The 144,179-nt window shown below is 42.5% G+C and overlaps 2 protein-coding genes across 2 annotated transcripts; one reads left to right on the plus strand and one right to left on the minus strand.

The window, feature by feature from the left end:
* Positions 1–32,619: 32,619 nt before the first annotated feature.
* Positions 32,620–80,592, minus strand: HSPA4 (heat shock protein family A (Hsp70) member 4). Its single transcript, XM_039221373.1, has 19 exons — positions 80,240–80,592; positions 66,744–66,801; positions 64,723–64,863; positions 62,505–62,627; positions 57,691–57,790; positions 56,924–57,057; positions 55,198–55,442; positions 49,149–49,225; positions 47,091–47,242; positions 46,475–46,581; positions 45,907–46,040; positions 44,492–44,673; positions 43,472–43,573; positions 40,400–40,552; positions 39,177–39,302; positions 38,356–38,463; positions 35,482–35,601; positions 34,122–34,283; positions 32,620–33,905 (listed from the first exon to the last, which is right to left on the minus strand). Exons 1-19 carry the CDS (start codon positions 80,344–80,346, stop codon positions 33,690–33,692), a joined length of 2,547 nt encoding a protein of 848 aa, XP_039077304.1. The 5' UTR covers positions 80,347–80,592; the 3' UTR covers positions 32,620–33,689.
* Positions 80,593–109,447: 28,855 nt separating this feature from the next.
* On the plus strand, positions 109,448–134,130 carry ZCCHC10 (zinc finger CCHC-type containing 10). Its single transcript, XM_039221378.1, has 4 exons — positions 109,448–109,759; positions 129,219–129,383; positions 132,076–132,117; positions 132,767–134,130. Exons 1-4 carry the CDS (start codon positions 109,719–109,721, stop codon positions 133,032–133,034), a joined length of 516 nt encoding a protein of 171 aa, XP_039077309.1. The 5' UTR covers positions 109,448–109,718; the 3' UTR covers positions 133,035–134,130.
* Positions 134,131–144,179: the final 10,049 nt, after the last annotated feature.

A 144,179-nucleotide genomic window follows, 5' to 3' on the forward strand; every position in this document is an offset into this window, starting at 1 on the left:
AGTTTGAAGGTCATGCTCTGGCTGTTGGGTTAAGAATAGACTCCAGAGGGGAGGGGATGCCTGTGTGGCCCAGTTAACCATCTGACTCTCGATTTTGGCTCAGGTCATAATCTCACCATTCGTGGGTTCGAGCCCCACATCGAGCTCTGTGCTAACAGCACAGAGCTGACTTCAGGCCCTTTGTCTCCCTCTCTGCCCCTTTCCACCCCCTCTCTTCAAAAATAAGCAATCATTAAACAAAAAAACAAACTAACAAAACAAAAGAAAAGAATAGACCACAGGGCTGCCAAGGGTGAAAGCAGTGATTCCTGGTAGCAGGCTAGGACAGCAATCCAGTCAACAGATGGACAGGAAGTTAGGAGCAGTCAAAAGTGGTCAGATCTGTTTTGAAGATAAAAACAACTAAACAGATAAATAAAAATAGGCAACAGGTAATAGCTGGAGAGCTGATAGCTAGTAGATCAACAGCATAAAGTAGGTGCACATGCGCACATAAAGTAAATCTACAATTTACTGTTGAATAAGAAGCACATCACAGAGCAGTATATGAGATTCTACCCAGATGAAAGAAGTACATACTTACTCATTTTTACGAAGATATTTGGAATGATACACACTCCACTGTTGACTAAGAGTGACTTCCTCTGGTAAATAGGATTAGAAGGGGCATGGGGGGGGGGGTGGCTCTTCTCTCTTCAATACCTTTTTGGGTTAAACAGTGAGCATGTATACTCACTAAACATGATGAAGGAGACAGGAGGGGTAGTGCTCATTCCTCCACATGATGAAGTGAACCCTGAGCCAGATGACCTCTTCATAGGTGAGTCCCCAAAGAGAGTCACACATCAAATGGCACACTAGACCTAAAAATCCTGTCCAGCCATTAGCTTCCTTCTCAAGATGAACAATCTTGCGGTGTCCCCTCCCTTCTTTGAGCTCCAGTTTCCTCACTGGTAAGACAGGGGTGACAGCGCCTGCCCCGCCAGAAATCCGAGATAACATACATATGTCAAGTGACCCACAAAGCCCCTGGGACACACAGGCGCTCAGTAAGCAGCCTCCACCCCCTGCCCAGCAAGGACTCCAGGCAAGTCCAGGGCAGGGGCTGCTCCCAAAGGTTGGAAATGCTCTAGTGTTCCAATTCCAGTGTCCAGGAAGGACACTGTACTAAATGGGGTCCAGTGTCCGATCTCCCAAAACAGAGAGGGTCTCCCTCAGAGAGAAGCACGAGCTACTTCACTCAGACCTGCTCTGGACAAAGGCGAGAGCAACACACTCTAACCTCAGTGTATGGCTGGCCTCCCCAAAAGTCCAAGTCAAGGTCAGAAGTTCCTGACAAACTGTGATTTTCCTCTCTTGCTTGAGAGAAGCCTATGGGGGGAGGGAAAGCAAAGCTGGATGCTATTTATCTGAAATCACTAATCCTTTTTGAGAAGCTATAAAATGTGAGTGCTCTTGCCAAATAGATGTCAAAAGAGCTTTGATCTCCATTTTGGCCGGAAATGACCCGTTCCCTTCCTAATGCAGATATATGGTTTTTGTGCCTCAAATCTACCCAGTCAGATGCACAGCACATTCTTAATTATTCTGAAATGATTAAAACCGGAGCCATAAATCTATGATTTGACACAACATGGTGATTTGACCCCAAGACATACCATAATGGCTTATTAACAATGCTTCCCAAATCTACGGGAATTTTTTTCCAATGCTATTCGGTAATTAATAGCTGTTCACACAATGATCACTTTTGAGTAATTTTGGAACTGCGCCACGTTATTTTCTGAGGAAACATAATAATGTCCATTAAAATTATCTGTATAGTTTTTAACCTTCTACCAGAAATAAATGAGGCTAGTCTACGGGAAACACAAACTTCGTGACAATACCTAGAGGTTATCACCTCTGCGACACTTCCTGCCCAAATCTCTCTCTGCCCCTCCCCTACTTGTGCTCTTTCTTTCAACATAAATAAATAAACATTAAAAAGTAAAAACCAGGGGTGCCTGGGTGGCTCCATTGGTTAAGCGTCCGACTTCGGCTCAGGTCATGATCTCACGGTTCGTGGGTTCGAGCCCTGCATCGGGCTCTGTGCGGACAGCTCAGAGCCTGGAACCTGTTTCAGATTCTATGTCTCCCTCTCTCTCTGACCCTCCCCTGCTCACGCTGTCTCTCTCTCTCTTTCTCTCTCTTTCAGAAATAAATAAAACATTAAAATAATAATAAAATAAAAGATAAATAAATAAAAACCATATCCTACTGCCTCGGCCCCTGCGCCTCTGTCCAGGTAACTCGTCTCCTGCCTATCATTCAGCTTCTTCACCTTCCAGCAGTCAGCCTTCATTCTCAACCTTCTCATTCCTGTCAGCATCTCTAGCTGTGGCCACAAGAGACTTCACTGCCTAAGGTCACAAGCAATGGCAAGGGGGACAGAGTTCAAAAGGTGAGATGGTCCCTAACGCTAACCACCATGCATTCCAAGAAGGAACTTTCTCTGTTTGGTGTGGGGAGCTGATTGTGGGTGGGGGAGAAGCTGGAGCAAAAGCTCACAGCTGCCATCAGTCTTGTGTCCTGTCCCCAGGAAAGGTAGCTTCCAACAGCTTTCCCCCAGTGCCCCAGATTCATCATTTCATTTGGCCAACACGTACATATTATACCCCTACTATGTTCCAGGAACTTATCTGGATGCTTATCTGGATGCAAGAGAGATCCCTGCCTTATACCATTTATTCATGGGGTAATTAAAAAACTCCAAAATTCAGGAGCAAGCAGTCACAAATCAAACTGGAAACCAAGCTTTCTCCACCTGTGTTAAAAGCAGGTAACACCACCTTGGACTGAAAACATTAGATTGTTCCAAGAAAGAGAGAGAAGAAACAAAATAATCCAAGCATGATACAGAAAGAACATTAACAAATACATTGAAGGTTGTTCTTTGGGGAAAATTGTATTAAAACAGTCAAACTTCTGGCAAATAACCCTTAAAAAGATGAAAATGTAAATGATAAAGGGAAGAATTAGAAGTTGTAAGGTACTTAGCTAACACTTTTTGCTAATGAATTTGAAGATCTCAGCGACATGGAAGATTTTCTAGGGAATATGGAAATTATCAAAATGAACCCTGTAAGAATTTTTTAGGACCAATCATTAAGGAAAAAGTCACCAAATCTTTACCTCCACAAAGGCTCCAGGTCCACATGCTGAATTTAACTTTTAAGAAACTGCTAATTCTTGTCATATACACTGTTTAGCCACAAGAAAAAAGGTTGAACAGCAATGCAATTTAAGAAACTGTCATAATGCAGACACCAAAATCTGACAGAAATAGCTAAAAAACAACAACAACAACTATGACTCATCCTCACTTATGAAAATAGGTGGTAGGGCGGCCAGTGACACAGGTGGCAAAAAAAAAAAAAATTGCACCAAGAATGGAACAAACAGGACAGAGTTTATTCACTCTTCAAGGGACAAGAGGAATCAGACATTAAGAGGGATGCAGGGGAGGCACCAGGGTAGGGGGGTAGTGCCTGGGTGGCTCAGTTAAGCGTCTGACACTTGGGTTCAGCTCAGGTCATGATCCCACAGTTCATGAGATGGAGCCCTGAGCCAGGCTCTGCACTGAGCCTGGAGCCTGCTTCGGTTTCTCTTTCTCCCTCTCTCTCTCTGCCCCTCCCCCGTTCGCATGCACATGCGTGCTTGCTCGCTCTCAAAATAAATAAGCTTTTTAAAAAAGGAGTGAGATGTTGGCCCAAGTTTCTGTCAGGCTGGGCCTTTTGAGGGGTTTCAAAGGATGTGAGAGGGTTGCAGCTACGCCCACGGCGGGGGTGGGGATGTGGTCAATTCTTGGCCAGGTAGAGCAAGAGGTGGCAGTGTTCTTGAGGGGCTCTGTCTGGGGTTTGTCGAGGACATGGGTTGTGTTCCAGCTAGAGAAGAATATGTTTTATAGTTGGGATCCACTTTCCAAGAATGAAGGGCACCTTGACCTAGAAAAAGTTAGGGCCAAGCACAGACACCTGTGAGTTTTGTCTATAAGCTTGGCTGGGGTGGGATGTGGGGGACTTTGAAGAGATTCCTTTCAATAGATTTAATAATCCTAAATAAAACACCAGGCAAGAGAATGCAACAGAATATTAAAGAAAATATATATAACAATAAAATAGAGTCTATCCCAGAATTGCAAAAATATGTGTTAACAAATCACCCGTATCATCAGGGCATCAATTTTTCAGTGGTAGCCTTATGCCTAGACTCATGTTAAATTCAACCCGTTCTCCTCTCAGAAACTCCAAAACTTGGGAATAGAATGATACTTGCTAAACATAATAAAGTATATACTATATAAAGAATTTTTCTTGGGGCACTCGGGTGGCTCAGTCAGTTAAGCATCCGACTTCGGCTCAGCTCACGGTCTCACAGTTTGTCTGTTCAAGCTCCATGTCAGGGCTCTGCACTGACAGCTCAGAGCCTGGAGCCTGCTTTGATTCTGTCTCCCTCTCTAACTGGCCTTCTCACTCTTGCACTCCCTCTCTCAAAAATCTATACTTTTTTTAAAAAAAAGAATTTCTCTTCCAGGAGAATATTGGTTCTATGAAATGATTATTTCATTAGGTGACATTATCAATGAGAAGAAAACAGGCATATACCATCCTTGGTTATTGTAAGGCATTTTCTTTCACATTGTTGAGATACTGTCTTTCAATCAATGCACAAGTTAATATTAAATAATTCCTCCCCTCTGTTTCCCATCAAACAATCATTAAGTTGATCCATCTTAGAACCAGTATCTTAATTTGAGGAAATAAGACAGATCTCAAATGAATAACTCATATCATACCTACCAGCATGACACTTAAGTTTTGACACTAAAATCAAGAATGAGACAGGGATACTCATTATCACCATTGTTATCGAAGACTGTTCAGAAGGGACTGAACAATACAATAAGAAACAGCATTTAAAAATATAACTATTAAAAATGAGACTATACTATTATTTTCACTCAATCACTCATGTTAAGATTGCATTCCTACATAAGTGAAGACAATTTCATCTAAAAATCTATCAGAAATAATAAGAGAGTTCCATATCATGGTACTCATGAGCTGGCAATGTGTAGTATAGTGAAATAAACATACTCCTATGCAGTTCCTAAGAATTTAAGTTGGTAAATCCTTTTGGAAACAACTAAGCAGTCTGTATCAGAAACCTTAAAATATTCATAAAGAAACAAAGAAAAGTTAAGACCTATTAAGGCATGTACTATTGCTTCCCAAAAAGCTACTTGGGTTTCTCTCCTCCTAACAGAGTCTCAACTTTGGGGAAAAATGTCGTCACCCAGATCTAAGGAGACCAAGGTAGTCGTGTCACCTTTTGCCAGGAATAGATCTTGGACTAGGCATTTGTAAAGGACCTTGTAAAGGAAAGTGCTAGAGACTTCAATCTCTAAAAAGAAAGATCTTAAGGAGAAATCCCTTTTGCCCCTACCCTCTTCCTTCTTCCTTGGGATTCCAACACACAATGACGTGATGCTTAGAGACGTGGCAGCTATTTGGGGCCACGAGGAGACATACGGTCCCTGAAAAATAGAAAACAGCTGGAGAGAGGTTGATATCATGGAGCCACTGATCCAGCCTGTATAGTCCTTTGTCTCGGAGTGCACCTGAAGACACAACGGGCATCCATCAGTCATGGCTGTCTGACATATTTTTAATAATCCCACAATATTTTGGTAGTTTCTAATGAATCTTACCTTCTTAAACTAGGAATCCAAAAATGCACTTATCAGACTTCCTTAACACTAGACGGAGGACATGGGTCCAGGTTCTGCTAATCTGACCCGCCCATTTGTACTTGGATACAGAAGGGAGAGGTAAAATGAAAGCCGTGTGCAAGGGGCTCAGGTGTCTGGTAGTGAGCTGTTGATGGCAGCAGGTCCTTCTAGACAATGTGTAGCAAAACATCTGGAGTTCAGAATCTGGCGTCATTAGAGCAAAGCATCAGCAAGCGGCAGCGGTGTTTCACCAGAAAGTTCCACAATGGGATGGACCACTGATCTTGGCTGCGTTGTTCCTGGCTGTCATATCCAAGCCTAGTTCTCTGTATCACCACCCCAATTGCCAGAGCTATTTAATACCTTGTGTAAAGATTCATTTCTGCTTCTATATCAATAGTGGATGCTCTCATTTGCAAGCAAGAACCTGAACCTATAATTCCACCTCTAGCAATCAATTCCCAAAAAAATCCAAAACCCAGGAAGAGCCTTATACATAAAGATGACTACTGCTGTATTATCTGTAATGGTGGAGGAAAAAAAATTTTTAACAAGTTAGATGTCCCACAATGAGAAAATAATATTAAGTACTTTCTAATGAAACCACTTGAAGTCTATAAAATGTTTGTAATAACATGGAAAACTAAGGCAATAATACAATAGTACAAAATTATACATAGTTCATAATTATACATATGAACAGCAATGAGAGTGCCATAACCATTTTCCCTACTTGGGTCAAGGATTCCTTTTACTTGCCTAACAAGTACCTCCAATGGCGAACACCTTGGGGCTGTCTGCACAGCTCATGATTCATCCCATCTTCCCTGAGAAGTTGCCTTCCCACAGCACAAGTGTGGATCCTGGCAGCCATGTTTGTGCCTCATGACTGCTCTCCCCCACTGACCACAGCTGATTGGACCTGGGGAGACCCAGAATAATCCAGTTTCCTCTTGTGACGGGAAATGAGTGCCGAGTAAGAACCTAAGTGGTCAGGACAGTCATCTCCTTCCCTATATCCAGAAAAATGGGAAACATTGGTCTGCAAAGGAAAAGGGGAAGAGGGAAGGGGTGATGGGGAAGGCAGATTCGGGGGAGGAAAAAAAGGGAAGGGGACAATGGGGGGAGACAGGAGGAAGGAGAAATAGAGGAAGAGACAGGACACAAAAGGAGGAGACAGGAAGGAGTCAAAGGTGGAGAGAGGGAGGGGCGGGGAGGAGGGAGATGGGGAGAGACAGGAGGAGATGGCAGGGGGTTGGACGGGGAGCAGACAGCTTTCTAGGTTCTACTCTCAGCCTGTTCCTGAGTCCGGGATTCCTCCCTGCCCTTGGGTTCTGACACAAATTCCTAGGTCTTCACAATAATTTATTGCCAATAACTAGTTTCAGAGGGTTTCTGTTACTCAGAACCAAAGATGATTTTACCAGTTCATTTCTAAAGCTGAAACCTCAGGATGCTATGGGCAATCCAAGGACATCTCACCCTCAGCTCCCCTGACTTCTTTTCTGCCCACCCTCACCCTCCCAGGGGCCAAACCTTGCCCCTCAGCCTGCACAGCCAAACTCAAATCACCCCAAGCAAGTCTAGCCAAAACAACCTGGTGACATTGAGATCCTAGCTCCCTTCATGGGACTGGTCAGGGTGGGGGACCAGATGAGGGTGAGAATGAGCAAGAGAGTATACATCCATCTACTAAGAATGGACTTGTTGGGACTCCTGGGTGGCTCGGTCAGTTAAGTGACTCTTGCTTTTGGCTCAGGTCCATGGGTTCCAGGCGGGTATCGGACTCTGCAGTGATAGGACGGAGCCTGCTTCAGATTCTCTGTCTCCCTCTCTCTCTGCCCCTCCCCACCCTCTCTCTCTCTTTATATCAAAAATAAACATTTAAAATAAAAGTTCTTTAAAAATTTTTTAAGGGGCACCTGGGTGGCTTAGTCGGTTGAGCGTCCGACTTTCGCTTAGGTCATGATCTCGCGGTTCGTGGGTTCGAGCCCCGCGACGGCCTCTGTGCTGACTGCCAGCTCAGAGCCTGGAGCCTGTTTCAGTCTGTNTGCTGACTGCCAGCTCAGAGCCTGGAGCCTGTTTCAGTCTGTGACTCCCTCTCTCTCTGACCCTCCCCTGCTCATGCTGTCTCTCTCTCTCTCTCTCTCCTAGAAATAAATAAAACATTAAAAAAAATTTTTTTTAAAAGAAGAAGGGGCTTGCCTTTATTGGAAGGCAAACAAAAAATTTGGAGCTGGGAGTTGCTTTCAAGGTCTTGGCCAGAGCCAGAAGGAGCAGTAGGTGAAGGAAATTAGTCCAGAGATGATAGGGCATTTTCAAGAGAAAGGCAATTTGAGCAGTGGCTGAAAGATCCAACCCACAAGAACAAAAATGAGTTGAAGAGAACATTTAAGAAGTTTGCTGTGTAATTCCCGGTTGGTGGTCCCATTAAGAAAACCTTGAGCAAAGCTGTTCATTCCCCTCATCAAGGCTTTTGGAGCCTCAGGCATTTCTTTCCGATGTTTAATTGTACTGAGGTTGCCTTAATAAAAGAAGGTCCAGGGTTTTTTTCTGATTTCACAACGGGGAAAAAAACGATCCACGCACTACTCAGAGTATGGAGGGTAGGATTTGGTGGTGGGATTCCTAAAAATCAGACGAAAGGGAGCCACAGAAAGGGTTGTGCGTTTTCTAAGTAAAGGGCTGCTGGTGACGACACTTCTGGCAGGTGCCTGGAGCCCAGGTGAGCTGCAATGTGCAGAAAGGCCCTCATCGTCCTTCCGTGCCATTTGCAACAGAACCTCTCTAGGAATCCTGCTTGACATGTAACTGAATTAATGGTGAGGAGATGACTGCTGATCATCACGATTAAAGCCTTTGCTGAAGCAGAAATCCGGAACCTCGAGATGGCCAGACCTGCCGTGTTTCCCCCACCCCAACTGCCCCAGGCAGTGATGCAGCCTGATCAGAATGGAGGACTCCACTGTCTCCTCCACACCTCTGGGTCCCCATCACTAGAGAGACAAAGGGCCTGCCACACCAGTACCCATTTCTGCCGCCTCCAGAGAAAAGGTTCAAATCTAGAGGTACGATGCCATCCTTTCTTCTTTCTGAAAGTCATCCTCCCCCAAGGAAACGGGCTTTCCAAGGAAGCACCTTCTGGCAGGTCCATGTCTGCGTGTAGGAGGGTGGTTATCACACAAGCACATGGGTCAGGAATAATGTCTTAAAAAGAAGTATTTTTCTATCCTGACTCTATCTCTTTAAAACACTTTCTCTTCCCTCTTCCTCTCAGTCACACTCTTGGTTCCTTCATTATTAGCAAAGTCCTACGTATGGTCTTTTGTACAGAAAGAGGATTCACTCGTCCTAATAAATTCCCCATGCACACTCCGACAAACACACCATCTGCACCCCCATACACATGTCCCAGCATGTCCCCCCAAAAATGACAGAGGTGGCCCACCAGGGAGCTGACAGTTCTAACAAAGGAGAGACTTGATTAGCATAGCCAAAGAAATGAGACCTCTCTGGGGAAGCCAGTGAAAGCCTGGAGATGCTCAGACATGCCTGGACAAAGCAGAAGAGTCAGGCCAGAGAAACATGCTACAGGCTGACCCTAAGAAGCGACATCCTTGACAGACCTTGGCCAAAGCTTATGTTGGAATGGGCCCCCTTCATTCATCCCTTCTTGATCCTCCATCAACCCACCATTCTAATTTTCCATCCACCTAATCACTCACCTTCCTTTTCCCACTCCATTATTTATGCATCCATCCAAACATTCATGCAACCTCCTCCTGCCTATTTATCCAGAGATTCACCACCCTTTTCTTCCACACTTTCATTCACCCTTTTTTCCACCCAAACATTCCTTGGCCCATTTCTCTGAGCTCCATCAAACCATCCATTCCTCCAGTAGCCGTATTTTCAATCTCTTGGTTCATTTATGTCCCCAAGAAGCCATTCTGCCACCTATCTATTCCCCATCTATCCAACCAGCAGACTGCATTTCTAGATCTATGGCCAAGTTCTGTGGCTACAGATAGGAGTATGAGCTACTCCCTGCCCTCCATAAAGACCTCTTGGTCCAGTGCAATCCAGTGAAGAGGGGGCCTTTATAAATAAAGCCCACGCAGTTGAGCTCCTCTGGAGACCTAAGTGTGTGCTCTGTCTGGGACCCTAAGCAGATCCACCTGGGCAGCTCCATCACAGGCCCAGGGACTGTCTCCTAGCAGGTCCAGAAGACAGAAGAGGGAACATCATCACATGCAGAACTGCCAAGACAGGAGCACCCACTTCCCGGAGCAGTGCCGCTCGAGTGCCCAGACCAGGCAGGAGAGAGGGCTCTTCACAGTTGCAGCAGCAATCAATAGAAATATAAACCAAGTCAAATACTTATGTTTTCTGCTGGCCACACTAAAAAAGAATTTTTTAAGGTGAAATTAACTTTAATATATTTTACTTAACCCAATATGTCTAAAATACCATCATTTCAACATGTACTCTGGACAGAAGTTAACAAGCAAATCGTTTAGACTTTTTGTATAAAGTGTTCAAAATCCAGCATGTATTTTCTATTTACAGGACACCTCAATTCAGACCGGCAGCTTCAAGTGCTCAATAGCCACAGATGGCAAGCACCTACCATACCGAACAGTTCAGTTCTAGGGCCCACGACCGTCATTTTAAGACCAGACCTAGACATGAGGCCACTTGAATAATCCGAGGCTTTTTTAAATTGATATTTACTCGCCAAGTGTTTGCTCAGCAGTTCATGAGAGGACCAGCCGAGCATCGGGACAGGAAGGACAGGAAGACCAAGGACCCTGCATGACACTCAGACCTCCTGCACCGCCCCGAACAAGGAAGGTCCAGCAGCAAACCCACACAAGCTCTCAGCAAAACCCAGGGCCTTTAGTCACCAGACTGGCCGCCTCCCAACAAAGGCTACCAACCGTTGGTGATTGCTTAACTCTGCCCCTAGGAAATTAAAAGCCCTCCAGGGCTCCTGGGTGCCTCAGTCGTTAAACTTCCAACCTTGGCTCAGGTCATGATCTCAGTCAGGGTTCAGTTCCTGAGTTTGAGCCCCACATCAGGCTCTGTGCTGACAGCTCAGAGCCTGGAGCCTGCTTCAGATTCTGTGTCTCCCTCTCTCTCTGTCCCTCCCCAACTCACACACACAAACATACTCGCTCTCAAAAATAAATAATCATAAAAAAAAAAAGCTCCTCAAGATAATTCCTCCCAACTATACACAGGAAGGGTTATTCTTTGTTAAGTTTATTTATTTATTTTGACAGAGAGCAAGCGAGTGAGCGAGCAGGAGAGGGGCAGAAAAAGATGAAGAGACAGAGAATCCCAAGCAGGCTCTGTGCTGTTAGTGCAGAGCCGAACAGTGGGACTTGAACTCATGAAATTTTGACCTGAGTCCACAGACGCCAACACTTAATCGACTGACCTACTCAGGCACCCCTATAGAAAGGGTTATGGTGACATGTGGTTTTCTCCATCTGTTTCAAGTTCAGGCCCATGTAATCTCCTCCAGGAGATGGGACTCCAGGATGCTATCCAGCCAACTCATCTCTCCACCAGCTTTATCACAGCTCAGATTGAATCTTCCTTCTTTCCCAGGACCAGCAGATAAGGCTGGGAAAATACAGAGATACTGACCCACCTGACATAGACTTCCCAATTCTTTCATACTTGGATTCTCCTGACTTCACAGAAACTACCCAGCAACCAATGAGGAGGGAGGATGGCCTCATTCTAGACATAAAGAAACTGAGGTGCAGAGGGGCTGAGACACTACCTAAAGTCACAGAGTGTATCAGTACAAGTGATGTAGCAAACTAGATCCCTGATGGTCCCCTTCGCCCTCATCCTTACCCATAGTCAGCCCCTCTGAACATGGAGACTAGGCTAAGGAGAGGGGTCTCAAAAAGTCACCGCTAAGGTGACAGAGCCATTCCACCCCCAAGGCAGGCCCAGGAAGAAGAAACCTCACTGTCTAGTCCCACCCTCCCCCCACACCGTCACCCAGAAAGAACACAAGCCTGTAAGCTACCATCAAGGAGCTGCCGCACTTCTCACCTCTGTGCTTCTGCCCACGCTGATCCTACTGCCTGCCGTGTTCTTCCTTCTCTTCCCTTTCCTGCTGGACAAAGTCCTTGCAGCCTTCAAAGCACAGCCAGACTGCAGTCTAAGGAAGCCTTCCCTGACAGCCCTGGGCAGAATGACTGCTCTGTATATAGTTTTTCCAGTGAACAGTAACTTGTCAGTCCTCATGTTCCTGGGCCCGTCCACACTCTGTGCTCCCCAAAGGGCAGATATGGAACCTATAACGAAAACACTACCCAATGAGCATATTAGCTGGCACAGGGGAGGGACTCAGAAGCTGTTTATTAAAGAGACAGGTGGGAAGCTTGTGGGTACACTGAGAGCCTGTGTCACCATTGTGTTGGCTGGGGCCCCCACTCAGGCTCAGCTCCCTCCCCTTTCTCTGGAACCCCAGGTGCCTGTCGAACCCCCAGTCCTGGTGCAACATGGACACTGGGAAACCCCTGCACACATGTGAACATGGGGAGTCCCTCCTGGAGTGACTCTCCAGGTGGCCCCAACTTTCACCTTGCCTCTCTGTCCCCTTTGGAACTGTATCATCTCTCCCTCCCCATCCATACACTCAAAGTGACATCCCCTTGGCTCTCAATGGGAGATATCAAAAGTCACAGGTAATTTAGTTTGTTTAAGAGCATGATGGGAGATTATTTATCTGTGTTCTCTAGACAATGAAGACCATAATAGATCTTGCTGATTATATTACCCCACTGAGAGGCAGAAATAATCTTGAAGGTAGCAAGTTAAATCACTACTTTGTAATTTACTAAAACAAAACTAATACCCAAAGAAATGTTTTCTCTACCATTTTATAGCAATTTCACCATTAAACTGTCTTTGATTGCAATTCATAACAATGAATAAAGAAAAGGAAAAAGGACATCTTTAGCCCAGCCAAGAAATTTATTTTTCTAAGCACTAATGATTTTCCCCTTAAGCAAAAACACTGGGCATCATTTCCAGAGTAGACACAGCCCACCTAAAATGATGAGTGGGACTTACCACCGTCACGCTGCATGAACTAACCGCTTCATCCTCCCTCCTCCCCAGAGAAAGCCACCCAGTCCTCTTGCTGGTGCTAAAGCCTAGACGGCCCTCATCAGAACATTCCACATGAGTCACTGTGGCACTGCTCCTGGTACAGATTGCCAGAGAGCCCCTGACTCTGCCAGTCCTCAACTGGCCTTTGGAGTCCAGGGGTGCTTACGTTAAATGGCTCCTGGATGGGGCAGGGAGCCATTTCCAAGGTAGAGATGGGATGTGAGACCATCTAGATATGAAGCCATATAGAGGCTGGCCACCGTCACTGAGGGAGAGAGGTAAGACCACTGACTCATCTTCTTCCATAGCCCCCACTTGGAAGGAACCTGTCTCCTGGAGCCCAGAAAACCCCCAGGGTCCAGTACCTACATGTCTGGATTCCAGAGGCCCAAGCTGAGCAACCCTGTTGTGCCTGGGATGGACAGACAGGAAGGAAGCTGGACACAAGGCATCCTGCTCTGCTGGTTGATTCCTCCTCACTTAGACACTCCCCTGGACCATCCCCCTCACCCCTGTGGATTCTATTACCACGCGACGCTGAAGTATTTGTGTCCAGTCAGCTCTCTACTCCCAGTGCCGGACTCAAATAGCCAAGTGGCCCCTTGACAGTACCTCTCAGACATTTCAACATCATTGCAAAGTTACAGACTTTTAAAACTCAACCATCCTGGGGCACCTGGTTGGCTCAGTCAGTTTAAGTGTCCGACGTCGGCTCAGGTCATGATCTCACCGCTTGTGGGTCTGAGCCCCACATCAGGCTCTGTGCTGACAGCCCAGAGCCTGGAGCCTGCTTTGGATACTGTTGTCTCCCCCACTCTCTGCCCCTTCCATGCTCATGCTCTGTCTCTCTCTGTTTCTCAATAATAAATAAATGTTAATCAAAAAAAATTTTTTTTAAATAAAACTCAACCATCCAAATCTGGGCTAGTGATTTTCTGCACTAAACCTGATGTTCTCGCATAAGGGAGTGGCACCTATATCCATCCAGCCATCCTACTGGGCAGTCCAGACACCTGGACGCACCACACCTCCCCTTTCTTACTAGCGCATGCCTGTTCCCTCACCGAATCCAGGTGATTCCACTTCTTATGTGTCTCTTAAGTAAGCACGCTTCTCTGCGCATCCACCCCCACCACCCTGACCCAGGCCGCCATCTCTGACCTGCGCATCTGCAGTCATCCCGCAGCTGGTATTTGCTTCCTTCCATTCAGGCTCCAGGGTATTCCATTCTCAACCAGGAGCCAGGTAAGTCTGCTTAAAACCTTCAACACTACCCATTGCTCTTACACTGAAGGCCCTCTTCCCTCCCTTGGCCTTCATGGCTCTATGGCTATGTGTGTTCTGGCTGCAGCCTGTCCCTCCTCTTCCATCTCCCACCATGGGCCCTACTCTCTGCACTCCAGCCACCAGTCTTCATCTGGTCCCTTGAACCCTCCTAGATCTGCCCCCCCCCCCATCACAGGGTCTTTACCCTCCATGCCCACCTCACCCATTTTGAGAGGTATCCTTCAAGTCTCAGCTTAAACACACATCCCCATGGTAGGACTTCCCTACCATGGACATTTTCCTTACAACACTCATCACAGTTTATGATGATGCTTTCACTTGTGTGGTTATTAAATGTCAGGCTCTAGTAGCATCTAAGCTCCATGAAGGCACAGACCATAGTGTCTACTTGGCTCATCACCACACCTCAAGTGAGTAGTTATTGTATAGATAAATAATAAATAAGGACAAGAACAGGGTTCCAAAGCCACAGGTAAAGCATCTTTTCCTAAAGGAAGTACACACTCTCTACATGACTCAGCCCAAATGTCAGCCTCCTGTGGCCCTAGACTGATCCTTGAGCCCAAATGCAAACTGATCCTTAACACCAACCCTTCATTTATTCCTCCCTTGAGTGAGAAAATACGGTTGGCTCAGGGCCACTTGTCTATATACTTGGAGAAATACATCTCAGGGCACACTCTTGAGGTCCTTCTGAGGAACATCAGTGACACCAGAGGACAAGAAGCAATAGGCTTCTCTCTCGGAATCTGGGGTCACCGCAACGAGAAAGACCTACTCACCTGTGGGCAGTATAGCATGCCCCCCGACACACACAGCACCCATTCTGTGCTGTGTCCTCAATATCCTCAACATCTTTCAGAGAAAAACACCACCCTCAATGATTCCCAAGAAAAACCCCATGTACAGAGAGATGTTTCAGGCTGAGCCTGGCTGGGCTCACAACCTGCAAGTTCAAGAACATGGTAGGCTGGGCCCCCTGCCCCAGGTGTCATTCTGCCCAGACACTGAGGCATCTCCCAGGAGAGGACTTGCTCTGAGAGAAAAAAAGGAGAAGCATTGTGAACTTGAGCCAGAGACTAAGCCTGGTGATGGGACCCATTCTGTCCCCAAGCATTCAACCTGAGTTCAAGGGAGAAGAGAGCTGTCCTTCAAAACCAAAGAGCGCCTCTCCTACAAACCCTGCAGTGCTGCAAGACATCAGCAGTCGGGCTGTGGGCCCCCAACTGAAGAAACCATGAAAAAGAAACAGGTGCCTTCTCTTTGCCTCCACAGGAGCTCAAGACCACATACGCAAACCCAAAGTGGCTCCAGGGAGAGAGGACAGTGCCTTCAGAACCAGGAGGAGGCCTGGCCAGAATCAGCTGGGCCCACAGACCCTGAAGATGTGCCTGGAGCAGAAGAGAAGAGAACAGGCCCCCAGCCACCACTGTGCTCCCTTGTTCATGGGCATGCAGCGCAATCACAAGGCATTGTGGGAAGTCATGCTGGGTACTGCTTCCTGATGAGACACGCGTCTCTGGAACACGTATGACTATGTGCCAGCCAGGGCAGTTTAACTTCCCCAGTTAGAGTATGGAATTTGTAAAATCAAAAATGTCCCCAGACACTCAGACCTTTCAAATCTAAGTCCAGGGAGACAGGTTTACGGATCATTATTAAAGTGCTGAGAAAAGGTATAAACCAGGAGAGTATTAGACATAAATCAGACAAATGAGGCTGTAGCCCCATTAGTAAGGAGACTCGGACACAGGCGAGCAGCATCTCAGTCTCGGGGACGCTTGGTTCAGAGTGAGCAGGGAAGAGGCAAGGGTGAAAGCCTGAGCTTCGCTCCACTCAACCCCAACCAGACCCAGCTCGAACGCTCAGCCGTTGGGCTTCCAGCTCAGGCAGGCAGAACCAGAGTCTGGCTCGTGGCAGGTGCCGTGTGAATGCTGTGGGATGCAGGATGTGCCACCCAGGCAGGATTCATGCTTCCATGCTCAGACAAAGGCATCCCAGCTGGGCCAGGGCCAGAGAGCATCAAGCCCCCAAAAGAGCAGGCCCATCTCCCAGGGAAGAAGAGTAAATGATGGAAGATGGAATCTGCCTATGGGGGAGTTCAGGCTGACTCCAAATACAGCACCGCCGAGGAAACCATTCACCTGTCCATTCCGACAGCCCTCCCGCCCAGAGAAGGGAGACCAGGGATGTCACAAAAAAGGGATTCTCCGAAGGCGTCAAGTGTAGAGTATCCTCTCCTAGATGAAGGGGAGAGAGGATTGCTCTGATGAGGAGCAGAGGTGCCTCCAGGAGGGAGGCTCCAGCTGACCCCCGGAGACTTTTCCTGAACTGTGGAATCACAGGGCCTGGCACCACCACAGGCCTGGACATGCAGTTGGGGGAGATGGGTGAAGACAGGAGAAACCCTACATCCCTTTTACAGAGGAGACTAAGGCTCTCAGAGTGTCTGTGAACTGTCCAAGAGGAGGCAGCCGGGTAGGCTCGGCCACCTGTCTCCCCTTCTGCTTGTCTCCCCATCCTTGGGATGCTTCCCAGGGAGACCCCACCCAAAGACCTCCCCACTCATCTTACAGACCCCGAGCACTGAGTTGTACTGGAATGGACACCAGGGAGGGTCCAGGCCTTTGTCTGGCCCTACGGGAATCCTAGCACCAGAGGGGCAAGATCAAGGAAGAGTGGCCTGACAACTTCCCGTGCCCGCACCCCAGCATCACTGCAGGGGGCTCATGAGGACATGTCACAGGATAAGGGAAGGACCAGTCTGTCTTCCGGCCCCGCCCTCCTTTTATCTCTACGAGTGGTGCCTGAGACTCTCTTCTGCAGCAACAGAGCTGATGCTAACCTGGAGCTCCCTTTTATTTTACTTTATAAACTGCTTTGGGGCAAGGGGCTGGCTCAGTGGGTTAAGCGTCCGACTTTGGCTCAGGTCATGATCTCACGGTTCATGAGTTTGAGCCTAACATCAGGCTCTGTGCTGACAGTGTGGAGCCTGCCTGGGCTTCTCTCTCTCTCCCTCTCTCTCTGGCCCTCCCTCACATGTGCATGCACACACACTCTCTCTTGCACTCTGTCTCTCTGTCTCTCTCTGTCTCTCTCTCTCAAAATAGATAAACTTTAAAAAGATTAAATAAATAGGGGCTCCTGGGTGGCTCAGTCAGTTGAGCAGTCAACTCTTTGATTTAGGCTCAGGTCATGATCTTGTGGTTTGTGGGTTCGAGTTCCAAGTCGGGCTCTGTGCCAACACTGGAGAGCCTGCTTGAGATTCTTTCTCTCTCCCTCTCTCTCTGCCCCTCCCCTGCTCTCAAGTGAGCGTGCTCTCTCTCTCTCTCTCAAAATAAATAAATCTTTTTTAAAAATGTTTTTAAATAATAACTAAACAAACTACTTTCCTGGGGGAAGTCATAAAATTGAAATAGAACAGATGAGTTAACATAATTTGTATAATTTTTACCTAGGAATGTCTTTTACCTAGGAGGGTCAGTGTGGCTTGAACACAGCTCAGGCCCTAGAAGGGCTCTCTCTCATCTGAGGCCCAGGTCTGCCATCCACTGTAATGGCCTTGGGACCACTGGTTTATTCAACAAGCATTTACTGACCACCCATGACACTCTGAGTGTGTCAGAGGCACTGGGTTACATCAATGATCAGGTGATACACGGTCCCTGCCCTCCTGGAGTTTATAGTCTAGGGGCTTAGGACACCAATCAACAAGATAAATACAATAATCAAAGTAGCTCACCTTGATAGCAAGCATGATTCTCAGTATTTTATTTTATTCTTTTTAATGTTTTTTATTTATTTCTAGGAGAGAGAGAGAGAGACAGCGTGAACAGGGGAGGGTCAGAGAGAGAGGGAGACACAGAATCTGAAACAGGCTCCAGGCTCTGAGCTGGCAGTCAGCACAGAGCCCGACGCGGGGCTCGAACCCACAAACCGCGAGATCATGACCTAAGTGAAAGTCGGACGCTTAACCGACTAAGCCACCCAGGTGACCCACGATTCTCAGTATTTTAGATGTATTGACTCATCTAATCCTATGAGTAAAGTTCTATTATCGTCTCCAATTACACATGAGACATAGAGGGGTTAATGGACTCATCCAAGGTCACCCAGCTAGTAAATGGGGAAATCAAGAACAACAAGCACAGGTGTTCCTAAGCCCTCTCTCTCAACCCCCTCACGCCGTACTTGTTCTGATAAGGAAGCCCTAAGAAGGACACAAAATCAGGGTGATGGGGGAGAACAACTGGCAGAAACCGTTTTTACACAGGAAAGCCAAGGGCAAGCTCTCTGACGAGGAACAGAGACAACACAGGTAAGCAAGCAAAGGAGTCAGGGGGCCATGGGAACCCCCGAGAAACAGCGTTTCAGACAGCAGAAACTACAACACAAAGCTCAGATGCAAAACCCAGCGTGAGTGTCATCCAGAAACGTGAGCCAGGCTGGTGGGGCTCGAGTCCAGGGCAGGAGGAAAGCAGTGGGAAGGGATGCGCGGCTGGAGAGGAGGCCAGACCCGGATCTGTCTGGCAAAGAGCGAGTGTTTGCTTACCTTGATGAGCGTTCCGTAATATATGCAACTGGTGAATCACTCTATATACGTGAAACTACTGTAACATTGTATGTTAACTACACTGGAATTAAACCAAAAAAAAAAAAAAAGAGCAAGTGTTTGATTCAAAGGACAGGAAAAACCCTGAGGATGCCTGAGCCAGGGGAATGAGGTGCTTGGATTCATTCTGGTGGAAGGTGGGCAGAGCCAGGACCTTGGACACCGAATCTCCATTTCCTCATCTACCAGGGAGGTCTTTGCACATTGTAGGGCCTTTGGGGAGATCCCATAGGATAAAGCCTCATTGTTGATGGAAAACAGAGTTCTAGTGCACTCTCTGGGGGTACCAAACATCTGGAGGATCACAGGCAGCCTGCCCCAGGGTGAGGGATCAGAAGGGCAGACTGCTGCCTAGGAGTCGAGGAGTCAAGGTTTTCTATGGCTTTTTCGTGTTAGGATGCCAAATATGGTTCCACACTGATCACTGGGAAATTAGTGGTGAATTTTTTTCTCAACTCGTCCCCATTGCCTGTCCAACTCACATGTGCACTGCCAGGAGGCTATAAGGGCGGAGGAGCAGGGCTCAGAAAAACTTGTGTTCCTGTAGTGTGGATAATCAAATTAATAACCGAAGAACTTCCATTCACACGGTCAGACACTTACATTTAATCTGCACAAGAATCCCAGGAGGTAGGCAATGTTCTTCTGCCCATGTTGTGGACAAGAAAATGGAGCCCCAAAGAGGGTAAGTGACACTCCCAAGGTCACACAGGTGACAAAGATGGGATTTGAACCCGTACCTGTCTGACTGCACAGTCTGTATTGCTTATGCCTCACCAAGAGGGTCTTTTCACAGCAGAGCCCCAGGATGGGTTTATCTGGCACTGAAAGCCAATAGGCCTCATTTAACCTGATGGCTAAGAACAGTTAACATTTTCTGAGGGCTTGCTGGGTGCCAGGTGCAGTGCCAAACACTCAACACACACCATCCTGTTTCCTCTTCACAGGTTCTATAGTTACCCCGATTTCACAGATCAGGGAGCAGAGCAGCTAATTAAAGTTTCCAGTGATGGGTCACAGAGGAACGGGCCTTTGGGCTCAGGGCTGTCTGAGCGACATGACCAGTCATGTGTCTGTTGCTGGAAACTCTTTACCCGGGAGTGCTCTGGGGCAGACTGGAGTCAAGATTCCTCATCAACCCCTCAGGCAGGCCAGCCTGGAACTTTCCATGAAAACGAAGAAGGCTGAGCCCGTCTCTGGGCCAGACTGAAAGCAGCCGACTCCGGATGTGCACTCCCCAAAGGAAGTGCTCTAACCTTCTGCCCTTCAGGCCAGTCAGCCAGAGGAGTCACGCCAAGGCCGATGGTCCCAAAAGAGAGGCCCCATCCCAGGGAACCCCTCTCCCCCAGGGTACGTCAAACCCCGGAATGCAGGCTGCAGACCTGCTGGGTCCCCATTACCCCTATGTCCTGGGAACGCCCCACCATATAAACAGAGAAAGGAAGTTCAGCCAGAACCTCACCCCTGAAAAAGGGGGCCTCCGTGGGTCCTCATTACCCAACCACAGCCCACACTGGGTCTTGCTCAGCACCTCTGCACCTGTAGGAGTTGAGGCAGGGCAGGTGGACCCAGAGGTAGATGAAGGGCATGGCCAAGGCCTGGAGGTGCAACATGACAGCAGTGTGAGGGGCCATGCAACACAGAGACACTGCCCACTTTCCCAGCCTCGATAGCAGTGTGTCATCAGCCACTTCCTCTCTCCCGTGCAGGCCCACGTAAGGAAGGAAGCCAGATGGAACCTTCGGTGAAGCAGCTCTTTCGACCCACCGATGCCAGAGCCCTCACGTGCTCCCGTGGACAGCCACCTGACGCCGAGCAGTCGGGTTCTGTTCTCTGCCCCCACCGTCCCTAGCAGTAAGAGACTACTTGTGGGGCTCTCTGGGGGTCCACATGGTGCTGGACCTTCACACGCATTCCTCTTAACCCTCATATTCACCCTACGTAGGACTATTATTATCATCTCCATGTGACAGGCAAGGAAACTGAGGCACAGAAAACTTCAATGCCTTGCCCACAGTGACCCAGCTCCTGTGTGCTGCAACTGGGACTGAGACACGCCTTCCACCTTTCCCCTCCGTCCTCCAGGCAGCACCAAACATCTCTGCACCCCAATCTCTGGAGCACCGGAGCCCAAGGACCATCAGGCAGCAGGAGCCCCTCACTGCCTCTTTCCCAGGGAGCTGTACCTTCTCTCCCCTACCTCCTTCCCCCAGGGAGCTCCTTGTGGGGCCACCTGGGACTATAAACTCTGTGGCTGTCCAGGAAGCACTGACAGGCCCAAGTTCAGACACTCCAGTCTCCCTGGCTACCACGTGGCTGCGTCAGCTCCCCAAATGTTGTTTACTAATAAATCCCTCAGAATTTATAATCAAATTGATGGGGACTAACTGACGGGTCCAAGACAAAAGGGAGCCAATTACCCGACACTCTCTGCTACAGTCTTCAAACAGATGTGTGAGTGAGTAAAATGATGGCTTTTGGTTGGGGACCGTAGATAGGATTCCAACCTTCCCTTTTATTGCCATTCATAAATGTTAAATGTGATGAGCTCTACACTGGAAATTCAGTGGTTGCCATGTTGTCCCACGTCTGTGAAGCCGAGGCGACATGCGGAGTCGGTGTCCTGGCAATGATTCTGCAACTCCAAGAGAAACATGCAGGCAAGATCTGGCACAAAGAGCAGCCGAGGACACGCCAGCCAGGGCTCACCGCCAACCACCTCAGTCCTGGAGCACAGGTAATAGGGGTCACAGCCCCTGCCCTCAGGAGTTTACACTTCGGTTGACTCAAACCTGAACTAGCAGATCGGGCCCCTCCCACTGTTCCAGAACCCAAATCATCCTGGCCCTTGGCACATTTATATAGGCCAAAGAGGAAGGTGAGCTCCCACACATTCGGGTGTGATTTCCATACATGGTTATACCTGGGTGTCTGGAATCGCCCTGGGCTGCTGCAGCAGGGACCCTGGAAGCCAACTGTGCAAGCACAACTGCCTGCACAGGAAGTGGCAGGGGGTGGGGACCTGGGGGGAGGGTGGGAAAGATGCAGGAAAGGGAGTCTGGGAAGGTGCAACACCCCTGCTCAGAATTCTCAATGACAAAGTTTCTTGCTATCTTTGCTTAAGGCCAGGAGCCCTTCCCAACAGACCAACCCCTCGGTCTGCTCACAGAACAATCCCAGAAACCCTCAGCCACCCCAGCCCCATTTCTGTGCAGGTGCATGCCCTGGAAATCCCTGAGACACTCGCACAAGAAGGGGCCTCTTATGGGCTGAGTTGTGTTCCTGTGAAAAAAGGTATGTTCTAGTCCTCGCCCCCAGTACCTCAGAACGGGACCTTATTTGCAAAGAGATCTTTACAGAGTTAATCAAGGTAAAATGAAGTCATGAGGATGGGCCCCAATCCAATATAACTGGTATCCTGATAAAAAGGGGAAATTTGGGGGCGCCTGGGTGGCTCAGTCAATCAAGCGTCCGTGTAACTTGGGCTCAGGTCATGATCTCTCAGTTCATGGGTTCAAGCCCCACATGGGACTCTGCACTGACAGCTCAGAGCCAGGAGCCTGCTTCAGATTTGTGCTCTCTTGCTCTCTCTCAAAAATAAACATTTTTTAAAAATAAAAACAGGAAATGTGGACACAAAGACAGACACACACATAGGGAAGATGATGTGCAGACACAGGGAGAACTCCATCCACTAGCTAAGGGACACCTGGGCCTAATGGAAGCCAGGAGGGGTGTTCTCCCTCACGCACCTCAGAAGGGACCGCTGCTGCCAATGCCCTGGCTTCAGGCCGCAGGCCTCTACGACTGTCAGACGATAAATTTGGGGTGTTGAGTTCCCTGACGCATGTTGTACTATTACAGCAGCCCCAGAAAACACGTACACCCACCATCCCTGGGACACCATGTTACACAGTAACACGGCCAGAAATGGGCCCTTTGCCATTTTTAGGAGGCACAGCTTTGCCATTGGCCCAGCAAAGATCCAGGGCACAAGCAGGCCACCCTAACGTAAGCCTCCCCCAGGCTCCAGAAAAGGCCCTAGCAAGGTGTTCACATGACCCCATGTTTTTTTTTTAATGTTTATTTACTTTTGAGAGAGAGAGAGAGACAGAGCACAAGTGGGGCAGGGGCAGAGAAAGTGGGAAACACACAATCTGAAGCAGCCTCCAGGCTCTGAGCTGTCAGCACAGAGCCCAGCGCAGGGCTCGATCCCACGAACCATGAGATCATGACCAGAGCCGAAGTCAGACGCCTAACCGACTGAGCCACCCAGGCGCCCCCCACCCCAGGTTGTGAAATGAGCTACTTTACCACAAACAGGGCTGAAAAGAAGAGAACATTTAATCACCACCAAATTGGACTACGAATTAAGAAGGAAAAGGCCCCAAAACAGCATGAAGGGTACTTCCCCAGAGCCTCCACAGAGGCTCATTAAAATCCTGTCTGCCTGCTCCCCTAGAGACCAGTGTGAGCAGAAGTTAAGGACATCAATCTCCACCTCACCAGGAGGAGGAAACTGCCACTGATAGCAAACAGAGGTCCACAAGGGAACGAAGAGGGAGAGGGCCACGCAGAAGAGACAAAAACGAGTGGCTGAAGAAGACTGTCCGTATGTCCTTGCACCTGTAACAGCAAACCTGCGATCCCAGACACTGTCACACTGGACTGTCTTCTTGGAGATCCAGCACAGGCGTATTCCCCTTTCCCACTAGCTTGACAGAAAAAGAGGACATCGCTCACTTGTCAGGAAACCAGGCAACGAGATTGGTCACTGCAGTGATGAGTGGGGACCATGATTTCCAGAGAAACCTCAGTCAAACCAATTTTATAGCTGGATGTTAGAAATTAGGGAGTCTGGTTGAACAAGGACAGCAAATGGCAATATGTCTTCCAGTGAGTGATCATAGAGACCATGCATGGAGCCCCGCCTGGCTCTTTGTCACGCCAAACTACCTGCATCCTCACAAAAGTCCCTCCTGAAAACCACTCCCCACCCCCTTCCTTATTTGGTCACTGTCAACCTCCTCTGTGTTAAAGGCCAGGAATTAGAGGAGAAGGAAAGATGTGAAGAAAAGATGCTCCCCCAAATGGATTACTCTGCCTGTGGCTCACAAGATTCCCACTCTGACCCTGAGATCACGACCTGAACTGAAATCAAGAGTCAGACGCTTCACTGACTGAGCCACTCAAGTGCTCCTTTCTGTTTTTAATTTTTTGTAAAGTAATCTCTACACCCAACATGGGGCTTGAACTCACAACCCTGAGATCAAGATTCAGAGGCTCCACCAACTGAGCCAGCTGCCCTGCCGTACTTTTTTAATACATGGAAAGTGTGTTTTTCCCAGCACTAGATTCCCTCGGATTATACTCGGAACACATGTGATCCTCTGCTTAACCACAGAAACCTGGCCATAATCTCTGACCACCATTCATCACAACGAACCTCCTACCCCAGGATCACAGACTCCCAGGAACACAGGACTCGTGGGCAGGAGGGGACCTAAAGCTTCACACCAGCACCTCTGCTGCCAGCCCGCCCCCGCCCACCTCTCCCCTTCCCTCCACACAAACATCGAATCCCTCTACAATGTAAATCAGACCCAGTTGTGTGTTGGCTTAAACTTTTACCAGGGTTTATGAATGCCCTTGCAAGAAAAGCAAGACCCCTTTTCTCTGTATGAAAGATACAAGGGTTCCAATACCAGGAATTCTCTCCCCTAGGATGGCAGGCTGTTTGCATGGGTGACTTATGTGCTGTGTCGGGCAGGCGGTACCAGCTGTCAGCACAGGTCCGGAGTCCAGGCTGTTAGCCACAGGCGACCCCCACAGACATGAGACACCTACTGCACTAGCTGGCCCTCTCTCATGCCTGTTCAAGTGTGCCACAGTCAGGCAGCAGCAAACCCCAGCAAAGGTCCCAGGGGGCCACCCACTTCCACACACCCCCAGGTGCATGGGGCAGGGAGAGGAGGCACCCCTCCATCATCCTGTATCACCAGCGACTCCACTAGGGTTTATAAACTCTCTCAGACGTCCCTGTGGTCTTTGCTATAATGTGACCTTGCTCACTTCGACCCCCATCTCTAACGGCGTTTATCATATTCAATTTCAAAAGGTCCCAAACCCCTCAAGGCTGTGGGGTGGCTGGATGACTCAGTCAGTTAGCCATCTGACTCTTGATTTCAGTTCAGGGCATGCGCTCATATGAGCTCAGGGCACGCGCTGACAGCGTGGAGCCTGCTTTAGATGCTCTCTGTCTACTTCTGTCCCTCCCCACTTGTGCACTCTCACTCAAAGTAAATAAATAACTTTAAAAAACAAATAAATAACGCCTGCAAAGGGGAGGGAGGAGGCATTTTATGTGACTTCGCCCCCTGATCTTTGTCCTCATCTCCGGGGATTCTCGGCCCTGAGCTTTCCATCCTGAGCTGTCTATGGATTCCTACTCACCCTGGGTCAAGCTGTCCCCTCTCTCCTCACTGCTTACGTCACCACCAACAACTCATCCTTTGATTCCCAGCCCCTGGCTCACCCCCTTAGGCCAACCCTGTCTCCATTGTGAATTATGCGCTTATCTGTAAGCCCCACTAGACTAAGAGCGGCCTAAAGACAGCTGTGAACCCTGCTGATGTGTGCATCAGGACAGGGCACAGTCCCTTGGCTGCTAAGAGACTGTAAAGGGGGAAATAATCCAACAAATGAAGTTCTGATCGGCCCCCCGCCCCAAGTCCTGCAAGCACCAGAGCCCCTCAGATGATTGCCGTGGCTCCCAGATAAAGCCCTTCAGCGGCCACTACTGGCCATTCCTGAGAAGTGGGCACCGGCATAGTGATGCCAGAATGTCAGGAGCCATTTGTTTTGTAAACTCAAATTAACAAGAAGCAATTTCATTAACAGATAGTGCTGTTGATGAGTGCATTCGAATTCAGGGCTTATTTTTAAAGTCTCCTTAAAAGCTGTGCAGAGCACGAGGAAGAGCGGAGTCTGATATAATGGAAACTGTGTGACACTGTGTCTCACCTGGGAACGTCCATACACCAAAGCCTTGCCCATTCACTGTGAGGACCCTGCCAAGCCAGAGCTCCCCTCCAGTTTGAGGAGGTGGACAGGAAGTGCGTGTACATGAAGCAGGGCTGTGGGGGATCAGGTCCCAATGAGAGAAGGGAACTCAGCAAATGCTCTCAGCCTGGCCAGGCCAAAGACACATGCAGAGAAAGAAATCACAGACTTACCGACTCTGTGACAGCCTGGGCAACGGGATGCACCAAAGAGATGAGCCAAAGGCCAGGCCCCGCAGGAAAGGGAGGCCTTGCACATGAGTGATGACCAATGAGGGCAAATCACGTAGCCCAAATCACTCCCAGGGCTAGTGTAAACTGGATGTCATACTCAAAGACACACAAAATCCTGCCATCAAAAGCAGTTTCAAAGAAATTTCAAATCCGACTTAGTATTTCTTAAGGAATGCTTTGCATTTGCATTTTCCTCGAGCATTACTTCCTGTAACTATACCCGAATCTCCCCCTTTCCACCTCCTGCCCACAACGGCCTTCAACCCCAGCTGTTTATTATGTCAATCAACAGCCTCATTTATTTCCCATTTACCCATGACCCAGGCTCTCTTTCCCAAGAACAAAACATCAGCATCACCTGGGAACTGTTAGAAATGCAGAAGCGCAGACCCCATTGCAGATGTGCTGAATCGAAAACTGAGCATGGGGCCCCATGACCTGTATTTCAACAAGCTGCCAGAGGATTCAGAGGCAGATTGGAACCACTTCTTTACCACAAGGGGGAGCCCAGAAGCTAATCCACGGTAAGGGTCTCCCACCCCTCCCCTGCCACTTCAGTTCAATCTCTTATACCCATTCTTCTGATTAGGCATTAGAGAAATCCAGAAAACAAGCGGACGAAGGCAGAACTCATAGAGGCTGGGCAACAACAAGAAACAATCCTCTTTCAAGGGATGGAAGTGGAGGAAAAATGCCCATGGACGCTCATATACCAGGGAACCTTGTGTCTTTCCTACCTTCAAAACTGGGGTCTTTGCCATGAGGCAAGGAGAAGAGACTGAATTAGGTGTCCAGTGTCTCACCTTTTTTACCCTGGTTGCTCTGAAGCTTGTCTTGGTTCCTTCACAGTGGATGCCCAAGATTCAGATAATCACACAGCTGCTTCCTAGGAATCTCCATCCATAGCTATGGAGACCCCCTACTCTCTACAGGGGTCCGTTTCATCCTCTTCTGGGGCCAGTAATGGGATCACACAGAGCCAAGAGGAGTGGCTCAAGTCAAAAGGAATGGTGGGGCCTCTGGCACCAGGTAGGAAGGATTCAGGGTCCTGGGAGGCAATGCTCTCTCCCCAACCCAGGGGCTAGAGGCCACGCCCCCAGGAGGAGTTCTGTGCCTCTCTGCTCCTTGGCCTCCCGTTAGCAGGAGTGTTCCCAGCAGGTAAGGAAGGACAAGAAAGGAGATTCCTCTGCACCCCTGGGACTGCTTATTCTTTGCACTGCCAGTGGGGACTTTGAAAAGCAAATGACATGCCTGGCATTCACCATACTTGTACCTCTCTTGTTTGTCACCAACCATCTTCCACGTTCATTATCTCATGTGATGGACAGAACTGGTGTGGTCCCGACTTTACAGAAGAAACTGAGGCTCCTAGGCTTTAAGTCTTTTGGAGTCAATATGCGCTTCATGATGGTCATCACCTGGGAATTGGTTACACCTGTGGGCTCTCAAGCCCCAATCCAGCCCCACTGAACCAGGATCTGCCTTTTAGCAAGATCCCCAGCCGAGCGTGACAAGTACTGGGCTAGAGAAATCTCCCAAGTCTGGGGTCGGTCCAACATGCATTTGCGACTAGTGACGCCACAATTGGGACTGGTAAGAATCTAAGGGCTTACTCGCAGAAGTCATAAAAGATCCCCTGCCTTCTGGCTGGAGGCCTCTGTTAAGCCCCACCTCTGGTGCTTTTAGCTACCATGAAGGAGAGATGGCCGACTGTAGTTTCCAAGCTCTGGAACTACTTCAGGACTGCTGATGTTAAGGAGTCTGACCCAAGGCAAAGGAAGAGCGATGCCGCCCCCATGTGGCAGCCTCCACATTGCAGCTCAAACAATCAGAGCTAGTTGGAGGGGGCCCTCAGTGTCAGGGAGCCATTGCTACACCCCAAATAACGCTATATCCGGAGCCATTTCCTTTTGGAGTGCAAAAGCCCCATTTCTTGTTAAACAACCTTCCAGAAGATTAACGTTCGTCAAAATAGCTGGAGTTGGGATTCCTGGCTCTGCCATCCTCCTGACCTGCTCTGTGCACTTCTGCTTAAGCCCTTTCCTCACCCAGAAAGTGGAGGCTTGGGCTTGGGATGCAGTTTGAAGTCTAGTTCGAATGCTTTGGGTTTGTTACTCATTGGATACATTGCCCTTCCGTGTTCAGGCATTCCCTAAGCGTCTCCTGCTTTCCCTGCCTCTTGCCACCTGGGGGACCGTTCTGACCCGGGCAGAATCCACCCTTCAGTTGCAGGAGGTAGAGTAGACCAGGATAGGACCAGATGGAGGAAAGGCCGCCCCCACCGCCACCCCCCACCACCCCCACCTCGTGCTGGAGCTGCCTTTCCTACTGCGGGGGCACCCTCCATCTCCTGAGTGTTAGCCCTCCTGGTCCTCAGGGCAATCCCCACGGGGTCCCCCAGGTCTCGCCACTCCTGTCGCTCGCCCTCAGGATTGTTTCGCGGAGAGTCACATCTTGGAAGCTGAGCCGTCGAGATGGTTTTCCAAGTGTTTGCAGTTTTCTCCCAAGCATTAGCCAAGTCTTAAATGAATAGACCAGTTTATTTAAAATTTTCAATTGCAAGTAGAAAACAATGTGTGTGGTGGGTACGGGCCTGCTAACTTGTGGTAAGAAAAGGATTTTCTGGCCTTGGGATGATGTAAATCCAAACATAAACCAGTAAAAATGCCCAAACACAACTCTATATTCTTAATTTTTCTGCTGGTTGTGCTTGATCCTAGGAAATCCCACCGAGGAGTTAGAAGTACATATGCCCCCCACCCCCACCCCTCCATTTTCCTTCTCTGTCCTTACAGCAGGTGCCAAAAGTGGAGTGACAGGGTCAGGATTAGCCTGCCACTTGCCCGTGGCCATTGGACAAATCTGGAAAGCAGTCTGTTTTTCCGAATCCTCTGAGGGGCTCCCCTTCCCTGAGCCCCCAGAAATTTCCTCCATCCTTTCTCCTATCATGTCACTCCTACCACAGACAGCATGGCCACGTTTCCATTTTGCCTCCAAGCCTCACCTCCTTCACTTGTCCACATATGGCACCTACTCCAGATAGCGTCCCGCTCAGAGAGGACAATGGCCCTGACAGTCGCATCCCAGCCTGCTCCAGCCAGAAGCAAGGGAGAAGCACCATGGGAGGAAGGCACCGGCAACACCAAGACAGCCATGGTCTGCAGGAAAGCGGTGGGAAGAGGCCCCACTTGCACACAACAGTGGACCCTGGATTCTGCCCCATCTCCGTCCTCCCCAATCGGACCCATCATCCCAACTTGGCCACGCATCTTGGCCAAGTACTCTCCACCTGCAGCCTCCCTGCATGCGCCTGAAGCCCAGCTCCCACTCTTTGAAGTACCCTCACAGCATCCAACCCTCCTGGCCATGGCCACCTCTCACTTTTCAAACTCCCCTCTCCTCTCTAACCCCCCTCATGCACCATCATTCCCCTCGGGCAGCTCATTTCCTCCAAAGCTCCTACTTGCTCTTCCTGACACAAGCCTTCATTCCCTAAACCAGAAACGCACCCCAAGTCCCAGACTCACGCCAGTATCTCCACTGACTCCTACAGACTTGAAGCGCCACTTCACCATCACATCTGCTACTCTAGGTTCAAAAGCTTGGAGCCATTCTTTAAAAATCTTTTTCAACACCACAAAATTCCAAAATGCTCATTACACCAACCTTAAAAAATATAAACAAGCCAACACTGACAAATAGCAGTCGCCCACAATTCTACTTTGGAAAGAAAACATTTCATTTTGGAACATCCATCTCATTTTAGGCAAACACATTTCATGTTCCTTCCAAACATAGGAAGCTGTGTGCATATTCTAGAACCTACATTTCTTATGTAAAAATATAGTATCCTGGGGTCACCTGGGTGGCTCAGTTAAGTGTCTGACTTCGGCTCAGATCATGATCTCAGGTTTCTGAGCTTGAGCCCTGCATCGGGCTCTGTGCTGACAGCTCAGAGCCTGGAGCCTGCTGCAGATTCTGTGTCTCCCTGTTTCTGCCCCTCCCCACTCGCTGTCTCTCTCCTTCAAAAATAAGTATTAAAAAAAAGTTTAATACAGTATTGTTAAAGCCACTTTTTAAAGAAATGACTGAAATCTATGAAATGTACAGAGAAGCCTATCATTAAAAACCAGATCAACGAAACCTCGAGCAGGCCCCTGAAGCCTGCACTGCTTTGCCGTGATTAGGCCACTAAGCTTTACTACATTCCCAGCTTCTAACACCAAAGTTCCATCTTACTTTCTAATCTTTCCTGTTTCTTCAGTACCAGGACTTACCATTTCCCACCCACCCCCCACCCCCGATTTGGCTCTTTCCTTCAAACTTTGATTTTTTTTTTTAATACACTTCACATCCAGCACAGAGCCCAACACACAGCTTGAACTCAGTACCCTGAGATCAAGACCTGAGCTGAGATCAAGTCAAAGGCTTAACAGACTGAGTCACCCAAGCACCCAAACATGGATTATTTTTAAAGTCCCACTACCTCCAATTTCTCCCAGGCCCACCTCATTCTGCACAGTTGATCATCTCTAAAACACTTTTAGGCTAAAAGATCTAAATAGCCCCCAGTACTTCACACTAGAACCCCCTAATCTCTCAGCCCCACCACCCCCAACAGCTCTATAAAAACACTTTAGGTGCTTAAAAACATCTCAAAGGCCACTGATCTGATGCCTCTGCATGAACCCTCACCAACACAGTGCGCCCTGCAAGTTCTTCGCATCAGGCTGAAGCTCACACTGCAAAACCTTCACTCCAGTCTGGACCTCGCCTCCAACCCCCTCTTCTGCAGTGACATGCAGGGCACTGGTTCCTCTCCTGGGTACACAGCACTGTTAACTCCTTCCACATGACCCCAACGCCCCTGTTGCTCTGACTGCTAGCTGGTCCCAGGCTTCCCACTCACTTCACCACATGCCCACTCCTTTCCCAAGGTCAAGAAACCCAAAAGAAAGCCAAGCTCACTGCAGACACATCTGCTGAAGGGGGCTGACACGGGACGTACTCGTAGGCTGTGGCAGGTCAGCTCCTCCTAACATCCCAGAGCAGGCCTCCGGAAGTGAGGCCCCACAACCCTCCCCGTGAGGCCCCCACCTCATAGTCCAGTCTCCTCAGATGTCTTCATCCCCTTCCCGTACTCGTCACCACTCCACATCACATACACACATCTGTATACTCAGACACACTACACATCTCAACGGTGGCCAAGTGTTACTGGCACACTCCAGGCCACAGCGTTCTTTAAAAAAAACGGAAGGCATCAGTCCTCCATGGGGCCAAAACCCCCCTTCTGCTGCTGTCCAAACCCTCCAAGTAAGGACGACACAAGGGATGGATCCCTACAAACCAGAGAACTGGGCCAAGACTCAACATGGGAGAAGAGGAGTACAGAAATAGAGCAACTTCCTGCCCCTCAATTGTTGATGGGAGGTCTCTGACCAGTGTTAACAAGCGGAATTTAGTTAAGAGGAATCCTACCTCTTAAGTTTTTACTGAAAACACACACATACACACACACACACACGCATCTTTCATTAGGAAATTAAGGAAACCATTTCTCTGAGTGTTAAGACAGGTTTCTTTTATTAATTTTTCCTAAACTTGTCTGTTTATTTAATGTTTCTCTTAGTGTAAGAACGTGACCTGGGGAGCTTTAACAAACCAGTTTTGATAATGCAACCTGGATAAATGCTTGTCTGCAAACAAGTCATCAATTATCATACACTCTCTGGCCTGGCCTCCAAGTTCATCCAATTGGTCTTAAGGCCTGTCTAAACAGAGCAAGCAGACCACATCATCTTATTTCTGGTTTAAACTTCAATTTCACCCCCATCCCAACACCCACACCCTCCCCCACACAAAAAGATTTTTTAGAAGAAATGGCCATTAAAGGACTGAGTCAGTTGCATAAGAATTGGCTTAATCCTGCAGCCAGCAAGCCAAAGTTAGCTACTGGCCTCACCGTAGGCCAGCTGGAACTCAGAGCATGACTGGTAGAGAATGAATAGAGGACCCTCTAACAGGGCCAAGTCCTGGTGCTAGAGGCTCCCATGCGTGCTTACACACCAATATAAATACACTTCCACCTTCCTCCTCTAAGCAGTTTCTCTAGAGCACTTCAGAACTTTAACACTCCGGAAGTTTGCAGTGCAGTCAGGGACACAGACTTACTCTAAATAGGCAAAGCATCTTATTTCTAACAGCATAGGCCAAAATCAACAAAGAGGCACTCTGTCACACATAGATAACAGTTATTACAAAGATCCAAAACGTAACCAATCAATGAAGCTTATAATAGTTTCTAAGGCAGGTACCAGCTGTAGCCTCTAACACAGGCTTCCCTTGGAGTTTCCAAACGCTTCCCTACCAACACTGCCCTAGAGGGCAGCCACAGGGAATGCTTTGGTGCACCTGATGTTGGCCGCGCAGAAAGAATGTGGTGATGCTGAAGTTGGGCACCGCACTTAACACTAATTTCGGACTCATCCAGTACAATCCAGTGTATCTTAGGGTTTTTTTTTTTTTGTATTATCTGTCAGCTGTTTAACACATAAATTGGCAGGTTCGTGGCAGGTATCAACACTTAACACACAGCGACTGTGAAATGAGCTAAAAAGCACTTCTAACTCTTGTCCTAGGACTTCAAGCTATACTTCAAATTTACACAGAACATCTCTCACCTGAATGAGCGGGCCAGGATACAAATCTTTACACCATAGTAAGAATCAATTCCTCAGTTCAATTTACCATGCCTATATCCAACATTACATCTACCCAATTCTAACTTTCCAATGAGAAAATGATTTAGACTTGATGATTGGGGCATCAGAATGAACGCACTTTCAGGAACATTCTTTCTCAGCAAGAGCTTCCAGGTCCCAAAGCCTCAGTTATCAACACGCTGCAGGTGAAGGATCCATCTCCCAAGAGCAGCACACGGCATCTGTAGGAGGGGCTCCTCTCCGAGGGGTAGGGAAGGGGCGGGTGGGAGCTCCCACGGAGCAAAGCATGGTGGGGAAGAGCTCAGAGCGGGAAGAGCACAGGGTAGGCTCCTCTCACGTCTTGCTCTGCCAGGTTAATTAACCCATGCCATGCCATCCTCACGCCCTCAGAAAGAGGGGGACCCGGGCGCCATCCCCACACCAGGCAGGGAGCCTTCGTGGCCATCTCCATAACAGAGTTTGGAAGCACAATTTCAAGAGTTCCTGCCACAGAGGTCACAATGAAAAGTCTGCTTGACAGGTAGTTGGAGCTTCTGCTACAGGTCAGCCTTCCCAACCAAATTTATCTTTGTGTAAGCATGATTAAACATAAAAGGAGTGACGTAGAAGCTCGGTAAGTAAGACTAACTGGGCTTCTCAAATAGTACCATTATGAAAAAGATACAATGCACTTAATTTCTGTATCTAACTATTTAGAAGTCAAAATGCTCCATACATTACCTATATCCCCTCCCCCAAAACCCCCTAAAAACTGACTAAGAAATCTCCAGTATTTGATTGCTCTAGTTGATATTCAGAACAAAGTTGACCACTTAAAGCTTTATAACAGTCTGTTTTAATAGAAACAACGGTTGGAATCAATCAATGTCCATTGCAGGAAGCTTCTTGTCGGAACCCGAAGGCGCGGCTGTGCCTGTGCCCTGCTCGGCAGCCTGAGGGCCTGGGCCGTCACCCGGTCCGTCCCCTTGCCCGCCCACCGGCCCGTTCTGCTCAGCGGCTTCTTGCTCCTCTTTTGGAGGTTCCACTCTGGGCTTTGGCTTTGAAACTACAGGCCCACAGGTACTCATCAGCTCCTAGAATGCAAGAGAGGAAACGGTGCACTCTTACAAGATCACAAACTTGACATGACCCACCAAATCGAACCCAAATCCACCCTCTCCCCACCAGCAGCCAGAAACTAAGATGCAAGGACCAAGTTCCCTGCTAATGTGAACCAAGTTCACATTAAAGATTATATATAATTAATAACAAGGCTGACAAGATAATTAAATATCAAAGCTATAAATTACCTTAATTTTAGCTTCAATCTCTCTTGCCTTGACAACGGGATCCACAGTCAGACTCTGCTTGTTCTGCAGATTCAGTCTGTTATTCATCCACTCCATGGCTTCATTCGTGCTCTTCTCCACCTTCATCATGTCCGCAGCATCCAAATGGTCATACTGGTCCTCCTGCAACCATGAGACAACCAGACAAGGGTCAAAGGAGGGTACTCCATCCAACCAAATATCCGGTTCTCTGTCGTCTTTCATAAAGTTTACAGACTTTCAAAAAATGAAGCACAATCTCAACAGAAATTCATTTCTTTAACAAAAAATTCAAGAAAGAAAGAGCAACTCCAGTTTTTAAAACACTCAAGAAACAGACTTCAGGGCCAAATATGTACATAAGATAACAATTAAAAGACTTCAATTAAATAAAAAGCAAAGGCCTAACACACAATCTTATGAAGAAAATTTCACAAACATGACATTAGAAGCCATTAGATTGGAGAACTGAGGTTTAGGCATACTAGTGAAGAACCAAAACAATAATGAAAATTTTATAAAATTTCAGAAGCAAAATTTTTTTTCAATAAATAAGCCCAATTTATCATGCAAAGCTTCTTACACTGACAGACCATCAAGAACCTGAACTATAGTGGAGTGGTTAGGAACCCACACTTTGTGGGGTCACACCTCAGGCCAAGCCCCAGCCCTTCAATAGTAACTGGGGTGGGGCTCCTGGGTGGCTCAGTCGGTTAAGCGTCAGACTTCACATCAGGTCATGATCTAACCTTTTGTGAGCTCAAGCCCTGCTCTGGCTATCATAGCTCTGGCTACCATACTGCTTTTTAAGAAAATAAGTTCTAGGGGGCGCCTAGGTGGCTCAGTCAGTTAAGTGTCTGAGTTTAGCTCAGGTCATGATCTCGCAGTTCATGAGTTCCAGTCAGGCTCTGTGCTGCCAGATCAGAACCTGGAGCCTGCTTCAGATTCTGGGTCTCCCTTTCTCTCTGTCCCTCCCCCACTCACCTGTCTCTCTCTCTCTCTCAAAAATAAATCAACATTTTAAAAAATCTGCATAACAAACCAAACTATTTGCCTAATGGTTCTCAAAAAGACCACAATAGAGCAAGTTAAGTAAATTAAGCAATTTACAGCAAGAAATGGAAACTGAACAATATTGCTCACTTCCAGATCTACCTATTAAAACAGAGTAGCAAATCACAGGGTTCTTAGTAAAATCCAATAAAATATACACATTACACTAACATCCCAAACAAACAAAAAGCAGCAGTATTATTAAATAGTTTAAAAAAGAAAATAACTGCTATGCCTCAAAACTGAACTCTACCATAATAGTAGGGAAAGGGGGAAAAAAAATAAGTACCTTGTTTTTGAAAGAGTTGATTACTTTCATATACTGTTGGATTTGTTTCCCTAGTTCTTCAAATAATTTTGGTCTTTCTTCAGATTCCTGGAATCGCATCTTAATAGGGTGACCTAGATTCTTAAAAGACGAAAGAATGCTTAAACTATCAAAGTGGTATTGTCCCTACTGAGATCTACAATGGAGCACACTTCATCCCCATGTGCTGGAATATAAAAAGCCCAATCATGCTCCCCAGCTCACTGAAATATATCCCTAGGCTAGGTATAAGAATACACCTCTACACTGGTACCCTGTGGAAGCACAGTTCAACTTGTCACTGGAGTCCTAATATTCAAAACACAGTGGGGAGACAACCCAAAATAGGTGCCTCGTGATGGTGATACACAATCTTAAGTATAAAGCATATACAACCCCCCCCAAAAAAAGATTTTAAATTAAATCTAATGAAGTCTTTAACTCTAACCATGAATTTATTAGATGGCAGGAACTACCACAGAAGTGAATTAGATGGTAATAAGTAGCATAGAAATAAAAATCAACAAAATCCAGTCTGAATGAAAATCTCGTGTAAGTTTTTGTTTTGTTTTGTTTAATGACTAAGGGGGCAGAAATGATGGAAGGATAACTACACAGATTTAGAAGAAAAGTAGCAGAATATATGGTCCTTATAGGGCTCCTGAGTCAAACAAACTAAAAACTACTTTATAAAACATATGGAATTTGAAAATTGAATACATGGTAACATTAAACTGGTAGTAAAGGGGTGCCTGGGTGACTCAGTTGGTTAAGCATCTGACTTTAGGTCAGGTCATGGTCTCGCAGTTTGTGGGTTCAAGCCCCAAGCTGGGCTCTGTGCTGACAGCTCAGAGCCTGGAGCCTGCTTTGGATTCTTTGTCTCCCTTTATTTCTGCCCCTCCCCCACCAACCCCTCTGAAAAACTTTTTTTTTTTTTTTTTAATGTTTTATTTATTTCTGAGAGACAGAGACAGTGTGAGCAGGGGAGGGATCAGAGAGACAGGGAGACACAGAATCTGAAGCAGGCTCCAGGCTCTGAGCTAGCTGTCAGCACAAAGCCCGATGCGGGGCTCAAACCCACAAACCGTGAGATCATGACCTGAGCCGAAGTCAGACGCTTAATAAGCCACCCAGGCCCCCATGAAAAACAAGCATTTTTAAAAAAATTTTTTAATTAAAAACTAGAAAAATAAAGGGGTGCCTGAGCGGCTCAGCCAGTTAAGCATTTGACTCTTGGTTCCTCATAAGGCAATGATCTAGCAGTTCAGGAAGTTCGAGCCCCACATCAGACACTGCAATGTCAGGACAGAACCTGCTTAGGATTCTGTCACCTTCTCCTTCGCTCCCTTGCACTCGCTCGCTCTCTCTTAACTACATAAACTTAAAAAAAGAAAAAATGTTATGAAAGAAGGTTTTTAATGTAATGATGTGGTTTAATGTTGCATTTTCTTTTAAATACATACTGAAACATTTTCAGATTAAATACAACATGAAGGACTTTCTCCAAATACCTGAGTGTGGAAGAAGAAATGAAACAAAATTGGTCATAAACTGACAACAGTTGAAACTACTGCTCTGTACTGAGTCTGACATCGCCCATAATAAAAAGTACAACAAACACTTCAATCTGAAGGATCTTTCTGGAGCTCTTACTATCCTTCCAGAAGGACAGGAAAACTGAAGTCACTGTCCTTGAGCAACTTCATTTCAGACAGGAGTCACAATGGCCCAGTTCGATGACAACATAATCCACAGAAATGTGTAAAGTTCTTATACATTTGTATCCTTTTAAAAACATCTTTTTCATTATTTTTTAAATAAAGTTTTATTCAACAATCATTCATTCATTATAGTCCTTAACTCACAGAAGAGGCAAATGACCCTGAACATGCACTAAAACATTCAGTGTACCAGGAATAACCCAAGAGCCTTTAAATCTTCACCCTAACACTCTACCAGCTGAACTTCTTCAGCCCCTTCATTTTTTTTGTATTTTCAACCCTAAATTTAATGATCAGATTGTTTTAATACAAAACCAGAGATTTTTGCTTTACTGAAAATCAAACCTATATGGGGAACCTGGGTGGCATTCTTGGTTTCAATTCAGGTCATGATCTCGTGGCTTCATGGGTACAAGCCCCACATTTGACTCAGTGTTGGCAGTGTGGGGCCTGCTTAGGATCCCCTCCCCCCCACCTCTCTGTCTCTTTCTATCCCCACACCTGACTCGTGCTATCTCTCTCTCAAAATAAATACAAATAAAACTTAAAAAAAAAAAAAAAAACACACACTATATAAAACACCCTCCCCCAGGGTGCCTGGGTGGCTCAGTTGGTTAAGTGTCCGACTTCAGAGCAGGTCATGTTCTTGTGGTTCCTGAGTTCAAGGTCCACATCAGGCTCTGTGCTGACACCTCGGAGCCTGGAACCTCCTTCAGATTCTGTCTCCCTCTCTCTCTGCCCCTCCTCCAACTCATACTTTCTCTCTCAAAAAGATGTTAAAAAAAAAAAAAAAAAGAGCAAGCTCTAGGTCTAACATGGGGCATGAACTCACAACTCCCATGATCAAGAGTCGCATGCTCCAGGATGCCTGGGTGGTTCAGTTGGTTACGGGTCTGACTTCAGCTTAGGTCATGATCTCAGTTCATGGATTTGAACTTCATGTCGGGCTCTGTGCTGACAACCTGGAGCTTGCTCTGGATTCTGTCTCCCCCTTCTCTGTCCCTCCTCCACTTGTGCTGTCTGTCTCCCGGTCTCTCAAAAATAAATAAATGTTAAAAAAAAATTTTTTTAAAGTCACATGTTCCACAGATCATGCCAGCCAGGTATTCCCCCCCTCCCCTGCAAAATTACTTACTTTTAATTCTGCCAATTTATCGACATAAACTTGCTTTGGCTGGTCTTCTCCATCCTCATACAACCAATTTTCAGTATCTTCTAATTTCAAGGTAAAACTGTTTCGATCCTAAAGATGAAGAAAATATTATCAGGGAAGACAAAAATCAGTTGACTAACCAGGAAAGTCAGAGGCAAAGACTAAAGCATCTCAATTTCCTTTAAAACATGGGGGGAGTGGGGAGACACAGACAACAAGACTGGCAATATTACTGTGCTTGTTATCTTCAGACGGTTTTATAATTTTCTCTGCTATGTAAGGGACAGGTTTAAAAATTTGAATACATTTGGATATTTGAAATTTTCAGAAATACAAAAACCATTTAAAAATATGTAAGCTATAAAAAAAATATCTTTAAAAAACTCTTACAACTATGTGTAGTGACAGATGCTTGACTAGACTTATAGTCGTCATTTCATGTTTGCAAATGTCACTACGGTGTACTCCTGAAACTAACATCATGCTATGTGTCAATTACGCCTCAATTTTTTTTAAGTGAAATAAAACACACTAAGCCTCAAAGAAAAGTGAGCCAATTTAAAGAAAAATACAAGGTAAATACAATAGCATGCAAATATAGCAAAAAGTGATGCATTAAAAACAAAAAATTGATGAAGACTAGCCTTTGGGAACCATTGCACTAAAAAAAAATACAACACTTTCCCCCCCAAAAAGCACATTTTAATCATCTAACCAAACACCTACAGATGCCGCCTCCCTTTCTACCACACATCTGAGGCTGCTCCCAGAAGACATGGAGTAACTGGAAGGCACATACTTACAGCCTCACTCACAAACTTCTCGTACTCGCCGCTAAGCTTGTCCCTCATCTCGTACACATACTCTTCCACAGCGTTCTTGGCATCATTCCTCTCCTTCTCCAGTTTATCCTGCATGATCATCTTACCCTAAGAACAGTACACATTAGATATTCAGACAGCTGAAACGAGGTCCTCTTAAATATTAACTAATGTCATCAAGCAAGGAGAGAATTCTTCTCCCCCAAATCCTCTTAGCTCTACAAATCATCCAAGAAAGGAGAAGTGGAAGTATTAGTCCTCAATAAAAATGAAGACCAACTTTGAGGTCTGTTGTATGCTTAGAAAAAAAATAGGGGCACCTTGTGGTCTGTGAAGCCCTGCGCTGGGCTCTGTGCTAACAGCTCAGAGCCTGGAGCCTGCTTCATATTGTGGTTTCCTCTTCTCTCTGCCTCTTCGCTACTCATACTCTCTCTCTCTCTCTCTCTCAAAAATGAATAAATGTTAAAAAATTTTTAATAATAAATAGAAATATTAATATTTAGAAACAAAAGCAAAAATAAGGAAAAGAATTTAAGACAAGTGAACTTTAAGAAACTATTAGCTCAATGTCACAAGACGGTATACTCTGCTGTACCATTACTACACAGTACCAAAAAATCAGATTATTCAAAGTATAAATGCTATAGTTCTGTAAAACAAATCTAAGATCCAAGGGACATGTGACATTTAAAAAAAAAACAAAAACAAACCAACAAACAAAAAAACCTCTCAATTAATTCAATAATCTGTGCTCCAGGGTCCAAACTTTGCATCACTCATCATAACAAGAGTTCAGTATTGACTAGCAGAAGGAGAAGGATCTAATGAACAAAACAGCAATACCAGTGATGCTTCAATTTCTCCTACCTATCAACTTCCATGACCCACCACCTCATCAAACATTGCCAAGCTCCCAAGTGAACAAACACACTCACACACCTGACCATGAACAATACCACCCTTGAGTCAAACATGTAAATGTTAAAGGTCTCATAACAGAGCTTCTAGCAACATAGACGTATGATCATAAAAGAATTTTGACATTACACAGGATTTGTTTGCCCCTGCAGTACCCAAAAACCCAAAACTACTGCCTTAAGCCCCAAACAAATGAAAATGCACATAAAGGTCATTAGACAGAAAGTTTGAGCTATATGGACGTATTCATCTGTTACTGAATGTTCTAAGAGGCTAGAAATAACCACCTCATTTTCAATGTACAAGTTGAGCATCTCTCGGTCTATCTGCCACAACAGCTGATTCTCAATGGGCAGGTCCACAGTACTGGTCTTCACTTTTGCCTTCTTGGCTTGGGGTGGTTGGTCCATCTTTATGTCTTTTGATCCAGCTTGAGAGGTCTAAAATAACAAGAAATCGCTATTAACAAACACATGTGGACCATCTTAAACTTCCAAATGGATCACATTTTACGAGGGTTTGTTTTTTTTTTTTTTTTTGCTTTTTTGTTATCTCATATTTTAACGATCTAAATAACATAGGGCTACTTCTTACAGTATCTGCAACATTAAAAATATAAATAGTTTGAGTAGTCAAATCCACAGAGATAAAAGTAATGGTGGGTGCCAGGGGCTGGGGGAATGGAGAGTTGCTGTTTAATGGGCACAGAGTTTCCAAATGGCAAGATGAAAAAGTTTAGAAGACTGGCTGCATCACAATGTGAATATACCTAATACTGCCGCACCGCATAAACACACACAAAACCTCCCATAATCCCACAATCAACATATAATCACTATTAAATCTTCTCCAATTTTCTTCCAAGTTTATCTAAACATACAGATGTGGATATGAAATTAGTAGGGAAAGGGTATGAATTTATGGTTCAGAAACCTACCACCAATATGATTTCCATATCATTCTCACAAAGAATCTGATAATCCATTCACCTCACCCTGGCCACAAACAGGAACTGGTTTATCATCATCTATTATTTTCTTTGGGTCAATAACCTTGGTGTGTGCCTGGATGGCTCAGTCAATTAGGAATCCGACTCTTGATTTCAGCTTAGGCCATGATCTCACTCCCAGTTTGTGAATTCAAGCCTCATTGTCTCAACAAAGAGCCTGCTTGTGATTCTCTCTCCCCTCTTTCTCTGATCTCCCACTTGCACACATGAGCGCTCTCTCGCTCTCTCAAAATAAACTTTATTAAAAAAAAAAACAATAACCTTTTCTCACACACTTCCAACACACCCATTTCTTCAAGTTGCCTTGTCATATATCATCCAATCTCCTTAGCATTTTAGTGACTTTTTTCCCTAAAGTGACTTTAGTTTTTTGTAACTTTGTATTATTTGTCCATATAGCTATACAAATCTTTGTATTTTTTTCCCTTTGTGATTACTTTCATTGTTTTCATCTTTCAAAGCCCTTCCTGGGGCACCTGGGTGGTTCAGTCAGTTAAGCGCCCGGCTTCAGCTCACGTCCTCTCACAGTTCATCGCTTGAGCCCTGCATCAGGATCCGTGCTGACAGCTCAGAGCCTGAAGCCTGCTTCGGATTCTGTCTCTCTGTCTCTCTGCCCCTCTCCCACTCATGCTGTGTCTCTGTCTCTCAAGAGTGAACAAATGTTTAAAAAAAAATTTTTTTAAAGCCCTTCCTGATCCAAAGACTGGAAAAACATTCATTTCAGTTTTTTTTTTTAACTAACTTATCTGGAGTTCAATTTGCTCTATGGTATGAGGCACAATTTCAAAGTCATTTCCCCACCTCCTATCCAAGTTAAGTCAGTTTCTGAAACTGATCATTTGCATTAAACTTCATCCTAGGAAAGGTGCAGCTCTCGAGCCACCTCAGGGAAGAAGCTTCTCTGTCTCTCAGAAATAAATACATACAAAAACTTAAAAAAAAAAAAAAAAAAGGAAAGAAAGAAAATGATTTAAGACTTAAGCCATCTACAGGTTCTGCCAAACTTTTTTAAATGCCATAGTTAGAAATATCTTACAAAGTTAGACTATATACTGCAATATCTTAAGTTGAAAGAAAACATGTTTTCAAACTGACAACAAATTTAAACATGAAAACTTGGAAGTCACCAAGTTAAAGAACAGAATTACAGGGGCACCTGGGTGACTCAGTCGGTTAAGCATCCGACTCTTGATTTGGGCTCAGGTCATGATCTCGTGGTTTGTGAGATCAAGCCCCCAAACCCAGCTCCATGCTGACAGCTGTTATGGGATCCTCTCTCCCTCCCTCACTCTGCTCCCCCCCACCACCCATGCAATAGGGCATGTTTTCGCTCTCTTTCAAAAAGTATTAAAATAAAAATTTAAAAAAACAGGACTGTAAAGGACTCAAGAATGTTGTATTTTTCAAACAAGTACTTGGGATAAATATACTCCTTATACTACAAAATACATTTAAGTACCTTATTATTTAAAACACCATCTTTAGACAAAAAACCAGAGTCCTAGTCATGACAAAATCTGAAAAAAATGTGTCCCATTTATCAGTAAAGAATAAATTATAGGCAGGATGACTAACAGTAACAGCCATCCAGAAACCAATATGAACCAATCACAACCTAGTAACACTAGAGTTTCTGAATACATTCTTCCCACACACCAAATGGACAGTTCAAAGTTCTTGCCAAACACTCTCCAAACACACTTAAAATCTCGCTTAAAAGTTTCAAATACATAGAGAATTCCTAACACAACTTGAACAATACAGGTCTGAACTGAACAGATCCATGCATATATGGGTATCTTTTTCAAACAGTACAGTACTGCAAATGCATGGTCTCTGCTTTATGATTTTCTTAGTAACATTTTTTTTCTCCAGCTTACCTTCCTGTGAGAATAGTGTTTAATTAATACATGAATATCATACAGAATATGAGTTAATCAACTATTTAAGTTACTAGTAGGGCTTATGGTCAACAGTAGGCTACTAGTCAAGTTTCTGGGGAGTCAGAAGTTATAAACAGATTTTTTACTGCACAGAGGTCAGCATCCTTAACCTGTGCATTGTTCAAGGGTCAAATGCGTAACTGCCTTCAAAGATGCACCATCTCAGCCAAATCATGTATAAAAAGAGATTAAAAATCACACTCAAAAACACAACTGTGGGGCGCCTGACCCCTGATTTCAGCTCAGGTCATGATCTTGCGGTTTGTGGGAATGAGCCCCATGTTGTGCTCCACGCTGACACTGTGGAGCCTGCTTGCGATTCTCTCTCCCTCTCTCTGCCCTACCGCACTCATGCCCTCTGTCTCTCTCTCTCTCTCTCAAAAAAACATTAAACACACAACTTATACCTCCATTTCTTCAGATTCTGCCTTATTTTCTGCTGGTGTGTGCTGCTGCTGCTGCTGCTGCTGCTCTTCAGCATGGGGTTCCTCTTGGTCCACTTGCATTTTCTGGGGGGAAAAAAAAAAAAAGGTCACCTCAAATCCCGAAACTAGGAAATACTAATGAAAGACTAAGCAACCTTCCTAACACAGAGGCAAAACCACATGGTAGAGAATTCCTGCTCAATTATCAGCAATCAGAAGAATACCTAGACTCCAATTCCAGCTATGACACGTTACCTCTAACAACAACGTTTTCCTTTCTGGATCTTAACTCATAAATCTGCACAATGGAATAACACTTGTTACATAAACCAGGGTGGCTGCCGAACTACTTTGTAAACTGAAGCAGTACTCGTCCTACGCAGTGTGGCAATATTTAACATGATGTTTCCAAAGAGGAAAGGAGTTTCTCCCAGCTTCCTCATGAGTAAATTTCTCTCAAAAGTCTCAAGTCTTCCAAGCAGTTTTTAAATTAGTCTCTTCATCCTCCTAATGCACTATAAACATGAGAGGAGGGGAACACCTTCAGAATTCTGTTAAAAGAACAAAGCCTGATAATAACGATAAAGCAGAGTTTGTGGAGACCTGAATTCCTAGCTCTCAATGCCTGTAGCACATTGAACAACCTCAGAGACTTCTAAAACTGATACCTGAGCCTTAACCCAGACCAACTCAATAAAATCTCTGGAGACTCAGTAGTTTCATAAAGCCTTGATTTTGATGGACAAGAAGGATGAGACCCAGTGCACGATTCCAATGAGTATAAAATCTACTTGTGAAAATAACGGAGACTCCAAGCATTCTTCAGGGATCAGAATCAAAAATAATTCAACTGTAAGACTGTACAAAGACCCCTGTGCTGGGATAAGGGGACACATGCAAACTCACTCTCAGTACCTCCGTCACAAAGTTCCTCCCTTGCCACCCAGTCAATCTGCTAGAATTTCTAGCCAAGTCACCTCTGGTATAAAATGTCTGGGTTACCTCTTCCTCTTTTGCGTTCTGATCTGTTTCCATCGGTTCCTCATTTTCCTCAAACTTGAGCACTTCCACTAGAGATGCACTGGACACACTGAAGATGCCATGGACATTTACTCGCACCTTGACTTTCACCTTTGAACTGGAGCCATCAGACTGAGGAGTGACTTTCTGAACTAAAAACTGAGCTAGGGACATATGAGACAAAAGAGAAAATACGAACTGAGAGGACAAATTCAAACATGAATATATGCCCATTTCCCAGTGACAGGTGAATAATATGACACTTCAAATAAACCAAGTACGTACTCTTACAAGCTTCCTTCATCATCAGATTTCTCCTTCTTCTTTTACAAACAGTCCAACTTGTCTCTTAGTACCTTGTCCCAATTAAGGATTCAAATGTCTCCTAACTCTCCAAACATTTCCTTACCTCTGGTCCCTTATTCTAATTCATCCTTATATGCCACTACCAGGTAAGTTCCTAAACCAATGTCACCTTCTCCACTACTGGGGGAAAAAACCCAGTGATTCCATACTGCTTCTGTCATTTACCAAAAAACTGCCATTTATTAAGAGTCAGTTACTATACTACAGTTTTACTTATGTTTTAAAAGTCACAGGGGCGCCTGGGTGGCTTAGTCGGTTAAGCGTCCGACTTTCGCTTGGGTCATGATCTCGCGGTTCGTGGGTTCGAGCCCCGCATCGGGCTCTGTGCTGACTGCCAGCTCAGAGCCTGGAGCCTGTTTCAGTCTGTGACTCCCTCTCTCTCTGACCCTCCCCTGCTCATGCTGTCTCTCTCTCTCTCTCCTAGAAATAAATAAAAACATTAAAAAAATTTTTTTTTTAAAAAGTCAAAAACCTCTGCAAAATATGAATTGTCATTCTTATTTCAGTTTTATTAATGAGGAAAACAGAGTAGATTACTTTTCCCATAGCCTTTAAGTACCATTCAGGATATTTCTATACTTTACTCATGCATTCGAAGTCTGTAATTATCACGTAACTCTAGTTTCTCTCCTCTTACCTGGGATTATTTCCAGATTACAGGAGTTTCTGAGAGTCTATGAAGATGCTAGCCAACATGGATCCATAACCTAGGATACTGATCTAACAATTTCCTAATGATTTTCTGTGTACATCTTATAACTCTGTTATGGTCAAAACTGAATTTAACTCTTCTTCAGTATCTAGGGATCACATTATGTGCAAGGTATACTCAATATGTTCATTAACCAAAAAATACTGCCCACACAATAAGAGATCCAATTAAACAGTAACTATCCCGTGAGTAGTGAACTGGTAACAAGACTAGAAGAGGATTTTTGTGTATGATCTAAACTTCAGAACACTGTATTTGCTCTACTATCCCAGTTCTCCCAAGTACTAATTTTTTTTTTTTAATTCCCAACTCTACTTACCTATAGCAGGGTCTGGATAGGGCAAATCCTGTGGAGAGCTGTAATAGGCCTCCAGAGTGAAAGGTTCCTTTCTATAAAATGTGAGCACTTTCGAGAAAGGAGCAGCATGATTTTTTGTAAAGACTTCACAGTCACTAGAGGGAAAAGACAAAAACACACCAATTTAAGATATCTCTGAACACTTTTACCAATATATTCTACATCTGTAATTATTGCATGGCTCTAGTTACTCTTCTACTCTGTCGTCTGACATCATTACCATGATAAGAGAGGTTCCAAGGAAAATAAAAAAACTTACATGTCTATCTACAGAAACATACGAAATCCATTTTAAGAAAAGGAATATACTTCAGAAACCACATAAAAGGCTCCAATTATTTCAGTCAGATCAATTATAGGAAACTAAGGACACAAATTTATTATTAACACTAAAGTAAGGCATTACTCTGCTTCATGCATTGTGACAAAATGTTACGGATTTGTAGAAAGTGAAACGGAGGGCAGTATTTTACTGAGACTTCTCACTAAGTTAACTTTAAGGATAAGAATAATTAATAAATGTTATTACCTTGACCCTTCTTCAGCTGGAGAATTCCATCTCAGAGATATTGGATACAGTACTACATCAGTTATAGAAAATTCTCTGACTTTGAAAGCAGGCGATAAGATTGCACACTAGAATAATAATTTTTAAAAATTCCATATGACATGTACAGATATTATGAACTATTATTATGAGATGTATAAATAATAACTTCAAAAAACCATCAATGGTTTTTAAGTATTTACATTAATTATTTAATGATGTCCGAGTAAGTGGTTTTAAAAACTTGTTTCGTTTGTCAAATTATCATCTAGCCATTACTTATCATTTTTCCATTAACTTGAATCTTTATTTCACTGATGTACAACACTACTTCATATGTAGAGAATTAATATGCCAAATTCTAGCAGTATTTCACACTTGCCTCTTGTTTCTAATAAATTAATTCATCTTACTGTATATTACAGAGTACAATTCCATTTATCAATACCACCTGTCATATCCACTGTAAAAACTAAAATTTCAGAATCTCCCACCTAGAGACCATCCCGAGCTGACCTCAGATTATTAGCAGATACAGAAAAGCAAAGCCATCTTGGAACAATGACCTCTAAATGGCTAACTGTGAAAGAAAGCTCACCTGCAATGCACAGCCTCGAGTGACCGCTTCATCAGCATTCAATGTTGTACTAAGTTCTTTACCAAAAAATTTGCTGATCTTCTCTTTCACTGCAGGGATTCGTGTTGCACCACCAACTATCTCCACTGCATAAATATCTTCTTTCTTTAACTCTGTTTTAAAATTATTACAAGATTTTGACTAAAATAATCTTTAAATTAGTACTTTTAGGGGAGCCAGAAGTGGCTCAGTCAGTTAAGTGTCCAACTCTTAATTTCGGCTCAGGTCACGATCACACAGTCTGTGAGACTGAGCCCCAGGCTGGGCTCTGCGCTGACATCATGAAGCCTGCTTGGGATTCTTTTCCCCTCCCTTTTCTGCCCCTCCCCCAAGCATACATACATGCACACATTTGCTCTCAAAATAAATAAAACGCATTTTAAAAAATTTAAAAATACTTTAAAATTAAATAAATAATAATAAATTGTACTTTACATTGAAATAAAAGAGCAATGTAACATCTTAACACAACAAAATAACTTACAGGGAGACTGGAGTCTGTTAAGCATCGGACTTTTGCTCAGGTCATGATCTTATAGTTCGTGAGTTCAAGCCCTGCATTGGGCTCTGTGCTGACAGCTCAGAGCATGGAGCCTGCTTTGGATTCTGCGTCTCCCTTCCTCTACCTGCCCCTCCCCCACTTGTGCTCTGTCTCAAAAGTAAACGTCAAAAAAAAATTTTTTTAAGTGACTTACTGATATGTAACAAAATCCCTCCACTCCTTCACCCCCTAGCCACCATCACTGTGCGCGCGCGCGCGCGCACACACACACACAGGTGTGAAGCATCTAAAAACCAGTAGATTTTTTTTTTTTTTAAGTTTATTTATTTTGAGAGAAAGAGAGTGCTCACACACACGTCGAGAAGGGGCAGAGAGAGAGAAACAAACAGATGGAGAATCCCAAGCAGGCTCCACACTGGCAGCACAGAGCCTGATGAGGGGCTCGAATCTGTGAACCGTGAGATCATGACCTGAACAGAAGTTGGACGCTTAACCTACTGAGCCACCCAGGTGCCCCAAGTAGGTATGTTTTAATGCACAAAATAACAAGGCAGTGTGACACAACAGTGGGAATTAGGAGGTGAGGACCATGAATACTCAACGCCCTGAACTTTGTTTCATGCTCTGAAATAGTACCAAAGAATTGTTTAAACACCAATACTTAAGCTAGCCAAAAGGGAAAACAGGAGGGCCATTAAAAAATGAGTGACCCTACCATGTCATGAAAGAAAAAAGTATTCAAAGCCACCTGACTGCTCCATCTAGAGCATTAATAATACAGCTACAGTCTCCTCATAAAAGAAGTAAAGAAAGTGCACACCAGATGTCTTCAGTTACTCATAAAACACTCCTAACATCATATTTTATGCAACAAATACTAAGGATATGTTGAAAAGGGCTATTTAAAGAAACGGGCTATCCCAGTATGGAAAAGTACATGCCAGTTTGCCAGAGTCACTCTGATGTAAGAGCTAAGCCTTTTGTCAAGATGACAGTATATCTCAACACTCTGAAATACTTAGCAACCAACACAACAGTGGACTCCAAATAAAAGTATGTTGAAGGTTTTAGAAAAATTAAGGATACATTCCTAAATCAAACTTCTCCTTTTAGCTAGAAATAAAATTAAAGCATCTGTTAAAATAACTATGTGGTTATCACATAGTTTGCTGTATTTCTCAGTCACCAAAAGATTCAATGAGAGAAAAAAGCCTTTAAGACTAGTCCAAGCAGCAACGCAAAGGACAATTTTTACCCCCATGAAATAAATGATGTGCTTATATCCATCTCTGAGTCTGAATTAACTTTAGAAAACTATTAGATTTCACTGGATACTGTTATCAAAAGAGGGTGGGGACAGGGGTGCTCCAGGGGAAAGATGAAGATAAAAAGAAGCTTTATGCAGCAATAAAGTAATTCATACAATCAAAATTTGTGTAACTTTAAAAAAGAAGTAATAAATGATATTTTCCAAAAAGCCTAGATAATACAAACAATTCAGTCAAAATAATACTTACTGGCTTGTTCCAAAACACTACGAAGCGGTGGCTCCACTCTAGCTAAGAGATCATCACACATCTCCAGAAATTTGCCTCTATGAGAAAAACAGTAATTGGTTCAAATCACATTCCACTTTTATGTGGGGAATACATGGCTATAATCAAAAGGTAAGAGGGGTGCCTGGGTGGCTCAGTCGGTTAAGCAGCCGACTTCAGCTCAGGTCATGATCACAAGGTTCATGGGTTCGAGCCCCACATCAGGCTCTGTGCTGACAGCTAGAGCCTGGAGCCTGCTTCAGATTCTATGTCTCCCTCTCTCTCTGACCCTCCCTACTCATGCTGTCTCTCTCTCTCTCTCTCTCAGAAACAAATAAAACATTAAAAAAAATTTTTTAAAGGTAGGTATAACAAGTATTGGCAGGAATGTAAAGAAACTGGACCCCTCATACATGCCTGGTAAGTATGTAAAATAGTATGGCTACTTTGCCAAAGAATCTGTCAATTCCTCAAAATGCTAAACACAGTGTTAGTATATGACCCAACAATTACACTCTAGGTATACAACCAAAATAATTGAAAACGTATGTCCACACAAAAAATTGCACATAAATACTCTTCAAAGCACCATTACTCATAACAGCCAAAAAAGTAGGAAAAAACCTAATGTCCATTAAGCAGTATTCAGGAATGAAAAGGAATGAACACAGTAAAAGAGCCTAATATTGGTTAAAAGATGGTTATTAAATTTTAAAAAATTATGTGAGGTGAAAGAAGCCAATCAAAAAAGAACTCGTATTAGGGACGCCTGGGTGACTGTCCATTAAGATGCCAACACCTGATTTTGGTTCAGGTCATGACCTCACGGTTCATTTTGTGAGTTCAAGCTCCACATGGAGCTCTGCACTCAACAGCGCAGAGCTGCTTCAGATCCTGTCTTTCTTTCACTCTGCCACTCTCCTGCTTGAATGTGCTCTCTCTTAAAAATAAGTAAAAAAAAGTTAAAAAATGTTTATTAATTTTTGAGAAAAAGAGGGACAAAGAGAGGGAGACACAGAACTGTAAAGCAGGCTCCAGTTCAGCACAGAGCTATCAGCACAGAGCTCAACTCGGGGCTCAAACTCACAAACCATGAGATCATGACCCTCAGCCAAAGTCAAAGCTTTTAACTGAGCCAACCCAGGTGCCTTTACACACACACACACACACACACACACACACACACACACACACACGACTCCATTTGTACGAAATGTTCAGAGTGGGTAAATCCAGAAAGCAGATGAATAGCTGCCTAGGACTGTAGTATGAAAAACAAGATGAAAGACAACAAATGGGTATAATTTTTTTCCTTAAAATACTTTGTTTTAGGTTTACAGAGAAATAGACATTACAGAGAATTCCCACAGACCCCTCACCACAGCCCCCCCCCCCCAGTTCCCCTATTAACATCTTACATGAGTGATACCTTTCCAAAAGACACATATAATATAAACTAGGGTTCTATAGGCTTTGACAAAGGTGTGATGTAAGGAAGTACCCAGTCTGACAGAACCACATGAAATGGCTTCCCTGCCCTAAAACTCCTGTGCACTCCCCCTGAACTCCTGCCAACCACTAACATTTTCAGTCTCCATAGTTCTACCTTTTCCACAATGTCATACAGTTGAAATCAAACAGTATATAACATTTTCAAACTGGCTTCTTTTGTTCAGAAATACACATTTAGGGTTCCTCTAAGATTTTTTATAGCTTAATAGCTCATTCAGGGTTTCTTAATGAGATGACGAAAATATTCTAAAACTTCCTTGTGACAATGGCTGCAAACTTTGTGAATGTATTAAAAACCACTGATTATATGGGGCGCCTGGGTGGCTTAGTCGGTTAAGCGTCCGACTTTCGCTTAGGTCATGATCTCGCGGTTCGTGGGTTCGGGCCCCGTGTTGGGCTCTGTGCTGACTGCCAGCTCAGAGCCTGGAGCCTGTTTCAGTCTGTGACTCCCTCTCTCTCTGACCCTCCCCTGCTCATGCTGTCTCTCTCTCTCTCCTAGAAATAAATAAAACATTAAAAAAAATTAAAAAAAAAACCAAACCACTGATTATACACTTCAAGAGTATGATGTTTATTAATTATCCCTCTGATATACAGAATATAAAACATACTAGAGTAGCAAAATTTTAAGACCACCTATGGCAATATTGATGAGGACATAAAAAAAACTGAAACTCTTGTATGTTGGTTAGAGTTTAAAACAAGTTTTTTCCTGGGCACCTGGGTGACTGTCAGTTGATTGTCCAACTCTTGACTTTGGTTCAGGTCATGAGTTCATGAGTTCAGGTCATGGTTCATGAGTTCAGGTCAAGGTTCATGAGTCTGAGCCCCACTGTCAGTGCAGAGCCTGCAGGGGATCCTCTCTCTTTTCTTTCTCTCTCTCTCTCTCTCTCTCCCTCCCCCCGCCCCCACCTGGCTTTCGTGCACATACATACTCTCTCAAAAATAAACAAACATAAAAATAATTTTTTATAGTCTTAAAATGTTATTTATTTTTGTGAGAGAGAGCGTAAGCAGGGGAGGGGCAGAGAAAGGGGGAGACAGAGGATTTGAAGCAGGCTCTACTCTGACAGCAGTAAGACCAATGCGGGGCTTGAACTCATGAACTGTGGGATCATAACCTGAGCCAAAGTCAGACGCTCAACTAACTGAGCCATTCAGATGCCCCCCACTCCTCGCAAAAAAAATTTTATAAATGAGATTTTTCCCTAATAGCAATAAAACTGGAAAAAGCCAGTGTCCACCAAAAAGAGATAACAATAATCCTATAATGGCACACTAGTCAGCAATACACAAGGAGCAAATGATATATGCAACAACTAAATCAATCTCAAGTTTTATGCAAAACAAAAGAAGTCTTACACAAAACTACATACTATATGACTACATTTATAAGTTCTAGGGACACCTACATGGCTCAGTCAGTTAAGCGTTCAACTCTTGGTTTCAGTTCAGACCATGATCTCACAATCATGAGGCTCCTCCCTGAAAGTGTGGAGCGTGCTTGGGATTCTGTCCTCTCTTTTTCCCTCTCTAGGTCCTGCCTCAGCTCGCACAAGGCCGCTCTCTCTCAAAGTAAGTAAACTTAAAACTCTAAAACACAAAAAAAAAAACTTCAAAAGTTCTACACAGGGAATTTTAATCTATGAGCCCCTAAAATGAAAACCCCAGTGAGTGGCTACCCCCGGGGATGAAAGCCTAAGTTTTCCAAAATGGTCTATTCCATGATAGGGGTACTGGTTACAAACATGTGTGCACTTGGCAAAACTCAGCAAATGCACATTTAAAACCTGAATATGTCATTATATAAAAATAAAACAAAAAACTTAAAACACTGAATTCTGATAATTAGTATTTGTGGATAAGTATACAGCTAGATATACACTATTTTGAGATGCATCAAAAAAAATTGGATAGACAGAAAGATGAATAGATGAATAAGATACATGATACAAGTACAGTTAATGTTATAAGTAGAACCCAAATGGCAGGATAAGAATGTTCACTACAAAATTTTTTGTTCTCCTGAACATCTGAAAATATCCATCATTAAAAAAAAAATTTTTTTAAAGGTGCAGAGAGAAGTCTAGAAAGAAGACAAGAGCAATGGTAGAGTCTTTTTCTTTTTTTTTTTTTTAACTGGTTTGGAAAATTAATTCACGTAAGTTTAGAATTCACCATGAGCACCAGCGTGGCTCAGTCAGTTAAGCATCCATCTCTCGATTTCTGCACAGGCCATGATCTCAGGGTCATGATATTGAGAGATATTGACTCTCTCCCCCTCTACCTTTTTCCCTGCTCACGCACGCTTACTCTCCCTAAAATAATTAAATTCTGAAAGAATAAAATCAAAGCACAAGAAGGGGACAAGTACTGAACGATGTTAATTCAAGAAAACCTGCTTGATATTTAAGTAGCTATGAAACTATATACTGAAAGTGCACACTGCATACCTGGGAAAAACGGATCAAAAACAACCAGCAACAAAACCAAATTATTCTGGTAAATTAGACTTCCAATTTGGCATCTAGCAAAAAGAACAAGTAGCAAGTAACTGAAAAGTACACTGTCATAATTACACAGCAATGGTATACGCGAAAAGATAGTATTATTCCCTTTAAGATAATCAAGGAAAGAACAGGAGCTAAGGTTAGGTTCTATCCAACCAAATGTGAACATGCAAAACTGTCATCAACACGTAAGAACTCAGGGTTCACATGTGATATTTCTTAGAAACCTGTTAGGAAAATATACCTCCAACAACTAAAACGATGAAGAGACATTAACATAAAGTAGAAATAAGGAACAAGCCTCAGCAAAGATGTGGTGAAACTGAAAGCCTTACACACTGCTGGTGAGAAGGTAAAACGGTCCCAACTGCTGAGGAAAATAGTTTGGCAATTCCTCAAAAAGCGAAACACAGAATTACCATATGACTCAGCAATTCCACTCCTACATTTATTCCCAAAAGAACTAAAAGCAAGGTAGTCAAACAAACACGTATTCATGAATAGTCACAGAAGCACCATTCACAAGAACTAAAGGTAGAAACAACCCAAAGGTCCATCAGGTAATGAAAAGATTAAAAACTGTGATGTTATCCATACAAATGGAATACTATTTGCCACAAAAAGCACAGAAGTACTAATAATAAGCACATGCTACAATGTGGATGAGCCTAGACAACACAGCGTTAAAGTCAGAGACACAAAAAACCCAAAACGCATAGGTGTATAGTTCTATTTACATGAAACATCCAGAAGAGGCAAATTCAGAGATTTTAAAAAAAAAAAAAAAAAAAAAAAAAGGATAGTGTTGCCAGGCACGAGAGGCAAGGGAAGAAGGGAAGTAACTGCTTACTGGCTCTGAGGTTTTATTTTGGGGTGATGAAAACATCTGGTCACTAGACGAGGTGGTCACTGCACAACAATGTGAATGTACTAAAGGCCACAGAGTTGTTCACTTTAAAATGGAATGTGGAATTTACCCCATTAAAAGTTAATCAGAAGAAACACTAGAATGGTGGAAATGATCTGGTTTCATTAGTTTAAAAAAACAAGAGTGTTAATGAGCACTACAGACTAAATGTAGACTATAAACTAGAGAATATGACAGCTTTAAACTCAATGTCCCTAAAATACAACTATTCAAAAAGACAAAAAAACAAAAAAAAACCCACCAGCACACAGGTTAATTAACCATTTTCAGTTTTTACAAAGTATAAAATACTTACAAGTGTCTACTTGGCTCTGAGTATCAGAAAACAATTTCTGAGAGACACCCTCATACTCCTCTGCTCCCCAGACCACACAACACATACACACACAATGCTGCTTAATAAAAATGAAAACCAAAAAAAATAAACAAATAAAAATAAAAAAATGAAAACAATCACATTCAAGTAGAGAGGAAAGGGGGCTACCAATGTGGTTACTAGACACGGTAATTCTAATTCTAATTCCATCTCAATTTTTTGAGGATTAACTGAGGTCACACTTTCCCCAAAAAAGCCATCAACCATGCCTGACTTCTATCAGTAGAGTTCACCTAAAGAACTTATCACTCATCATCCAAGCAACCCAAACAGACAAAAATAACATTCTGGGTATTTCTGAGGACAGCCATGAAACGTCAGTAACACAAAATTCTTGCAACACTGTATAAAAAGAGCTGCTGCCCACAAATGACTCTGAACTACCCAAGAACACCAATTTCTGAATCAATGACTAAATCAAATTCAGTATTATTTGGCATTAAAGCATGTTGCCCTGATTTTTTGAAAACTGATAACTCATATAATACATACACCTGTAGAGAGCTATCAACTTACTGGAATAATCGAAAAAAAAGTTTCCAAACTTCACATCAAAAGCAGGATCCTGAATGGTCTCTGTTTTTTACCTACAGAAGTTACCTTATTAACAATCATGGTAATTTCAACAATTAGTTAAATAAATGCTAATATATAAGTGGAGGAAAATCGCAATTGAGTTTAACATCAAAACAGTGATCTGGTTACCTATTCATAGTCCCAGATACATCAACATCATTCATAAAACATTCGATGCTCAAAGGGAGGTCTGAAGCATTTGCACTCATCAATTTCTTGAGTTTCTCACACTCCTGAGACAGTCGTAATAATGCACGAATTTTTGACTTTATGTCTAGCTTGTATTTCTTTCCAAATTCTTCACAGAAGTGATTTACTAACACCTCATCAAATTTTCTGCCTCCCAGCGTTGTGTCAAATGCAGTGGCCAGAACCTTAGGAAAAAAGATGATAATTAATTCAAAAATTAACCAATCAACTTAAAATTTTATCATGATATATATTTAACTGGTAAGTTAACAAGGGGGCACATTCAGGTTGAAACAAGGCAATGTGCACATGTCATTTACTCACTGTTACAAACACTGTGAAAAGAGACACTGTAATCCCCAATTTACAGATGATGCTACAGGCCCAAATGGACTAAGAGATGACAGCCTTTATGAAAAAATAAAATAAAAACAATCTATTCAAAGATGATAAATGTTGTGAAGAAAAACAGGACACAGAACGGAATACTGTCTAATTCCAACTTTGTTTTCTTCAAAAGACTAAAATGAAATACAGTAACCTGTTCAGAGCAGTAACATTATGAATGTTTTTCTTTTCATGCAAATGTTTTCCAAGTTTGGGAATGTTTTCATGATGAGTGTTTTTAGAATTAAATTTATGGCTGGTAGCTTCTGTTTAAAAAAAGGTGAAAGTATACAATGTGTTTCTGAAATAAAGCCATTAGTGATTAAAAGTTTTAAGTACTAAAGTTTACACTTGGTTTGTTACTTATATCTGTAAAAATCCCAAACCTGTTATTTCCCAAGCATCCCAAAGATCCTTATTTAAAAAAAAAAAAAAAAAGGCCTAGAAACAGTATAAATCAGAATGTAAAGTGAAACTCAGTCTAGTTTTCAAAATAATAGGACTGTAACAAATAGTCTCAAAACGTCATACAAACCTAACACTTTGAGACAGACAGTCCTGCCCCAACAATCCCCAAATTTGGAGGAAAAATGCAATTTCGGCCTTGACACAAATAACCCTGATACACAACGCTAACAATTAAAATCATGCACCAAAACCTTCTTGGTTCTTAAGCAAATTCTAATTAAAATCACCTAGAGAACTGATTTTATATTCCACTGTAGAACTAGCATATACCAGCAAATTCAAATGCGACCAGGATCACTCTCTGGCCCCCTTTGTCTTTAATGCTGCTAGACTTCTCATTGTACAAAATGCTTTCTCCAGAGCTCTAAGGTTTCCAGAAATCTGGAGTATCTCTCTCAGTTTGGTTTCTTTTTGGCTGTCCAAGTACTAGTCCCTATACTCTTTTCCTAGAGCAAGAAGAGGATGCCTTTGTTAACTCTTCAATCCTCAGTGTAAAATACACAAAGGGACTAAGTGTTAAAGAATCCTAATAAGCCTGTAAGGTTAAGTATTATTTTCCGCACATGGTAGGTAAGTAAGGATCAGAAATCTTAAGAGATTTTTCCTCAAGGTCTACACTCTCTGTTTCATACTATGCCAACTCAATAAATTACAACTTCTACACTACCTCTACGTACTTAGGTTCTAGTTTAAATCATTCACAGTAAGCTTCCATTGATGAAACCAAACTCTTTAATAGACTTTTCAATTCTCTCCCATAAATTCCTAACGACCACACGCTCATAATCACGTTTTCCAGAAATATACTTACTTTAAGTTTCCCTCTATTAAATGCACATACAGACACTTGATAAGAAGAATGCCCCATGTCTACAAAAACTACATTTCGTGGTTTCTCTTCTAAGGCAGGAAGATCTTGCTTATAGATTCCATATGCAAGAGCAACTACGTAAGAAAAAAATTAAATTCAATATATCATTTAAGTAGTATGTTTAAAATTCAATGAAAAAAACATTTTTTATATAGTGAATATGACTACATTTGCTATTTTAAAAAGAATCAAATTCTTCATATGCTTTGCATAATTCTTGAGGAACACAAACTTCAAAGAATAAAATGCTGACGTTCACTTAGACTTCCTTAGTGTTTCCAATTTCCAATTCCAATGACTTTGCCAATTTTGCCCAAGTCACACACCCCCAGTTTTCCAAACATATTTCCCAGTATTTCTTCTACCTTTGTGCTATCGCAACATTCCCACATATCTCCTCCTGGATGCTGCTTTACAGCTCATAATAGGAGTGGAGAAAAGGTCGATTTTGAATCTAGGCACTGCTCTCAACACAAAATAACTGTTACCATCCAAACAAACGTGATTCAAAACCAAAGTAAAGGCTAGGCAAATAAAGAAAATGCACCGGTCAAATGAATTCTTCACGTGTGACACGGTAATCAAAAATACTGTGGCACATAGGTAGTAAGTACTCCAAGCAAAATAAAGAACAAGAAACCCCATGGTTTTAAGATTGCAGAACCATCCAGATTTATCAAGTCACCAATGTTAATAGTCCCTGTTACCTGCAGTAGTTTCATTCATTAATCGCAAGCAATTAAGACCAGCAATTTGTGTTGCATCCATCACTGATCGTCTTTCTGCATCAGTATAGAAACAAGGAACCTACAAAACAATGTGAAAGTTCACTATATAACAGAGTCCTCATTTAAAATACACCTTCCAAAAAACAGTAAAATCCTTAGGTGTCTGGGTGTCGGAGTCAGTTATACTACCAGACCCTTTTTATTTCAGATCAGGTTATGATCTCACGATATCTGGGCTCAGGCCCAGCACTGGGCAGAGCCTGCTTGGTATTCTCTCTCTTTCCCTCCTTCTGCCTCTCCTCAGCTCACGTGTGTTCTCTCTCAAATAAAAAAATGAACTTAAAAAAAAAAAAACAAAAACAGTAAAATCCAGAAATGCCTTCAAATACGTACAGTGACTTTTTTCTGTATATGATCAAGAAAGTATTTCAAACCAGTAAAGTTAGAATATTCAGTAAGTACTGTTGGGACAAATGGATAGCCATACTGAAAGAAAAAAATCAAGTTGCATCTCTACCGCACACCTAATAATAGATTTCAAATCAAAGATTTAACAGTTTAAAAAAAGTGAGTAGAAGGACATTTTTATCAGAGTAAGAAATTCTCTAATTAAAGCACAAAATACAGAAGAAAAAAAAGAAAGAAAAAAGTAGTATGCTTGAATAGCAATGTAACAGGACAGAACGTAGCTATACTTGTGGTGAACATAGCATAATGTGTAAACTTATCAAATCACTAAGTTTTACACCTGAAACTAATGCAACACGGCATGCCAACTAGAAGTGTAAAAAAAAAAATAGTTTTAAAGATTAATCTAGTTGACTCATTAAAAATTCTAATGATCAAATGGGGAATAATATTTGCAACTCCTATTATAAAAGGATAGAGCTCAACTATTACAATAAGAACTACAAATCAAAATGTAAACCATAAACTTAAAATGAGCAAAAGAATGTTTTACAGAAAAGGACATACAAAAGGGCTTTTAAATTAAAAAATGTTCTCAACTTCACCTATAGAGTAAAACATTAAAATTATACACATTATTCAATTATTATAGAATTAGCTAATTCACCAACAAGCTGTTCTGGTGAGGCTGTGGTCAGAAAAGCTCTCTCACACACTGCTGGTACAAGTTTAAATTAGTAAAATTCTTTATAGGGCAATTAAACAACAGCTGTTGAAATTACAAATACAGACTGCCTAGCAATTGTACTTCTAGGAATTTAGCCCTAGAAACATACACATTACACATGAAAAAAATCTGTTCAAGTTTACTCACTGCAATGTAACTTGTTTTTAAATTCTTTACAAAAAACAAAAGAAAACAAAAAACCTGGGCGTGCCTGGGTGGCTCAGTCAGTTAAGCATTTGACTCCTGATTTCAACTCAGACCATTATCTCACATTTGTGAGTTCCAGCTCTCCATTGGGATCCACACTAACAATGCAGACCCTGCTTGAGATTCTGTCTCCCTCCTCTCTGTCCTTCCCCCACTTGAGCTCTCTCTCAAAAAATAAACATTTAGAGGTGCCTGGCTGGCTCAGTCAGAGAAGCGTCAAACTTCAGCTCAGGTCATGACCTCAGGCTATGTGAGTTGGGGCCCTGCATTGATTGGGCTCTGTCCTGACAGCTCAGAAACTGGAGCCTACTTCGGATTCTGTCTCTGTCTCTCTGCCCCTCCCCCTTCTCCCTTAAAAATAAGTATTTAAAAATTGAAGAAAGAATAAATATGAACATTTAAAAAATAAAACTGGAAGCAACCTGGAGATCAAACAAATACAAGTTAAAGAGATTTCAGTATTCTGTAGTCAATGAAAAGAACAAAGTCCTTTTTTACCACTAGGGAAGGGATAGAAGATAAGCTGTCTAAAACTTGACCCAAAAAACCCCCATGAAAGTAGGGGCACTGGGGTGGCTCAGCTGGTTAAGCCCAGGATTCTTGGTTTGAGCTCAGGTTGTGATCTCACGATTTGTGGGATCAAGCCCACTGTCAGGTTCTGCACTCTTAGCACAGAACCTGGTTGAGGTTCTCTCTCTCTCCTCTCTCTGCACTACCCCCACTCATGCTCAGTCACTCTCTCAAAATAAAGGAACTTTAAAAAAAAAGAGAGAGAGAGAGAGAGAGAGAGAGACAATTATTTTAAAGATACTTGAAAAAAGTCAAGGTAGAGGGGCCCATGGGTGGCTCAGTTCATTGAGCATCCATCTCTTGATTTTAGCTCAGGTCATGATCCCAGGGTTATAGGATCAAGCCCCATCTCGGACTCTCCGCTAAGCATGGAGATTCTCTCTCTCCCCCTCTCTGCTCCTCTCCCCTACTCTCTCTCTAAAGTAAGAAATAAAATATAAATTAAAAGAAAATAAAGAATGGAGTGACTGGGTGGTTCAGTCAGTTAAGGATCCAACTTCAGCTCAGGTCATAATCTCATGGTTCTAGTTCAAGCTCCATTATCAGGCTCTACACTGACAGCACAGAGCCTGCTGTGGAGTCTCTGTCTCCCTCTCTGCTCCTCCCCTGCACGTGCTCTCTCTCTCTCAAAAATAAATGAACATTAAAAAAGAAAATGAAAAAAGTGAAAGTAAAAAAGGATAAGTACAGGAGCACATGGGTGGCTCAGTCGGTTGGGCATCCTACTTGATTTCGACTCAGGTCAGGATCCCAGGGTTGTGGGATTGAGACCCGTTTCAGGTTCCACACTGAGCATGCAGCTTGCTTGGGATTCTGTCTCTCTCCCTCTGCCCCTCTCCCCGATTGATGGTCTCTCAAAAAAAATATTTTAAGAAAAAGGATATATACATATTTACTTGGGAACACAAAAACCTCTAGAAAAACCAAGAAACTCATTAACATCTGGGAAGAAAACAAAATTCCTACTACATAAGCAGAGGGCACAGAAGGGTCGATTTGATTTTTGAACAGTGGGGTTTCTATTGCCTTTCCAAAAAATTAAAGCAACGTTTTAACAATAATCAATTTATAAATAAGGCAAAATACACCCAGGCTATATTTACATAGCAATGAGATATACCATGATACCAAGAGCTGGGGCAGTAACTGTGCAAAAGGATTCACAGATGGGCCAGAGACAGCTATCCCTAAAAAGGCCTGATGAGGGGCGCCTGGGTGGCTCAGTCAGTTGAGCGTCTGACTTCAGCTCAAGTCATGATCTCACAGTTCTCAAGTTCAAGCCCTGCATCGGGCTTTGTGCTGACAGCTCAGAGCTTGAAGCCTGCTTCACATTCTGTCTCCCCTTCTCTCCACTCCTTCCCCACTCATGCTTTCTCTCTCTCAAAAATAAACATTAAAAAAAAAAAAAGGCCTGATGGAAAGGTTAGCTCTGTCCTAGCACAGAGTAACTTAAATGATAAACAGGTTACTAAATTCAAAGAAAAATTTCCCTAAATAACAGGAGTGGCTCGCTACACTAAAACTGCTTGTACAACATGATTTATGCTAAATAGCTACTTTCCTTCTGGGAGTCTAGAATTTTGGTACGGATTAGGCACAAGGTACCTACATGACTGACCTCCAGTTAGAAATCCTGGACTCCCAGGCTCAGGCAGAACTTCCCTGGTGTTGAGTATCTCACGCGTTATCACAACATGTTGCTGGAAGAATCAAGCGCATCAAGTACCTTGCAAGTGGACTCTTGGAAGGTTGTACCTGGTTTCCTCCAGACACTGCCCATGTACCTTTCCCTTTGTTGACTGGGCTTTGTTATCTTTTCACTGTAATAAATCTATGCATGAGTATGGCTATATGGTAAGTTCTACAAATTCTGGTAAGTCACTGAAACTCAGTGTAGTCTAGAGGACCCCTAACACATGACTTAATACATCACCTTTTAACTTGATCTCAAAAGCTAGAAAAGCCAGACATTCTGCCAGGGTACATAAATTTCACTTCTACCATGACCATAATTCAGGACCAAAGTCAGTGCACTAGATGGGGGAAAAGGGACAAATGTGAAAATCCAACAGTTAGGGAAAGGCAGCAAGCATCTAAGAAACACAGTGCCTGGACGGAATCTGAGCTCTTAGAGAAGTAGCACGTTTATTCTTTGCATCCCCCAAATATGGCCCATAACAATAATCCAATTCCTCCTGATAAATGTCAGTTCTACTCTACTCGATAGCTAAGAACCAAGGAGACTACCCAACAACAGACTGCAGGACAAAACAGCCACCCAAGAGAGTCACTGCTTTGCGGATCAACAGACCAACATGAAGACCTAGTAGGCTCCAGAGCTAAAATATCAAGAGAAGAAACGCAGAGTAAGGAAATTCAGTTGCAAAGCCAATACATCCACCCGAATTCAACAGTCCCTAAGGACTCCACTGTCCTATAAGCACAAGCTACAAAGAGCCAGGCTTCCATCTTAACAGAGATATGGAAAGGACAAGATCAAATCTACTGCTGTCTTGCCTTTAGTTCTAAATACAGGGTCAGCAAAAATAAACAAAATGAAATGAAGAAAATGACAACATAACTGAGAGTATTCAACGGATTCAACAAATGAGTAGCTATCGTGTGCCAGGCACTATGCTACATGCTAAAAGGAATCCAGGAGGAAGTGGGCTTTGAGAGAAGCCTTCAAATAAGAATAATAGAGAAGACCTGAATAAAAACTATGGAGAAGAAAAGAACACTCAAGAAAACATAGCCTAGTTTGATAAATTCTTAATATAATTACAACCTAAGGCAAAAAGCAATTTTATTTGCAATTAACAACTTTCTTTTCTCTGCTTCTTCACTCAAGTCTCCAGTAAAACAAAGGGATCAAACTCACCGAAACAACACAGTCCACAACAGGCTTCTTAAGAACACCCTCTGCTGTCTCCTTCAATTTGGACAAAAGCATGGCAGTCACTTGCTCTGTGGTAAAATTTCGCTCTTCCTCCATATATGTCACCTGCGATAAAACAACAGAAGGATCTAGGCTTATTAAAGTTTCTAATGTCCTAAAAGCCTTAAAATGAGCAATGTGTAACACATCATCACATCATCAATGGAACATCATGTCAAGAGGGAACTGAAGACTCTGGGGAAGCAAAAATAACTTGAAAGTCACTTTTGGCTTTTTAAAATGCTTGTCAAACATGAACCCTTGCAGATAAGTACCATTACGTAAACAATATGTTGTGACCACCAACAAAACCTAAGACAATTACCTGTGCACACATAACCTGGTATAGATCACATGATCCATAATGCACCTCTCTCTATAAAGGGGTCTGGTGGTGGAAACTCTTGCCACTTGGACTAATATGTGTGTTTTACTTTGTTTACGGTGTTGACTTTATGATCATTTTCAAAATTACGATCCAATCGAACTGGAGGACACAGTTTTTGTCTGATTTGTTTACTATAGCCAACAGTTAGGACAGACCTGACCCCCATATGTACTTCTGAATTAAAGAATAAATGAATAAAGCTTCAAGATATCCTACACCACAGAAGTGTGCAACTTGGATAAGAGTTACCAACTTTTAAATGCTGAAAGACTGCCTGGGATAAGCCCCATCCCTCATGCCCATACTCCCCAAATATAATCCACACTTAGAAAACAGAACTCTTCTTTCAGCTGCTCCAAGTGAACCTGAACACCACCACCTCCTTACCTCTTCACTCCCCAGCCCACTCCTTAATTATTCTGGTTCACAATCTAGGACTGTCTCACTTTACTGCATGATAAAGGTGGGAAAGTAGCCCTCCCTCCCATAAGCCTCTTTCTAAACTGCCGCTTCTTCCCTGCTATTTGTTTAATTTAGTCAATTCCTCCACTCTTATACTTGGATCCACTTGTTCCCCAGGTCTTTTCCCTAGTCTCCTCCTCCTTTGGCTCTTGCAATGTTTATGATTAAATGTGCCAATACCTATCCCTATTTCTTTCTTGACTATAAGCATTCTCTATTTACTAACCTCCTTTTTTTTCCCCTTTTCCCTCCCCTGTGCTCCAGATTTATCCATTACCAGCCCATTCAAACTATTCTGAGATTACTGCCACAGATATCCTAAGTAAACCCAGTGATCATTCTTTGGTTATCAGAATTCTTCAATTTTTTTAATTTTTTTTTTTTTATGTTTATATATTATTGAGACAGAAACAGAGCATGAATGGGAGAGGAGCAGAGAGAGAGGGAGACACAGAATCCGAAGCAGGCTCTGAGCTATCAGCACAGAGCCTGATGTGGGGGCTCAAACCCACAAACCGTGAGATCATAACCTGAGCCAAAGTCGGATGCTTAACCAACTGAGCCACCCAGGCACCCCAAAATTCTTCACTTTCAAATTCAACTTAATTCTCAGCTAAAATACCACAACTGACTACGTTTTTCTCACCATCCTCATCATCTCTTGGATTTGAGCCTATTCCCATGATCCTGATTTCTCCAACTGGGATGTCTCAAACAGCAAATCTCCTCTTGCTAAACCCAATTGCCTGGAAAGCTCAATCCACCCTTCTGGATTCCTCTTACCTCCTCTGAGTAGAGAGAAGAAAAGTGCCCACCCTACCCAGCCCTGAGCCTCTCACTTCTTTTGTATGATCAGCTCACTGTATGCTTCACAAAGTCTTCTGGATGTCCAAGAGATATTAAAAACTAATCTCCCTTTTCCCCAAAAGAACAACACCTCTTTTCAATCTAAGTCCTATTGTCAAGAGTATGACAATACATTTTTTTAGTGTAAATTTCTTTGCTTGGTATTCCAGAAAGTCACTAAAATCACACTGGAAAGACCACTCCATCAGTAAACAAGGCAAGCAGTAATGGCAGTGCTAACTTCAAATCATTGCTACTCATTAATCCAACCCATATTAACAGGGCCACCCTCCCAATCAAATTCCAGGTCATTCAAAAAATGCCAAATACCAAATGGTCTTTGCTAGCAAAAGCTTCTCCCAAACATTTAACATTTTCACTACACTTGAACTCAGAATAGTAGATATATACTCACCTGATAAAATAAAACACTGTAATCATAAGGCATCACTTTGAGAACCTTACCTTTATACCCGTTAATCCAGTGGGCAGCTGCACAATATCATACGCAAGGTTAGCTTTTTCTGCTTCCACAAATGGATCAGAGAATGCTCGGCCATGGAATCTTTTAAATCCTTGGACTGTGTTCTTTGCATTGGAAATTACCTAAGGGAAGGAATATCAGAGTCAAAAAAGTAAAAATACCAGGAGCAATTAAATTTAAAAAATTTTTTCAGGGATGCCTGGGTGTCTCGGTCAGTTAAGAGTCTGACTCTGACTTTCAGCTCAGGTCATGATCTCGCGGTTCATGGAATTGAGCCCCACGTCAGGCTTTGTGCTGACAGCTTGGAGATGGCTTGGGATTCTCTCTAATCCTCTTTCTTCGCCCCTCCCCTGCTCACACTCATGTGAAGTGAGGAATAAGGGACCTATTAAAACCACAGTGGCAGGGATGGCACTGAAGCTCAGCTTGTATTACTTCTGCATGAAGACATGTACAAAAGTATCTCCAATTCTTAAACTTCTAATCAACATTTACATTAAATGACCTTTAATTTTTAAAAATTACCATAGTTTGTGACTCAAACTTTTCAAGAGTCAATTTGGCAATATCGATTCAGAAATTCTAATGAAAAAAACATTAGGAAAAAACATTAAGTACACAAAAATAAATGCAAGAAGACCATGACCGTGTATAATTTATAACAGGAGAAGACTAGAACAGCCTAGATGGTCAACTAACAGGAGATGGATTTAAAAAAAAAAAAAAGGAAAACGAAAAGATGTATCCATACAGTGGGTAACATTATTTTAGAAGGTTAAGACAAGTATCTATATGGTATGATCTCACTTTTAAAGTGAAGTAATCATTTAAATCCTTAGAAAGTACAAAAGGTTAGACATTAAGATACTAAAAGTGATTGTGGATAATGATACTATGTGTTACTTCCAAATTTCTTTTACATTTTTAAGAATTGCAGCACTCCTCCTCATCAGCTACCCGCTACTTAAAAGGCAGACACAAGTCCCTTTACAAAACAATACAAGGCCTCCAAAATCAGGCCCTCCTTCAAATGCAGTAGGCTGCCAAGCAGAAACTCAGTATCACAATAACTATGTCATCCTAGAGATAGACAGGCAGCTGAATACAGTTAACTATTCTCAATAATGAAAACAAGTTTCAAAACAGAACTCACTGGAATTTTAGAAGGCAAGACATTTCAAACTGGTTATCTACTTACTATCTACTGCTTCTTAACATATTTTCAACTTCTTGAAAATCAGGTTATAAAACACCCAATGTTCTATATGTGATTAAAATCAATTGGCTATGCACCATTTTCTTGGGCTTTTTGTTGTTGTTGTTAAATTTATTTTTTTAGTAACTTCTACATTCAACTCAACATGGCACTCAAACTCAAGACCCCAAGATCAAGAGGTACATGGTCTTCCAACTGAGCCAGGCAGGGGCTGGCTTTTAAATTGGAAAAAAAGGGTGCTCCAGGCTGAACCAGAAAAAGGTTTAATACACAACTCCATAATTTCATAATCACCTCAGGCCCTCACTCAGAACCCTTGGAGTTCTGCCACTCTAGTTACTCAGAAACCAACAAATATGTCAGGTTCTTGTTTCATAAAGTAAACTAACGTCAAGTGTGCTTCTAACAAGTATGCTTTCCTTTTTTAAGAACCTTGATTAACAAGATCAAATCTACAAACAATGACTCTAAGAAGGAGTAAGATGAAGACTCAAAAAGACTTTAAGAAACATGTAAAATACACAGGAATAAGTAAGCTTTGCTTAAACAAGATATAGACAAAATACATCCTAGTAGCTTACATTAAACAGATTACTCTGTTTGTATCATTTTAAAAAGCTATTTGCTCTTCACTCAAGCACAGGAGACTAGATCAGGCCTGTCTTTCTCAGCTGTCCACCTAGGGACTACCATAGTAGGCACGTAATGGGCACTCCAATAACTGCTGAATGAAAAGATGGACAAAAGAGAGAAGTCAGTCATTTTAAGAAAAAAACAAAACTCTACCTGGCTTTTAGCTGCTGCTCCAATTGAACGATTCTTGGGACCAAAAGAAATGCAAGCCCTAGAAGAAAAAACATTTAAGCATCAAACCTTACTGCAACATTACATCCAGGTAGGATTCTATCACCAGAGCAGGCAGGTTTTCTGAGTGTGAGATAAAAAGTCACATTTGTAAAAGCACACAGTAAATCTGATTTTGACCCCTCCAGTGAGTAAAACTCTCCATGAGAATGGGCGGCATCTGGAGTCATGTCATTTAGGCTTTGAAGCACAAATCTGATGTGATAACCATCTGTCTCCCCATACTTCCTAGAGGTGGCCCAGCCAATCTCCACTATTCTTTTTCTTCAAGTCTGGGGCTCAAAATCCCAATACAAAATAATGTACCTTCTTACCAATAAAATGCGTCTTTTCAAACAGCTTACAACCTTACCAAGTAGTGTATAAACCTTGAGAACAACTTCTGTCCTCATATATATTAGTAAAAGATAACTTTAATAACATTACGTATACAACCTATTTATATGTATTAACTCATGAAATTCTCAAGAGCACCCCCATCTTATCCCTCTTTTATAGCAGAAGAAACTGAGTTCAAAAAGGTGAAGTAAACTTATCCAGGGTCACAAAACTTAAAAGCAATGGAGTCAAACTCTAGATCATTTCTCCATACCTTACACCTTAGCTCTGACCCTCTGTATCTGCCCTAGACCCCTAGTTCTTTCAATTTAGAGTAAGTAAACTCTGGAGTCCTACTGCCTTGGTCCAAATCCAACTATATTTAGATGACATATTGACAACTACTTTACTTAAACTTACTAGCCCTCTGCAATCTGCCAGGACACTGGGCCTTTCTGTGCCTTAGTGGCCTCTTCCACCCTACAGGGTAAGAACCCCTGTGAACCAATCTCCCAGAGAAGGTGAAGGTATCTGTGCCCTGTAGGAGTATGGCATGGCCTGGTGTCTCCTCAGATTTGCTCTGAACCCTAAAAACTGCACGACTACAATGTGGAGGTAGCCTCCGAGAAATACAGGTGGTCAAGCTTAGCTTTTCTGCATATGTAACACTAATCACTAAAATTTCTTTTTAAATGTCCTCACAACCATGTAAGTATCTCTTCTATCACAGCCCATATTGCCCTTTAGGAAAATGCTAAAGATAATCTTATCCACTCTATTCACCTTCTCCACTGGTAAAAGGCCTTCTAGCCTAACCCTAACAATGGTAAACTCACAGCTTTTCTAAATGCCACCAGAGCTGAATTTCTAAGGTGTATCACACCAACACCTCAATCCCAACATAATTACACGCAATATTATTTGTCTTCCACTGTTTCCTGCAGCCCTTTCTTCAAACCTTCATCTCCTCAAAACAAACACTGAGTCTTACAATAAAAAACATTAATGTTCCCAACTTCATTATATGTCCTTATGGGGTAGGTGTTCTCTTCTACCTGTGTAACTCTGAAGAGGTCTTGCTTGTGATTACCTTCCAAACAAAATAAATAACCAACAAATAAAGCCCAGGTTCCTTAACTTAAGATGTCTCACTATCCCAACCCCAACTTCCACCTGTATCTAAGGCACAGTGACCCAACACAAGTTAGTCATCCAATCTTTCTGCTTTGCTAATACTTCTGCCACTTGAAATGCCTTGGTCCTTCTATATGTATCTCACTCCTTCTCCAAAAACATCACCCACTTTGTCCCTCAAGTAAAACTTAATCTTATTTCTATTTCTTAAAACTTACCAAAATTAGCTTAAAAACTTACTGGACTTTGGGCAATGCAATATAGAACACCTTCCACCTCAAAGAATGTTCTATTATACAGAGCTGCTCTAGGTAATATTCTCACTTGAAGTCAATTAACGTTTTTACTTACTTTTAAAACCTCCATCTGCTTTAACAGTAAATATATGGTTTTATTTTGAAATTTAACTTACAAACCTTTAAATATTTGACTTATCAGGAATTTGTTCTTGTATGTAGTTTGAGGTAGGGATCTAAAATTTTTGGGGTGCCTGGGTGGCTCAGTCAATTAAGTGCCCAACTTTGACACGTCATGATCTCACAGTTTGTGGGTTCGAGCCCCGCATCGGGTTCTGTGCTGACAGCTCAGAGCCTGGAGCCTGCTTTGGATTCTGTGTCTCCCTCTCTCTGCCCCTCCCCAGCTTGTGCTCTGTATCTCTCTTTTTCAGAAATAAATGTTTTAAAAAGTTAAAGGAAAAGAAAAATTGTTTTGCACATCTTGAAAAGCTGAATAAAAAGCTGGTATCTGTTCAAATTACAGTTGACCCTTAAACAATGGTTTGAACTACAGGTATTTTGTGATATGGTACAGTAATGGAAATGTATTTTCTCTTCCTCATTATTTTCTTACTGACATTCTTTTCTCTAGCTTACTTTATTCCAAGAATACAAAATACATGTAACACATAAAATGTGTTGACTGTTTTTTTAATCAGTAATGGTGCCAACAGTAGACTATTAATAGTTAAGTTTTTGGTTAGTCAAGTTACAAGGAGATTTTCGACTGTGCAAAGGATTGTCACCCCCTAACCCCTATAACTGTTCAAGAGTCAGCTGTATTCATGCTCTTTTGGCGCGCGCGCGCGCGCGCACACACACACACACACACACACACACACTACTGTTACAACCTCTTACAGAACAATCAAATGCCTCTACTGGAATGCCAATCTTCACATGATACAGCACTAACACATCAAACAAAGCATAACTCTGGCAAAGTATGCAGAAAGTCCACATTTTACTTAGCATATCATAGAAAATCATCAGTATCCTAGCACTACAAATTACATTCCAAAAAGTTTTTTAATAGTAAGCCCATTGCACTAAAGAAAGAAATCCTTAGGTTTTTCACTTTGCCATCAACTTTATTGATTTGAATACAAGTGTAGAAAAAGCTCAGACTCTAGAATCCGTATAATCAGTATGGGTCTGTCCAAATCTCTTCTCAGCCTTTCTAGTTGCATGATGTCTCCGTTGCTTAACATCTCTGAAATTCCATCTGCTCATCTCTAAAATGGGAAAATTAAGGCAGCAGCCTTAACAGCTGAGGAGAGCAGGAGGTGGTCAGGGTGGCAGAAGACGGCTCCTTCTCCTACCAAATGCAAAGATCACTCTGCCAAGAAGTCCAAGGATCATTCTAAAGATAAAGAGGCCACCAAGGAGTCCAGCAAGAATAGTCGCCACAGGAACAAAGCTTGGAAGAGGTAGGTACAGTGCCTCCATGCTTCCCCTGGCGGCAGCAACACCAGGTCGTGGTCCAGCTCTACCGCCAGCACAGGTGCCACTCTTCAGCATCTAGCTGCTGGCGAAGGTACAGCACGCCCTGCATCTCCAGCTCCAGCAGTTCCTCTGGCTCATGGAGTCCTTTGAGGCACAGGCATGACAAAAGGCAGGGGACCTCGCTTCAAATCCAAACCACTCAAAAGAGATGAAAAGGAACGGAAAAAGTGGAGCCCTTCCCCCTAAATCAACCAAAGTGCACATCAGAGGGCTCAAAGGACCACATCAGTGAGATAGTCTCCAATTCTGGGGAAAATTTAAATGATTGATGTGCTCATAGAAAGGATGTACCCCCATCTACCTAAAGGTTAAGCATCTATGTATGGAGTTTGAGAATCCAGATGAACTAGAAGGTGCTGGAAAGAGGACAAACTGATGGCCAGAAGATCATCAGCACAGCTCTGCTGGCTCCCTGGCCTAGGCAGCCCCCACGTGATTCAGCCCTCCCAGAAGAATGCGGCCACCACCCCCCATGTGGCACCAATCGCACCCATAAAAAGACAAGAGTTCCCTGAGGCACAGGCTTCCCCGTGTGCTGGGAATGTCACTCCCCTGACTGCTGCTGCCACAGGAGCTGCTCCAGTTCCAACTACTCCCGATAAATAGGGCCATCGAACCTCTGTGCCTTCTGACTTCTATCCCATCCACTTCAGTTTTGTCACTTTTCTAAGCAAAGGAGGATTGGTAGGAAAGAAAGAAATTCTTCATTCAAGGCCTGGCTCCAAAAGACAGCAACTGAGACATTTCCTCTGACGGCAGACATTTCCTTTCCAGATGCAGTAACATTATTGGTTTGGGGTTGTGCCCATAAAGATGCTCTCCAGTTTGCAGGAGCTCCTGAGTCAATTTAGTGGCAAAGCCATCAGGGACAAGCAGGGTAACAGTGTGGCCCCAGCCTGGGGGTATGATTTTCATTTCCACAAATGACAGGGATCTCATCTGGTGGCCGGGTCATGCTCTTGCTTACTGGTCTGCAGGCTCTCTCAGGAAGGAACGCACTTTTGAGCAGCTGCTCTTCCCACTAGCCTGGCCCTGCTCCCCTTCTCCGGTCTCTTCCAACATCTAGGGTCAAACACTCCATGTTAGTTCGCGAAAATGGTTCTATTTTTACATGTACTCCTGCACACACACCCCAGGTCTCCATTTCTCTCTGAAATTGGTAAGCAAGTTGAGATCCATTTCTACAGGGTCAGCACTGTGTGGACCCCTCTGTTGCAGCTGTGCTTCACTGGGCTGGGGGGGGTCTTTTGCAAGCTACTGTGGCAGTATGTACAGTACTTTTTAGTTTTTATTGTACAATTAGTACTGTAAATTTTGTTTTGAGTTTTTTAACTTGTAGCATTTTGGGCACTGTTATGTTTATACTTTATTGTGTACGATGAAAGGACTGTGTTGAATAAACCTGAGATTAGAATGCAGATTTGAAAAAATATAAAAATAAAATGGGGAAAGTTACAGAACCTACCTTATACCCATTACAAACATTAAATGTGTTGATCCACTGTTAAAGGGCTTACATCAGAAACCAGTACATTAAACTAGTTTGCTATAAAAGTCTGCTTCACCTTCTCAAGCTATACCAGGCAGCCATCTTCAAAATCATCTACCCAGGAGGAATACAAAGTCCTACTTCCATTCAAACAGAACAAATGTGGGGCAGCTGGATGGCTTAGTCAGTTAAGTGTCCGACTTAAGCTCAGGTCATGATCTCCCTGGTTTGTGAGTTTAAGCCCCACATAGGGCTCTGTGCTGACAGCTCAGAGCCTGGAGCCTGCTTCAGATTCTCGGTCTCCCCGTCTCTGCTCCTCCTCTGCTCATGTTCAGTCTCCATCCCTCAATAACAAATGTTAAAAAAATGATTAAAAAAAAAAAAAGAACAAAAGAGTGAGGCTCAATACACCAAACAGCACAAATCAAAGGATTTTTAAAATAAAAGCTTACACAAAGTAACCTAATATTCAAATGTGAAGAAAGCCCAAAGAGACTAAGTCAAATATTAGGGCCAGTTCTAGAACCTAGTCCAGTGCTTTCTAGTTGGTGTAAGCTCACTGCACAAAATTAGAAAAAAGAAAGTTTGGCAAAGAAAATAACTGTAATTCCACAACCACCATCCCCACCATGGATGGCAACTATTAGCATTTAATTAAGTACACCTACAGAATTCAAATAATTATAATAGGTCCTAAAAAACACGTAAGCTCAAATTCAGTTTGCTTTTCCTCAACAGAGCATCGGAAAAACGTTCAGGAGCCGAATTATTGCAACAAGATTTTTACATGGAACAAGGACAGAACGAGCTATTAAAAAGAAACATATCGGGGCGCCTGGGTGGCTCTGACTTCTGCTCAGGTCATGATCTCACAGTTCGTGGGTTCAAGCCCCGCATCAGGCTCTGTGCTGACAACTAGCTCAGAGCCTAGAGCCTGTTTCAGCTTCTGTATCTCCCTCTCTCTCTGACCCTCCCCCTGCTCATGCTGTCTCTCCTCTCTCTCAGAAATAAACATTTTAAAAAATTAAAAAAAGAAACATATCTACTACTCCCCACTCAACAGGAACTTCCAAAATTTGTACACAGCCTGCACCCAATCTTTATCTATGGCAGGAAGCTCTCCTTCATCCAAGCAGGTCAAGCTCCCACACCTTTCACATACCAGGCAGTGTACTAAGCACTCTACACTTGATTTTCCCAGGTACTCAGAGCAGGAGAAAAGTACTACTACTGGCCTAATTTTAATTAATGTGCCGCAAAACATAACTGGTAAATATCACATCCAAGATTCAAAATCAGGACTACCAGCCTCCAAATCCCATATAGACCTGCTTTTTGTATTACTTACCAAACCCCTTAAATTTATTCCTACTTCTAAACCTTCACTTAGACCATCCCAATCCTTTCCCCCATGTGTTTTAATCCTATGTGCTCAAGCCCTATCCTGGTCTTTCCTCATCACTCCACTCCATCCCCCACACATGCAACCTCTCCTCTGCCTGATAGCTTAAGTCTGTACTTAATAACCTGTCCACAACTGTACTTACTCTCTTATGCTATTTATTACCACTTTATCTCATTCATAGTTCCACCTAGAATGGTTACATCTCTGGGAAGCAGAAATCTTTATCTTGTACATCCTCTCTATGCCACACAACTCCAAGTCAATGCTGCTAAAAACAGACACTCAGCTACCTGATTGACATTGCTTTTCCTCCACTCCTAATTACAGGTTGCTTTACAGGAAATTAATTCAAATTAAGTTCAAGACTCCTCTGTTCTAATCATTAAGACCTAGAAATAATCATCTTTTTTAGGCCAGAGAATAACATCATTCTCCCTTTCCTGGGTAAAAAATACTACTGACCAAATATTTATGCACATTCTAATGGGATGTTATGAACAGCTGCAATCAACACAGATCCTTAAAAGGCAGTTTCATGTTTAAAAGAATGTGTAGAACTGCTCAGGAATATTAGAACAGCTGTTGGTCTAATTTGCTTTCTTAACCTATATAAGAAAATGAGTTTATCAAGAATTCACAATAGTCTTTAGACTATCAAATAAAAGATTTAAGCAAAAGTGTCATGGAAAAGATTAATCGGAGTATCCTTTCCTTACTGTCTTAGCCCTGAACTAGAAAGTACCTCGCAAAATTAACATCAAACAGACCAAACAACTCACACTTAAAACAATAACACCACTCTCAAAGCACAGCAAATTATTTTCCTCATTTTTTTTAAAGTTTATTTTTGAGAGAGAAAGAAAGAAAGATAAAGTCAAACAGGGAAGGGGCAGAGAGAGGAGGGACAGAGGATCCAAAGCAGTCTCTGTGCTGACAGCAAAGAGCCAGATGCGGGTCTCAAACTCACCAAACATGAGACCATGACCTGAGCAAGATTATGACCTGAGCTGAAGTTGAACACTCAACTGAGAATTACCCAAGTGCATCTTTTCTTTCTTTTTTTTTAAGTAGGCTCCACACAGCATGAAGCCCAAAGTGGAGCTTAACCTCATGAGCCCGAGATCAAGACCTGAGCAAGATCAAGACCTGAGCAGAGACCAAGAGTCAGTTAACCTACTGAGCTACCCAGGAGCTCCTAGCACAGCAAATTCTTGAGGCATTAAGATTTGCACATTAAAAGCTGCAAATTATGGGGCGCCTGGGTGGCTTAGTCGGTTAAGCATCCGACTTTCGCTTAGGTCATGATCTCACGGTTCGTGGGTTTGGGCCCCGCGTCGGGCTCTGTGCTGACTGCCAGCTCAGAGCCTGGAGCCTGTTTCAGTCTGTGACTCCCTCTCTCTCTGACCCTCCCCTGCTCATGCTGTCTCTCTCTCTCTCTCCTAGAAATAAATAAAACATTTAAAAAAAAAAAGCTGCAAATTATGAACCCTTAAGGCAAACTTCAGTAGTTTCATTTTATTACTCTAACATATAATCCACTAATGAAGAGAATTAATTAAAAAAATACAAAAAGGTAGTAACCGCAATACTAGAAAATACCTGGCAATATTTACCGTGTCTGGCTTTATCCTAAACACTTTGCATAGTTTTTTTTTTGTTTTTTTTTTTTTTTAATGTTTTATTTATTTCTAGGAGAGAGAGAAAGAGAGAGACAGCGTGAGCAGGGGAGGGTCAGAGAGAGAGGGAGACACAGACTCTGAAACAGGCTCCAGGCTCTGAGCTGGCAGTCAGCACAGAGCGCGACACGGGGCTCGAACCCACGAACCACGAGATCATGACCCAAGCGAAAGTCGGACGCTTAACCGACTAAGCCACCCAGGCGCCCCACACTTTGCATAGTTTTAACTCATTATAATTCTCACAATTCCAGTGAGAGAAATCACTTATCTTCCTGTTATAAATTAATCCTTCACATCTGTGTCAAGTCTCCTGGCGACAGTACTTTAAGCACATACAGTTGACCCTTGAACAATACAGGTTAGAAGTGTATAGGTCCACTTACACATGGATTTTTTGATACAAAAAAGCAGTATAAATGTAATTCTTCTTATGATCTTAATAACATTTTCTTTTCTCTAGCTTACTTCAAATAGAACGCATACATAAAATTACTTGTTCAACTGTTTATATTATCAATAAGGCTTCTGGTCAACAGTAGGCTACTAGCAGTGAAGTTATTGGAATCTTAAGTTTTTATACACAGATTTTCAGCTGCACAGATGTCAGCACCCTTAAATCCCACACTGATATACAGGGTCAACTGTATATTCTATGCCCCAGCAATTCCACATCTGGAATTCTATCCAACAGAAATAAAAGGACAGGGGCGCCTGGATGGGTCAGTCAGTTAAGGGTCCAACTCCTGATTACAGCTCAGGTCATGATCTAGGGGTCGTAAGATGGAGCCCCAAGTCCAGCTCAGTGCAGCGCAAAAAGCCTGCTTGGGATGGGCTCTCTCTCCTCTCTCTGCCCCTACCCCACTTGCACACACACTCTCTCAAAATAATCTTTTTAATCATACATTTAAGAAGGTAGATTCCTACTGATTGAATCTAAAATATATGTGAAATAAAATTTACAAAACACATTATGATACTATTTGTTCAAACACACCCACTCCCCCATATCTATTTATACAAGTCTGGAGAAAAGGTATATAAGAATAAACAACAGCAAATAACAAGGACAAGAAACTTTAGCACCTTTATTGATACAACAAACAAGTATCTTGTTAGGAAAAGTTTTAATTTTTTTCATGTTTTTTATTTATTTTTCTGAGAGTCAGAGAGAGCACGAGCAGGGGAGGGTCAGAAAGAGGGAGATACAATTATCTGAAACAGGTTGCAGGTTCTGAGCCAGCTGTCAGCACGGAGCCGGATGGGGCTCAAACCCACGCTTGAGATCATGACCTGAGCCAAAGTCGGACGCTTAACTGACCGAGCCACCACCCAGGACCCCCTTTAATTTTGAAAACCCAATTTAGGGGGTGCCTAGGTGGCTCAGTCAGTTAAGCGCTGACTTCGGCTCACGTCATGATCTCACAATTCGTGGAGGGTTTGAGCCCCAAGTCAGGCTCTGTGTGGACAGCTCAGAGCCTGGAACCTATTTTGGATTCTGTGTCTCCTTCTGTCTTTCCCCTGCTCCCTCATCTCCCCCTCATCCTGAAAATAAAATAAACATTAAGTTTTTTTTTAATTTAGAACCTAATGGCATAAAGTTTCTGTCAGTCTACCCAATTTGTATACAGAACTGTATTTTAGCTCTTTATGATTCTAAAGAACTACTTCCATTTCTCCAATTAGACACATGAGGGTGAATGAGGTAAGCAGTCTGAACTTTAGTTAACAAAACAACTTCTTTGAATCCAAAGGATCCAAGATCCACCTGCTGCACTTAGCTCTACACAATATGCAAAATAATCAACTTCATAGGAATATTTTCTTCACACAAGTATCTGATATTAATCTCCCAATTAACCAAAAAGTACGTACATACTTTCAGCTTTTGCTCTCTCAGGGGTAGCTAATTGTAGACAATTTGGTCTCTCCCAATTTCAAATATACGGTTTTATTAGGAACTAGGTCCACGAAGAGGGTAATAAAAACAATTCACACACAAAAAATATTTTCATAAGTAATTCATTTTTCTGTCCCATAAACTTTTTGTAAAGTATGGCCCAATCCTTCCATGTTTGGCATTCCAGTAACATTTTCCTTCCAAAGCTTTAAGGTTGTACCCTTTCTACAGCAATAATCCCACTAAATATAAGCTCATCTTATTCCAAAGCCTATGACCAACACCAACCTGGATGCTCCTAATTTAAAACTCCAAAGTTTATCTCAAAGCCACCCCCCCACCCTCTCTCTCTCTCTCTCACACACACACACACACACACACACACACCTGCCATGCTACTACACTAGTGGAGAGCAACACCAACTCCCCCATGGACTAAATATTGCAATAACCTAAGTAACACTCTGCTTCTTCCTCTTCCCCTTCTCAGATAAATCCACTCTCCACAAAAAAAGCCAATCATACTTCTAAAATTTAAATTCTATCAACTCCCTGCACCTAAATAAAAACCCTTAACATGATTTACAAAGTCCTGCCTCACTCTCTGCAGTCCATCTCACACCCATTCTCTCAAATGGCTCAAGAATAGTTATGATCTTCTCAGTCAGGCAAGTGTACCAAGCTCTTTTAAATACCTCAGATCTTCTTCAACTGCTGTTCTTTCTGCCTGGATCAGCTCTTCCTTAGATCCACCCACCAATTCCATGTAAATGTCTACTCATCCACCAGGGCCTAACTAAAATGGCACTTCTTTAAGAGTACCTTCCAGGAGCACCTGGATGGCTCAGTCAGTTAAGCAGTTAACTTTGACTCAGGTCATGATCTCATGGTTCATGAGTTCAAGCCCCATGCCGGGCTCTGTGCTGACAGCTCAGAGCCTGGAGCCTGCTTCAGATTCTGTGTATCCTTCTCACTCTCTCCACCCCTCCCTTGCTCACCCTCTGTCTCTCAAAAATAAATTAAAAAATAAAAAAGAGTACCTTCCATCTCCAGCGCACAGCCAATTTAAATTAGGTGTCCCCACCCCCCCGCCATCATAGTATTCTATACTTTCCCATCTGGACCTTTACTACAATTAGTAATTACACAATTGTTTAGCATCTGGGGTTTTCCCCCCACTACCCATGTCCATGATGGCAGGATCCTGTTTATTTGTGCAGAGTACCTCCAGGGCTTAGCACAATGCCTGGGACATATTGGAGGCCCTCCATATTCTCTAAAGAGAAGAAAGCCTGTACTTGGTGGAAAAGCAAGGGTCTTTTCTGGACAAGAGTTAACTGGATCCTCAAAAACTGAATCCAAATACTGTTACACCTACAATTTGAAATGAGGTAATTCCACGATAGCCAGCTCTTCAAAAACTGCATCTTATTTCCACTATCACACTAAAGCGAACCTACATCATACTCTCTGTGCCTGAGACAAAAATCCATTTTTCCAGAACTACTATAATAAAAATCAACCTTTCCAATCCCAACTTCAATTTTGGGACTCCAAGAAAGAAAATTAAGCTAATCAAAATCATAGCTCAAAATGTATGGTATCCTTACAAGTTCCTGGAAAATATAAAATATGGGGAAAACATATAAAATAATTGCTTAAAGTATTTAAACAGTATTTTCTTACCACAGTTACATGATGTGTCTAGTCACCCAACAACTAGTCTTTGGCGCAAAACTAATTTCAATTTGGAAAGATTAATCTTTCCTTTATTTTTTTTTTTCTAATTCTCAAGTTCATTAACATACCTGGTAGTCTTAGCTTTAGGAGTAGAACCCAGCGATTCATCTCTGATATATGACACCCAGTGCTCAAACTGAAAATTGCCCTCCTTAATGCCCATCACCCATTTAACCCATGCCCCCACCCACACCCCATCAGCCCTGTTTCATCTTTTTTCTTAAACAACCCTTTCCAGTCCAAACAATGGAATTCATGGTAAAACTGTTGTAGCTGCTGTCTTTAAAAAAAATAAGTAAAATAAAAGCCTAAGGTAACAGTCTGAAAGAAAATGTAGGAATACTGTTAGTTCCAATATAAGGAGTTCTCCTTGGAGCGATATCACATTCAAATCTATGCAGGAAAGGATGAAAAATTTAAATGCCTGACTCAGTATGCTATCTTTACAAATGAAGTAAACTTGGATGTAGAAAGGAAGACAATATCAAGTAGAAAACTGATGCTTAAACACTCCAAAACAAAAACTTCAATGCCTTGAGGAAAAAAATTTGGGTATCTTCCCTGGAATGACAAATTAGAACATAAAAACTATAAAAATAGGAAGGAGTCTGACAGCTGATGAATACAGGATTTCTTTTTGGAGGGATGAAAATGTTTTAAAATTGTGGGGTCAACTGTACAGTTTGGGGACTACACTAAAAACCATCAAACTGCACACTTCAAGTGAGTTAACTGTACAGTATGTGAATTATATCTCAACATAGATGTTAAAAATTATGGTCAAATCGAGAAAGGGCCATCAAACCACATTTTAGGATCTGGGATGGGTTTTCGGGAAGTGCCTGGTCTAGGTAAAACAAGGGGCAGAAATCTCTCAAGTCGAAGTGTGAGTCCCTGGGCAGCAAAGATCAGACTAGTGGACAGAGCAATCTAGTCTGGCTACCAATCTGTGAAAGGTGACAAAAGTTAGGGTGAAAAATGGACCTTAGAACAGAAGCCCTTGAACGGTCACCTGGCAAGTAATAAGAGAACCTAGAAAATAGCTGAGTTCCTAAAAGACTTTGTCCAAAAGAAAACAATGGACTGAAAAGTACCTCTATGGTCAACAAGCAGGCTCTTTAACCAGGGAAAGACCTGAGTCAGAATTTTTTAGAGCTGTGTCTATGCTAGTCCCATAACTTACTATAGATTCTAGAAGTCAAAGTGAACCCCTGAGTCATTCATTAACAATTGCGGCCAACACCCTAGTTGGAATGCATTAACTGTGAAAGTGGAACGTTGTTTGGTGTGGATGCGCACAGAATGAAAGCAGAGAAAGACCCAACATAGCTCCATATACTGAAACGAAGAGAAATACTAATGCGAACACAAAAGAATCAAGAAGAGACCGATTTTTGAGTACTTTCTGGTGGCTGTCGGTTCCAACCAGAGCCTCCGGCTCCCTCTCTTCCGGGTGCTGCCCCGCCCCCACTCACGTGGGATTCTGGCCGCTCCATCTTCAGACCGCCGGCAGACACCGGAAACCATCCAATTCAACTAACTTTTATTAGGCGCCTGCTGTTTGCAAAGCTCCGAACTCTGTGGTGGGTGGGCTCAAGAAACGCTAGTACGCCCTGGGCTTGCCTCTGCCCGCTAAAGGAAGCACTCGGTCCACTATACATCCCAAGCCTACTTTCCCTCCAGATCCTACCCATGCCCTCCGCTGGCACCAGTACCCGCTCACAGCCTTCGCTCAACCCGCAGGCCAGTGGGAAAGGGCCTCGCCGCTGGCGCGGACCCGCACGGCGAGCCGCGGCCACTGTGACCTGACACCCAGTGGGAGTTCCTGACCCACCGGGCCCGCGGCTCCAAACGGAGGTGATTCCCCGGCCCGCGCTTCCCAAGGCACGAGGGTCTCAGACCAGAGCAAGCGCTGCCTCCCCACCTCCCTACCCACCCTCTCCCCGTGCACGCGGCCGGACTGCTCCACACTCACGGCGTGCAGCGGTCGCTGTACTCATTAGCGATCGTCTCGATGCCGCCGGCGCGGGCCACAGCGACGTAGCAGCTCTGGAAGCCCAGGTCTATGCCCACCACCGACATGGCGCCGGCTACAGTTCGGGCTCGAGCCCAGGTCCGGCCGGCGAAACAGGACACGGACCCCGGCGGGGCTGGCGCGCGGAGAGCAAGGCGCGTGGGCCGGGGGATGGGGACTCGCGGGAGACGGGGGGGGTGTCCTCGCGGGCGCCTAGGTCTCGGAAGGAAGCCGCGGCGGACAGCGCTGCTCAGACCGGCTCCGGCTCAGCGGCTGCAGAAGAGGGCGCCGGCAGCGGGGGCGGAGAAGATCTCGAAAGATCTCGTCGCGACGAGAGTGAAGCTGTAGCGCGAGAACTGCGAAGGAAAGGAATGTTCTCGCGAGACCCCGGCTCCGACGCCTTTCCTTCTGAAGTTCCGCCCCCAGTTACGACAAGCGGACGTCACGTCCAGGCACGGAATCCTTGGAAGGGACAGAGCGGCTGAAAGATGACTGGGAAGCCTTAGCGTCTGCGCACGGAACCCGCCGCAGCGACTCCCCACGGCGGCAAAGAGCAGTGGAGCACCTCCCCTTCCAGAAGAAAATAGGAGAGCCGGCTTGAGGCAAAATACCGAGGAGGCGCCGTTGTTCTACTTCCGCCGTCTTTCTTTATCAAAGAAACTTCCGGTGGCGAGACGTGTTGCACCCCCAAAATGGGAGCGCAAACTAATCTCCGAAATCCAAAGAGACTTCTCCTCCGCTCCCCTCGGTGTAGGTCAGTCGATAGGGGCCAAGGACGCCCTTGAATTGTGGCCCTGAGCAGGGGCCTTAGGTAGGGGCTCTGTTGAACTCAGCGACAGCACCCTCTCCGGCGGAGGGCAGGAATCCTCTCAGTCCCACCGCGGTGGTTTTTACACAGAGCCTTGCCTCACCACTCTCTAGGGGCCTACGGGACTTAAACCGTGAAATCTCCAGCACATTCCAAGCACCTGTTCTGAGCTGAGTGCGAGGGAGACGGATGGATGACACGCTACCTAGGTCCGTTCAGATCAGCCACTAAATAAATGACCAGGATTACTCGAGGCTAAGGAATCTTAAACTTCAGGGCCCCCCTTTTCCGGGGTGTTCCAGGTTGAGGACTGGAAGCCAGCGTCCCATCATCGGAAAGCAACCCTGTACAATAAGCATTTCTGATAAATTGATTGAAGACACCTCAGGAGTGGAATCTGGATCTCTAAGCCTCCAGTAATTTGTTGTGATTTTTTTGTCATTAATATTTATTTTGTATCTTTTTTAAGGGTATAGTGTATAATCTTTCAGTCCCCCAAAACCTGAATCCAAAACTGGTCACAAGGATAACCAGAAAAAGTAAAAGGGATCTCAGTACAAAGTGGCAAGTATTATGCACAAAGTGGTGGAGACTAGGACTTTGCAGAAAAGTAAAAGTCGGCTTTCAAGTAGTTAAAAAAAAAACAACCCAGCAATAGAGACCTAGTCCGGGTTGCTGAGAACTACAAGAACTTCTGTATTGTTGGAACCCAGAGTAAGTTGAAGATCTCCATCTCAAAGCTAGAACAATTGAACCATTTAATGAATGAGCTAAGAAGAAAGCACAGTTTCTTAAATCTGCACCCCCCCACACACACACACAACCAGTCTCCTGGAGCAATGCCTGAAGGCCAGATTGTTTGCCTTTACACTTGCAAATTACCACACAGTTCTCACATTTTGGCTAAACCAAATAGGTTTTGTCTTTAAAAACAAGTACTGTGTGCTCCTTGGGGTTGGGGTTGGGGGAGGTGGGCAGTGGGAGCAGAGGCAGCAAGATAAAGCCTTTTTTCTTGAAGTTTGTTTATTTTGAAAGAACCCCTAAGGGAAGGGCAGATAGAAGGAGAGAAAGAATCCCTAGCAGGCTCTGAACTGTCAGCACAGAGCCCAATGGCTCTATCTATCCCACAAACCGTGAGATCGTGGACCTGAGCTGAAATCCAGAGTCAGATGCTTAAATGACTAAGCCACCTAGGTGCCCCCTTAATTTTTTTTTTAGTGTTTATTTGAGAGAGAGAGAGAACAGAATCCAAGGCAGGCTCCAAGCTCAGAGCCTGAAAGTGGGACTCCAACCCACAATCCAGGAGATCATGACCTGAGCTGAAATCTAATTCTTAACTGAGTCACCAGGCACCCCAGAAAAAGTCTTTCAACAAAGAGCAGGGATGAACAGGTGCTCTACATCCATGTTCATAGCCTTATTCACAATAAGGCAAAAAGTGAAAACCAAATAACCACTGACTCAAGAAAGGGTTTTTAGGGGCGCCTGGGTGGCTCAGTCAGTTAAGCGTCTGACTTCGGCTCTAGTCATGGTCTCGCGGTTGGTGGCTTCGAGCCCTACATCAGGCTCTGTGCTGGCAGCCAGCTCAGAGCCTGGAGCCTGTTTCAAATTCTTGTCTCCCTCCCTCTCTGCCCCTCCCCTGCTCATGCTATCTCTCTCTCTCTCTGAAATAAATTTAAAAAATAAAAAAAGAGGGGCGCCTGGGTGGCTTAGTCGGTTAAGCGTCCGACTTTCGCTTAGGTCATGATCTCGCGGTTCGTGGGTTCGAGCCCCGCGTCGGGCTCTGTGCTGACTGCCAGCTCGGAGCCTGGAGCCTGTTTCAGTCTGTGACTCCCTCTCTCTCTGACCCTCCCCTGCTCACGCTGTCTCTCTCTCTCTCTCTCCTAGAAATAAATAAAACATAAAAAAAAAATAAAAAAAAATAAAAAAAGAATGAGTTGTTAACATGGTGAATACATGTGATGGGATATTATTCAGCTTTAAAAAGGAACAAAACTCTGTTACGTGTTACAACATGGATGAACTTTAAAACACATTGTGCCAAAAGAGGCAAATAAGAACCATCCTCAAATTGTAATAGCTTTTTTTGAAGAGAGACTAACTTGGCATTTTTGCCCAGAAGATGAAGTGCAGTAATAGTTTGTGTTGTTTTTTATATATATTTGTATTGAAATGAATGTTGAAATAACATTCTAATGAAAATCAAGTTTAGTATGTTTGTTTTAAAGTAGTAGTATTGCGGGAGTTGTTGGGGTTTTTGTATCTATAGCACTGGTTACTTTGAATAAAAGCTTTCTGTAGTTGCTTCCTTTATCAGAGAAGACTTCTTAAGACGGTGGTGTACTATTCCCCTGAATTAGACAACACCTTTTTTAAATGTTGGGGGAAATCTTAGTAGTTGTTAATCAGAATTTGTGTTTAACTCCTGTATGCCTAAGGACCATTCTGGGGTTTTTTTGTGTGTACACTTAAAATACATAGGTAAATGGTTTTCTTTTTTTTTTTTTAAGATTCCCCAAAATAAAAACAGCACTTTATGACCATGAAAAGTAAAATGGAATTAAAAATATGCTAAGTAAAAGAAGCCAGACAGGAAAGGACGAATTCTGTATGATTCAATTTATATGAGCAAACTGTAGAGGCTGCTTTTAGACAGCCAACTTGAACATTAGAAACGTGTGAAAGGTCCCACAGTGACCTGGGGCTGAATACAAAAATACCCATTAGATGACCTACCTCAAAATATCCATAAGCCCTAGCTGACCAATGGGTTACGTATAACTGGACACAAGTACCAAAAAAGGAAAATTCCACATGTTCTCATACCTCCTCATCTTCCCATTTTAACTATAGTCCCCCACCTCCACTGCCTTTTGGCAGACAATCTCTGCTTTGCTGTCCTGCCCACCCCTTCTTTGTGGTGTATTCAAAAAACTTCTATCTCCTTCGTTCTGCCTTGGGTGAATTCTTTCACCTCCCATGCCACAGGCCTCTACCTGAGCGGGTTGCCCCACATTTGGTGGCCCCCATCCAGTGAGGAGACCCCTCAGAAACCAAAATAGGCAAATTCGTAGAGACAAAATAGAGTAGTGGTTAGCAAGGGCTTGTGATTGGGGGGAATGGAGTTACTGTTTAATGGGTATCAAGTTTCAGTTTGGGATGATGAAAAGTTCTGGTGATGGGTATAGCCACACAACAATGCAAATATACTTAATGCCACTGATTTATATACTTAAAGATGGTTAAATTGGTAAGTTTTATATTATGTGTATTTTACCACCATAAAAAGTAAAAACAAACAAAAGTTGACCTTGGGGTACCTAGGTGGCTCAGTCAGTTAAGCATCTGACTTTGGGTCAGGTCATGATCTCACAGTTCCTGAGTTTGAGCCCCACGTCCAGCTCTGCTGACAGCCCAGAACCTGGAGCCTGCTTCAGATTCTGTGTCTCCCTTTTTCTCTCTCTCTCTTTTTTTTCTCTCTCTCTCCCCCGCCTCACTATCTCTCAAAAATGAATAATTTTTTTTAAAAATGTAAAGGTTGACCTTGACCTTCCTTCTTCTATCTTATATTTCTCTCCTACCTAGAAGGATATCAATGACACAAAGAACAGTAATGGTCTTTGTAATGACAAAAAGTCTTCTGTCTGTCTGCTCTGGGTCATAAGTACTGGGCAGAGGCTAGGCTGCCATAGTCTGAAGTGACTTTTCTACCTAATGACTAGATCTGGGTTCTGGACTCTGTCTCTGACTTCCTTCTTTTTTTTTTTTTTTTTTTTCTCTCTGACTTCCTTCTTGTGGGACACCTCCCCAGCCATTACCTAGACTGACAAAGAAGTACTACATCCATATCTTTTTACGTTCCACCTTCATACCTACCTACCTTATTTGCCTTGGCCCTGCTTTCAGTTTAAAATACCATGGGCCCTCTCAATCTTTTTAATGATTTGTCCTTCTCAAAATAAAACATAACATCAGTCACAGAGAGTACTCATCTTGCTATAAATAGTTTCCTGGATTATCCAACTTATAGTTCAAGAGGCTATTCTGGGATATTTAAGTAAATGAAGTCAGAAAAAAGGTATTTAAGAATTCTGAAGACTCCGAAATGACAAGTTTCCAAGAATCACAATCATGAAGCAATGAAGTTGCCAAAACATTTCTTGTTGAAGGCAGTGTGGTTGAAGCACAAGTGACTTTTAAAAAAAAATTTTTTTAATGTTTATTGCTGAGAGAGAGACAGACAGACAGAGAGTGAGCAGTGTAAGGGCAGAGAGAGAGGGAGACACAGAATCCGAAACAGGCTTCAGGCTCTGAGCTGTCAGCACAGAGCCCGACATGGGGCTCAAACTCACACACCATGAGATCATGACCTGAGCCGAAGTCGAACACCTAACCGACTGAGCCACCCAGGTGCCCCGAAACGAAACACAAGTTACTTCAATTCAGCAGAGCATCTTGAGAATTTTAAAAGAAGGAAGTTGTTGCATTCTTTTCTCTGGTATGATGATTAAATTAGGTTCTAAGCAATCAGGAAGGTGTTTGTTTTAAAAATACAGTGTTCATTAACTGCCTACCATGAGACAAGAGGTTCATTATTTTCCCTGCCAAGTGTCCAGTAGAATCCTGTCCTATACTCTGGGGCATCTTCTGGACTAGTGCCCTTAACCAAACCAGCACTCCTTTCTTAAACTCTAAAATTCTAGTAACTCCATAATAGTGGCACTTACACCGTCTCTAGATCCTATGCTGTGTGCCAGAGCTTGTGTTGAGTGATTTGGATATCATAGGTCAATTAATCTTCATAATAAACCCATTACGTAGATGTTACTTTCCAGGTTTAATGGACGAGAAAACTGAGACCTGATGAGATTAAGGAACTGTTTCAAGGTGACACAGCTTTTAAAACCCCTGACACCAGCATTGGTCTCCTACAACTCTATCTTTTCTTTCAGTTCATGTTCTTTGTAAAGGCTTATTAAAGTCAATTTGGAAACACCAAAGAGTAAGAGAAGTTAAAAAAAAAATGAATAAGAGAAATAATACAGCCAGTATCATTCACTGTTGATATTTTAGAACACATTTCTTCCTTTCAGTAATTTTGTTACATATGATGGTTGAAATGGGGATGTGCCTTTTTAACATCAGGTTAACCACTCTTTCCCAAAGTGTGTTCCATGGGATAGTGTTCTATGAGATAATAATAGATTGATATTGATGGCATTTGGGAGTGATGGGAATTCAGAGCTGATGGCCAAAAAGGAATTCTTGAAGATGTCTTTGGTGTAAAAAGGTGATTTTATTAAAGCAATGAGACAGGATGCATGGGCAGAAAGAGCTGCACTGGGGTGACTGATTATATACTATGGAGTTGGGGGAGGCAAGGCAAAAGGGAGGCCACCAGAAGGACTTTGATATGCTAAAGACGACTCCTTAGATACTTGAGGCTTTGGTATTGTCAAGCTAACGTTGTTTTTCCTCTAGGAAGGCATTAACATTAGGACAGTAGGGGGTTCCTGAAGAAATGTTATTCTCTGCATTTGCCTCAAGTATTTGTTAATGGGCTGCAGCTTATAAAGAAAGTTAATATTACCTTCCATTTCCTTCTTGCTTTTGTTCCCCAGATCACTAGTAGGGGAGGGTGAGTTGGGGTTCCAGGAAACTGAGTCTATAGGTGTCTGGAGATTAGGCTATTGATAAGATTGCCTTTTTCTTTCTTTCTTTTTTTAATTTTTTTAATGTTTCATTTATTTTTGAGAGAGAGACAGAGACAGCGTGAGCAGGGAAGGGTCAGAGAGAGAAGAAGACACGGAATCCAAAGACAGGCTCCAGGCTCTGAGCTAGCTGTCAGCACAGAGCCTGATGCGGGGCTCGAACCCATGAACTGTGAGGTCATGACCTGAGCTGAAGTCGGACGCTTAACCAACTGAGCCACCCAGGCGCCCCAGATTGACTTTTTCTTATAATTTACTAAGATATTTGTAAACTGATGGAGACTCATGTCCTACGTGACTGTGATCTCTATCAATTAACCATTTGTTTTCTTTCCTTTCTTTGTTCTTGGGCAGCCAGAAGTGCCTCCGGAATATCACACACATCCCACCTGGTTAGGGTGGGGGGGAGTGGGCGTGAGTGCTAGCTTCTGCTTTACCCTCAGCTTGCCTTATGCTCCTTCATCAAATATTACCATTTTAAAGACACTGCAAAGTTCTATAGAAAATCTGTTTAACTTTGTGCTTGTTTTTGTAATTAAATATAAGAAATTAAATATAAGAAATACTATTTAAGGAATAGTAGAGCACAATTTAGTCTCCTTTTTTCCTTAAGCAATTTTCCCTTTTTTTAAAAAAGTTTTTTTGATGTTTACTTACTTTTTGAGAGAAAGAGCAAGCCAGGGAGGGGCAGAGAAGGAGAGAGAAATCCCAAGCAGGCTCCATGCTGCCAGTGCAGAGCCCAACAAGGGGCTCAAACTCATGAACTGTAAAACCATGACCTGAGCCGGAAACCAAGAGTTGGACGCTCAACGGACTGAGTCACCCAAGCACCCCCTCAAGCATTTTTCTAATTCTAATGCTCTTTTGGTATAAAAACTATCATTAAAATTTGCTTCTAAGTCCAAATTGTCTGAAATTTTAGGGCTCTTCCTCACTCTATCAAACTGTCTGCTTACATAGTAGCACCATGACCTCATTCTGAAGTCCTTCCCCAAATCCTCACTTTTTTTACCTTATTTGGTTTGATTACAGTTATTAGATGGCTTGCAGTGTCATTATCAATCCCAGTCCTTTCTCTCTGTATACACTTAAGTGCTGGATGAACTTTGCACAGATTTCTGCAGGCCACACAAGCTGATATGATCATGAAAATGTAACCCCTTTATCTAGATCCCGTAATTAACAGTAATTTTTCTGGCTTGGCTCAAGCCTCTCCTCAACCAGCACAGACTCAGTCTTTTTCCACCTTTAGTAGCTGACATTCCAGCTCCACCCCAAAGTCCTCCCTGTTGAACTGGTCTACTGAGAGAAGAAACATGACCCTGACCTGCAGGGCCCAGCTCTCCTGGGGCTTTCGTGTTCCTGAGCACAGAGGGGACCGCCAGGGAGCTGCCTTGCCACTGTAACAGCTGTCATCTCATTTCTGCAAAGTATAAATCTTTCTTAACAAGATGGTTCATTTTAACAATCAAATTCATCAGGACACAGTGTATCTATCCTATGCTGGTTTCTCTTCAACTGAATACAACTCATTTCTCAAGACAGATCCCTTTGCTTCTTGCTCTAGACTCAGAGAAAATGATTTTTAAAGGCCCTGTGACCTCTGATAATAATTCACTCTTCAGGTTTCCTGATTTAAGGAGACTCTGGGGGCGCCTGGATGGCTCAGTCGGTTGAGCGGCCAATGTTGGCTCAGGTCATGATCTCGCATGAGTTCGAGCCCCGTGTCGGGCTCTGTGCTGACAGCTCAGAGCCTGGAGCCTGCTTCAGATTCTGTGTCTCCCTCTCTGCCCCTCCCCTGCTCCTGCTCGCTCTCGCTCGCTCGCTCTCTCTCTCTCTCTCTCAAAAGTAAATAAATAAACATAAAAAATTTTTTTAAAAAGGAATCATTGTTACTATGAACAGTGTTACTATGAACAAGCTCCTATGGCATTCTGCCCATACATTGCTTCATAACCAGAGGGGGACCATTTATTTTCTTCTTGACATGTAGTTAATGTTCAAATGCGATGTGAGTTCAAAATCTAAATATATCACAGGCGATTACAGTCTGACACTGAATGCGAGCAGTGCAAGCCCTAACTCAGAGGAGAGTGACTAACATGTTTTCCTGGCAATGACACAGGATTCCATCCTATGGTCAAAGGCGGCAGCAGCAGCAACAGCAGGCTAAAACAAGAGCAGAGATGATTTAAGCTCACTAGAAGCATCAGAGTTTCCTTTCCAGACAAGACAAAGACAAGCCTGGGAAAGGTGACCAGAAGAAGCTTCCATCATAGAGATATTATGAAATGAAAAGCATAATAAGAACATTGTGTATTCCTGAAATACTTTGAAAGAATAAGGTACTCAGCAGCGAATAGAAATGTGATTAACAAGTCATTCTTCAAAACTGGATGACCAGGTCTTTTAGAATACTATTCAGTCCTTAAATGTGGATATATTTTGTGCCATTTCCACTAAAAGCAGGAGTTTATTTTTAAAGAAAGATCAGTGGCTTAGAGCTTCTTCTCTAAAAGTGAAATGCCCTTCCAAGGTTAAGAGAACAGAGTGACAGTCTGGCATCTCTATGTAAATGAACAGAAAGTATAACCACACAAGGAGAAGTTCATGAATGGCTTCTCCACCCCACACTCTCCACCTTGGCAGGTGAGTGAGCACATGAAGATGCATCTGTGTACACAAACACCTATGCAGGAGTGCACGTGTGCACGTGCGTATGCACACACACACACACACACACACACACACACACACCTCATTCTGCTTTTACTTTGACTGCTTTGGTTAGAGTCTTGTCCTAGAATTTTCAATGGAATTTTCTAAAGCATGCACCACATTTTCACTGCAATATTTGAAAGTTGCGGCTACATGTAAAACAAGGGTAGCCACGGGGCCCTCATCGGTGAAGAGTACTTCTCTTCACTAAAGGTGGGGTTGCTGGTAGCAGAGCCATCCTGTCAGAACCGCAAGAGAGAACACAACATAATGAAGCAGTAATAACTCTGATATTTGTACCAGAAAAGACAAAGATGAACAGAAATAAAAGTCCAGAAACAAACCCACATATAAAAATTTAGCATAAGATACATGGTATTTCAAACTAGTTGTGAAGAAGGCAATTTGCAGACATTAACTAACCATTTGGGGGGGGAAATGTACTTTATTTTTTAAATGGTTATTTATTTTTGAGAAAGAGGCAGAGACAGAGTGTGAGCTGGGGAGGGACAGTGGGAGGGGGAGACACAGAATCTGAAGCAGGCTCCAGGCTCTGAGCTGTCAGCACAGAGCTGGTCTCCGGGCCCAAACCCAGGAACCGCGAGATGACCTGAGCCAAAGTCAGACGCTCAACTGACTGAGCCACCCAGGCACCCCAAAAATTTTAGATCCCTGCCTCAAGCCACAAACAAGAACAAATTCCTGATAAGTTAAATATTTGAAGGTTTATAAGTTAAATTGCAAAATAAAACCATATATTTACCAGAAAATAAAGGTAAATATACACATGTTCACTTAGGCAAACGCAGATACATATAGTGAACTTTTGTAAGCAGACAAAAACAGTAAAAGCAGAGATAGAAAACACAATGCAAGGAAGCCCGGCTAGTTCAGTCAGTTGAGCGTCTGACTTTGGCTCAGGTCATCATCTCACGGTTCCTGGGTTTGGGCCCCAAGACCAGCTCATGCTGATAGCTCAGAGCCTGGAGCCTGGAGCCTGGAGCCTGCTTCATGTTTTGAGTCTCCATCTCTCTCTACTCCTCCCCTGCTCATGCTCTGTCTCTCTCTCTCAAAAAGAAATAAAACATTTAAAAAAAAACACAATGCCAAAAAGACCATAAACAAAAGTAAAGTGAATAAATACAAAATTAAGAAAGGTTACCCAGACTTAGAGATAAGGCAAAAAGATTATTGCTTGCACTTTCAATATCATTTTAAAACATTTAATGAGCCTACCTAAGGGACCTATGATTCTCTAGAGAAAATGTAACTTTGTTTGACTTGCCATCTTCCGTTGATTAGGGCCTGGACTGTAAAATGAGATATCAACTTTTGGGAGATTGATAAACTGCAAATGGTGTTTGTATGGGAGAGATGCAAATTATTTCTGTTTGGTGGGAAAGATATTTCCAAAGATTATGCTTTTATTGCCCTGTAGAATAATGACAAGTTTTGTATTTAATTTAGCAATCTGACCTCAGCATTTGTGCTTTCACTTCAGTTTCTTGATTTCTTCAGTGAATCAGTTTTACAATCATACTGGTCCTCTCATTACTGAGTTATAAATCATTGACACATGCATGGTTTTAAATTTTAAAAAATTATACTTTGTCCAGGAAAAGTTAAACAGAGAACTGCCATACGATCAAGCAATTCTATCCCTACTTATACACATAAAAGAATTAAAAGTAAGGACTCAAACAGATATTTGTAGAGCAATCTTTATAGCAGTATTATTTACAATAGCCAAAATGTGGCAACAAGCCAACTGTCCACCAACAGGTGAATGAATAAATAAAATATAGGCTATACATGCAATGGAATATTATTCAGCCATAAAACAGGGATGAAACGCTGATACATGCTACAATATGAATAAACCTTGAAAAGTTTACGCTAAGGGAAATAAGCCGGACACAAAAGGACAAACATTGTATGATTCCGCTTATATGGGGTACCTAAAAAAAGCAAAATCACGAAACATAAACTAGAGACTACCATGGACCGTGAGGCAGAGCAAACCGTAACTTTTTTTATGTTTATTTACTTACTTTGAGAGAGTGTGTGTATATGAGGAGGGGAGGGGCAGAGAGAGAAGGAGAAAGAATCCAAGCAGCCTTCGTGCTCTCAGGGCAAAGCCCCCTTGAGATCCTCTGTCTCCCTCTCTCTCTTCCCCTCCCTGGTGTGCTCTCTCTCTCTCTCTCTCAAAAATAAATAAATATTCACAAGATAGAGGGAAAGAGAAGTATAGTAGACTGTTTTAGATTCTGCAGCCCTACCACCACCTCCTCTTGAGTACACTATAACTGTCTGAGTACATATAGGCAAGTAGTTTAATAACCTCTAAGCCTCAGTTTCCTCGCCTGCAAAATGGGAGAAATAATACGCCCTACCTCATAGGGTTGATGTGATGATTAAACAAGATAGTTAATATAAAACATGCATTGCTCGGGGCACCTCGGCGGCTCAGTCAGTTAAGGGTTTGACTTTTTTTTTTTAAGTTTTTTTAAAGTTTACTTATTTTGAAAGAGAGAGGGGGAGAGAGAATGAGTAGGGGCAGAGAGAGAGGGAGACAGGATTCCAAGCAGGCTCTACACTGTCAGCACAAAGCCTAACACAGGGCTTGAACCCATAAACTGTGAGATCATCACATGATTTGAAACCAAGAGTCAAATGCTGAACTGAATAAACTACCAGGCACCCCAAGGGTCCAACTCTTGATTTTGCCTCCAATCATGATCTCACAGCTTCATGAGTTCAAGCCCTGCATCAGACCCTGCACTGGCAAGGTGGACCCTGTTTGGGAGTCTCTCTCTCACTCCCTGTGTACCTCTCTCCCATTTGCTCTGCCTCTGTCTCTCTCAAAATAAATATATAAACCTTAAAAAAATGTGGGAGCATGGAAGTGTCTCAGTCAGTTAAGCATCCATCTTAGGCTTAGATCATGATCTTGTGGTTCATAAGTTAGAGCCCTACATCAGACTCCACACTGAAGGTGCGGAGCCTACTTGGGATTCTCTCTCTCTCTCCCTCTCTATCTGCCCCTTTCCCGCTTGTGAACATACACTCGCTTGCTTGCTTGCTTGCTTTCTCTCAAAATAAATAAACCTTAAAAATAAATAAATAAATAAATAAATAAACACATACATACATACATACATACATAAAATGTGCATTCCCTGACACTAGCAATTTATCAAGAAATGTTAGGGGACTTCATGGCTTGCTCAGCCTCTAAAGCATGCAGCTCTTGATCTCATAGTCATAAGTTTGAGCCCCATGTTGGGTGTAGAAATTACTTAAAAACTAAATCTTTAAGGGGAACCTGGGTGGCTCATTAAGATAAGCACCTGAGTCTTCATCTCAGGGTCTTGATGCCAGGGTTGTGAGTTCAAGCCCCACATTGGGGCTTCAAAAAACAAAACAAAACAAAACAAAATGTTTGGGGCACCTGGGTGGCTCAGTCAGTTAAACATTAACACACGATCTCATGTGTTCGAGCCCCATGTGGGGCTCTATGCTCACAGCTCAGAGCCTGGAACCTGCTTGGGATTCTGTCTCACTCTCTCTCTCTGTCTCTCTCAAATAAAACATTAAAAAAAACTAAAAAGAACACTAACTTAAAGAAAAGCTTTAAGAAATAAAAAAAGAAATGTTAAAGATGGTTGTTACTTTTTTAATGTTTTTATTTTATTTTTGAGAGAGAAAGGGAGACAGACCATTAGCAGGGGAGGCACAGAGAGAGAGGGAGACACAGAATCTGAAGCAGGCTCCAGATCTCTGAGCTGTCAGCACAGGGCCCGACACGGGGCTCGAACTCCCAGACTGTGAGATCATGACCTGACCCGAAGTCAGATGCTCAACTGACTGAGCCACCCAGGTGCCCCAAGATGGTTGTTATTTTAGTTGTTCTAACAGGATATGGCATGAGATTTTTCCCAGTTGTCCCAGAAATGGTGATTAAGAACAAAAGTGTTCACTAACCCATACCCTTAGGAAAACTGCCAGCAAAGACATTGGAGGCAGCCAATTCCCCAAGAGAGTAGGCAGAAACAAACAGCCAGGCTGCTTCCCATTCCAACCACCCCAACCCTCCAGTCTCTATAGGAGAAATGGAGAGGAGTGAAAGGGAGATGGGGAATTTGCTTTGTGGAGAATACAGAATCACTTTAAGGTGAGAAGAGCTTTCCTGCCAGTAGTAAAGAAGTGGAAGGGGCCGTCTTTCAGGAAAAGACAAGTGAGAGAGAGGCTCTGGTAAGGGCTAGAGAGAAGCACATGCAAGGAAGGGAGGCCTCCACTCTATGCCTCAGTTGGCCATCTGCCGACACAGCGCACTATCCAATGTCCTTCTCTGAACAAAAGAGGGACAAAATACAAACAAAAGAGAAGAAAACTGGGGAGAGCTAGCAATCAGAAGGGACCAGGAGAGGAAAGCAATGTCATGATAAGGGAATATATATTTCTCCTGCATCCACTGCACACTGGAATAGGTGGCTGACCTTGGACTATCTCACCAGACCCTACCCAAGAAGTCCGCTGGCTAGAAGACGGGACCTGCACAGCAAGAGGCAACCGTTGAGAAGGAATGGTCAGCCTGGAGCTAGGATCTCCCTCATTGGGGAAGGTGCAGTTGGAGGTGCCTCCGAGGACACCTATACTGGACACCTGCCACTCTCTTGGGCATTCACATAGACCCCAATCAGCATAAACTAGAGAAGCAGGGACAATGAACAAAGAGCATTACACACTCAGGCAAGTATGAAAACTTTTGAGTTGACATTTCTATGACTTTCAGCTAGCCCTGCCCTATACAGGGATGAAAACTCTACATCTTCAGTTCTTTTTTTGTTTTTAATGTTTATTTATTTTTGAGAGACAGAGAGAGAGACAGACAGAGCATGAGGGAGGGAGGGGCAGAGAGACAGGGATACATAGAATCCAAAGCAGGCAGGGCTTGAACCCACGATCTGTGAGATTATGACCTGAGCTGAAGTGAAACGCTTAGCCAACTGAGCCACCAGTCAGGTGGAGCTTTAGGCACCTCTCTAAGATTTTATTTGTAAGTAATCTCTACCCCCAAAGTGGGGCTCGAACTCACACCCCTAAAATCAAGAGTGGCACGCTGCACTGACTGAGCCAGCCAAGCACCCCATAGACCTTCAGTTCTAATATAAAATTCCCAGGTGAGAGATCCTAATTACTTCAGCTTGGTTCAGTCTAGCTAGTTCAGTCAAGTATAACTGAGAATACGGGGTCACTAAAACCTAGTCTCAGAGGACTGTCATCATGAGGTAGAAAGATATCCCAAAAGATGTCTCACAGTGTCGATGTAGTGAAAGAAAATGTTGTGCCCCAGAATACTAGAGAGCTAAGGAATCCAGACAGGCTTGAGGAGGCATTGAAACAAACATTACACTGGGGGAGAGGGGAATGGGCATTTACTATTCTTCACTTTCTGGAGTTTCACAAGGTGATGTGTAGAGACTGTGGGTTTTGGGAGGGGCAGGGGGGTCTTTTTTATTTTTTTAATGTTTTTTACTTATTTCTGAGAAAGAGAGAGAGAGCATGAGCAGAAGAGGGTCAGAGAGAGAGGGAGATACAGAATCTGAAGCAGGCTCCAGGATTTGAGCTGTCAGCACAGAGCCCGACGCGGGACTCAAACCCACGAACCGTGAGATCGTGACCTGAGCCGAAGTCGGACACTTAACTGACTGAGCCACCCAGGTGCTCCCAGATGGGTCTTGATCTGAGATGAAGTAAGGGAGGTCAGTGATTGCCAGAGAGAGAGTTGGGGTCATCTTCCACTGAAGCCATAAATCAACCATAAATTATGAGATGTTTGGTGGGCACCTGCAAGGGGAATGCAGCTTCATCCTTCCAAGTATGACTCGAGGTAGGAACAGAGACAGAGATGCCTAAGAGGAATTAAACCATTAAATATACAGAGTCATCTGTGTGTTACTCCAGAGGCTGGATATCAGAGCTAAGTTTACTAAATAATCTGAGTTCACTGAAGCTTACAATTTTTTTATTAAAAATTTTTAAATGTTTTATTTATTTCTGAGAGAGAGAGATAGCAGGAGCAGGGAAGGGTCAGAGAGAGAGGGAGGCACAGAATCTTAAACAGGCTCCATGCTCTGAGCTGTCAGCACAGAACCCAACACAGGGCTGGAACTCAAGATCCGTGAGATCATGGTCTGAGCTGAAGTCGGACGCTGAACCGACTGAGCCACCCAGGTGCCCCTGAAGCTTACAATTTTACTGGCAAGTAAATAAATAAATGAAACCAGAAATATTTCACCAACAGCAGTATCATTAAATCACTTGTGGATAAATTAAATCCAACTGACTACACGTTGGGATCCTGATCCTTCACACACGGTGGGGGTGGGCAGGGGGGGTCTTTGCTCGGTTTCCGTTTGTAGTTGGTCTGGCGAAAAGGAAAGATGAGGCATTTAAAAACCCTTTAGTGTAGTTTAGACTCTACAACTTCCAGTCCATATTTGCTTCTTCAGGCACCAGCTGGTCCAAGGAGTCAAATTTCCCCAGGACCCTGTTAGAGTGAGTTGTTTTCTCCCTACATTCATTCATAACCTTTGAGGACCTGCAGCTCTTTAGTGGTGAAAACAGAGCATTCTATGATTCCTAAATCACATTAAGCCCAATCTGGCCTTGAAGTAGAATGGGAAGGTGGAAAGTACCTTGAAAACAAATTGTCAAAAAAAAATAATAATAAGTAGGGACGCCTGGCTAACTCAATCAGTGGACCATGCTGCTACTCTTGATCTCAGGGTTGTGGGTTCAAGCCCCAAATTGGGTAAAGAATCTACTTAAAAATAAAATCTTTAAAAGGAAAAACAGGGGCACCTGGGTGCCTCAGCTGGTTAAGCAGCTGACTTCGGTTCAGGTCACGATCTCATGGGTTGTGAGTTCGAGCCCGACGTCGGGCCCTGCACTGACAGCGCAGAGCCTCGAGCCTGCTTCAGATTCTGTGTCTCCTCTCTCTGCCCTTCTCCTGCTCATACTCTGTCTCTCTGTCTCTCAAAAATAAATAAACATTAAAAAAAATTTTTTTTAAAAGAAACAGAAATGGGGTACCTGGGTGGCTTAGTCGGTTGGGCGTCGGACTTTCGCTTAGGTCAGTCTCTCGGTTCGTGGGTTCGAGCCCCGCGTCGGGCTCTGTGCTGACTGCCAGCTCAGAGCCTGAAGCCTATTTCAGAATCTGTATCTCCCTCTCTCTCTGACCCTCCCCTGCTCTCTCTCTCTCTCTCTCTCCTAGAAATAAATAAAAATATTTAAAAAAAAAGAAAGAAACAGAATGAGTACCTTGAAATCTTACTAAAGGCTCTTAATATTTGTGGTTTCAGTTTTAAAGCACTGATTGAAAAGAGGGAGGGGCAATTTTTCTGAGGATGGAAACATAGGATATCATGTGAGACTCCACAAACTGTTTCAAGTTCTAGAAAAAGGATTCGTGGTAACTTACCAGTACTATTACTACAGCGCTACTATTTAATTTTGAACAAAGGTTTGTGTCTTCTTTGGCTTTAAGGAAAAATTCTCAAATTTAGTTCCACTGGAATTACACTGTGACCGTTTGCCCACTATGGAGCCATTTTGGTTTTGGTTTTGTTGTTTTGCTCTGCCCAGTACCCCTTCCCTTCACCATTCTGACAACAGAGGTGAGCCTCACCCAGGCTGAATCATTCACAGCACTTCCTCCCACGGGACCACAAAAATTGAACCAGAGAGAGGCAGATGAGCTTGGGACCTGGTGGGGAACTTTCTTTCTCTCTTCTCCATCTTGATTACGTTGAACTTTACCTAAGCCCTGTGTTCCTAGAAAACTGAAACGGTTACGAAATTCCCCTGACTCTTTCATGTTCCAACTTACGAAAAACCACTCTTCCTCATGTGAGGTAGCTTAATACCCCAGGTGGCTCCCTTGTTTACCTATGATAAGACCAGACTAAAACTCTCCAAATTTCCATTCACATGGTCTCGTAAATGATTATGTGAATTGTCTGTTTCCCTGAAACTAGCTAGACACAAACCTTTCCTGTTTACCAGCTGAGACCCCTTGATTACACAAATGATTCCAACGGTAAAATACCCCACCGAGAAGTTGCCTACTCCTCCCCAGAAAAGTCTCCAGAAAAAACTACCCTGCTGAGGCACTGATCTTCGGAGTAGGGATGCTTTCCCTAGTGTAATAGCCTAAATAAAACCAGTTTTCTTATTGTTTGGCTGTCTTTGACAGCCTGGGTAATTGTAAGGAAGTTCCCAAAGTCCAACGGCCGCATTCCCGCCCATTGAGAGGGGTCTTAGGGAAAGAGGCTATTACTCAGATGAAAGTAGACACTAGCTGGGGGCGCCTGGGCAGCTCAGTCTGCCAAGCGTCCAATGTTGGCTCAGGTCATGATCTCGCAGTTGGTGCGTTCGAGCCCCACGTCAGGCCCTGCACTGACAGCGCAGAGCTTGGAGCCTGCTTCGGATTCTGTGTCTCCCTCTCTCTCTGCCCCTCCCCTGCTTGCATTCTGTGTCTCTCTCTTAAAAATAAATAAAACATTAAAAAAAAATTTTTAAAGTACACACTAGCTTGTCTTGTAAAAGGCATCCCATCCCTGGTTCTAGGCCTAGCTGCTTTGTCATCTACCAGTATTTATCCCTTAAGTCCTCTTTTTTACAATGGCTTTTTAAATTCTGGTTTCTATCACCTGAATAGCCCTGACTGATAAATCCACCACATTCAAAATTCATCTTGCAAGTGCAGTAAGTATATTCATATAAAAATATTGGGGATTAAAATTCATTTGAGGATTTACCAATGATAAAAAGCCCTCACATGAATGTAAACTAAACTCACTGTGGTCTTTTTGCAATACATATCTTCCTCAATTTATCATAGGGTTACGCCCCATAAGACTACATCCTAATAAACCCACTGATTGCAAGTTAACAATAGTGTAAGTCAAACATTCATTTGATACACCTCACCCACAGAACATCATATGTTGGCCTCACAGAGCTTAAATGTGTTCACAACACTTACATTAGGCTACAGTTGGACAAGATCATCTAATACAAAGCCTTTTTTTTTTTTTTACTTTTTTAATGTATATTTTTCAGAGAGAGACAGAGACAGAGCATGAGTTGGGGAGGGACTGAGAGAAGGAGGGGCGCCTGTGTGGTTCAGTTGGTGAGATGTCCCACTTCAGGTCACGTCATGATCTCACAGGTTGTGGGTTCGAGCCCCGCATCGGGCTCTGTGGACAGCCTGGAGCCTCCTTTGGATTCTGTGTCTTCCTCTCTCTGCTCCTCCCCCACTCATGCTCTGTCTCTCTCTATATCTCAAAAATAAATAAACATTTAAAAAGAGAGAGAGAGAGAAGGAGACACAGAATCTGAAGCATATAAAGCCTATTTTATAATAAACTGTTGAATGTCTCGTGTAATTTATTTAATACTGTGCTGAGAGCAGAAACCAATGACTCTGTGGGTACGAATGGTTGTAAGCCTATCAGTCAGGTACCCACACGATCATGTGGCTGCAGCTCACTGTCACTACACAGATCAAGGGAGAATGTCATACTACACATTGCGAGCTGGGTAAAAGATGAAAATTCAAACCTGAAGTACAGTTTCTATGAAATGCGAACCTCTTGTACACCATCATAAATTTGAAAAACTTTAAGTCAAACCATAGTAAGTCAGAGATCGTCTGTATATACAATTATGGAATCCTTATATTGTATACCTGAAAGAAATGTTATATGCCAATCATACCTCTCCACTAAAAAAAGCCTTTTTTGACATCCATTTTTATTTTATTTATTTGTTTAGAGAGATAGAGAATGCATGAGGAGGGGTAGAGGGATAGGGTGAGAAAGAATCTCAAGTGTAGAGCCCAACGAAGGGCTTCAGCTCAGGACCTCAGGACAGAAAGATCATGACCTGAGCCAAAATCAACAGGTGCTTAACTACCTGAGCCACCCAGGTGCCCCCGATATCCATTTTTATTTATTATTATTTTTTAAGTTTATTCATTTCTTTTGAGAGACAGGGAGAGAGAGAGCGTGAGCAGAGGAAGGGCAAAGAGAGAGGGAGTGAGAAAAAATCCCAAGCAGGTTCCACACTCTCAGTGCAGAACCTGATGCAGGGCTGGAACTCACAAAGTAGGAGATCATGATCATGATCTGAGTCAACATCAAGAGCTATCTGCTTAACCAACTGAGCTACCCAGGCGCCCCTGACATCCGTTTTTAAATGGCTTCATGAAACTTCACTGAAGAAATGGAAAAGAAACAGAACAGTTAGTATTTTCTAAATGCAGAGATAGAGCACGAATGTTTTCTCACAAAAATCATCCTGGTCTAACATGTAATGAACAGAAAGACAGATTACCTTAAATGGGCAAGACTTAAAAACGCTAGTAATACTTGGAAATCTGAAGCAAATCTTAATCTCCAAAGATCATTCACAATTTACCAGTCTCAAAAGACTGATAAAAACTGCAAAAAGAAACTCTTTATAGCAAATTTACTGATAGCAAGTACAAGAAAAGGATCTGTTGACAATACCAGAGGCTGCCCTGAATGTAATCTGATACTATACAAAACACTTCTCAATATTAACAAAGGACTTTTAGGCTGGATTTGCTTTTTGTGGAAAAAGGCTATCTTGCCATTCTTATTTATAAGACAAAGTATAAGTACTATTTTCTCTCTGCTTTACACACCACATAAAATGAATCTGGATTTGATATTTTTCTGATTAGCATTCGAAAGAAAAGTGAAAGGAATTTATTTTGAAGTATTTTTGAGAGTTTGGGGTTTTTTTTTTTTTTTTTACTAATGTAACTTGAAAAAACAAACCCTTTTTCCAGAAGTTTTATATATCAGCTTAACGATAACCCACAACCCTTGGACCAACTTAGAAGTTTTATCTATCAATAGAAGAGCACTTAATACTATAAAATATTACTTGCTTCACAGTTTTTAAAACTTAAGATATACATTCAAAGACATTAATAAAGTTTTACAAATGTTCAATCCATATATGCCTAAGGACCTACAGGTAAATTCTGTGTTTTCCTATTTGTTTTGCCTTCACCAAAAGTAAACTTTCTTAAAAGAAAAAAATTAAGGGGCACCTGAGTGGCTCAGTCAGTCGAGTGTCTAACTTCGGCTCAGGTCATGATCTCACAGTTTGTGGGTTCAAGGCCCACATAGGGCTCTGTGCTGACAGCTCAGAGTCTGGAGCCTGCTTCTGATCCTGTCTTCACCTATCTCTGCTCCCCCTGTGCTTGCTCTCTGTCTCTGTCTCTGTCTCTGTCAAATATAAAAAATAAAACCTAAAAAAAATAATAAAAATAAGCAATAAAAGTTTTTTAAAAAAAGGAGAAAACTTAAGAAATCATTTTGTCGGGGCACTTGGGTGGCTTAGTCGGTTAAGCGTCCGACTTTCGCTTAGGTCATGATCTCGCGGTTCGTGGGTTCGAGCCCCACGTCGGGCTCTGTGCTGACTGCCAGCTCAGAGCCTGGAGCCTGTTTGAGTCTGTGACTCCCTCTCTCCTTGACCCTCCCCTGCTCACTCTGTCTCTCTCTCTCTCTCCTAGAAATAAATAAAACATTAAAAAAAAAAGAAGTCATTTTGTCTAGGGGCACCTGGGTGGCTCAGTGGTTTAAGCTTCTGACTTCGGCTCAGGTCATGATCTTACAGTGAGTTTGAGTCCCACATAGGGCTCTCTGCTGTCAGCACAGAGCCCACTTGGGATCCTCTGTCCACCTCTCTCTCTGCCCTTCCCCTACTCTTTGTGTCTCTCAAAAAAATAAGTAAAAAGTTTTTAAAAATTAAAAAAAAAGAAATAATTTTGTCTAGACTGAATAGAGAAAGTAGGTCTATGTGAAACTCAACTTTTCAAAAAGTAAGTATACTCTTCAGTGAAAGTGACACTGTTTTTAGATGCTAATGCCTGGGTGGCTCAGTGGGTTAAGCATCTGACTTCAGCTCAGGTCGTGATCTCGAAGTTCCTGAGTTCCAGCCCCACACTGTTCTCCCTGCTGACAGGTCAGAGCCCACTTCAAATCCTATCCCTCTCTCTGCCCCTCCCCTGTTCACGCTCTGCCTCTCTCTCTCAAAAATAAATAAACATTAAAACAAAATTAAAATTCCCCAAACATATATTGTCTGTGATAATTTCAAATGTGTTATAATTAGTTAAGGGTACGTTATGGATATAGGAGATGGCTACATTTCCCAAAAGAGAACTGCAAACATCTCTCCGTAGACAGCTCAAAGTAATATACACTATTTTTTCTTAATCTCTATTTCCAAGTTTTTCCATAATGAAAATGGATTACTTGTGTTTAAAAAGGAGTGGGGGGATGGGGCGCCTGGGTGGCTCAGTCAGTTAAGCGTCCGACTTCGGCTCAGGTCATGATCTCATGGCTCATGGGTTTGAGCCCCGCATCGGGCTCTGTGCTGACAGCTAGCTCAGATCCTGGAGCCTGTCTTCAGATTCTATATCTCCCTCTCTCTCTGACCCTCCCCTGCTCACGCTGTCTCTCTCTCTCTCCCTCCCTCTCTCTCCCTCTCTCAGAAATAAATAAAACATTAAAAAAATACCTTTCTTTTTCAGAGGAGTGGGGGTGCCTGGGTGGCTCGGTCAGTTAAGCGTCTGACTCTTGATTTTAGGTCAAGTCATGATCTCACAGTCATGAGATCAAGCTCCACGTTGGGCTCCACATCCAATGTGAGTGTAGAGCTTGCTTGGGATTTCCTCTCTCCCTCTCTCTTCCTAGCTCACACACTCTCTCTATCTCTCTCTGTCAAAATAAATAAATAAATATAATTTTTAAAAAAGGAGGGGTTTCAAGACTATCAAATTCAATCTGGAATAGTCATTTTAGTCTCAGGACCCACACTGCCGGGAAGGTGCAGTGGAGTGCACGGGAAACCCAGCAAAGTTCTGTGAATAGGAATACGTTAAGAAGAAATATTAGAGCATCATTCTGAATTTCATATGAACTTTAATAAAACATTCACCATATATCTGACTCGGCAATCAAAATGATTGGATGTAGAGTACAGAAGTTTATCATCCTCACCAGAAAAGGGAGACAGAAAGAGAGCTGAGATGGGGAGTTTCATTTCAGCTAATTTCCTTTGAGTTTGCTATATGACATTTCTAAATGTAAGGTCACTGTAGGCCTTCACAAAGCACTGAGACCTCTCCCACTCTATCTAGCTGTGAACAATGTACAGAAAAGATGTTGTCGAAAGGTCCTATTACAGGATGTAAGGTACCTCTTTTGTGTTTTTCTGCTCAGCATTCATTCCTTACAGTGTTCTTCTGATCTTCCTCATTCTGGTGAGCTGCTAATGGTGGGACCCCACCCCTGACTAGAAGGATGGACACATCTCAGTAAGAAGCCAGGTGAACTCTTACAGGGACCTTAACCATTGACCTAAGACGGGAGGCACCCAGACACTGCAGGGGATTGGATCCAAACGTCCACTGGCAATGGCCTAAAAAGTAGCACACAAGTTCCCCATGAGCAAGATCTGGACTTTCTTGGTTCAAGACCCTTTCAAGGCTGGGCATGCAATTTCTCCTCCTATATTATGATCTAACTAATACGCTGCCAATAAATTCTTGGTTTATTTAGCCAAAGTTTTGTTTTATTTTTTGCAGTTGAATCCTCAATGATATAAGGGAAGTGGTTCTATATCATTTCAAGATAAACCAAACTGGCTAGAGGAAAGGGAAAGGCATGTAATGGCAAAAGTTCAGGGCCACCTTGGACAAATCACTTAACGAAGACTTTTAAAGTTTGGCACAGTGGTGGTATTGAGTCAATGAGATTTATGAGAGGCATGATTATTTTTTTTAATATTTATTTATTTTTAAGAGAGAGAGAGAGGGGCGCCTGGGTGGCTTAGTCGGTTAAGCGTCCGACTTTCGCTTAGGTCATGATCTCTTGGTTAGTGGGTTCGAGCCCCGCGTCGGGCTCTGTGCTGACTGCCGGCTCAGAGCCTGGAGCCTGTTTCAGTCTGTGACTCCCTCTCTCCCTGACCCTCCCCTGCTCACGCTGTCTCTCTCTCTCTCTCTCTCTTCTAGAAATAAATAAAACATATAAAAAAAATAAAAAAATAAAAAATATATTTAAAAAAAAAAAAAGAGAGAGAGAGTGTGTGAGTGGGGAAGGGCCAAATAGAGAGGGAGACAGGGCTCAAACTCACAAACTGCAAGATCATGACCTGACCTGAAGTCAGGCGCTTAACCAAATGAGCTACCCAAGGCACCCAGGCACAATTATTTCTAACTGAAAAATGTTCCCAATCCCCTGCCTTCAGGACTTGAAATGAAGATGCCTGAGTCTCTCAGTTCCTTCATTTGTAAACTGGGGATAAATTCTACCTTTGGTGATAAAGTCAAGTAATTCTTTGGGGGGAAAAACACAGAAACCCAACTTGAACCATTGTTTTTTTTTGTTTGTTTGTTTTGTTTTTTTAAGTAGGCTCAACACCCAACATGGGGATTAAATTCATGACCCTGAGATCAAAAGTCCCATGATCTGGGGCGCCTGGGTGGCTCAGTCGGTTAAGCGTCTGACTTCGGCTCAGGTCATGATCTCACGGTTTGTGGGTTCGAGCCCCGTGTCGGGCTCTGTGCTGACAGCTAGCTTAGAGCCTGGAGCCTGCTTCAGATTCTGTGTCTCCCTATCTCTCTCTGACCCTCCCCTGCTCACGTTGTCTCTCTCTCTCAGAAATAAATAACGCGTTAAAAAAAATAAAAAAAAAAAGTCCCATGATCTACTCACTGAGCTAGCCAGGTGGCCCTCATTTGAACCATCTTAATCACAAAAGGGATTTACTAAAGGAAGCCATGATAACCCAAAGAGAAAACAATCAAGTCTGGGTAGTTATTGTTCTCTCTCTCAACTCTGCTCCTCCCAGCACATCCCTCACTTTCCCTTTCCCCTCCTGCAGATAAGTTTAAATTACAAGACAAAGGGGGACGCCTTGGTGGCTCAGTCGGTTGAGCATCTGACTTCAGCTAAGGTCATGGTCTCGCGGTCTGTGGATCTCAGCCCCATGTAGGGCTCTATGCTGACAGCTCAGAGCCTGGAGCCTGTTTTGGATTCTGTGTCTCTCTTTGCCTCTCCCCCCGCTCATGCTCTGTTTCTCAATCTCTCTCTCTCTCTCAAAAATAAACAAACATCAAAAAAATAAATAAATAAATTACAAGAGAAGGAACGAGCAAATCCTGGGCTCACAGTCACACAGCTTTACGAGCATTCCTTGGAGCCACATCACAGCAGAGTATTATATCAAGGCCCAAAGACTGTGAGGAGCCCAAGCAGCTCTGTCTGAAGGTAAGAGACTGTGACACAACTTTTGAGTACCGTATTTAGTTTCCAAGCCATCTTGGAAAGTGGGAAGAACTGAGGAAGGCAGCTCTCACCAGATTCCAAGGAGCCTCTGGCACTGTTCTCACCCCCATGCCCAGAGGTGGGTGGAAAAACCATTCTTTTTTCATACCGGGAATGAGAGTCTCATACCCACAGATGCCCAGAAGCCCTCTCACCAGTCCTTTTGCAAGGCCTCTCCTCATGACAAAACCAATAGTCTGCCTGCTCTGGACCTCTCTGTCATTTAGCCAATTTAGTCAAATTCTCTTATCCTACTGGGAAGAAAAGGGCTCCTTTTGTGGTACAAAAAAAGCATGTGAAGGGAGCCCACATATGATTTTGCCCCAGGATCCAATTACACAACACTGAAGTTTCTTGAATAGTTTGAATAACTAGTTGTAAAACATAATGAAAGGATAAAATTTTTTTTTCTTTAAACAATAGCCACCAATCTTCAGGGTAAAGACCGATTCTGAATTCCAAGAAGGGTAGGATCAGTTCTCGCCCCTCTTCAGATCCCGGTGGAGCTAGTTTGCATTTCACTCCAAGTGAAAACACTTTGAACAACTTCCGGTGTAGACCAGTTACATCATATATAGGGCCCAGTGCAAAATTAAAATGCAGGGCTCTCTGTTCAAAAATTATAAATTTTTAGATGGCAGTAGCAGAGCATTAAATCAAATGTGGGACTTTTCTAAGCACGGGGCCCTGAAATGTGTACAATTTGCCCATGAAGCAGGCCCCATTCTGCAGGCAGCTCTCTAACCAGAGGTGCTCACTGACAGGTCAGGGTCAGAGAAGGAAATAACCATCCTGCCCCAAAGCCACCCAGGCCAGAAAGATGAAACTTTCCTTCCAACACATGCCTTTTATTTACATCCATCTCTCCCCCAGTTCTTTGAGACATCTTATATAACTGGAAGCCACTTGGGGAGGTTTTCCTAGAATAAAGGAATAGCCTGCTTAAAGGCTAGTAAAATATTCATTCTTGCCGGATAGAAATTACTTGCAGCTTTCCCAAGTTTTTAATTCCTTCAGCTGCTACCCATTAAGGTTTACAAAAGTCAGCATCTGACTTTTAGCCTAAATTCTCTGAACAAAGATGAAGGTCCCTCAAGCCCATGGGCCTCAGTGGGAAACAGCTACATTGGCTTACTTTTGCCACTGAAAAAGCAAGTGATTACTGTATTTTGTGTGCATGATGTATCTGACCCCTATGTTGAACTCTTAAGAGGCTTTTAATTCTTGCACTGGTTCCCAGTGCGCAACCAAGTCATTACAAACAATGCCATTTGCAGGGCGCCTGGGTGGCTCAGTCAGTTCGGTGTCCGACTCTTGATTTTGGCTCAGGTCATGACCTCACTGTTAGTGGGATCAAGCCTTGCATCAGGTTCTGTGCTGACACTGCCGAACCTGCTTGGGATTCTCTCTCTCTCAAATAAATAAATATTTTTTAAATATAAGCCATTTGCTTTCTCCTTTTGTTACATCTCATTCTGTCTCGTCTTTTCACATTTGCTATAATGCAGTTTCCTTTACATTTTTTTAATGTTTATTTATTTTTGAGAGAGAGAGTAAGCACCAGCAGGGGATGGACAGAAAGAGAGGGAGACACAAAATCCGAAGCACGCTCCAGGCTCTGAGCTGTCAGCACAGAGCAGGTGGGGTTCGAACCTGCAAACCGCCAGATCATGACCTGAGCAGAAACTGGACACTCAGCTGACAAAGCTACTCAGGCGCCCCTATGCAGTTTCTTTTAAAATTAGCTGACAGATGAATCTTGTTTTATGGGAAACTTGAAAATTTGAGAATAAAGCTTACCTAAGGAAATAAATCCCTAGGAACAATGAAGAAAATTGGGGGAAAAGGAGGATTCATTAGGAGGGGTTACTTTATCAGATATCACAATATCTTACTGATGCATGGAAATTAAAATGATGACACATTCTGGCACAGACAGAGCTTCAGAAGAAAACAGAATGTTCAAACGAACCAAATTTGTACACATTTAGTATAAAATAATGTAGCTTTTCAAATCAGTAAGGAAGTGATAGATTTAGTAAATGGTGTTTCAAAAACTTAAAATGAGGATTAAAAAATATTTATTTGAGAGAGAGAGAGGGGGAGGGATTAGGGGAGGGGCAGAGAGAGAGGAAGAGAGAGAATACCAAGCAGGCTCCATGTTCAGTGCAGAGCCCCATACAGGACTCTATCCCATGACCGTGAGACCACGACCTGAACCAAATCAAGACTTGGACACTCAACTGAGCAACCCAGGTGTCCCAGTAAAATTGAGGAATGAGAATATAACTGTAATTGTAAATAAAGAATTACAATAAAACATTTTATTTTTTATTATTTTATTTTATTTTTTTATTACAATATTTTTTATTATTTTAAACCATTTTCTACATCTAAGATGGAGCTCTGACAACCCCGAGATCAAGACTCACATACTTTACCAACTAAGCCAGCCAGGCGCCTCACAGAACACATTTTAATAATCTTGGGATATATAAGGCCATTCTAAGTGTGAGTCAAACCCAGGAACCCATCAGGAAAAGATTGTTTAAAATGCCTATTTAACACATTAATGCCTTAGTACACGGTAAATGATCACAAAGTTTAAAGACTGCAAACAAAATAGGAAAAGTTTTTGTAAAATATAAAATGAAGTGTCTTTACATAAAGTATTAAAAATTTCTACAAATCAATATTAAAAAGATAAAAATCTAATAGGAAAATAAGCAAAGAGGGGCACCTGGGCAGCAGAGTAGGTTAAGCGTCTGACTCTCGTTTCAGCTCAGGTCATGATATCGTGTTTCATGGGATCGAGGCCTGAGTGGGGCACTGCAATGACAGTGCAGGGCCTGCTTGGGATTTTCTCTCTCCCTTTCTCTCTGCCTCTCCCCTGCTCTCATGCTCTGTTTCTCTTTCTTTCAAAATGAATAAATCAACTTAGAAAAAAATAGAAAAGGAAAAATAAGCAAAGAGTTTGACAGACAATTCATGAAAAAAAAAGTCTCCAATGATCATATGAAAGGTACTTAACCTCATTAAAACGATAGGTAGGAAAGAGTTTAAAAGTTTGGTCATTCAGGGCGCCTGGGCGGCTCCGCTGGTTAGGCATCCATCTCCAGCCTAGGTCATGATCTTGCAGGTCCTGAGGTGGAGCCCTACATCAGGCACTGGGCTGACAGCTCAGAGCCTGGAGACTGTTTTTGATTCTGTCTCTCTCTCTCTCTCTGCCCTTCCCCCACTCACACTCTGTCTCTCTCAAATAAACATTTAACAACAACAACAAAAAAGTTTGATCATTCTCAGTCCTAGTGAGGAAATATGTTTGGGTAAAACCTATTTAAAGAATAATAGGTATACCAACCAAAATTTAAAATGCACACTTTGACCCAGTGATTCTACTTCTAGAAGAACAGATTACAGAGAGGAGTGCCTAAAAATCTATTCATCCCAGCCTTGTGGTAAATGATCTAATTGTTCATCAGTAGGGTACTGGTCGGATAAATTGTGGAATGTCCATGTAATCCATATAACATAGGAAAAGCATAAATTAATCTTTATGTACTGACATGGGAAAAGATGTCCAGAAGTGCACTGAGAATTGAACAAATCAAGCTGAAGAATAGAACAGAGAGTAAGATTCCACTTTCTCAAGAACAAGATTGCTCAAAGGTTAAGGATATCACCTTCTGTAACTCTCAGTACTAAATTGCTCTTTATCTCATTGGACATTGCCTTGGCTTATTTGCAGAAACTCCATATGTGCGAGGACTTTGCCTGTTCACTGCTCTATCCTCAGTTTTGAAAACATTTTGGGTGCTTCATAAACATTAATTGAAAAAAATGGACATCCAGAAACGTCCATATATACGTACCTCAAAAAGTTATGTTTTAAAGAATGTTGATTTAAGGGAATAAAATTCCCATGATGTGACACTAAATGTTAAAACAATTTATATTCACTCTTCCATGGCGCCTGGGTGGCTCAGTGGGTTAAACCCTGGACTTTGGCTCAGGTCACATGGTTTGCGGGTTCGAGCCAGGCATTAGGTTCTGTGCTGACAGCTCAGAGCCTTGGAGCCTCACATTCCATGTCTCCCCCTCTCTCTCTGCCCCTCCCCAGCTTGTGCTCTGTCTCTCGGTCTCTCTCTCAAAAATAAATAAATGTTAAAATCTTTTTGAAAATATATTAGTATCTCTTCCCAGTGGACAAAGTAGCTTTAGTTACATAATCTCATTTGGTCCTAATAAAATCCCTACGAAATATATAAGTACAGAGTTAATTAACATATATTTTCACTACAGTCAGTCTTTCAATTTATGGTCCCAGTGTTGCTCATTACTTTTTATTTCTTTTTTTTAAGCTCATTCCTTATTATTTTGCTCTCCAGACTCGTTTCTGAACACTGAGCAGTTTTCTTCATATATTTATGTGTATAAATATATATTATACAACATATATAAATAAATATCTGTATTTCCCTTATTTGAGAATGTTTCTCCCGGCCTCTCCACTCAATATACCTGCACTCACCCTTCAAGAGCCCGTTCATGCAAGACAACCGGCCTCCTTCTTCTTTCTTAAACTGGACACCCACACAGGAGACAAGACCCACCGCCCGCCCGCCCGCCGCTTACCCCAAAGTTCGCCCCAGAGGCCCACAAGGCCTCACTGGCTCCGCCCACGCAGTTCGCCGCGGGGGTTGGAAGTGCCCGCCCCTTCCGAGGAGTTTCCCAAAACCCAGCGCGGCAGTCCGCAGCCGCGCAAGATGGCGACTCCCATGCATCGGCTCATAGCTCGGAGACAGGCGTAAGTGAGGCCCCTAGTAGGGCCGCGGGGCGGGCTGGGGGCGGGGAGAAACGCGTCAGCCGGTGAGTGAGCAGGGGCCGGGATGCTCGGCTGGTGTCGGATCCTCAGTGCGGACGGGCGGAGGATGGTCGTTTCTCTCACTTGTTGCTGCTCCGCAGCGGCTCGGCCCAGGCGATAAGTTTGGTGTCTACGGGCTAGTGATTGCGTGGAAGACGGCTGCGTACGGTCTCCGGGGCGGGACCTAGGCTGCGAGGTGAGATAGGGGGTGTTCTGAAGAGAGCCTAACGTTTGCTTTCTGCAAAGGGAACGCCCAGGAGTTGGGCACCAAGTGGTGTGTGCCCCTTTGCCCACCCAGCCGCCCACCCCACGCGTGGCCGGGGAAGCCTGAAGCCCTGACCCGACACCCTCCATCTCACCGACGTAAACCTTAAACTCCCTGTGAAGTCTCCCGCCTATCTGGCTTTTCCTGCCCCCTTTCTATCGTCTTCCCTAGGAACAGCCTGACTGCAACGCCGATGTATCGCCTAAGTTATTTTTCTCACTTTTTGTGAATACTAATTCTCTTAAGTGAATACTACTTTATTCATTATCTGCCGCTCTCTGTCAGAATTTGGGTATAAAGAAAAGGAGATGTTCAAGACCGGAATTACTGCTTTCAGGAAACTTAGATTTCATTGGTGAAGAGGGTGGAACAGCTAAACATTTTAAGTGAATACAGTTGGTGATAAGAGCTTTGAAGGAAATAAGAGGTGATGGAAAGAGAAGGGTCTAGGTTAGGTTGGTTGGACTGGGAAGGAATGTCTGCAGAGGCAGCATTTGAACGGAGATCAAAAGTGTGAGAAAAGAGGCGCGCCTGGGTGGCTCAGTCCCTTGAGCATTTGACTCCTAATTTCAGCCCAGGTGGTGATCCCGGGGTCGGGAATGAGCCAGCTTTGGGCTTCCCCCTAACAGTGGAGCCTGCTTAAGATATATTCTCATTCTCATTCTCTCTCTCTCTCCCCCCTCCGCCTCTCTAAACAAACAGAAAAGAGCTAGTCCTAAGAGGATTTGGGGAAAGAGCATCCAGACAGTGACATAATTGCTTTGAGACAGGAAGAACTTTATAGTTTTTAAGAACTGGGGGCGCCTGGGTGGCTTAGTCGGTTAAGCGTCCGACTTTCGCTTAGGTCATGATCTCGCGGTTCGTGGGTTCAAGCCCCGCGTCGGGCTCTGTGCTGACAGCAAGCTCAGAGCCTGGAGCCTGTTTCAGAATCTGTATCTCCCTCTATCTCTGACCCTCCCTTGCTCATGCTGTCTCTCTCAGAAATTTAAAAAAAAGAAAGAGAGAGAGAAAAGAACTGAAAGCTGGGGGCACCTGGATGGCTCAGTCAGTTAAGCGTCCGACTTGGGCTTAGGTCATGATCTCACGGTTCGTGGGTTCAAGCCCCGCGTCGGGCTCTGTGCTGACAGCTAGCTCAGAGCCTGGAGCCTGTTTCAGATTCTGTATCTCCCTCTTTCTCTGACCCTCCCTTGCTCATGCTGTCTCTCTCAGAAATTTAAAAAAAAGAAAGAGAGAGAGAAAAGAACTGAAAGCTGGCCACTGTGGCTAGTGAGCGAGAGGCAGTGCATGATGCAGGGATCATCCCAGATGCCCCTCTCTGGTAAAGCCTTTTTTGTTCTACCAACAGGTACACCGAAACTACCATTTTTTTCCCTCTCTTGGCATTTCATGCTGTTAACATTTGCAAGTCCATAATTTATTGCTCATAGTTAGCTTAATGTATATGCATATCTTTATTTTTACATTTCTGTTTTTTATTCTTTTTTGTTGTTCTTCTCTCCATGAATTCTACCTGTCACACCTGAAGAAAAGAGTTTCTTGAGCATATGGATAAACACCTAGGAAGTCAGGGTAGTATGCCTCCTGGAGGAGAAGGCTTTGAAGTCAGACAATTCTGAACTCAAGAATAGAGTGACGGTAACACTTGGTAGGTGTGCTAAATTATGTCTCCAGGGTCTACTCTCTGACTCTCAGATTTGATCTTTCAGGTGTTGGATCCACACTTGGATAGATCTACTCTGTTGGTCCCAAGACGGCTGCACTATCTAGAGTCCTTTATATCCTCTCAACTTCAAGTTGATGGCATCTCATTTCTAGATTGAATCATGTCTATGGGATTGTCATGCTTTGATGAGCAGATCTCATTCTTTAACAGCACAATTGGATGGATCTATATAAATCAGTGATGAGCTAGATAGGTAGGTTAGATAGTAAATGCTAGATTGGTAAAACCAACTAATGTCCACTTAAATATGAAGTGAAAGACTTCGTATCTAAATATTGTTATTTCTTATTTAAGAAGTATCAGAAAGTTCAGCAAATGTTGTTTTTCTTTGGAATGCCTATATTTGGTAAATGGGTTACAAAGAAATAAAAGACAAATCTTTAGGCATTTCTAATCTTTTGGGAAAGAAATTAAATGATGTATGATAAAAAGCTGTCATGGTGTAAAGACTAAGTCCTCAGGGAGTTATAGAAAGAGAATTGTAGAAGTTAGGGAAGTCCAATTGAGTTTGGGGAATATTTGGGGGCAGAAAGCAGAAGAGGAGCCATTGTTTTTCATTTTATGTTTATCAAGAAGTTTTAATTTTGTTTATAAAGACCATATATTACTTCCATAACAAGTTTTAAACTATTTTTAAGTTAGTTATGTGAAGTGAGGAAGTAATACTGTCATTCTTTTTAAGAGTCTTTGGACTAATAGAGGAAAAATAATTCTTTGGGATGCTGAAGAGGTGGTACAGGAATTCAGTGTAAGGTTTAACAGAAGAATGATCCCAGGTAGTGCCCACTTGAGACCCCAATTGAGAGGATATTAGTTGTACTGATAAAAGAAAAAAAAAGAGAACCTAATTTGAGCTTCCCATTTAGCAGAGTTAACTTTAAATCAATTGAAATGAAATTATCTTTGGTTTGTAAATTGTAATTACATCTACCTATAAATAGATTTGTAGAATCTTGGCAGTATCTGGGGTCTTTTGCTAAACTTTCCACTGAATTCCAGTGCCATCTCTTCAGCATCTGGGAGAATTATCTAACTTTGGCTTGGATAGGAAGGACCTCCTGACGCAGCCTGTTACATTTCTCAAATCTATCAAAAAGTTTATGTTGAGCTGAAAGGAAAATAATATTTATGAAGCTAAACCCTGCTCTCTTCTACATCCTAGCTTTGGGCCTAAACTGTGATTTCAGTCATTTAAAAACCCTAGATACTATCCACTTGAATTGCCATCAAGTCAAGCTTCCCCTGTCTTGTACTTGTGTTCATTTTCTGGACTTAAAAGTGCCAGACTTACCTTTACCCTTGTTAAATTTCATCTTGTTAGATTTGACATTGAGTTTTAGCCTGTCAAGACCTTTTTAGATGTGATTTGGTCATCCTTTTATTATCCATTCCTCCTAGCTTTGTGTCAGCTATAGGTTTGATAAATATGCTCATCTGTATCCTGTTCTCATCCAAGTCATTTATAAAATGGTGAACAAATCCAGGGGCACCTGGGTGATTCAGTTGGTCAAGTGTCTGATCTCATGGTTCCTGAGTTCAAGCCCCACATCAGGTTCTGTGCTGACAGCTCGGAGCGTGGAGCCTGCTTTGGATTCTTTGTCTCCCCCTCTCTCTCTGCCCTTCCCCTGCTCATGGTCTCTCTCTCTCTCTCTCTCTATCTCAAAAATAAATAAACATTATTTTATTTTATTTTATTTCTTAGTGTTAAACAAATCCAAACTGAGGACCAAGACCTCAGGCCATCACTGGATACTTCTTCATACATTTCTTCAACCCATTAAACAGTACTCTTTTGTCCATGATGTTCAACTAATCTATTTCCAAGATGCCTTATTGAAATGCAAATACCCAGAAGCCACTAAGAGTATTAGTCTGTAATGATTTGATACTTAGTGATCTGGGCTTTCCTTTCTGAATGGATTTAATAATCCAGCCAGAATTTTGCTTGGAATAGATGTCAAGTTCACTGGCATAGTTTGTGGAATCTACCTTTCTTTCTACTTTGAAACTCAAAACAGCATTTGCGTACTTTCAGACTTTCAGCACCACTCATGTTTGCCAGGGTTTCGCAGATTACCAGCAGTACTGTCATCTAACCTGGAAAATCTCTGGTATGTTGGGGAGCAGTCAGTTGGGCCATGTGACTTAAACACATTCAGAATGGATAAAAGGGCCCTGTTACTCACCCTCACTATCTTGAAATTCAGTTCTACTCTTTTCATTCTGCATATAATTGTGTTTGAGTTAAGAATGAAGCAAAATGAAAATTATCCTGCTTGTTCTCTTAGCCTATAACATGACATTGAAGACTGATTTGTCTAGCATCCCAAGTAATGAGACTATCCCTTTTTTGGTTGATTGTGCTTTATTCCACAGTCTCCATGCTCCCCTTCCCCCGGTCCTTTGTGCTGTAGATGGAACTGAAACACAGAACAATTTAAATATTCTTGATATTTTTCACTACTTTCAGATTTTTTTGGTAGAATATTTATTTATGTGTATTAGGTTTAGATATTTCTTAGGCTTTTAGCACTCTTCTGTACTCATTAGTTATGTTACTTTGAAAAATATCTTTTCAAATTTGTTTTATGATTTCAAATGCAATCCATGTTCATTGTAGGAAAGTTATAGAATACAGATAAAGAAAAAATGTATTATAACCCTACCCCAAAGATAATATTTTTTCACACTTTTTTAAAAGTTTATTTACCTATTTTGAGAGAGACAGAGATAGTGTGAACCAGGGAGGGACAGAAAGAATCCCAAGTGGGCTTTGAGCTGCTAGTTGCCAGGCCAGACATAGGGCTCGAACCCACAAAACGGTGAGGTTTCACCTGAGTGAAACCAAGAGTTGGATACTTAACCAACTGAGCCACCCAAGCACACCAACCATTTTTTACATTTTAATGTATAACCTCGTAGGCCATTTTTTAACATTATAAATGGCCTCATAGTGTTCTTTATGGCCATTTCCATTGCTGTTGAATAGTTAGGTTTACTCCTTTTTTTTTTTTTTAATGTTTTTTATCTATTTTTGAGAGTCAGAGAGAGAGAGAGGGAGCGCGAGCAGGGGAGGGTCAGAGAGAGAGGGAGACACAGAATCTGAAACAGGCTCCAGGCTCTGAGGTAGCTGTCAGCACAGAGCCAGACGCGGGGCTTGAACCCACGAACCCTGAGATCATGACCTGAGCCGAAGTCGGACACTTAACTGACTGAGCCACCCAAGTGCCCCTCTTTTCTTCTTTTTTTTTTTCAGAATATTTGACACACAACATTACTTTAGTTTTCAGAGGTATAACAGTAATTACAGTGATTCCACAAATTTATACGTTCTGCTATGCTTACCACAAATGTAACTGCCATCTGTCAGGTTTACTCTTATAAACCATATTATACTTCCCATAATATACAACTAAATTTTTTCGTATATGTATTCCATTACTCTGGATTAACTGATAAGAACTTTTTTTTTGAGTTTATTTATTTATTTTGAGGGTGGAATGCAGAGAGAGATGAGAGAAAATTCCAAGCAGGCTCCGCATGATTAGTACAGAGCCCAACATGGGCTCAGTCTCACAAACTGTGAGAATATGACCTGAACGAGGGTCAAGAGTCGGATGCTTAACCAACTCAGCCACCAGGTGTCCTGATACGGACATTTTTTTAAAAGTCAGGTTTACTGGAAACGGATTAACATATGGAAAGGTGGGGAGGGGACAGAATAAGAGAGGGAAACAAACCACAAGAAACTCTTAACGACAGAGAACAAACTGAAGGTTGATGGAGGGGAGGTGGGGGGGTATGGGCTAGATGCGTGATGGGTATCATGGAGGGCACTTGTGATGAGCACTGGGTGTTGTATGTAAGTGATGAATCACTGAAGTCTCCTGAAACCAATATTGCATGCTATGTTAACTAACTAAAATTTAAAAAAAAAAAAAAAAAAAGTCAGGTTTACTGAGGTTTAATTTACATTTAGTGAGGGGTGCCTGGGTGGCTCATTCAGTTAAGTGTCCAGCTCTTGGTTTCAGCTCAGGTCATGATCAAATGGTTCATGGGATCAAGCCCCCATTGGGCTTTGCGTGGACACTGTAGGGCCTGCTTGGGATTCTCTCTTCATCTCTCAACCCCTACCCTGCTAGCATGTGCACGTGTTCTCTCTCTCTTTCTCAAAATAAATAAACTCTAAAAAAATTTACATTTAGTGAAATTCATCCTTTATATTTTTTAAGATTATTTACTTATTTTACAGGGCACCTGGGTGGCTCAGTCAGTTAAGCATCCAGCTTCAGCTCAGGTCATGATCTTGTGGTTCATGAATTTGAGCCCCACGTTGGGCTCTGTGCTGACAGCTCAGAGCCTGGAGTTTGCTTTCTATTCTGTGTTTCCTTCTCTCCCTGCCCCCTCCCCCACTCGTTCTCTCTTTCTCTCTCTTTCTCAAATAAATAAACATGAAAAAAAATTTTTAGGGGCACCTAGGTGGCTTAGTTGGTTAAGCATCCGACTTTCGCTTAGGTCATGATCTCGCAGTTTGTGGGTTCGAGCCCCACGTCGGGCTCTGTGCTGACTGCCAGCTCAGAGCCTGGAGCCTGTTTCAGAGTCTGTGACTCCCTCTCTCTCTGACCCTCTCCTGCTCACCCTGTCTCTCTCTCTCTCTCCTAGAAATAAATAAAACATTAAAAAAAAATTTAAAAAAAAAAGAAGGTAAAATCAACAGAACTTAGTGTTTTGGAAATGAAGGAGAGGTATGAATGAAGGATGTGTCTTAGGTCTCTGGCTTAATTAATTGGGTGCCCAGTGGTGCCAGTCACTGAGATAGGGAACCTTGGAGCAGGATGGGTATGGAAGTAGTGTGGGCCTGGTTANGAGCCTGGAGCCTGTTTCAGAGTCTGTGACTCCCTCTCTCTCTGACCCTCCCCTGCTCACGCTGTCTCTCTCTCTCTCTCCTAGAAATAAATGAAAACATTAAAAAAAAAAAAATTTTTTTTAAATAAAAAAAAAGAAAAAAATTTTTAAAAAGATTATTTTACAGAGAGTGCACGAGCAAGAGAGAAGATCAGAGGGAGAGAGTCTCTTTAAATTTTTTTAAAGTTTATTTATTTTGAGAGAGAGAGAGAGTGAACAAGGAATGAGCACAGAGGGGGAGAGAGAGAGAATCTCAATCAGGCTTTGCACTGTCAATGCACAGCCCAACTTGCGGCCCAACCCACAAACCATGAGATCATGACCTGAGCCGAAATCAAGAGTCAGGCACTTAATCAGCTGAGCCACCCAGGCACCCCAAGAGAGAGAATCTTAAGCAGGCTCCATGCTCGTGATGGACTTGATTCTATGATTGTGGGATCATGACTTGGACCTAAATCACGAATTGGACACCCAACCAACCAAGCTACCCAGATGTACCTAAGTATGTTTATATTTAAGTAATCACCACACCCAATGTGGGACTCGAATTTACAGTCCCAAGATCAAGAGTCACAATTCAGCCAGGCAGAGACTCCAAAATTCTTCTTTTTTAATGTACAGTTTTGTGAGTTCTGACAGATCCTGTAGTCATGGAAACACCACCAAAATCAAGATACAGAACAATTTTCATCATGAAAAATTTCTTCATGACCCCTTGTAAGTAAATCCTTATCAGCTTCTGGAAACCACTGATCTTTATCTGTGGCTGTAATTTTACCATTTCCAGAATGTTGTGTGAATAGAATCAGTCTGTAGCCTTTGAGTCCGTCATTTTTCACTTGGTTAATTCCTTGAGATCCACTGAAGTTCTTGCATATAATAATAGTGCATTCTTCTTTTTTTTTTTCATTTTTGCTTATTTTTGAGAGAGAGAGGGAGAAACAAGGGGAGGGGGAGAACGAGTTGGGTAGGGGCGGGTAGATGGTTGGGGACAGAGAATCTGAAGCAGGCTCTGTCCTGACAGCAAAGAGCCCGATGTGGGGCTCGAACCTAAGAACCCTGAGATCATGAACTGAGCCAAAGTGATATGATTAACCAGCTGAGCCACCCAGGTGTCCCTTTTTTTTTAATTATTGCTAATATATCCCATTTATGGATATACAAGTTTGTTTATCCATTTGCCAGTTTAAGGACATTTTGATTATTTCCAGTTTGGTGTTCTTTAGAATACAACTGCTATAAACATTCATGTATAGTCTTGTGCATAAACTTAAGTTTTCCTTTTTCTTTTGTAAATAATGTAAGTGTGGATTGCTTGACAATATAGTAACTAGTAACTTTATTGGAAACCTTATTAGAAATTGGCAAACGGTTTTCGAAAGTTCATCTTTTTGCACATTGCATTTCAGTTGTTCCGTACCAGTTGTTGAAAACACTTGATTACTTATTTTTAAGTTATTTATTTTTTTGAGAGATTGTGCAAATCCCCACGTGGAGCTCAGTCCCACAAAACTGTGAGACCATGACTTGAGCCAAAACCAAGACTCAGACACTTTCAACTGACTGAGCCACCCAGGTGCCCCCTCCACTGAATTTTGTTTGTACCTGTGTCAAGCAACAGCCGCCGCTGTATGTATATGGATTCTATTCTGTTTCATTGATCTATTTGATTATGTAACCACCACACTCCGGTGATGACTGTAGCTTTATAATAAGTCTTGAAATCAGTGTTAGTCCTCTAATTTTGTTGCAACTGTTTTAGATTCTTTGTATGCATTTTTGGATCAGCTTATCAGTTCCCACAAAAGAAACTGCTAAGATTTCTATTGGAATTGCACTGAATCTATAGATCAGCTTTTGAAGAATGGATACCTTAACAGTTTGGAGTTTTCTGATGCACGAATCTGTGCGTGTATGTGTGTGTATTCATTTTTTTTAGACTTTTAACTTTTCTCACTGATGTTTTATAGTTCACTGTAGAGGTGTTAGACAACTTTCATCAGATTTATCTCCATGTATTGTAATAATATTTTTTTAAATTTCAATTTTCCAATTGTTTCTTGCTAATATATAGAAATACAGTTGGGTTTTAGGAGCACTTGGGTGGCTCAGTCGGTTAAGTGTCCGATTCTTGGTTTTAGCTCGTGTCACTATCTCACAGTTCATGAGTTCACGCCCTTCATCACGCTCTGTACTGACAGTGTGGAGCTTGCTTGGGATTCTCTCTCTCTGCCGCTCCCACATGCTCTCTCTCTCTCAAAATAAATAAACTAAAAAAAAAAATACAATTGATTTTTGTATATTGACCTTGTATCTTGTGACCTTGCTAAACTCATTTATTCTAGTAGCTCTGTTTTAGATTTTTAGGGATTTTTCAGGTGGATAGTCACCATTTATACTATCTTTTTTTGGGTTTTTTGGTATGTACATTTTTAAGATTTTCTTGTAGTTACCAAATGGCCCTTCAGAAAGTTTGTGTTACTTATAAACTTACCAGCAGTTAGGAATGTATATCTTAGGGGTGCCTGGGTGGTTCAGTTGGTTAAGCGTTTGACTATTGATTTCAGCTCAGGTTATGATCTCACGGTTACATGAATTTGAGTCCTACATCGGGGTCTACACTGACAATACAGACCCTATTGAGAATTCTCTCCTTCTCCCTTTCTCTGTGCCCTTTCCCTACTTGTACTGTCACTGTCTTTCCCAAAATACATAAATAATCTTTAAGAAAAAAAATGTAGGGGCACCTGGGTGGTTCATTCGGTTAAGCATCTGACTTTGGCTCAGGTCATGAGCTCATGATTCATGGGTTCGAGCCCCACATCAGGCTCTGTGCTAACAGCTCAGAGCCTGGAACCTGCTTCAGATTCTATTCCCCTCTCTCTCTGCCCCTCCCCCGCTCATGCTCTGTCTCTCTCTGTCTCAAAAACAAATGAACATGAAAATATTTCTTAAAAGAAAAGAATGTATATCTTACCATATGTACAGTGCCCATTCTCTGCCTCTGCCAACAATAGGTCAATATACCAGGCATGTTGTACTATTTTAAGTATCAAAGAGGGTCATTTCACATAAAAAGCCTGTACCTTTAGAACACTTCTTTGGGCTTTAGCTTAGGATATAGAAATGGAATATTTTTTGAATAGAGTATTCATATGGATAGAAATAAATGCTAATCTTGTTTATTTTAAAATTAAAGGTCTGCCTCAGTCAGCATTCTCTGGAAGATCAGTATTTTTAGGGGTGGTTAATTAATAGTTAGAACACGTCAATCATAGATGGGCTTTAGATATTTGGAATGTTCTATTTATAACAACAGAAAACTAAACAGTGCTGGTGGATAATATTTTTAATAGCTGAGATCTTAAGTGTATTAATTTAGGGAAAACAACCTCTGAGTTGGAGAAAATAACCTCTGAGTTGGAGAAGACTTTATTTTCTTGATTCTGAGAGGTTTCCTCACACTATCAATCATATTTTCATTGTTAGCAAATACTGTGAAAGGCTTTGAAATGGATTTCAAAAAAAGATTACTAGATATCATGTCTAATCCACTCTTCCTGGCTGTGTGACTCTATGAGGGCCTATCCATCATTGTCTTTGAGCTATTTTATAACTCTGAATTGTAGAAAACCGATAGGAAAGATTCTTACCCATACATACACATTGTGATTGATTCTTGCGATGTGGCTATTGACTAGTTTTTAACTATGTGTAAATTCATTTCAGCATTTTTCTCCTAATGTTTATTTACTTTTGAGGTAGGACACATGCACATGGGAGCTGGGGAGGGGCAGAGAGAGGGAGACAAGATCTGAAGCCAGGCTTTGTGCTGACAGCAGAGGGCCCAGTGCAAGGCTTGAACCCACCAACTGTGAGATCACAACCTGAGCCTAAGTCAGACTCTTAACCAGCTGAGCCACCCAGGCACCCCCATTTCACCATCCCTGATTGAATTGTCTTTTGAACCACTTCCACCGTCTTACTAACTCCTTTATTTTTTAAAATATATTTTTTTTTTAGTGTTTATTTCTTTTTGAGAAAGAGAGACAGAGACAGAGTAGGAACAGCGAAGAGACAGACAGGGAGACACAGAATCCTGAAGCGGGCTCCAGGCTCTGAGCTGTCAGCACAGAGCCCAATGTGGGGCTCACACCTACAAACTGTGAGATTATGACCTGAGCTGAAGTTAGGTACTCAACCACCTGAGCCACCCAGGCACCCTTTTACTAGTTCCTTTATTTATTTTTAAAATTTTTTTTAATGTTTTATTTATTTCTGAGAGAGACAGACAGACAGACAGCATGAGCAGGGGAGGGTCAGAGAGAGAGGGAGATACAGAATTTGAAACAGGCTCCAGGCTCTGAGCTAGCTGTCAGTACAGAGCCTGACACGGGGCTTGAACTCATGAACCATGAGATCATGACCTGAGCTGAAGTCGGACACTTAACCGACTGAGCCACCCAGGTACCCAACTAGTTGCTTTATTAATTAATGATTAAATAAAACCTTTGACATATGTTTGTTTTTTCTGTATTTTTTGCTTGTTTGTCTTCAAGAGTTCACTCACAGGCTGTTTTGTATGTATTTGTAGGAGAGTCATGATTTTAAACTTAAAATATTTTTTAATGTTTATTTATTTTTGAGAGAGAGAGAGGGAGGGAGGAAGGCAGGGAGGGGCAGAGAGAGAGACAGAATCTGAAGCAGTCTCCAGGCTCTGAGTTGTCAGCACAGAGCCCAATGAGATGTGGGGCTCAAACTCACCATGAGATCATGACCTGAGCTGAAGTTGGGCATTTAACCGACTGAGCCACCCAAACACCCAATAGGCTTTTTTTTCTTAATGTTTATTTTTCAGAGAGAGTGCATGCGAGCTGGGGAGGGGCAGAGAGGAAAGAAGACAGAGGATGCCAAGTGGGTTTTGTGCTGACAGCACTGAGCCTGATGTGGGACTTGACCCAAGAACCGTATCATGACCTGAGCTGAAGTCAGTGTTTATAAATTATCTTTGATGTTTCTGAATATATTATTATTAGGGTGGATTTTACAATTGTTTATGTGTTAAGGGTGTTAGTGGTTCTTTTTGCCTCAAAAGCTAATATTAAGTCCACAGAATGTTTTATTATTGATGACTTAAAAAAAAATTTTTTTTAATGTTTATTCATTTTTGTGAGAGAGACACAGTGTGAGCAGGGGAGGGGCAGAGATAGAGGGAGACACAGAATCTGAAACAGGCTCCAGGCTCCAAGCTGTCTGTCAGCACAGAGCCTGACGTGGGGCTCCAACTCACAAGCCGTGAGATCATGACCTGAGCCAAAGTCAGACACTTAACCGACTGAGCCACCCAGGTGCCCCTATTATTGATGACTTTCAAAGTTTGCTGTGACATTACATATTCAGATAAGGTCTGAAATTATTATCATGGCTCTGGCAGTTGCTTGCTGAAATTTAAGAACTATTACTAAGGAAAAGACTGGATATTCTTTATTATCTTTTAATACTATACTGAAATAGTCTTAGTTCTTTAATTGTAAGAGTTCTTCAGATTAGGAATAGTTTAAGTTTTGGACAGATGCCAAAACTAAATTATTGTCAAGATTACAGAACCTAGTCCACAATGCAGGAAGTAACTAATAAAAAGCCCACTATAAGCAATATATGTTCTCTTAAACACTTGTCTGTTTCTGCAATCGTTCAATTTACAAACATCTACTGAACACCAATTATGTGTTCTCCAGGGATAACAAAGGTAACTGCTGTAGGTCAAAATTAAGAACTCAGCATCTCATCATGCAACCATGTTATGAGAAAATTTAAAGTGCCGTGTATCATTAGTCCAGGTAATTGATTAGCTAATAATTTAGGTTGACAATAATAACTCCCAATTAAGTGTGTATTACCTTACACCAGATGCCTTACTGCTTGCTGTATATACATCCTAGTCTATAGAATGGGAATAGTTCTTTCAAGCTCACTGCGTTGTTAGGAGATTGGATGTGATTATTCATAACTGATACTTAACTAAAAGCCTGGCACATGGTAAATATAGGCCTTGGTTATGGTCTCATCTAATTCTCACAATAACATAGTAAAAATGGGTATTATTACATTTTTTAGAAGAGGAATCTAAGGTTCCAAAATCAGTTTTCTTTTTTTTAAATGTATTATTCATTTCTAGGAGAGAGAGAGAGAGAGAGACAGCGTTAGCAGGGGAGGGTCAGAGAGAGAGAGAGTCACAGACTGAAACAGGCTCCAGGCTCTGAGCTGGCAGTCAGCACAGAACCCGACGTGGGGCTCGAACCCACGAACCGCGAGATCATGACCTAAGCGAGAGTCGGACGCTTAACCGACTAAGCCACCCAGGCGCCCCCCCAAAATCAGTTTTCTAAGGAGCATACCGCTATCTAGTGAAAGAGCCAAAATTAAAAAAAATATATTTTAATGTTTACTTTTAAGAGAGAGAGAGAGAAAGTGAGAGTTGGGGAGGTTTGGAGGGGAGGAGACACAGAATGTGAAGCAGGCTCCAGGGCACTGAACTGTCACCACAGAGCCTGACATGAGGCTCGAACCCACAAACTGTGAGATCATGAGCTGAGCTGAAGATGGACACTTAACTAAGCCACCCAGTGCCCCCAAAAGCCAAGATTTTTTAAAATCTTTATTGTGAAAGAAAGCGCATGTACAAAAAAGTTCAAACAACATAACTGTGCCACTTAAATTTTTGTAAAGGGAAGATTCTACTTGATTACTGATGTGGAAATGTTCAGGTTTGGAGTGAACGGTCAAGAAAGAATTCTTGAGATATCCTGAGTGCAGAAAGGTGCTTTTATTAAAACACAGGAACAGAACCCACAGGCAGAAAGAGCTACCCTGGGCTTGTGCCAGGTCACTGCTTTTAAACTTTCAAGTTGCAAGGGTGTTAGGGACAGCAGCCTAACTCTCTAAGGAATTTTGAAAACAAGGTTTCCAGGCCCCTGAGGGTGCTAGCTATGGTTAGGAAGAGGTCTTTTACTCTTTGGTAAATCCTCAGTCATGAGACCCTTTAGAAGATCTATATCAGTAGGCCATATGCTTGAAGGATGACTGCTAACATATATCTTGGGGAGTAGAGATAAAGGGAGTTTCCAAAGAAATTTCTTATATGTTTAAAATAGAATCACAGGATCCTGGGGGGTTGGGATAACGTTAAGCTAAGATTTCCTTTTGCCCTTGGCAAAATGTCAACATCAAGGCAGCTGAGTACCCCTAGGAAGGTCACTCTTCTTGTTCCAAGAACTTGTCAATGGGTTGTAAGTAGTAAGGAAATTAATTTTTTCTTTTGCCTTCATTTCCCATAACAATTACCACCCAGGTCAGGTAATAAAATTGCCACTATACCAGAAGCCGTTAAGGCCTTCCCATTCGTGACCTCCTTCCTCCTTCCCAAAGGTAACCAGTCACTCAACACTTAATGGTAATTGTTTTCTTGCTTCTCTTTGTGCTTTTACTATCTAATTATGCACTGGAGTTTAATTTTGCCTGCCTTTGAACTTTATACAGAATCAGACAATTTGAATTCTTTTGAATAATTGGGCTTCTTAAATCTAAGATTCTTATATGTTAAACTGTGAAGTTTGTTCATTTTTAATATTATGAAGTATTTCACTGTATTCTGTACCACAAATTGTCCATTCTACTTCAATGTTATTTCCAGTTTTGAGGAAATTACAAATTATGCTGTTATGAATATTCTTTAGTTCTTCCTCTTCACTTCTTGAACAAGTCACCCGTAAAGCCATTAAGTAGTGTAGAGCAAGCTAGGCTTCCATGCAGAGGGTTGACTTGGCACTGGAGTATTGGAGCTGAAGTCGGGTAAGGAGGGCATCTACATAGATGTGTGACATGATCTGTAGCGTCAGCAGGGTGTAGATGGCATGCACTGGGGGAAAGGACCAGTGTAAGATGTCAGATCCCAAAAGAAGGAGGAAGGTCCAGTGTTGGGTATCAGATCCCAAGCAAGGTGAGGAAGGTATCCACACAGAGGAGCAATTTAGCATAAGTTGTCATCATAAGGGAGAGAATATCCATACAGGGAAAGGGAGGTATAACTGGTATGAGGTGTCAGAGCCCAAGTGGAAAGAGAAATGTGACTCTAAATATCATCAGGGCTCTATCAGTCTGATTACAGGCTCGGACAGGGAAAGTAGATGAGCCTGAATTTTTTTTTTGTTGTTGTACCAGAAAACAAGGAAGTACCCCCAAAGTGAAGAAGCCATGTCAAAAGAACACAGAATCCAGCTTGAAAAGATTCCTTTCCACTGACCACATCTAGGACAGTCTGAGTATCCAAATAAATCATGTAACGAATTATACCTCATTGAATAAAATAGAAAAATATGAGTTCATACTGATAGATGAACAAATGAACTAAAAACTTAGTGGGCAAGAAATTTATGTACTTTGAAATACCAACCCACAAAATACTGTTATATCTGTTTTCACTTACACCTGTGTGACAAATCACCCCAGAACTTAGTGACTTCTTTTTTTTTTTTTTAATTTTTAATATGTTTATTTTTGAGAGAGAATGGAGGGGCAGAGGGAGACACAGAATCTGAAGCAGCCTCCAGGCTCTGAGGTGTCAGCACAGAGCCTGATGCAGGGCTCACTCACAAACCTTGAAACCATGGCCTGAGCCAAAGTTGAATGCCTGACCCACTGAGCAACCCAGATGCCCCCCTAATTTTCATTTATTTATTTATTTATTTATTTATTTATTTTTAAATGTTTGTTTATTTTTGAGAGAGAGAGAGAGACAGAGTATGAGCGGGTATGGGGCAGAGAGAGAGGGAGACATAGAATCTGAAGCAGGCTCTGCACCATCATCACAGAGTCCAACATAGGGCTCATTCCCACAAACAGTGAAATCATGACCTGAGCCAAAATCAAGAGCTAGATGCTTAACCAACAGAGCCACCCAGGAGCCCCAGAATTTAGTGGCCGCAGTCATCTGAAGGCTTGATCAGGACTGGAGGATTTGTCTCCAATATGGCTCATTCACAGGGCTCTTGGCAGGAGGCTTCAGATCTTCACCACATGGCCTCCCTAGAGGCTGTTTCAGTGTCTACGTGATATGGCAGCTGCATGGCTTAATCTTCAAAGTCACACCATCATTCTGCTTTATTCTGGTTGAAGCAAGATGCTAAGTCTAAGCCACCTTCAAAGGGAGGAGAATTAAGGCTTCACTTTTTGAAGTGACAAGTATGAAAGAATTTGTGGCCATCATTTAAAACCACCACAGTTAAAAAAGGACAGAAAGTAACTTTACAAAGCAAGCTCTGGTAGCCCTCCTTCATCAAGGAATCAAAGTGCATAGTATCAGTAATAAGACAAATTGCTGTCTTGTATCACTGGTAGGAATACAGTGAGAAGGACACAGCCCATTTCTGTTACATTCCTGCCAAAGAGGCATGGCTTGACTCTAATCGTGCAGAAATATCCGATGTGGTAGTTGACCTCTAAGATAACCCCCAATGATCCCAGTCTCCTGGCATTCACACTCTGGTGTAGCCTCCGCTCACATTATACCAGGGTTGGTCTGTGTGACCAGCAGAGTACAGCAAAGGTAATGGTATGCCATTTTCAAGATCAGGTTATAAAAAACCATGACTGCTTACTTAAGTTGCCTTGGTCACCCCCTCTGGGGAAAACCATGTTGTGGGCAGACCTGTCTGTGGAGAGGACAGCAGGCCAGGGAGCTGAAGCTTCCTACTGATAGTCGCATTACTGAGCTTGAAAGCAACGCAAATTGAAGTACATTCTACAAAATAACTGGCCTGTACTCTTCAAAACTGTTATAGTCGTAACAAGCAAGACACGACTAAGGAACTCATTAGACAGAAGGAAACTAAGGAGACTTGACAAAGGCAACATAGATGCTGAACTGGATTTTGCTATATAGAACATTATTGGGGTATTTGGTGACATGTAAATGTAAGGGTTTGAAGATTAAGTAGTAAGAATGTATCTATATTAATCTCTTGATTTTCATGGTTACATTGTTACCTAGGAGAATATCCTAGTTTATAGAAAATATGCAATGAAATATTCTGAGTTGATGAGTCTTCAGGTTGGCAACTTAAAAATGATTCAGGAAAAATAGTTTTCTTTTCCTTTTTTATAAAAAAAAATTATTCTCAGTGTTTATTTTTGAGAGACAGAGACAGAGCATGAGCGGGGTTAGGGACAGAGAGAAGGAGACACAGAATCTGAAGCAGGCTGCAGGGTCTGAGCTGTCAGCACAGAGCCGGACGTGGGGAACTCACAGACCACGAGAGCATGACCTGAGCCAAAGTGGGACACGTAACCAACGGAGCCAGCCAGACACCGGTTTCACTTTTTGTTTGTTTATTTGTTTATTATTTTTTAAATTTCCTCACTCAGCATGGGGCCTCAAGATCATACTCTTCCAACCGAGTCAGCCAGGTGCCCCGCCATGTCACTTTTTTTTATACCATCTTGTAAAACATGTATTATTTGACCAGTCTGTAATCAATGTTTGTATATGGTAGAGCGTAAAGTCTCATTTTTTTCCATATGCATCACCAGTGGTCCCTGTACAATTAATAATCTGTCTTTTCCCTCCTGCTCTCTAGTGCCATGGCTGTCATAAATTAAGTGCTCTTATATAGATTAGTCTATTTTTGGACAGTCTATTCTGTTCCATGGGCTTGTGTATCTTTGCTCCAATTTCATATTTTTAATTGGTATAGCTGTATCATAAGTCAGTGACTTTTAATCTAAGTCTTCTCCACTTGTACCTTTACAAGGGCATTCTGGCTCTTAGCCATTTGAATTCTGTATACATTTTAGAATAAGTGTTAGCAAATCAAACAAAAACCTGTTTTGATTTTTATCAGCATTGCTTTGAATCTATTGATCAGTTTGTAGAGAATGGACATTTTAAAATTATTGAGTTTTCCAGTCTGTGAACATTGTATTTTTCCATGTAGCTACTTACTTAGATGTTTAATTTCTCTCATAATGTTTATATTGTGCAAAGAACTCTTGTACATATTTTCTTTCTACTTCTAGGTACTTGGTATTTTTTCAGGAAATTATGAATATCACCTTTTAAAATGTCATCTTAACTGTTTTTGTTGTATAGAAATTCTGTTGACTTTTATGTATTTACCTTGTATCTAATAGAGTTCAGCAAACAGTTGTCAGCTGAATCCTACGTGCTGTTTGTATTGGTGGGCTTGCAAGAATGTTAATTACAGGGCGCCTGGATGGCTCAGTCAGTTAAGCACCAGACTTTGGCTCAGGTCATGATCTAACCCACATTAGGGAGCTTGTGCCCCACTTCAGGTGAACACAAGCTTTGCTCCCCTCTCTGTCTCTCTTTCTCTGTCTCTCTGCCCCTCACTCACTTGCACCCTCTCTCAATTAAAAATAAGAATGTTAATTACATGTATATATGTATCATCAGTTGGATAATGGGAAACACTAACTTTCAACCTCAAATGAGTCTGATGTTATCTTCTAGAAAAGAATTCCATTCTTCTCCCTAGTAAACCTCTTTTATGTGGAATATTTTTATTAATACAATATTTGTGGATTTAGGTTCTCTCTCTTGTTATGTTAGTACCTACATAATATCAATTTTGCCTCCTGATCGGCAAAGCCTAAAATTTTTACTATCTAACTCTTTACAAAGTTTGCTGACCCCAATCTAAAATCTTGCTGATCTTATGAATTATAATTATTTCAAAATACTATACCTGTAGATTCTTCTGGATTTGTAATGTACATAATATGTCATTGGTGAGGAATGACCTTTTTATTTTTTCCTTTCCAATTCTTTCATCTATTTGTCTTTACTTGCTGCATCTTAATCCTATTTCAGGGATTATGGGATTGGGATTTTTCTTCTTCTTGATGACTAGAAGCTGAGCTGTATTCCATGTACACTTGGTTTATTCTTAGAATATAACTCTTTAGAGACCTAACCCTGGATACATAGTTCATCTCCCTAGCTTGTTATAAGGGTGGTTTACCCCATTGGGCACATACTCCCAGCTCGAGAATTGACTTAAATACAGAGCTGACTGCTCTAGATTTCCATTTTCTTCCATATCTTGGCTTGGTTATTCTTCATCCCATCATTAGTTCTCTGATGCCTCAAGCAGATTGTTAACAATGTTTTGATTGTCTTTTCTATTTCTGAGCTGTGGAGTTGGTCTGAGTTACTTATTCTGCCATTAGTAGGTTGGAATTGAGGAATGAAGATTTGAATTGAGTTCTAACTCCCGAGGTCCATGGTCTTGACTACTTACTATACTGCCTTGTAACTAAATCTAACATAATAAACAATTTAAAGTGTATACTTATGTTTATTTTTGACCTTAAAAAAGTTTATATTGTGTATATTTTTCAGGACAGAAAATGTCAAGTCAAAATCTTATTGCCTATATTTTTTCCTTTCTTTCCTTTTTCCTTTTTCCTTTTTCTTTTTTTTTGCTCTGCAGTGAAGCAAATAAGCAACATGTAAGATGTCAGAAGTGCCTAGAATTTGGACATTGGACTTATGAATGCACAGGAAAAAGAAAATACCTACACAGGCCTTCAAGAACAGCAGAACTAAAGAAAGCTTTAAAAGAAAAAGAAAACAGATTATTATTATTACAACAAAGGTAAGTTTACATGTGGGAGTTTCTTTCTTTTTTTTTTTTTTTTTTTTAAGGAGGCTTCGCACCCGGGGCAGAGCCCAATGCAGAGTCTGAGCCCGCAACCACAAGATCAAGACCTGAGCTGAGTTCAAGAGGCACATGCTCAACCAACTGAGCCATCCAGGCACTCTCCCAAGGAGTATTTTTATTTATAGAATTTGTTAACAACTAAATGTCTCATGTTTATTTATTTTTGAAAGCGAGAGAGATAGAGCATGAATGGCGGGGGTGGGGGTGGTGGAGGGGACAGCGAGAGAGGGAGACACAGAATCCAAAGCAGGCTCCAGGCTCTGAGACATAAGCACAGAGCCTGATGTGGGGCTCAAACCCATGGACCGTGAGATCATGACCTGAGCTGAAGTCAGACGCCTAACTAACTGAGCCCCTCTTGTTCTCAAAAATACATAAAACTAGAGGCACCTGGATGGCTCTGTCAGTTAAGTGTCTGACTTTTGATTTCAGCTCAGGTCATGATCTCATGGTTGGTAAGATCTAGCCCTGCATCGGGCTATGTGTTGACAGTGTGGAGTCTGCTTGGGATTCTCTCTCTCTCCCTCTGGCTGCCCCCTCTGTCCCTCTCAAAATAAATAAGTAAGTGTTAAATAAAAATACATAAAATTACATGAATTTTAGATATGGATGTATTCTATAAAAACTGATTTTTGATTCATTGACAAAATGATAAAAGTATATGAATCTCAGTGATCATGAATTCTTGGGGTGTGACTTGATAAACGTATTCCTATCACTTATTTTACCGTGAAAATAGTAGTAATTCCATTATGTAAAGCAATTTTGCATAAATACATATATATATTTGAGGACTCAGGAAATAAGGAGAAAAACATTATCTAGAAAATACAGAGAAGTCAAGAATATAAAAATGTTAAATTTACAGGACAGTGTTATAGTAATAGAATTAATTACGTAATTTGAAACCCTGATTTAATATGCATGTTTGGCAGAAATATAGCAGCAAACCATTTGTATATTTTAAAAGTCATCAGACTTTGTTCTTTATAAATAATGTGAGGAAACACAGTCTTGAAGTATTAAATGTCTGGTTATAATAATAGTAAATAACTGGAGGTGCCTGGATGACTCAGTTGGTTAAGTGTCGAAGTCTTTTTTAATTTTTTTTAATGTTTTATTTATTTCTGAGAGAGAGAGAGAGAGGTAGCATGAGCAGGGGAAGGTCAGAGAGAGAGGGAGATACAGAATCCAACGCAGGCTCCAGGCTCTGAGCCGACTGTCCGCACAGAGCCTGACGTGGGGCTCGAGCCCACAAACTGTGAGATCATGACCTAAGCCGAAGTCAGACGCTTAACCAACTGAGCCACCCACGTGCCCCATGTGTCGAACTCTTGATCTCAGCTCAGGTCTTGATTTTGGGAGTCATTAGTTCAAGCCCCGTGTTGGGCACTACGCTGGGAGTGGAGCCTACTTAAAAATTTTTTAAATAAATAAATAAAATAGTAAATAACTGAACATGTAGGAGACATGAAGAAAAAGAAATGGCTATTTGATTTCATTTTATTTTTTATTTTATTATTTAATTTTTTTTGTTAGAGAGAGAGAGAGAGAGTGAAAGGGGGAGAAGGTCAGAGGGAGAGAGAGAAAATCTTAAGCAGGCTCCATGCCCAGTGCAGAGCCCAATGCAAGGCTCCATGTTATGACTCTTGGATTATGGCCAAAATCAAAAGTCAAACGCTCAACTGACTAAGTCACCCAGGTGCCCTAGAAATGGTTATTTTATTTTTAATTTTTTTATATGTTTATATAGTTTTGAGAGAGAGAGAGCGCGTGAGCAGAGGAGAGGCAGTGAGAAGGACACAGAATCTGAAGCAGGCTACAGGCTCTGAACTGTCTACACAGTGCCCCATGCAGGACTCCAACCCATGAACTGTGAGATCATGACCTGAGCTGAAGTTCAAGGCTCAACAGGCACTCCCAGAAATGGCTTTTTTATAGACCTGTTTGTTTTTAATGTTTTTATTATTTATTTTTGAGAGAGAAAGACAGTGTGAACAGGGAAGGGGCAAAGAGAGAAGGAGACACAGAATCTGAAGCAGGCTCCAGGCTCTGAGCTGTCAGCACAGAGCCTGAGGTGGGGCTCAAGCTCATGAACCGCGAGAAAATGACCTAGGCCAAAGTCAAATGCTTAACCGACTGAACCACCCAGCTGCTCCTGGAAATGGTTATTTTAAATTAAATGTTGCTTTCCTTTTTTTTTTTTTTTTAAATGAAATAGTAATTTATAAGTCTGGAGACTGAAATTATAAATAACAGTTGCTGTTTTGCTGTTTGGTTATTCGATACGTAGTTGATTTAGCCATGTCAACCTTAACTCAAAACTAAAAAAGAATCAAATTGGTGCCCTCAGTCCTCTTAATCACCAACTTACCTGGCTTCTAAGATACAGTTGATAACATCTATCTTACCTTTTAAGTACTGATTAAGTTGACTGCATGTATCATATGCAGCCTACAGTAGGGAACATACTTATTGGTTATAACAAGAAAATGCTGGACTCAGTACATGTCACAAAAGACAAAGTGTTTCTCCAATGTAAAACAGTTTTGGGGAGAGCTGAAGGATTTGCCTGAGCTGTATAATCACTATTAACAGAAGCTTTTTTCCTCCTCATGTTTATCAGCATCGGAGAAACTAATGTAGAAAGAAAGACGAAGAAAAAAAGGTAAGTGTGGCTTTAGTAGTATTATGGAGATAATAAAGAATCCCAGTTGGTGGGATGGGAAGAGTGATTTTAAAACACTACTGATAAAGTTTGGATCTGAAGTCTCTGGTCTGTATTTCATGATTAAGTATCATCCCATTTTCAGATATGTTCCTCTCTCTCCCTGACTGGAATTTATTGCCTTCATTTCTCCTTTTTCTCCAACTTTCCAGAGTATACCTGGAAGTAGTAAATATTTTCTCTTAGAAATATCTCTTATTCTCTTAGAATAGGAAATGTTATTAGACTGGTTAAAAAAAAATTTTTGTTGGCCAGCTACATCCGGTTCAAAGTAAAGATTATGAAACATTTACCGGGCTCCCTGGGGCTTAAATAAACCCAACTGTTACATTGCAACTTTCCTCTAACGTGATTCATTCCGGAGCATAGGAACAGTAGCGACACTGCTCTTGAACTCTAGCAATGAGAGTTACATTGCTTACGTAAAACCTGGGGTCGCCGCAGGATTACTAGGTGTTCCGTCCGCGACGCATCACATGGAGGGATCACACGCTAGCCGAGCTTCAGTGTGTGCACGTACCTGAAATTGCTTGTCGACATTCTGTTCACTGTCCGCTCCCCACGCGCGTACCTCCTTGCTGTCTAACAGGTCTAAGAGTGTAACCAGTTCCAGTAGCAACAGCAGTGACAGTTCAGCCAGCGACTCTTCATCCGACAGTGAAGAAACGTCTACCTCATCCTCCTCAGAGGACAGTGACACCGATGACAGCTCCTCCAGTTCCTCATCTTCTTCCTCCTCCACGAGCTCTTCTTCATCCTCTGAGTCAGACTCAGATTCCAGCTCTTCCGGTAGCAGCAGCACCAGCACAGAGAGCAGCTCCGAGGATGAACCACCAAAGAAGAAGAAAAAGAAATAGAATTTCTCCATCCCTCTTGGACTGCCGGACGGGGAACGTTAATGCGATTCTCGAAAGGGAACTTAGATTATGTTAAGGCCAAATAGGTTACCCAGTCAGCGTTTCTAGAGTTGAGAAGTTTCTAACTGTTTTACACATCATAAAAGCATAAAGAGTATTAATAATGGATTATATATATGTATATATATAAGATTCTTTTTTATTTTAAAGGTAAATCTTGTTTTTCTTTTTTACCTTTAATCTGTATCTCTGAAACTTAATCAAAGCTGAATCCAGTAAATCTGTTTTTGTGATGCAACTTTTCTTTTCTCCCTGTGAAGTAAATGCCGTGCTTTGTCACATGTTAGCACTGTGCATCAGGCATTGTTAGGACGATGCACTCCAGGACCTGGCCGAGAATTTCTAATGCTTTTGGCCGCGTGTTATTATGTAAGATTTAACACCTTGTTACTCTGAACTTGGGAGTTTTCCTCTTAATAAGTGTGCTCTATTTTTATGTTTATGTTCAGAAAGTTATTCTGGCTCCTTATCTTAAATGAAAAGCTCAAGGAACCTGTTAATATATTTATGCCTTTTCAGTGGTACAAGTGTCCACTTACTGTGTCACATTATTCATTTTCTCCTGGTTCTTAGAGTTACTGTTTTCTGAGGGAAATCAATCTAGAGGAACCTAAAAAGGAACTAAAATTCTGAAACTACTTAGAAGTCTAATCTTGGTGCCTTTTGATAACTTGTGTGTATCAGAAAAAGAGTCACTTCTAATTTAGGTAAAAGTGGTATAAATATCTTTGTGTTACTATGCTATAGAAGGTAGGAGAAGAAGAAGAGGAGGGAGGGAGAAAGGTAGTTTTTACTGAAAACTAGGACGATGTTGGTTGCCTTTTATTAAGTTTGTGTAAGCGTTCATAAAGATTGCCTTTTACCATTTTTGTGATTGTGATTTGACCATGTATATGGCAGCTGCTCATACATGGCAGTCTACTGTGAAAATATGAATGACTTGGATTAACCTCGTGTGTTTACATAGCATAACACAGTTGAAATGTAGCCTGAAAGATTAAAAGGAAATATTGCACAATCTTTCTTACACGTGAAATACTCTGCTGTGGTGAAATTACTTAGTTTTGCATGACATCATTCTGGGATGTCTTTTAAGCTTTTGGGAAGAGGTATCATTTGTAGAAAAATCTTGATTTGGACTAAATAAGGGTTTTTAAACTATGAATGTTGTCTTTTTTATATTTTTATGAGAATGTAGAAAATTGCTTTTGAAAAAATGAGCTTCTATTTAAATGTTCAAATATATATGTTGTAAGTTTAAGGAGCCTGTAATTCCTTGTATGTTTTATAGAGCCAGCTATTTTCAGTGATTGTAAATAAACTCTCAAAAACATCATTTCAAAGGCTCCATACAGGACATATCAACTGACAGGTAGGTTTAATAAGTTACTAGTTAATCCCATTTTACATGAGTAGTCTCTGTAAGGGCATTTTTAGCAGTTAAAGAACTTGGAAGAGAAAAGGAAAGTATACTTAGGTTGCAGCACTTGTAATTAAATAAAATTCATCGTTTGTGCTCCTAAGCTTAAGCATCTATTATCTCTTTGATATTTTACTTAATGCTAGCTCTTACTCTTTTTGAGAGTAAGGACCTTTAAGCAAATACTAATTACTTTTACTGTTGTAATTGTTACGAGGTATACCTGAAGTGTATACCTTGTATACACCTGAAGAAGTGCAGAAGGAAGCAATTCTATTCTTTACTAGTCATACAGTTCATTCAAAACAGAATCAGTGGTGGGGCGCCTGGGTGGTTCAGTAGGTTGAGCGACCAACTCTTGATTTTCACTCAGGTCATGATCCAAGTGTTGTGGGATCAAGCTTTGTGTAGGGCTCTGTGCTGAGTGTAGAGCCTGCTTGAGATTCCCTCTCTCTTCTTCTTCCCCTCCCCCCCTCAAAACAAATAACAAAGTAACAAAAACAAAAAACAGAATCAGTGGCAAAGTAGAGTCTAACTTCCAAAGAGTTACTCCCTATCCTGCCTAAAAAGCAAGAATCTGGAAGTTGAGTCCCTGACAAATGTCTTTTTTTCTTTTAATGTTTATTTATTTTTGAGAGAGAGAGAGTACAGGAAGGAGAGAGGCAGAGAGAGAGGGAGACTGAGAATCTGAAGCAGGCTCCACACTATCAGCATAAAACCCAACACAGGGCTCGAACTCACAAACTGTGAGATCATGACTTGAGGCGAAGTCAGACGCTCAACCAACTGAGCCGCCCCCTGACTGTCAGGCGCCCCCTGACAAATGCCCTAAATGTATCATTCCTCAGTCACAACCATATCAAGAAGAATCATCAGATCATAGGTTTTCATTCCACAAACATTTCATTAGTACTTTGCCTTGGAATTAAAATATAGTGTAGGCTACACATTAGCCCTGGTAATGGGAGAAAAGTGCAAAGAAGGTATACTTCATGTTCATAGGTTTGCAAATATTGCAAAAAATGCAACTATTGACATATATACTTCACCCAGCTTCCCCTTATGTTAGCATCTTCCAACCATAGTTCACCAGCTTTTGTCTGAATGTTCTTTTTCTGTTCCAGAATATGACTCAGAATATAGAGTTAGCTACTAGCAAGTCTGCTTCTGTCTGTAACAGTTCCTTAGTCATTCCTAGTCTTTCATGCTCTTATTGTTTTATAAGAGTGTTTATCAATTGTTTTACCTAATGTCCCTCAATTTGGGTTTATTGGTGTCATCTTGTGATTGAACTGAGGCTGTAATTTTTGGAAGATGATGACAGCAGTGAAGCTGTCCTCCATCCACCCTATCACAGGATTTCTACTGTCAGCATGTCTTACTTATTATTAGTGAAGTTGACCTTGATTATTTGCTGAAAGTGGTTTCTGGCAGATTTCTCCGCTGTCAAGTTCCCTTTTTAGTTAACAGGTATCTTGGGGGAGATGCTTTGAGACCAAGTAAAGAGCTGCTCCATACTCACCCACTGCTTGTGGTGGGTCCCATCTACAGTTATTACTGTGATGCTTTGCAAGTGGTGATTTTTCTATTTCCCTCTCTCCTATGCTAACTGGAACTCTCCAAGGGAGAGCTGCTGTCTCTTCTCCCCCATTTTTTAATCTTTTAATTTTCTGAAGATCCAGTTGGCTTTATTAAGTAATTCATGAATTGATTAGCATTCCATCTAGCAAGGAGGGAGATGCACCTCTGCCATTTATTTAACTGATTTTTGTATACTGTGTCTTCAGATGTTTATTTTGTCCTGTGAGTTAAAATCCAGTAATCCTATTGTTTCTTTTGTTGCTCACATTATTCCACCTTCGGCTATTAGGAGAGCTCATTCGTGGTGGCTCCTTTATACTTTAAACAAATTGGCATTGTTTGTTTGTTTGTTTTTTGTATTTCCTTACATTCTGGACCCACAAGATGTCCCAGGTTCATGTTCCAGTTCAGGTGTCCCCGACCCACCTTTGGAACCAGCCACTTCTCTGAGAGGTCCGCCCTGGTTTCTGATCGAAGAATGGTGTTTAGAATCCAGGATCTTGGTGCTGTCTTACTATATTTTATGTATTTTTTTTTTTAATTTTTTATTTATTTCTAGGAGAGAGAGAGAGAGACAGCATGAGCAGGGGAGGGTCAGAGAGAGAGGGAGTCACAGACTCTGAAACAGGCTCCAGGCTCTGAGCTGGCAGTCAGCACAGAGCCCGATGCGGGGCCCGAACCCACGAACCACGAGATCATGACTAAGCGAAAGTCGGACGCTTAACCGACTAAGCCACCCAGGCGCCCCTATATTTTATGTATTTTGATTAACAGTGTACAAAGGTAGTTAGATAAGACATGAAGTCTTGCCATTAGCTGGAAGAGAGTCCTTGCCGTCAACATTTCCCATGTAGCTTTACGTCTACAGGACTTCTCGGGAGCAATGCTTTCTCTGACAACAGTTGGAAGAGGCAAAGCCTTTCATTTAAAATTGTCACCCCAGGGGTGCCTGGGGGCTCCGTCGGTTAAGCGTCCCACTTTGGCTCAGGTCATGATCTCGTGGTTCATGAGTTTGAGCCCCACATCAGGCTCTGTGCTGAACGTTTGCTCAGAGGCTGGAGCCTGCTTCAGATTCTGTGTCTCCCTCTCTGCCCCTCCCCTGCTTATGCTGTTTCTCTGTCTCTCAATAATAAATAAATGTTAAAAAAAAATTTTTTTTTTTAAATTGTCACTACTGCCTCCTTTTCCCCACTAGAATATATCTAAATTCAGACATGGGTCAAATATCTGTGTTCTGAAAACAAGCTGAGCTGTCAACAGGAAAAAAAAAAGTATTATATATACGTGTGACCATACTGCCATACCTTGGATTATGGGACCTTAATGGGAAGAATGTGGCCCAAAGCAGTATGTCAAATTGTATGCCTGTATGCTACCCTGCAGGTTTTTATACCTTGGGTAAGTTGTGCCATAGAAAGATTTAGATGTGGGTGTGTGTGTGTGTGTGTTAGAGAGGGGGGGAATAAAAATGTATCATTAAAGAGGAAAAGAGAAAGGAAAGCCAATATGATACATGGGCTGCAGATGTTAGAGTAATTTTAGGAAGGGATACAGGTGGAAGTTGAAGACCTAGAAATTGCCAGTATTCTCAAAAAGTCTTTTTTTAAAAATTTCCCCCTCAGGCAAATCCTTTTTCTTTTTTTTTTTTTTTATAGTTTATTTTTGAGACAGAGAGATACGGAGCACAAGTGGGGGAGGGGCAGAGAGAGAGGGAGACAGAATCTGAAACAGGCTCCAGGCTCCAAGCTGTCAGCACAGAGCCTGATGCGGGGCTCGAACAACGAACCGCGAGATCATGACCTGGACCAAAGTCAGATTCTTAACTAACTGAGCCACCCAAGCGCCCCTCACAAAGTCTTATGTAACCTCAAGGGTACTTGTGCTGACTATTCAAGGTAACCTGTAATATCAACCATAAACATAAGTAGAACACCTGTTTAGAAGGTCCTATACAACAATGTATAGTAACACTTGAACAGTGGTTTCCTTGGAGTTCACACTCTAGTTTGGGGAGACCAGACACACAGAAACCTGAACAACGAAGAGGACTTTCAGTTAAATGTGAATAATGGGTGCTGATTAAAACCAAGCAAGGCCAAAGCTCAAGCTGGCAGTAAGAGAAAAATGATAGGAAGCAAGCCGATTTGTGCTATGGAACTCTGGCAAGGCTCCAAACTTGAAAGCACCATGTACTTTCCAGCCAAGGCGCAGGGAAGGCTTGAAGACAAGAAGGCCAGGGGAAAGTTTATGTGAGAATCTGCACCTCTGTGCACTCCTCTCCTGTTCATGCTGTCTTGGTGGTTTATTTTATATTTAATCCCCTTATGGTGAGATTTTATGAATACACAGTAGTGAGCCCCAGTGTCCAACCTGCCATGATTAGTGATTAAAGTGATTATTAGATTAATTTAAAATTAAGGATGATACAAAGTGCCATATGCTAAGAGCTACTTGGGGTGTAGACAATAAGTGCTATTAGACCACACTGATGAGTACCTAGCTAGATCTGACTCTCCCCAAAATTCTCTGGACAAAACCAAGAATGAAATATAATTACTGAATAACTTTTTTTATATAGACATTGTGTTGCACATTTCATAAAATGATTACCTTCCTTAAGAAGTCATGAGGGTACTTTGAAAAAAAGGTTTCCGTACTAGGCAAATTCTTATTAAGGTCTGGGATCACAAAACACGTAAGCCAAGGCCATTAGATACTTGCACAAAGAAATCATCCCTAACGAGTTAGCTCTCTTGAAGGAAATCATGAGTATGTGGACAAAGAAGAAATCACTCATTCATGCAAAATGTCATAGCTATTGCTAAGTACCTGCCTCTGTCCACCAAGGATTCACAGGCTATTACTTAACAATTATAGATAGTGCTTATGTGATAAAAAGAAGTTGCTGAGAGCTTAGAGGCTGAAACAATTGCTTGGAGAGTTTGGATAAGCCTTTCACAGGAGGTGTATTTGGCTGAGAAAGAATTGGTGGGCATGGCTGGCGGCCTGCTTATGTGGATATCAGCAGGGATTGAGGCTATACGGGGGTGGGGGAAAGGAGTGCTATATTCCCAAGGCTTATATATCACGCTGAGGAATTTGTATTTTATCTGGGAGATGACAGGAGAGCCTCACATTAAAAAAAACTTTTAAAATCTCAAGAATGTCAAGATTAGAAGTAGAGGATCAATTAAGTGACTTGATCTATAAGCAAAACAAAGCCCCAAGACCCCACTAAGAACTAAATTGTGACGCAGGCACCTGGGTGGCTCAGTTGGTTGAGTGTCTGACTTCGGCTTGCGTCATGATCTCACGGCTTGTGAGTTTATGAGTCCTAGCCCCGCATGGGGGCTCTGTGCTGACAGCCAGGAGCCTGGAGCCTGCTTCAGATTCTGTGTCTCTCCCTCTCTCTGCCCCTTCCTCACGCTCACTCTTTCTCTCTCTCTCAAAAATAAACAGTAACAATTTTTTAAATTAAAAAGCTAAATTAGGGGCGCCTGGGTGGCTTAGTCGGTTAAGCGTCCGACATTCGCTTAGGTCATGATCTCGCGGTTCGTGGGTTCGAGCCCCGCGTCGGGCTCTGTGCTGACTGCCAGCTCAGAGCCTGGAGCCTGTTTCAGAGTCTGTGACTCCCTCTCTCTCTGACCCTCCCCTGCTCAAGCTGTCTCTCTCTCTCCCAGAAATAAATAAAACATTAAAAAATAAAAAAAAAAAAGAGAATCTGACTCTTGATTTCAGCTCAGGTCGTGACCTCAAGGTTTAGTGAGATCAGGCCCCACCTCTGGCTCCATAATGACAGATGGCGACTGCTAGAGATTCTCTCTCTGCCCCTCCCTCTCTGTTTCTTTCAAAATAAATAAATAAACATTTTAGAAAAAGAAAAAAATGCAAAAATAAGAAGAAAGGAGATAATGAAGATCAGAGCAGAGGTCAATTAAATAGTAAATGAACAAATAATAAAGTCAATGAATCCGAAAGGTGGTTCTTTGAGAAGATTAGTAAAATTAATAAACCTCTAGCCAGACTGCTCAGGATAAAGATTGAGAAAGTACAAATTAGCAGTATCAGGAATGAGAGAGAGAACATCACTACAGATTCCATGGATATTAAAAAACACTAAGGGAGGGGTGCCTGAGTGGTTCAGGCGGTGCAGCAACCGAATTAGGCTCCGGTCATGATCTCATGATTTGTGAGTTCAAGCCCTGTTTTGGGCTCTGTGCAGACAGCTCAAAGCCTGGAGCCTGCTTCCGATTTTGTGTCTCCCTCTCTCTGTGTGTCTCCCTTGTAATGAACGTACTGAATAATGAATGTAATGAATAAACATTAAAAAAAATTTTAAAGACTCTAAGGGAGTAATGTAACTTTATTCATTTAATAAATAAGATGAAACAAAAATTACTTGGAAGCCAAACAAGTTTCACTTGAAGAATAGACAGATGACTTAAATACCCATATATTTATAAAGAAATAGTATTTTTCCAGAAACAAAACCCCATTCTTAGAAAAAATTGTTTTTGTCCTTTTTGTAAAAGATTTCTATTTATATGGGGCTCCTGGGTGGCTTAGTCGGTTAAGCGTCCAACTTTCGCTTAGGTCATGATCTCGCGGTTCGTGGGTTTGGGCCCCGCGTCGGGCTCTGTGCTGACTGCCAGCTCAGAGCCTGGAGCCTGTTTCAGTCTGTGACTCCCTCTCTCTCTGACCCTCCCCTGCTCATGCTGTCTCTCTCTCTCCCACCAAGAAATAAAACATTAAAAAAAAAAAGATTTCTATTTATAAACCGAAAGGTAGAGGTGCCTGGGTGGCTCGGTTGGGTAACCAGCTTTGGCTCAGGTCATGATCTGGTGGTTTGTGAGTTCAAGCCCTGCATCAGGCTTTGTGCTGACAGCTTGGAACCTGGAGCCTGCATTGGATTCTGTCTCCCTCTCTCTCTGCTCCTCCCACACTCTTACTCTGTCTTTGTCTCTCTCAAAAATAAATAAATATTTTAAAAAAACCCAAAAGGTAAAAAAATTTCTAACAAGGGTGCGTGGGTGGCTCAGTTGGTTAAGCATTCAACTTCAGCTCAGGTCATGATCTCACGGTTCGTGGGTCCAAGCCCTGCATCAGGTTCTGTGCTGACAGCCAGCTCAGAGCCTGGAGCCTGTTTCCAGTTTTGTGTCTCCTTCTCTCTGACTCTCCCCTGCTCATGCTGTCTCTTTCTCTCTCTCTCAGAAATAAATAAAACATTAAAAAAATTCTAACAAGGAATAATTGAAAAAGGAATCAAATTGTTTCTATATATTGGAGGATTTTCCAGAGATGTTTCTGTGATTGACTGATTTTTAATTTAGTTCCAACTATGGTCAGGAATCCCTTGTTTAAAACTTTTTTTTAATGTTTGTTTTATTTTTGAGAGACAGAGACAGAGCATGAGTGGGGCAAGGGCAGAGAGGGAGGGAGACACAGAATCTGAAACAGGCTCCAGGCTCTGAGCTGTCAGCACAGAATCTGATGCAGGGCTTGAAATCATGACTTGAGCTCAAGTCAGGCACTAAAGTCACTGAGCCTCCCAGGCATCCCTGGTCTGGTATTCCTTGTATATACCTAATATGGCTTGAATCCTCTTATTCTTATTGAGACTTGTTTTATGATCTGGAACATGCACTATCTTGGCAAAGGTACCTTATGGATGTTCTGAGTGCATTCTGAAAAGAATGCGTATTCTACTATTGGGTGGAGTCTTCTATAAATGTGAAGGTACACAGGTTAGGCATGTGAGTAAGAACTGAAAATGAGGGGCACCTGCTTGGCTCAGTGAGTTGAGCATCGACATTGGCTCAGGTCATCATCTCGAGGCTCCTGTGCTGACAGCTCAGAGCCTGGAGCCTGCTTCAGATTGTGCGTCTCCCTCTCTCTCTGCCCTTCCCCCACTTGCACTTTGTCTCTCTCTCTCAAAAATAATAAATTTTTTTATTAAATTTTTTTTAAATTTTTTTAAAAAAATAACTGAAAATGAAATTGAACCAATATAAAAAAATAGACTTTGTTGTTCATTAGTGGGGTCCCCTCCCCTCCACCGTGGAAGTTGCTTAAAGTCACTACAAGCATCTGAGAGAAAATTATGGTTTGGATTGGTGTAACCAGCCTTTCAGACGGTTCCCAATGATCCTCATTTCCTGTTATTTATGCCCTTGTATAGTCCCTTCCCACACTGAATCAGGGCTGATCTAGGTAACCAGTGGAATAAAACAAAAGTGACAGTGTGTGACTTCAGAGGCTAGGTCATAAAAGGCAATACGGCTTCTGCTTTGTCTCTTGAAACCCTCACTCCATGGCATGAGGGGACTCAGGTAGCCATGTAGAGACCCCAGTGCAGAGGAACAGTCCTCCAATCAACCTTCCAGTCACGTCTGACCCTCCATCCCCACTTAAGTCTTCAAAGGATTGATTATCATCTTTCGAGAGACCCTCTAAGCCAGAACTACCTACCAAAGCCACACCTGCCTTCCTGACCCACAGAAATTGTGAGAGATAATAAATGGTTACTGTTGTTTTAAGCCACTAAGGTTTTTTTTTCAATGTTTGTTTATTTTTGAGAGAGACAGAGACCGAGACCGAGACCGAGACCGAGACAGAGAGACAGAGCACAACAGGGGAGGGACAGAGAGAGAGGGAGACAGAATCTAAAGCAGGCTCCAGGCTCTGAGCTGTCAGTGTAGAGCCCTGACATGGGGCCTGAACCATGAGATCATGACCTGAGCTAAAGTTGGACGCTCAACTGACTGAGCCACCCAGGGGCCCCTAAGCCACTAAGTTTTGAGCCGTTTGTTATGTAATAATAATAACTTAAAAATCCTAATGTTTACATGTTTTATTTTTTTAATTTTTATTAAAATTTTTTTTAATGTTTTATTTATTTCTGGGAGAGAGAGAGACAGCATGAGCAGGGGAGGGTCAGAGAAAGAGGGAGACACAGAATCCAAAACAGGCTCCAGGCTCTGAGATGGCTGTCAGCACAGAGCCCAACATGGGGTTCGAACCCACGAACTGTGTGATTATGACCTGAGCCGAAGTCAGACGCTTAACTGACTGAGCCACCCAGGCACCCTGTATTCATATGTTTTTTTTTTTGTTTTTTTTACAAATAGTTTATTGTCAAATTAGTTTCTACATAACACTCAGTGCTCATCCCCAAAGTGCCCTCCTCCATGCCCATCCCCCCCCTCCCCCCCACATCCATCAGTCCTCAGTTTTTGTCAGCATTCAAGAGTCTCTCATGGTTTGCCTCTCTCCCTTTCCCCCACCATTTCCGCCCTTCTTCTCCCCCTTGTTCCTCCGTCAAGTTCCTCCTAATCCTCCTATACGTGCAAACATATGATATTTGTCCTTCTCTGCCTGACTTATTTCGCTCAGCATAACACCCTCAAGGTCCATCCGTGTTGCTGCACATGGCCAGATTTCATGGTTTCTCATTGCCATGTAGTATTCCATGGTATAGATAAACCACATCTTCTTGATCCATTCATCTGTTGGTGGACACTTAGGCTCTTTCCATGTTTTAGCTATTGTGGAGAGTGCTGCTATGAACATTGGGGTACATGTGCTCCAATGCCTCAGCACTTCTGTATCCCTTGGGTAAATTCCTAGCAGTGCTATTGCTGGGTCATAGGGGAGTTCTATTGTTAGTTTCCTGAGGAACCTCCACACTGTTTTCCAGAGGGGCTGTACCAGTTTACATTCCCACCAACAGTGTAGGAGGGTGCCCGTTTCTCCACATCCTCGCCAGCATCTAGAGTTCTCTGATTTGCTCATTTTAGCCACTCTGACTGGCGTGAGGTGGTATCTCAGTGTGGTTTTGATTTGTACTTCCCTGATTAGGAGGGATGCTGAGCATCGTTTCATGTGTCTGTTGGCCATCTGGATGTCCTCTTTGGAGAAGTGTCTGTTCATGTCTTCTGCCCATTTCTTCACTGGGTTGTTTGTTTTTCGGGCGTGTAGTTTGGTGAGTTCCTTATAGATTCTGGATATTAACCCTTTATCTGATATGTCATTTGCAACTATCTTTTCCCATTCCGTTGGTTGCCTATTAATTTTCTGGGTTGTTT

Source organism: Hyaena hyaena, unplaced genomic scaffold (assembly GCF_003009895.1).
Source record: "Hyaena hyaena isolate Hyena2069 unplaced genomic scaffold, ASM300989v1 scaffold_978, whole genome shotgun sequence".
Lineage (NCBI taxonomy): Eukaryota > Metazoa > Chordata > Mammalia > Carnivora > Hyaenidae > Hyaena > Hyaena hyaena.

Excerpts from the sequence above, each read along its gene's own strand:
- HSPA4 (XM_039221373.1), bottom strand. The coding sequence starts at position 80,346 with ATGTCGGTGGTGGGCATAGACCTGGGCTTCCAGAGCTGCTACGTCGCT. Across the intron at positions 57,058-57,690 it reads AATGAATGAAACTACTGCAG|TTGCTCTTGCATATGGAATC; the intron begins GTAACAGGGACT and ends TTTCTTACGTAG. Across the intron at positions 47,243-49,148 it reads TAGTGTTTTGGAACAAGCCA|AGTTAAAGAAAGAAGATATT; the intron begins GTAAGTATTATT and ends ATTTTAAAACAG.
- ZCCHC10 (XM_039221378.1), top strand. The coding sequence starts at position 109,719 with ATGGCGACTCCCATGCATCGGCTCATAGCTCGGAGACAGGC. Across the intron at positions 109,760-129,218 it reads CTCATAGCTCGGAGACAGGC|TGAAGCAAATAAGCAACATG; the intron begins GTAAGTGAGGCC and ends TTTGCTCTGCAG. Across the intron at positions 129,384-132,075 it reads TTATTATTATTACAACAAAG|CATCGGAGAAACTAATGTAG; the intron begins GTAAGTTTACAT and ends CATGTTTATCAG.